The sequence below is a fragment of the Sparus aurata genome, chromosome 11 (assembly GCF_900880675.1).
Source record: "Sparus aurata chromosome 11, fSpaAur1.1, whole genome shotgun sequence".
NCBI lineage: Eukaryota > Metazoa > Chordata > Actinopteri > Spariformes > Sparidae > Sparus > Sparus aurata.
Genome location: NC_044197.1, coordinates 16213038 through 16330779, shown reverse-complemented (window position 1 = coordinate 16330779; position 117742 = coordinate 16213038). Strand labels below are relative to the sequence as shown.

At 42.6% G+C, this 117742-nt stretch overlaps 2 protein-coding genes across 3 annotated transcripts; one reads left to right on the top strand and one right to left on the bottom strand.

Moving 5' to 3' along the window:
• Positions 1 to 360: 360 nt before the first annotated feature.
• Positions 361 to 18756, top strand: LOC115590927 (cortexin-1-like). The gene is made up of 2 exons (XM_030432412.1): positions 361 to 489; positions 16169 to 18756. The coding sequence occupies exon 2, from the start codon at positions 17258 to 17260 to the stop codon at positions 17639 to 17641; it is 384 nt and encodes a 127-aa protein (XP_030288272.1). The 5' UTR covers positions 361 to 489; positions 16169 to 17257; the 3' UTR covers positions 17642 to 18756.
• Positions 18757 to 18865: 109 nt separating this feature from the next.
• On the bottom strand, positions 18866 to 89049 carry fbn3 (fibrillin 3). 2 transcript variants are annotated; one of them, XM_030433500.1, is made up of 65 exons: positions 88835 to 89049; positions 84567 to 84884; positions 76015 to 76097; positions 75754 to 75855; positions 69367 to 69462; positions 68030 to 68125; positions 57567 to 57764; positions 54087 to 54212; positions 49747 to 49872; positions 44617 to 44769; positions 43165 to 43398; positions 42901 to 43044; positions 42537 to 42656; positions 42304 to 42429; positions 42086 to 42208; positions 40514 to 40789; positions 40346 to 40399; positions 40132 to 40257; positions 39670 to 39795; positions 39207 to 39326; positions 37465 to 37602; positions 37182 to 37232; positions 36854 to 36979; positions 36516 to 36743; positions 35994 to 36119; positions 35758 to 35886; positions 35479 to 35604; positions 34807 to 34932; positions 34546 to 34668; positions 34280 to 34405; positions 33934 to 34059; positions 33400 to 33522; positions 33138 to 33260; positions 32922 to 33047; positions 32693 to 32815; positions 32214 to 32336; positions 31797 to 31958; positions 31579 to 31647; positions 31328 to 31453; positions 31094 to 31219; positions 30825 to 30974; positions 30663 to 30734; positions 30444 to 30569; positions 29640 to 29765; positions 28504 to 28629; positions 28250 to 28366; positions 27828 to 27956; positions 27595 to 27714; positions 27317 to 27442; positions 27017 to 27169; positions 26847 to 26912; positions 26610 to 26735; positions 26107 to 26226; positions 25876 to 25998; positions 25608 to 25739; positions 25365 to 25490; positions 24995 to 25201; positions 24571 to 24696; positions 24340 to 24462; positions 23955 to 24071; positions 23367 to 23495; positions 23082 to 23201; positions 22375 to 22606; positions 22139 to 22292; positions 18866 to 21781 (listed from the first exon to the last, which is right to left on the bottom strand). In XM_030433500.1, the coding sequence occupies exons 2-65, from the start codon at positions 84743 to 84745 to the stop codon at positions 21407 to 21409; spliced, it is 8655 nt and encodes a 2884-aa protein (XP_030289360.1). In that variant the 5' UTR covers positions 84746 to 84884; positions 88835 to 89049; the 3' UTR covers positions 18866 to 21406. The 2 variants fall into 2 exon arrangements, with proteins under 2 accessions (XP_030289360.1, XP_030289361.1); XM_030433501.1 differs by lacking the exons at positions 68030 to 68125; positions 69367 to 69462; positions 75754 to 75855; ... (1 more) ...; positions 84567 to 84884; positions 88835 to 89049 and adding an exon at positions 58631 to 58648.
• Positions 89050 to 117742: the final 28693 nt, after the last annotated feature.

The window sequence follows — 117742 nt, the reverse complement described above, 5'->3', positions numbered from 1 at the left end:
AGATTCCGTAATAAATGGTCAGTTTAAAGTTAATTAAACTTGATTTAATAGTATCGCTGTTAACAAACAATGCAGTGCTGTAGGTGTTCCTTACTGGACACATTAGTAAATTGACACAGCTTGTGTTGAAAGTGAATTATGACTTAAACATCCTGCAGATTTTCTCCACCTGTCCCCCATCAGGTCACATTCAGCCGAGTGCAGATGTTTTGGTGACTATAGGCAGATGTGATATGTATTTATTTATGTATTATTGTGTTGAGGGCACCTTTGTGATTGGCTGGGCGCCCTGGGGGAGGTCAGGGTGGGTGGGGAGCTTTAAGAGCGGCTGCCTGCCTCCCGTCGTGTCTTCCGGCAAAGCGACGCTCGACAGCAGCAGCAGCAGGAGGAGACAGAGGAGACGGAGGAGACAGACAGAGGAGACATCACCAGGAGCGCATCATAAAGTTTGAGGCTGCGGCGGACACACGTCCAGGAACTCCACATCAGGTTTGTGCCATATTCTCACGATCACACTGCTGAATGTTGCTTGGAAAAATCTGCACAATGAGAAAGGACATAAGTCCGAATCCGACGTGCGTTTGTACGAGAATGCGCTGCGAAATGCGTAGAGAATGACTTGCATGTCCTTTAGTGCTGTTGGAGAGACACTGTCCTTTAAGTTTAAAGCTTCGTCATCGACGGCGCTTTTATTTGCGTCAAACTTTCCAAGTTGTCCTCTCGCAACAGATTGCTTTATTGTCCTGCAGTTTAACTGATGAACCGCCAGCAGCTGATCACAGGAGTCCTGCTGCCAGAGAGACGCAGTAAAGCTTCTGTTTATTGGTCTGGAAACAAACAGGAGATGCTGGAGACTGGAGGCAAACTTAAAAAAAAAAAAAAGTCCAGTAAAAATGCCAAGAGGGCACCTTTAATTTATTGTTTTTACCAAGAAAGAGGAAAAATAGGAGTTTATTTCCCCTGTAGCTGATAAGCCACGGTGATAATTTGTCTCAGTTTAATGGAGGTTGTATTAGAAATAAGAGTCTACTGAGACCTCTCACCAGACCCTGCTTACTTTGATTTATCTGAAATCACCAAACCACTAGGTTACCACATCTTGGACCAATGTGCCATGAAATTACTATGACAGAATTTCGTCTCCCCTCTCAACCGGACAAGGTTGAATAATCGTGCTGGACGAACCCCCACCCCCCCATAGGTCTGACTGTATGCATACATCCTAAACTGCTGTCAGTATTGTGCAGGTGAATTTCAATCAGAGCTGTCACTCACAGTAGAAATTCTAATTTCCCATGTAATGTGTTTTGAATTTGCCCTTTCAGGTATTCAAAAGAAAAAGAAAAAAACCCTCTATAAGCACTGTGTCATCAGTGCGTTTCACTCTACCTATGATCGACTCCTGTCTCTTATTGTGTCATTTGATTCCCGGCCATGGAGGTGTGGGCTTTGGCCCGTCCTCCACCTTATCATTTACCTGCTCGGACTCTGAAATCTGTGCCAGGCGTTGGACGCAGCCTTCCTGCCCTTTTCCATCCGTATCGTCTCACGTTACAGTGGCAACTGCTGAATTATTAACCACGTCTTGTTAACAGTAATGAGTAATCTGAGTTTTTGGAATGTGGAATCTGATGGAGGTCGTCGAGCAGAGGGTGGACGCTCCAGTGCTCCTCTCAGACCTTGTTTGAGCTTCCAGATTAAAATGTAAGGGATACCCTCCATGTGAAGAGCTGGTCAACTCTCTCAACAGGAACGCTCATCAGAGGGTGTACAGGATGATGCTGAAGGCTGAATTTGATTAAAGTTAATTAGCTGCACACTGTGCTCTCATTTTGATGAGTTTTTCTTAAAACAATGCTGGAAAAGACAGACTTCATTAGAGTGTTTGATGAATTCTGTCTTTCTATGCATGGCAACATTATAAATAGAGCCCGAGCGATATATCATTTGGCCGATAATATCACAGAGATTGCCTATCACAAACATATCGGTATCGGCAGGGGTGTTGTCCGATATGAAAACTTTATTTTAGAGATTATAATACAGGAAAAGATGCTCAGAGTGATGTATTATTATTAAACTCCCAGTCAAGTTTGTCATTTTAGACAATACATTTTCATGTTAAACTGTAAGATATTCTGCCTCCATTACATATTATTGGTCACAGGTGTTTGAAAACCACAGTAAAGGATCATTGCAACAAAAAAAGCATGTATATCAGCGGATATATCGATAGCTTTTACTTTTGCTTCCAAAGATACCACATATGTGAGGCTGAACTTTGAGGAAATATGCCTGAAATTAGACAAAATGACACATCTAGTATGTGACACCTTATGTGACGTATAATTTAAACAAAAGACAATGATCCCAATGTGCACAGTTGACGTTGAGGAATATTACAATTAGCCTCTCCGGAGACTGGAGAGAAGAGGGCAGACTTTGTTGTGTGGGCTAAGTGAGATTGAGAGTGAGGTTCATTTTATTGTTTTGCTGTCCTGTCTATGAGGGCAGAAGGGATGTACTTTTTTCACCAAAATGTCTGTTTATGCTGACTTGTTTGGCTGGATGACTATGAAAAAACTTGGGTTGTGCTTTAGAAAGGCAATCTTTTGTTTCGCAGATTTTGTTTGCCAAGCTTGGGAGAGATAGCAGAATATCTTGTCTGTAAAAAAAGAAACCTCATTTTATAATGAAGTATAATGTAATGAAATGTTTGATCGGTGCAATTTTTCTTTTGCTGTCTTGTAAACCCATGAGGGAAGGGTACTTTTTGTGCGAGACACAGAAATAAAATCAATTTAATATATTTCCAGTTAAGGGAATGATCCTGGGTTGGACTTTTTTCTTTTCAGCATATCAATCAAAAGCTTGAAAGAAGATTTATTGTCACACAGAAGTAAAACAAAAGGGGGAACTTGATATTAAAGAGGTCATATGCTGCTACTTCTCAGGTTCATACTTTTTTTTGAGGGTCCTTGTAGAATAGGTTTACATACTTTGATTTTCAAAAAACACATAATTTTTCTCATATGGTACATCACTATATATATAAAAATAGATATATATATATAAAAATCTATCTATCTATCTAACTATATATATAAATATATACATTTATGTAAAAATATATATATATATTAATGTATATATAAAAATATATACATTAATATATATATAAATATATATATTTATATTTATATTTTATATTTTGTTACATAATGACACACATAAGTTATTGAAGTAAAGCCCCAACACCAAACCAGGCGTGCAGCAGCAGTGTTTTCTGTGAAAAAAACATGGACTTTGGGCTTTTTCTCTTTAAAGCAACATTATATAGAAATTAGCATTTTGTGCGATTTGTCCCCCTCCCCGGAGTGCAACACCATTGTTGTAAATACAAGTCCCAGGTCTGTAACATTTTGTCAAACATAATGTAGGTGCCGTTATTTTAACGTAAAGAAAAGTGACATCATGTCACTTTAAGGTGCTGTTAAATAAACACAAAAATGAGAGCCTGCTGTAGTGTGTGGCTACTTCACTTTATTAACCTCTCTCAGTTTACCACTTCCTAGAAATACACAGCAGGTCGCGGTAACGCTGATCGGCAGGAAGCTGTGAAGCAGTCGCATCATGTAATGACCTGTAATGAGAGGAGAGAAGGAAGGAAAAGAAAGAGAAAACCTGAGTGGGTTTAGCCACAAAGCCCCTGTCAGGATATACAGTATTACAGTATTACACGGAGCACATGAGTGAACCAGTTTCTCCACCACACATCTGTCTCACCATGTCACTGACAATCTTTGTTATTACCTTTGATATCTTCTCTTATTTCTTTATTACATCATTCAGTACTTGTTTGGAAGCAGCTGAGTGAGGAGAAAAAGTCACTAAAACGGCAAATTAAATTCCACGCGCTTCAGTTGAATCATAGAAGAAGAAATCACCTGCGCATTGTGTGGCACTCCAGTGCATTGCTCCTGAAATAATAGCAATGTCACACCGAGCGTGATTCAATTTGGCGGTGTGTAATGTGGCAACACGGCACATACAGGGTCATAAACCTCCTATTTGCTCACATGAACACCAGCAGGACTTCTTCGGAAAATTACTTGTGAGGAGATGTGGCGGAGTCAGCGTGAGCCTTCAACCTTGACAAGTGAGACTTGAGGAGATCCTCCAACGTGTCGCGGGTTTGATTTCCTGTTGAAGATCGGCCATCAAATATTCATCAGCCCCATAATCTATAGCCCCTCTGATAACCGACACAAGGATTTATTGTCCCTGCTCCATCCCAGCACACCGGACCCCAGAGCAGCTCCCAGTCTATTAACTCGTCTGGAAATACAAGAAGGGAGACGATTCTTTTATTGGAATGAAATCTGCTGATGGACCATGAAGCAAAGTGTGCAGATAAGCTCTCCTCTCCCCGACCCTATAGATGTGTTTCCCTTTTCTGCTCTGCGAGGCCTCCTCTCTCACTCTCTCTCTCTCTCTCTCCACCCTGCTGCGAGCTAGGCAATCAAATCAGCAGAACAGACTACCTTCAATCCAGCAAGGTGATATGCCTTTGTGATGACTTTTCTTCTGTTGTTTAATCCGTGCTTAAGAGTCCAACTGGTGGCTTCAATTGTCAGCGGGGATCAGAGCCCTGAGCAGCGCCCTGCTGAGCAAACTTATTTCAGCCTCCCGGTTTGAATCAGCACTTTTGCCATTCATTGCTGAGTATTTCAAGCTCCTAAAGGTGGGCCGGATTTGCGGCGCATTGCACCCCGATGTTGTCATTTCCATGTCCCCTGGGTGTGGGGTCGTCTGTGTTCTGGCGTCGCTGATTGAAAAGCATTGTTTTACATCCTGGCTCACAGTTGCCCTGGAGGCCTCTCACGTCATTTCCTATTAATGAAGAAGTTTCAGACTTTTTGAATGCTGAACCGAGCCCTGCGCATTGGTTTTTTGAGCAAGTGTTGTGTGGGCAGTGCATGTAATATATATATGGCCTTCATCGTGGCTGGCACAGGCTCTGCTCAGCCCCTGTGGACTTGACAGAAAGGCTGCCTGATGGAAGGAAAGTGCTGTCCTCTGACTTAAAGAGTGCTGACATCTCCATACTCTATCCCCACCACACACACCAACACACACCTCCAAATCTCACCTCGTTTTTCTTCTTATCCTCTTACCTCCATATGTATCTGATTGATGCCACCCGACCCTCTTCGCTCCCCGGGTAGCTCCAGACCTCTGCTCCGTCTGAATGCAGACGTGAATCATAGGGATTGCCGTTCTGCTCTCCACCTTTATCTCTCGCTCTGTCTCCGCTTCCCTTCTGCCTTCTCTTACCTCATCCCTCCATCTGACCTCACCACTCATCTCACCTCACCACGGAGTCTTTCCTGCGGGCTATCTCAGCCACTCTCATGCTCACTTACACCAGAGATGTAGCAGTCCACTGTCTTTTTGTTCAGATCAGGGTTTGATACCTGAATTTGGACATCTGATGATTATAGCTGCTTCGAATAATCACTTAGCTTTCAAGTATTATATTAATCACGAGAGACTGACCAAATATATAGGCTGATATTTTTTCCAATATGTGCTGATAAGGAAACTTTTATTTTACATGTCATAATGCAGAAAAAGATGCTCTGGGTAATTTATAATTATTCAATTCCAAGCAAAGTTTATCATTTAACTGTAAAGTCTTTTGCCTCTATTATGTACTTGTTATTACCACAAGTATTTGATAAACACATTTGAGGGATCAACACAAAAAAAGCGTGTTTACATCCTGAGAATGTAACAATATCGGCCAATATACTGATACCGGAATTCATTTAATCCCTACTAGCGGTATCAGTCACGGTCCGAATAATCCAGTATCGGTCTGGCTTTATTAATCACCAACTTTTGTGATAGGAGTTTGAAATATTCCCTGATTCCTCCTTGTTATGTTTGAATATTGTTTTTTCACTCATTCATTCATTCATTCATTCATTCATTCTTTCTTTCACATCTTTGATTTGCAGACAGTGTTGTGAAACAATAAAAAAAGTACTTGAGTAAAAGTCTTAAAGTATTTGATATTAAATGTATTTCAGTATCAAAACTACAAGTAAAAGTAGACGCATACATTTACTTCAATGCAGTAGGTAGATTTTTAAACACAAGCTCAAAAGTAATAAGAGAATTACAAAGATCAGTCAGTCAGTGACATCAGTCCAATATCCAATAAGTGAATTACGTCAGTATTGGCACCAGATGATGATATTGGATGAGATCAGTTCCAACTCTAACTAACAGCTTCTTTCTGTCCTCTCTATCTCTCGCCCCCCCTTTTTTTTTATTAGTACAAAACAATTCTCCACATAAAACTTTGCCTTCGCTTTCTGACTCACTCATCGTCATCCACCCACTCCTGACCTGCCACCACCTGTGAACTGGTCGCCATTCGTCCTCATCATTGTGTGAATATTTCATGCCTGTGATTTATGAATTAAACGTAGGATGAAGTTGAATATGATCGGGCTGACATTTATTCACCCTGATGGGGAGCGAATTTTTCGGAGAATGAAGGGGGTGGTGCTGCCAATTTCCGAAAGGTGACAGCAGCAGTGATGGAAATGATGGTCAGATATGACGGAGCTGATAATGGTGGTGGTGGTGAACAGGCGAGGAAGGTGGTTTCTTCTGCTGCCTGTCAGCATGCCAGCACCCGTGAGTTGCAAGGCTGGAGGCGACAAACACATTTTAAGACTCTCTTGCCTTTGAGTCAGCCCCCGAGGTGCTTCGGAATGGAAAAAAAAATCACACTCTGTGCGGCCGGCGTCGTGACTCTTTGAAATGAAATTCAGAAAATAGAACTGCTATGTGAGTGTGTGCATTAAGTCTTTTTTATTATGTTTTTATTACCATTACTATTCTTTGTTACGTGCCTCCTTTATTGAAGAGGGCACAGCAGAGCCAGTGAATTTTGGATCAAATATAGGTCTTCAGGGCTTGTGAAATGATGTCCAGGAATATTTTCCAATATGTGCTTTTTATGTCACCTATTGGGAGCCTGTGAATCATAGAATCATTCTGAAAACAAATTATTTCAATATTTAAACGACACAAAATAAATTCACTTATCAATACAAGTTCACATGGTTCAGACTTTAGACTTTCTTGCGACTTGAAGGTTCAGACATTAGACTTTTCTTTAGACTTTCTTGCGACTTGAAGGTTCAGACTTTAGACTTTTTTGAGACTTGAAGGTTCAGAATTTAGACTTTTCTTAAAAATTGAAGGTTAAGACTAGACTTTCTTGAGACTTGAAGGTTCAGGCTTTAAACATTTCTTGATACTCTGTATAAAGACACTGAATGCTGTTGTTAGTTCTTGGTATAGCTGATTCCAATTCTGAAGCATATATGAAATGTAATCACATAAAGTGACATTTATAATGGCTCATTGCTCAATGGAGAACGTCGGCCGTTTTTAACTCATATACCTGTTGATCAGATTACCGAGTGCTGTCAGTAGGAAAAATAACGAGAACATTTGGCACAATATTGACCAGATATCAGGACGGCAGCTAAAGCGAACCTATGGGGGCAGACATCCTTAAGTTTCACTTTCGGTTATGTCTGCCCCCATAGGTTCGCTTTAGCTGCCTTTCTGATACTTGTTAAACATTGTGCCAAATGTTCTCGTTATTTTTCCTAATGACAGCACTCGGTAACCTCGATCAACAGGGATATGGGTTAAAAATGGCCGGCATTCTCCTTTAAGGACAGGTGTAGGATAAAAAAATGTATCAACTGAATAAATGTCCACAGGTAATCAAAAAACTAAACTTTGTCAAAAAAACGTATGAATGAAAAATAAGTAAAGTTTTAGCAAGCTTAACATCAGCGTTTATCTGCAGATAGCGGCATCTCCTTGTTTGTGAGAGAGAACCTGTTACCTTACATAGATGAATAAAAAATGAAAAAAACAATGTTAGTGTGTGCAGCAGCACCCACAAACAGGATAGAAGCATTTATTATTTACTTATGTCTAGTGTAAGTTCTTTGGCACCCAGCAGCACTTCTTTGTTATTGCATTATTACATATTGTATGTATGCGTTAGTGAGTGTGGTGGTGCTCATGGGGTGTTTACGAGGCTAGAAGGGAATCATCACATCATACCCACTACAATCAACTAGACTACACCACTGCTCTTGATACAGTTTGTGTCTCTGTGGCTGTTTTGCATGCTTTAGTGTCCACCCAGTGTTCTTAATAATTTACAGTAATGCATTTGAAAGTTTTAATAGATCTGGTCTGCAGCAAGAAGTCCAACATCCAGGCCAGTTCCTCCACAGAGATACAGAATTGACTCCCTCAGAGCGTTCCCCTGGTGGCAGTCAGACACACCATTGCTGCAGGCTGTCAGCGAGAGTGACACAAACAACCAGGAGAGAGGACGGAATAGATTGGACACTAAATAGAGGGGAGCTTCTCCCCCTCCTCCTCCTCCTCCTCCTCCTCCTCCTCCTCGTCCTCCCCCTCTTCCATGTCCCTGATGTCTGGAGATGTTCGGGGGGAACGTGCAGCTCTCCACGCAGCAGATGACCCTATCGGAGGAGGCGCTCTGCTTGGCAGCTGTATCTACATCAGCTCTCATTGTGCTTAGGTAAAACAGAGAGCTTGTCCTGTAGAAAATGAATGCTGATCTGGAATCTTGAATACTTTGAATATTGATGCAGGAGTGACCTTGACAAAACCTAAACCTAAATATGCTGATAGAGAAAATAGACTGCGTGTTCATCTGGGCCGGGCGATAAAATGATAGATTGTCGGCAGCTTGGGAGATGGAATTGCTCAGCTGCATTGAGAATTACAGAGGGGCTTGTTTTTTGCCTTTTGCTCCTTCATCTGTGTACAACTCCATTTGTCTTTCTCTCTATATCTCAGTCCCCTCGTTCATTTCTCCTGGTTCACCTCTATATAAGTTTCTCACTGAGTTGATGTGAACAACCCCTCACTTTTTCTCTTCATAAACGCCTGCGGGCAAGATCCATACTTCAAACTGATGAGGACCGAGCATTGGGGAAGTACGTGTATTTATGACAGCAGACAGGTTCTTGAGGAATACATCAATATAAAGTATATTGGCCTCTCTGTTGTGTCGCTGGCCCGTTTTTTGTTTTAAAAGGTCAGCAGTCTTGAGTGCTTGCCTCTCTCACTGCGATGCACTTCTCATTTGCATGTACGCCCAGTGAAAGAACAGTGTGTCTTTATATCTGCCTCTCGCACACAAATACACACCGTTTCGTCCGTAAGATGCAAGTGTGTGCGGGGGAGCTCGATGACTGGCTGTGTTGGAACAGCAGAATATTTAATTGCCCAACTTTATCACCATTACTGTAGGTACTGAGTGTCTGCCAGGCTAATTATGACGGGGGCTAACCGAGGAGCCGAGCTGAGCTGCTAGCCAAGTGTAAAGACTCCGCAGACACTTTGTCTGTCTCTGGGGCTAAAAATACCTGCAAGACGGTCGTGTTTTGGTCTGTGAATCCGGGTGTGTATGTGTGTGGGTCAATCCCTTTCTTTTCAAAGATGTATTAGAAAAGGTTAAGCTACACGTGTGGAAGTTAGATAAAGTTGTTATTTGGATATTGTTTTTTTGTGGCACACTGCTCAAGGTGACTTGGTCCCCATCGTCCTCATTAGCCTGATGCACGTGGCAGGTGTCAGCTCCCTGAGGTGACGAATGAACCCGGAACAAACACCAACGATTCACAGCAAATAGAAAATCAAAGGTAACAATAAGGCTTAATGATGGATGGTATCGATAGGTTCTCACTGTGTGCAGCCCCTCTGGGTGCTGCATGTGTGTTTTGTTAACTGATGCGAAGGGGGATACCCACCTGAGCTTGCTGATCTCGTGCAGCTCCCCCTTTGCCTTTTCTACAGATCCACTTTATCTTTATCAGCCGCAAATTGTAAAGGGTTAATTCAATTCCCAGCGGGCTGTGGCCGGGACTGGGAACATTTACCATCTCTCTCTCTCCTTTCTTTTGCTCGTGCCACTTGCTCTCTCGCCCTCTACCTTTCTCGTTGTTTCTAAGGTCTAATTACTTTTAGAGAGTGGCTTTACTCAGGCTATAAATAATGACAAATCAAGGCTGTCTCTGCGCTGAACCCAGTGGAGGCTGGCTCGGCTGGCTATCCGTGTGCCTGAAGGGGGAGGACTGTGGTGGTTCCTGGGGAAAAGATCACTCTTGACCCTGTTTTGATGTGAAACTCATGAGACTGTATGTGTGTGTATTTGTGTGAGTGCATGAGGGATGAGAGAGACAGCAGACATCCAAAAAGTGCCAGCGAAGCAAGAAAAGGGAAAGCCATCAGGGAAAGACAGTGTCATATTTTTGTGGAAATGTCCCCAAAGCTGCCTTGACATCGGAATCACAACTTGGGAAAGCAACAGAAACAAAAACCTTGCATCCCACATAAACTGATTAATGCGGCACCACAGATTGTTATGTAGTTGAAATCAATTATTCAAATTTATTTGATGGTTATTCACTGTTTACAAACAATGAAAAGCTTTATAATCCATTTTTAAGCTGTTGTAAAGGTTCATAAACATCAGTTGCCATCCGTATAAAATACGTAGCTGTAGTATTTATAAACTCCTACAACAGCACATGTAAAAAAAAGTAGTATAAAACCTTTTGAGGCTCCAGAGGAAGCTGAAGAATTGTCTCCAGTGATGTCAATTAGTGGCTGAGTTGCATTGTGGGTAATGTAGGCACCAGGTTTTAAAAAGGGACAAGAATGCGTGGAATTACAAAAGTGACGTTTCTGGTTCTGCCGTAGAAATGTTGATATTTAAGTCAAACAGTGTTATAGGAGAACAAAAACTGCTTTTCAAAATCTTGCACCTTCATTACCCACAATGCAACTTAGCCACTGAGTGACATCACTGGAGTCAATTTATCAGCTTACATGCAGCTTCCACTGGAGCAACAAAAGACTTTATGTATACTTTTTTCACATATGCAATAGCACTCTTCAAGACCTATAACACACTTAAATGTGTAAAATTGGTAGAGTTACCCTTTGATAAATGGTTTAGAAAGCACTTCTTTATAAAGTGCTACCTCATGATTAATTGATTAATCGCATGGTCCATAAAATGTCAAATATTTGTGAAAAATGCTCATTACAATTTCACAGATCCCAAGGTGACGTCTTCAAATTGCTGTTTTTGTTCAATTAACACTCCAAAAGCCAAAAACTCCTCATTCACTATGATAAATGATCAATTAAAAGCCACAAATTCCTACATTAAAAAAAGAATTGGACCAGTAAATTGTCATTCTTGTCATTCAAATGACTTCGGTAAACTTTGGTTGGCAACTAATTTTCTTTTGAAATACTGAAAGGTATGTCTTGCTGAACATCAATAACCAGTTAGAATTATTAAAAGTTTATATACTGCTTATAGATAGATAGATAGATAGATAGATAGATAGATAGATAGATAGATAGATAGATAGATAGATAGATAGATTGTGTGTGTGTGTGTGTGTGTGTGTGTTAGAGAGATAGTGGGAGGTGGATAGAAGAAGGGAAAAGTGACACCGTGGTCACCTGAGAGGTAACTAAATTATTTTCAGCTCTCTTCCTTTCATTTACCCTGATGAGTTCTGTCAACGTTAGTTTGACCGATGGCTCCGTGAGGAAGCCATGAGAGTGGTGTGTGAGCGAGTGTGTGCGCACGCACTCTGTCTGTCCATATACTATATGTAATCAAATGAGCTTAAGTATACCTACTGTTGTGTGTGCTTTTGTGTGTATCAGAATATGAATGAGTTTTCCCTGCTGCAGTTGTGTGTGTGTGTGTGTGTTAGTGAGGTGTCCGTCTAAAGGCTTTTCGATGAAGACTGACGAGTGTCCGCTCCACTTCCCTTCATCTCAGGGGTCTCGTCGGTGCTTTGAGGAAGTGTCTTGGAGGAGAAATGGAGTGGGCGAAAACTAATGCGAGTCAAGAGAGATGAGGCTGATGGACGGCAGTGTGTGCTTGTGTCTGGTGTATGTGTGTGTGTGTGAGTGTGTGAGTGTGTGAGGCTGATGGAGGGTGATGGTGGGAGTGAGATTTAACGAGGAGGAAAATAAGCTGAGCAATCTCTGTCTGTCCTCCCCTCTACCTCCCAATAAGTTATTCACACACACACACACACACACACACACACACACACACACACACACACACACACACATACACACACACGCACTCTTGAATCCATGACTGAACTATCTGACCACTGACTCTATAAAGGCTTGTTGCAAAGGCAGGAAACACAGTAACTTTGCCATTTTAGGTTCTATTGTATCGATTGTTCTGTATACAATATGTTCTGTACCCAAAGTGTTTATGACTGCAGTTAATTGCCAAAATAAATCAATATCCTATATGTTGAAGTGATGCTTTCTCTCTTATCGTTAAGTCCATTCCTCTTTCTCTCCTCCAGTCTTTTTCTCATCCTCTATCGGTGATGAGTTAGTGAGAGATAATGGAGAAACGGATAATTACAGGGTTGATAGGATCAGATGAGATGGTGTTTGTACCTTTTACATTCAAAGTGGAAATTACTCCTGTGTGTGGGTTTTATTCATCCACAATGATCTCTTAGGCATGTGTTTTCACACCCACTTGTATTTCGAGTGCGTGCATGTGTGTGTGTGTGTGTGTGAGAGAGAAAGAGAGAGTGGGATACAGCCAGATTAGACTGGTCAGTGTATTCCGTAACATTCTGTAACATGTTACAGCAGAGCTTTTTCCTGCGCACTGACCAGCTGTTGTTTGTACGGAATCTTGATCATTTACAGAGTAAAGATCAGAGTACAGATTTGTGGGTTTACTCCAAGGGGACCCAGTTGCAGACACACAGGCAGACGAGTAACTCAATGAAAAGCGAAGCTTATACAAAAAGCCCAAAATCCCAAATCCTAAAAATGTAGCAGCAAAACGAAGATAACAAAACAGGGGACAACCATAAAAGAAAAGAAAAGCAAATTGCTATCCAGAATTAATGTGAGGAATCTCGAACCAAAAGCCGGAAACACACAACAGGAAGATGAGACACATGAACACAAGGGCAAAACAGAACAGATGAAGTGACAAAGAGAGACGGGAAGACAAGGACTTACATACTTGATAGACAACAGGTGAGGAGTGAAAGGAGCGGGAAAACAGACAAAGGCAGGAAATGAAAAGCAAAACATGACACATGAGGACAGAATTTCAAAATAAAATAGGAAATAAAAAAATTTTAAAAACTCAAACCATGACAGGATAACTATAAAGTACACCCGTGGCATTGAGTTTAAAGCATTGTGTTTTTGATTATTATTCCACTTTACATATTCTGGGATCAGATATCCTCTGATCCAAGTCAACACTTCACCTATGATCCTTCTGTTAGTTTGGTTGCACCTGTCAGAAATAGAAGTAACACCTTTATTATTATTATTATTTGTTCATGAAGTATGGTGAACTCACGTAATAGGTCTTTTTCACATAGAGGCCTTAAGTTGGGAAGTCATTCTGGAGCTTTGAAGTCATATTTCTGAAACAACATGGACACGACAAAGAAAAAGGTGTAGTATTTATGACTGCTAGTGCTCACAGGCCTAAATAACTTTAACTAATCTAGCTCAATTTGCCTCCGGCTACAACGTAATACTGTACTCTAAATTACACGTGAGCAGAAAATTAATATGCAGTTCACGTGACTGATTATCTGACGCAACTGGAATGCATCAACATCCCCGGCAAAAGTTGCGTCCGTGGCATGCACTTCTTTCTGTGAACAATACCACAATTTGTTGTATTGTATAGATTGCAAAACTACAGTTGTGCACCTGTTGGTTACGTAGTCACATTTTAAAGTATCTTTTGTTTAAAAGGCCTTCCGACTGTGTACCTCCAGCTCGAGCCCGACAAGAAGGCTAATCAGTCCAGTAAGAATTAGCTTCACCTGGGAGAGTGTGCAGGGTTTTTAACTGCCAGTGCGCAACATTTTCACTTTCACAGATGAAAAGGGAAGTTTGTTACATTTTAAGTTAAGTGAAAAAAAGCCTTCTTCGGAATATTATTCACATTTCTCAAAAGTATTAAGACATCTGATTTGCAGGGATACACAGTAGGTTGATGAATTATTACTGACCTTTCCATTGTTGATTAGTTGGGAGGACTGAGTACACTATACAGAGCAGATATTGACACATTTTGCCTATACTGGTACTCAGTACTACCAGTACTGGTAGCTGCGTACCTGCTCAACCCTGCTGATCAGATTTTCAAAGGCCGGGCTCTTCTTAACAAACCCTAATGACCGCTTAGCATTTAGCAGTTAGCTACCAGCATTCTGTCGTTGTTGCATCTTTTTAAGTAACAACTAGGGATGCTCGATCAACCTATATCCACCAATAAAGGCTTCTGCATCTGCCTGAAACGACCACTTCTGCTAATATGACAGGCCAGTGAGGTGCTGCTGTAATTATGTGATTGATTAGTTTCATTATTGTGCACAGTAAATGTGTAGATTTTGTGGACTGTCAAGATAAGAGAGAGGATAATAATATGTTCATTCAATGGCGGGTGTGGCCTGATGTTCTCTGTTATTAAAAATATGTGCATATATCTGTGCTGGCATTACCAAATGAGTTAGAAAATCATTAGCAACTATACTGTGCATCAGTTGTAACAACATTATCCCTAAAAGGCCTAAAAACTTTTTATAAGCTGTAAGTGATTTTTTTTGCAGACTGTAATGTAAAAATCTCACCGCAGTTGGAAAGCATTCCTGGACTGGAGCTGCAGATGTGTGACAGTGTCCGTCGTAATAACGTCCTTGAAAACAATTCCAAGGTCTTCTCACCTATTTTTGGGTCTTGCAGCAGGCTGGAACACACACACACACATACACAGCGAGTCTGTTTGTACACATGGAGAAGTGCACATTCACTCACAGTGTGAGTGCCACCTCCCAGGTGTGTCATCCCACAGCCAGCCTGAGTCTGGTGCACCACCCACCCAGGAGACACTGGCTGATGAAGTGGCAGATAGAAAACCTTTGAACTAAAAGCGACAGACACACAGAGGGAGGAAGTGTACGGAAAAGGCATTCTGCCATGGTCATGCAGAGGAAAGTCAGCCAGCAAACCTCTCGTCTCTCCTCTGTACTGCTGCCCGTCCACCACAGGAACGTTTGCTCTGTTCATCCATCTTTACCTCCTCTATCAGTCTTCATCATTTGCTTTTCTGTTCATATTACTACTCCTTTTTTTTTACCTGATCACATTGACTCTCGTCTGTTTTTTTATTTTATCCCTCATGAAATCTAACTTAATCTCTGCACTTCTGTCCATTTTCACCCCTTAATACATTTAATATTAAGAAGAACTCTATAAGTATCTCCTTCTGTATCCACTCATCTCTTCGTCTCTCCTCAGCATCTCTCCCCGGCGCTCTGCATATCTCCCAGTATCACGTTTTGTCTAAGCAAATAGCCCAGTCACTGCTCTATTCAGATGGGTGAGCAGGTAAAAATGGTTTGCGTCTCGCGTTTCCTCAATGATTTGAAACGCGGTCGGCCGCGGGAGACGTGATTTTAGATTATTAATGAGGCCCCGCAACACTTTGTCTTTGCCTCCGTCATGTGAGTGGATGAATGACGGGGGTCAACAAGTGAACAAACGGCCCTCTGTAACAGTGCACTGACAAATGAGGGTGATGTAACGCAGTATCAGTGTTTATAATCGTGCATTCATTACTGCTAATGCGGCCGTAATGACACCATAATCAGCTCGCTAATTGAGTGTCATTACAGGGGATGCTGGTGCTGTGTGCCCCCCCACACATACACACATGCCTAATGTCACTGTCACTGTTACTTATCGAGCGAGTGATGGTGATAATCACAGTGTGTGATGAAACAAAGGAAGGAATGACTTAATCTGCCCCTTATGGTCCACATTAAAAACAATCTGTCCTAATGGAAATGTTGTGCCGTGTTTTATTTTAACGACTTTGACTGATTTTAAATTGCAGAGCAGATTAAAAGGTCCTCATTAGAGCTTTATTAGTGACATTTTTGGACAATTATCTCAATGCTTTTGCCTCGGTTTCTTGCAGGTGGTGAGTTAAAAGGAGCTGCGGTCGCCTGCTGGTTCTTTGGCGCAAACCAGGAACGTCCGATGACACCACGTCTGGCGACTACCCTCTGTGGAGACTGCTGGGACGGCCCCAGAAACAGACCCTGCATTCAGTAACTGGATGAAGCCACTTTCTTCTTCTTTTCTATGATTATTTTCCACGCTCACATCCTCAGAACTCATTTTCTACCTCTCGAAGTGTTTGAAGAGATCATCCCAACTTATTTGAACACCTGCCGACGCTGACCTACTTATCACGCTCCTTTGAGCAAGCACTGCACTGGTTTATATTCAAGGCCATCGATTGATCTGCTGCGCTCCCAATCTAATTAGCCACACGCGTGCACACACACATGCACCTGGTTTTGCAGATGCTCCAAGCACTCCTGTGCTTGTAACACCTGGGTCCCGGCTACAGCTCAACCCAATTGGGTGTCAGAAGTCCATCTGCACTCTATTAACTCCCATCCAGAGGGCTGACCTTGGCTGCGAACAGACACGTGTTGGTGTGTTTGCACCAGCAGGAGGTCGCCTCACATCCCGTCTGCTCGGATTGAGGGTGCAAATGAGAGCTGATGTGGCAGAGCGGCCCCGAGAAAGCCTCTAAAAACACTGACGCCTGAGGGGGTCGGACGCTCAAATAAGAAAGCCGCAGAGCTTCATTACGACGTTAAGTTGCTTCCTGAATATGTGTGACTCTGAAAAGTAGTCTATATTAATTGAAAAGTGTGTGCGTATGTGTCTGTCACATTGTCAGAGCGGATTAGGGCCGGGCCTTTCTGGGTCATGTCTCTTTGACTGACCTAGATTTGACTATACAAACTGTCCAGCGGAGGAAGATGTGTGCGTGATCAGAATAGACACATCTTTGACGAACACTCTCTGACCTGGAGATTGTTCTGCGGTCTTGACTTGCTAACTCACACAGCCAAACTTCTCATTCAGAGTACATGCCCTTCACCCGACAGCCAGGGTCCACGATATAAAACTTCTAAACCGCCATTCTTACGAAGCCTTGTTATCAAACTCCCAGCATCCAGTTTGGCCTTTTCCTTCTGCACCACCCCTCATGAACACCTTCCCCTCCTTCTCCACACCTCCTCCCAGTACACCAACCATCCAGTCAGTGTTTAAGCCGTGCCTTCGGGCCCCGTGGAGGATGAACGATGTGCCCACACTTGACTACGAGTTGCTGCTGTCCCCGGCCAGCTCCTCTCTCCCTGGCAGCCCTGGCGGTGGCAGCAGCAGCAGCCCTCCCTTGGCCCTGGTCGGGGTGGACAATGAGCAGCGCACAGCCTTGGCCTTCGTAGGCCTCCTCATGCTCTTCCTGGTCTTCCTGCTGGTCAGGTGCTTCAGGATCCTGCTGGACCCCTACAGCCGCATGCCCGCATCATCCTGGACTGACCACAAGGAGGGGTTGGAGAGGGGCCAGTTTGATTATGCACTGGTGTAGGTTGATGATGTGAAGAGAGGGTGGAGACAGGGATGTTTGATTGCACATAGAATCTTTAAGAAGCAGATTTAGACATGGACTGTACCAATGCACTCTTTTAGAAGGGGGGTTTACCTGGTGTTGGGAGCATACCTGGTGTATATCACTGTATCACAGCCTGTGTACTGGTGTAAATATGAGGCTGCAGGATTAAACGGGCTGGAATCCTGTGAGCCAAACACTCACCCATCCCCAGATGTTGGACAGAAATAACGAGCTGCACAGCTGCCTTAACCTGACCTCCTGTACTAGTCGAAACATGCTACCACATCACATCACTTTAGGGCTAGGTTTTCCAAACTCCTGTGCTTGTTAGTATCGAAACACAACATTATCTTTGGAAATGGCCGCACTCACTCAAGACATACTTTATAACCTCAAAGCTACATTTTTGATGAGGACACAGGCAGATCTTAAACGAAGGAGTTTACACTAAAGCAGACGCCCCTTTAATGAACGTGTGCAAAGCATCCAAGTGCTGATCCAGGAGCACAAATCCTCACTTTTTTCTTTGATCCTCGAGCAGCACTGCAGTTTCAGATGCTTCTTAAAGCCCGAGCAGGTAGTTTGTGTCTCTCCATGTATGTTTTGTGTGTTACCGTGTCTATAACTGAGAAGCCATATTGAAACTATATAATCCGTTATTACTGCGAGTAGAGTTTATGTTAACTGGTTGTGTGTCCTTTGCTTTAGTCGGCCTGCCAAGTGTGGTGATAAAGCAAACCGCAACCTTTAGGCAACAGAAAGCTTTATTTTTCTATTCTCGACTCAAGTTTGGGAGTCTCCTTTTTGCTATCTCTCGGTCCTCCTCCTCTGATTGCATCGATCTTTAGACTGTGGGTTTTCGAGGTAGTCATGCAGCCACGTCTTAGAAGGCAAAGCAGGTAGCTTTGCTTTTTTGTGTGTGTTTTTTAATTACATATTTTTCTGACTATCTGCTTTGTTTTTGATACACTGGGTTGAATCAGTGAAAATAACAATTAAAGGATTCAATTACTGAATTTCCACTGAGAGCTGGACTGTGTGGAAGGTCCACAGTGTTCATGTTGGAAATCAAATAAAATGATTAATACGTGTCTGTTGTCTTGCGTCACTTTTGTTCATGCGTTTGTTTATTTATCCATATACAGGATATCATGCATCGCTAAAGTGTAAGGGGTGAGGGAAAAACTCAGGACACAAGACTTAAAAATATAACCCACAATACTTTATTGCCATTAATGTCACTGGACAAAAGTTTACAATATTATGTGAATCACTCTAATTTTACAGACTGCCATTAGTTGTCATAAATCTTTGGTTTTTGAAGATGATAATCATTTAGGATATTAAAAGACGTTCCATGATGGCTGATTGATTTAATAATCCTCAGCTGGCTCCCGCGGTGGGACTGGATGATTGTCATTGCAGCTTTCAGTCGGACTGGTGAACATTTCGAACAACTGAAACGGGCTCCTTTATCCTCTGAAGTATAAAATCAAATATTTCAATGCAAGCAGAGGACGATGACAGTATCGTTTCAAGTTTGACGCTGAAGCTGTGATACAGTAAGCTCACTGCCTTATAACATAGTTACAAATAAAAATAAAAATTACAAACTGACAGTAAAGATAAAAAGTATACAAATGTTCCCCGGTTAGAAAAAAACGGTTATGTGTTATAAACCTTGACCCGGCTGTGGGAGAGTTTAGCAAAGTAATACCGATGAGCACCACAGACATGACCGAGCTGGAGACGGCCAAGTTTGCATTGATCCTTATGGCATCGTGACAGTAACAGACAGTGTAAGCTTGTATGAGATAATAAGTGATTGGAATGTTATTTATCTTTAAGTCTGATGTGTTTCCTTTTTTGCTAATGGTTGATTTGACTGGTGACAGTGGTTTCAAACAATACAGTCAGTGATCAACAACTTGCTTTTTTTTTATTTTTGCTCTTTTTTTCTCGACAAAACAAAGTCAGCAACACTACAGGCCTTCAATCTAGGGCTTACTGTGAGTAGTTGTTTTTTTTGGCAGCCTTGGCATTTAAAAAAAAACAAACAAAAAAACATCCACATTTCACTTAAAAATATACAATTTAATTTTCAAGAAGCAAGTTTGATAATATTGTTTTTTTTTCAGCACTGAGACAATACAAAAAGACAGACATACACAACAACAATAACTCCTAGCAAAAAAAAAAAAGTCACTTTTTGCAATCCAGATTCAAGACTGCACTTTCTTTGTACAGCGACAGAGATGGTAATATCTAGCACCTTTTTTCTCTTTGAGAGAAAAATGAAAAATGAAAGATGACCTGACGGATTTTTTGGTTTTTTTTGTTGTGAGGTTTCGTGTTCACCTGTGCGTGCCCTTACACTGTAAAGCACTACCTTTAGTTACAGCTTAGGTAATGTTGACATGTCATGTACCTTTGAGACTGTTTGTCTCTTTGTGTTGTAAACGAGGCTCAGACCTCAGACATCAAGCTCAAGTCAAAGAAGTCAGGTAAAGTCAGCTTATTGTCAAGCTTGGCCTCGCAAACGCAGGCTGTCAGCCACGGCTCTGTTCCCCTGGAGCATTTACAGAACAAACGCAGAGGCGGGACAAGCTGCGGGAGTCTGACAGCCGAACGAGGAAAACACACTTTGGACTTAATGAAAAAAAGCTGTCTCTCAGGTCCAGAATCAGTTGCACCTGAAGTCTCATTCCCCACGAGGATAAATACAAACGTGACCTGATCTACCTTCTTTTAAGTCTACGAGCTACTAACTGGTGTACTCCCTGCTCACACCGGATGCCGAGCAACACTAGCACCCTCTTTTGTTTTTAAGTCGGCAACGCAGCGTGGTGTCCATACTGAAGCACTGAGGTAACCAAACATGACAGCACACACACACGCAAACACGCTCATCCCTGCTTGCCGCTGCCCGCAGACAGGACAGAAGTCAGTCACATCAGAGCAGAAGACAGCTGGCTGTTCTCTCGTCTGAAAGTATTGGTTTTGGCGTCCAGCTACAGAAAAACAGACCCCTATGGACTAAAGAACCTGAAATGCTGTGTAAATGTTGCAGTCCTTCGTGTTAACATTATTCAAACAGCACAAATACATTAAATGACACACTACAATATTGAGAGGGGTGATAAATCTGGTTCCCCCAGTGTTGTGATCACAGAGAGGTGAGAAAGTCCTTGGACCACCATGACGGCACCCTTATCTTCGGCCTTAACATCTACTAAACCGAAAGGACTGAAGCCCTGTGATTAAACACCACCATTCATGTTGCATAAAGACAGTTTTGGCCACTCTCAGCACTTCACTTCTGATAAAAACCCTCCTTTGTCTAATTTCTTGTCTATAAAAGTGCTTCATGGACTTGTGAACCATCTGATTGTCTTTATTCGGGGGGCTGTGGTCCAAGCACTAGGGCACCTCTCTGCCACCTCCTCCACTGGCGCTCTCAGTGGAGAATGAGTGCTGGATCAGGTACAAGTGGAGGGGCGCGAGAGGAAGTGTAGTCAGGAAAAAAAAACACAAAACATGAACATATAATAACATAAACAGTAACAAAGTGGTGGTAGAGTTGGGCTGATTTACTCAGTTTTTCATAGCCCTTGACAACCCCCCCCCCCGTGTTGGTGGGGACGGTCTTGCAGGGGAGGAATTATTGGATAAAAGGGGGCAGGTTAAAACTCGAAGGATTTAGGAATCAGTCCCGGACAAGATTTCGAGCACACTCTGAGCTCAGTGCAGGTGGATGTTGAGCTTGATACGCAGGGCGTCTCCTATTTCCCCTTTTAGGTAGTCAATGTCGTGCTGCTCCTCCAGCTGGTGTAGTCTACGGGGCCCGAACAGCCGCAGGCTGGCGATCTCCAGCCGGTAGGATCCCGGAGGAGGCGGCCTCTTGCCGAGCCGGAGTACGCTCTTTCCGTCACGGCGCTCCAGCAGGCGGAAGTGTTCATTACCGTTGCCGTGGGTGATGACATAGCGTACATGGTTTTCAAGGGGTTGCAGGGCGGGCAGAAGCTCAAGTAGAGGCTCCTTGTTGAGCAGCGAGGACAGAGAAATGTTCATGGGGATGGAGTCCTGAGTGTCCATGCTGGCCATACTCACTGAGCCCTGGAGTGAGGATAAGCACAGATGGAGGGAGGTAAAACATGACGCAGCAGAATATAGACCTCAACAAAGTCATTAAGTGACATCAGAAAATCGAAAGTGACTCCTTAAACTGAAGCCCTGTCCACGCATACACCAGTATTTCTTTAAACAAAGACTTCGTTTTAGGTTGCTGAAAAAGCTGCTCCCAATATTTTGCTAACAAATATTACCAAGAAGAGCAGTCACATTTTCTCTGCCTCGGTCATAGGATTTCCTGTAATCCACTTCGATACAATCTGCTTCTGACAATACCTGTGCACAGCAGGCCTAGACAAGGCCTGAAGCTAGCATTGAAAAGCAATTTGCCACCACATGTACCTGGCCGATCTCATTTTCATCTGCATTTCGTCTGTGCCGTCCGCCCTTTCCTCCTCCGTTGATCTTACACTCGTAGCAGGCCTCAGGAGACAGACTGTCGTCATCTTCACCCTCCGCAAACTGGCCGGGGATACCTGAGCCAGTGATACAGTGACTGGATGGAAACAAGAAGACAGTTAATAAATCTCTGGTAACTTCTACTACAATCATTCTGATCTTTCTCTGTGTTCCCTCACCCCTGGCCGGCTCTGTAGAAACCTCCAGGACAGCCACACAGGTAGCCGCCGTCAGTGTTGGAGCAGCCGTAGATGCAGGGGTTGCTGCCTGTGCTACATTCATTCACATCCTGGCAGCCACCGGCGCCCTGCTCAAAGTCAAAGCCGGAGGGACACACACACTTGAAGCTGCCCAGTGTGTTGTAGCAGGAGGCACCGCCACACACCGATCCTCCCTGACACTCGTTTTCATCTGCAGAGGAAAGAGAAGGGGAGTGTGTCATGAGAGGTTTGCATGGTGGCGATGATGATGATGGTGAATATCTTCATCCTGTTTCATATCACTTAATACTCAACACTTCGGTAGAGTATTAAGTTATTTCTACAAATCATTGTTATGTTGCTCGGATGAATACTGAGCTCAGAAATATCACTTTCTGTAAAAGAGCAAACTCGGATCAGATCATTCAAGACAAGATGGTCATTAGTGTAATCATTATTCCACAGTAACAGGGAGTTTTCCTCACTCACTTAACACTAATAATCAAATGGAAAACATCAACTTTGTTTAAATTAATCCACATTTCTGCTTACATGAACCAGAATTATTAACAAAAATCTGACTATAACATAGATTCACATATTATTGCAGCGTTACTACGAGCCCTAAAGACTTAAAAACCTAGCCGTGACCTGAATGACTCACGGATGGACTCAGCGTAACTCACCCACACACTGGTTCCACTGGTAGTGCTGCACGTAGCCCTGCGGACAGCCACAGCGGTAACCTCCCAGCATGTTTTGACAGCCGTGCTGACAGCGGTGGTTGCTGCCACACTCGTCCACATCTGAGGAAAATAAGGACCTTTTAATTCCTAGTAAATTTTCAGCATCAGCAGTGACATTCAACTTAACCACAAGCACACAAGTAGAAGAGCCTGTCTCCTCTGTGTGACAGACCTGCCTCTCGAAACCACACTGGACTAAATGTTGAAGTTACTGCGTCTGCTCACCTTCACACTCCATGCCTGTGTTGTCCAGGGAGAAACCTTTAGAGCATTCACAGTTGAAGCTACCAGGTGTGTTGACACAAGAGGCCCGGGAACCGCACGCGCTGTTCTGAGCGTTACACTCGTTGTTGTCTGCGAGGAGAGGTGAAACAAATGAATGTGTGTTTTTTTGTTGTTTTGTCCTTAAAGCAGCTGCAAGGAACCTTTATGTTGTGCTAATTCTAATGACCCCTGTGGACAGAAGGGGTATTAGCACCACCGCCTTCCTGTCTCTGCCTTTGTTTTGGAAGCAAGTGAAAGAAAGACGCAACGTTTTTTTAACCACAGCTGTTTTTGCTGGACGCATGATGATGAGGTAATGTATCTAATATGTAATAACTAATTCACCCTAACAACTGTAATAGGATGATGGTGGAACAAGGTAAACTGTGTTTTGGTGTGGGACCAACAGACTGGAGAGCAACTTCTTCTTCTCCACCATATCTGGTACTGAATTGTATCACAACCAGTTCTAAACTCCTTGTAGTACATTTGAGACAAAACTGCTTTGCTGTGCTGAGCAACACTCATCCTCTCCTGCCTCTTACTCACCGATACAGGCAGTCTGGTGCTGTGTGAAGCCGGGGGGACACTTGCAGGTGAAACCTCCGATGGTGTTGACGCAGAGGAACTGGCAGTTATGCTGCTTTGTCGAACATTCATCCAGATCTGCGGGGGAAAGAAGACAACACTCAGTGTCCATCAAACCAAATTACAATCAGAGATATAACCTCTTGTTTATTTATGAAAAAATTTATGAGAGCAATATTTCATTTGTAACATGCAATAATAATAATAAACAGAACCCAGAAGTGCCATTTTGTTTAGGGGAGCAATTTTACAAACATGGTTAACAATCAGGGGGATTATTAAATCACATTCAATGGATTTCACAAGGCGATGAAAGCAGCCATAAACAAATCACAAGTCAACGTACCTTTGCAAGTCTTTCCATCTGGCTGCAGGCTGTATCCTCTGGGGCAGGAGCAGAGGTAGCTGCCCTCTGTGTTTTTACACAGGAAGTTACAGGGCTTCGGAGACAGAGCGCACTCATCCATATCTGGAAGATGCAGACAAGGAAAAATTAGGAATGAGTGTTATTAATCAAATGCTGAAATCTCTTTGGCAATATTCGGTGTGGATAAAACGTGACAGAGATCAGCCGTACCGATACAGGAGGTCGCAGTGAAGTCAGTTTTGTAGCCCACGTTACAGTGACAGCGGAAGGATCCAATGGTGTTGATGCACTGACCGTTCCGGCACAGGTCTGGCATCACCTGGCACTCGTTGATGTCTGGAAGTAAAGGATATTTTAGAAAGTGATCTGGATTAGTTTGGTACTCACACTGCTGAACACAATGAGCTCCTGGTCTCAATAAGCTTCTGTATGACTTTCTCCTAGCTGCATATAACTTGATTCACTTCGGGCTGCCTGGTTTCCTTCCCAAATAAAAATTAAACTTATATTCATCTAATTATTGCAACTACTATTACTACTACTACTAACAGGTTGTACTGATTAAAATCAATGAAAACAAGAAATAAATGGATGTTTTGATAAAGTGTTTTTATTATCACTCGGTGCTACTCACCTCTACCGTCTGTAGTGTAGCCAGGTCCGAGTGGGCACATCTTCTTGTACTGTACAGTGCCAGGCAGCGGGCAGAGCTCACACTGTGACCCCCAGCCTCGCCCCGTGTTGCAGCAGCACTCAGACTTGGTCACACTGTTCCTGCTGGTGGATGACTGCTGACACATGGTCTGCAGGACCTCTGTGTAACAGTAGCCCTTTCGGTTGTCTGAGGGGATAAATGACAGGATACACGAGGGGTCAGAGACAGAAGAAGAAACCGAGGGCTTTTGGTTGCTAAAGCAGCATGTGCAGTAATTCATCTCAACTTTAAAACAAGTGTAAAACCACATTTTGACAACAACGGAACATGTCCAACAGCACGTCCTTACCGATACATTCAGTTCCAGTGGAACTCGGCTCAAAGCCGTCATTGCACTCGCAGCGGTAGCTTCCCACTGTGTTGACACAGCGTCCGTTCTTGCAGATGCCAGGCTTGGCGCGGCACTCGTTGAGGTCTGCCAGTGTACAGAACAAAGGATGAGAGGATGAAGAGTACATCCAGTAATAACTGCACAGATTGCAAGGAGACTGGGGCGAACCTCCGAAATTGGCTGAAATGTTTTTTTACTCACCCATACATCCCTCTCCATCTGGTCTGCGCTGCATGCCAGGAGGGCAGATACACATGAAGGTGCCGATCAGGTTCTTACAGGTCATTCCCTTAGAGTCACAGTCATCCAGACCTTCAGAGCACTCGTCCTGGTCTAGTGGGGGGCAATGAGAGATGGACAATCAGTAAAACTGCAATGGTCAGCCAAAAGTAAAACTGTTTCAGTGTGTCAAAGGTTTACTGCAGTACACAGAAAAGTAGGGAAAAATCAGAGATGATCTCTCTCTCACCTCTGCACATGCGTTGGTCGTCTCGCAGCACGTAACCAGCGGGACACATACACTCATAAGAACCGAAGGTGTTCACGCAACGGAAGGCACACAGCAGAGGATTCTGGGAGCACTCGTTGATGTCTAATGTCCAGAGGAGCAAGTTAGTTAGTTTAGGTTAGGTTAGTTTAAATAATTTTGTATTTTAAATGAGTACCTGTCATAATGTGTGTTACTGTGTAAATGACTGACCTTCACAGGTCATCATGGAACCAGGTTCGAAGCCCTCCTGGCACGAGCACTCGAAACCTCCCACCACATTGGTGCAGGTTCCATTTCCACATGGGTTTCCGATGGAGCACTCGTCAGTGTCTGGAGAAGAGCAGGGATACAGTGAACAGGCCAATTAAAACCAACGAGACATTTACACTGTAGCTGACATTTTAAAAGCGATAATTAGCAGCTTAAATGTTAGTCCATACATAGATCAGGTTCTAATGCACTGTGGAGCTACTGGTGCCGGGAAAATAACCTCAGACCTGCGTGATAAGACTGATTCTCATGATATATTCAGAGACATTGCAATAAAAATCCCAGAGGTCCTGCAGCCATTGATTTTTTCTTTAATTGCTGAATTGTGACTTTTTCCTGGAAAAAAACCCGCTTCACTGTTTCCAGGGCTCATCTGGTTGTAAAGCAATAATTATATGAAAATGCTGCAAGTTGTTTTACTATAAATTCAGACAACATCTCACCAACACAGTTGACTCCAGTGTAATCCAGGTTGTATCCGAAGGGGCATTCGCAGCGGAACGAGCCATCCGTGTTGATGCAGATACCGTTCTGACAGATTCCTGGGTTATCCAGACACTCGTTCATATCTTGAGAGAAAGAGCAAGAGGACATTAGCATATTTTTTATACATATACAGTAGAGGACCTCCTCAAATGCCCATTAAATTCAAAGGATTAGATCTACGCTGTCGTGCTCACCTTCACGGGCATCTCCCAGTCCAGGCAGGACTCCGAGGCCGTAGGGACATAGAGTGTTGAAAGCAGCTGGAGACGCACCAAAAAAAGGTCAGCTTCATTATTCTATAAATGTCTTTTACGATACGTCTTAATTAAAAGTGTGTCTGTGTGTGCGTTTGTGTGTTACACACCCTCAGTGTCTCGTGGGCACAGCTCACAGGGAAGTCCCCAGCCCTCTCCAGGCATCTTGCTGCAGCAGCACTTGGCCTTAGTGGTGTTTAAAGCTTTGGGGACGGAGCATTTTCCTGCGTCGAATTTGGTGAAGCAGAAGCTCTCTCTGGTGTCTGCCGGAAGAAAAGAAAAGGATTCACCTCTGTTTCTTCTGTTTTACAAAGACAAACTACACAGCTGTTGTAAGGGGAAAAACAATGTCAGATTACCACATCAACACTGTCTGCTGTGGCCTACTGTTAACTAACGGCCTCTCTCACCATAGCAGCGACGTTTGTTCTCAGAGAGCACGAAGCCCGGCTGGCAGGTGCACTGGAAGCTGCCGGGGGTGTTGGTGCAGGTGCCAAACTGGCAGATGTTGGGCTCCACCTCACACTCGTTGATATCTGGGAGGGGAGTGTAAAAGATGTCAGGAAGGTGAGATGAGCAGATGGTTTGGTCGCCCCCCCGACGATTTGAGTATACGTGGAGCATTTAGCCTGTGCTTAATTGTGTCTATCCCTGTGTGTGTGTGTTTGTGTGTGTGTGTGTGTCTTACCTATACACTGATCATTTTGCACCTCGTATCCAGGAGGGCAGATACATCTGAAAGATCCGTCCAGATTCTGACAGGTTCCTGGAGAGCATGTGCCGGGTAGACTCACGCACTCGTTTATATCTGTGGAAGACAGGACGATGTAAATATGAGACAATCAGGTTAATGTGTGTGAATGCCAGACAAAATACCCCACCATGGTCTTACTTTTCTGGTATATTTAATGACTGACTTACCAACACAGTTCTTCCCATCTTGAGTGTTCTCATAACCCTCGTGGCAGAGACACTGGAACGAGCCGAGGCCGTTGATACACTGTCCGTTCCTGCACACTTGGCCCTGGAGGGCGCTGCACTCATCTATGTCTGTAAGGAAAACACTGGGAGGATTAGCACTCTGTAGAAGGAATTCATATTTTTCCTGGCCTCAAGAGTTACTGAAAGCTGGCTTGTGTATAATTTTCTTTGTTACACTGCCAATGTTTTAAAAAACACTCAATGTATTTCCCTCTTAAAGCCAAGGAAAAGTCAAATGTCTTCATTGTATTTTATGGCTATCCAAATTTAATACTGCTACAGAAAAGGGCGGCATGTCTTAAAGGAATTTATAGGTGTGATCTTTAACAAAGTGACATTTGAGAATTAAAAACCGTCCTCACCCATGCAGTCGTTGTTGTGTGTGAGCTCAAAGCCGGGGAAGCAGAGGCAGTTGTAGGACCCCACCGTGTTCTTGCAGGTCCCGTTGCCACACGGCTGTCTGTCACACTCGTCGATGTCTAGCATACACACATACAGAGAGAACAAGGGTGAGGGTGAGACGGCAAAACCATCCAAATAAAATAAGAAAGAAGAAGAGAATTACATAGAATGCAGTGTTGTGTATTATCAGTCTAGTTTAAATTGCGCTCCTCACCCATGCACATGGTCTGATCAGCAGTGGCCTTGAAGCCGTTGTGGCACAGACAGCGATAGCTTCCCTGAGTATCGATACACTCTCCATGGCTGCACACATTAGGAATCTCCTGACACTCGTTACGGTCTGAAAAAGAAACGCAAACAAAAAGTATTCATGTTGGGGATGAGCAAGGAGACCATTACTTGTAACCGTCAACCAACTGAGCTACCTGTAACCGTATCTCAGAATGGACTTGGACAGGAACTGGTGCTGGTGGATGAGAAGTTGTTATGTTAAGACTAAAATTTAAATTGGCAATTTATTAGAAAAGCATGTGCAGAACTGCCTCTTTTATAAACTTTAATGTGTAAACTTTTGTTAGTCTCCCAATGAGGATTTTCCTCACCAGTATGGATAATGGATACTTGTTTCAGCTAAGTACTCGCTCAATCCTCATTAACGTGTTGTAAAAGGCAGTACATAGCAATCATTCTAATAACTGATTGATCCAACGATCTGTTAAAACATCAATAACATCAAATTGCTTGTTTTGTCCAAATCAAATAATATTGAATTTACAATGATGTGAAATTAACAGAAGCAACAAATTCTAGACATTTGAGAAACTGGAGCAATAATGTTTTGTTTGATAAATGACTTTGACTTTATTTGTTTATCATAGCTACTGCAGATTACTTTTACTTTTACTGACTGTTTGCAATTACTAATATCATTTATTGCAGTTTATTTGCAAAAATTAACCTTGTTGCAAAAATACCTAATATTGTTAGCAACTTAGTGTATGTTTAGTTTCATTTGTTTCTGCATGTCGGATTTAATTTGTGCCTTTTGTTTTGGTTTTCCTCTAATTTTTGTTCTGTGAATATTTACATGTGTGTTTGACGGAGTATAACCAAATCAAACCCGACATAAACAAGAGTTGCGCTTAGTGAAAGGGTGGTGTCAATTACTGCAACACGCCTCAGTGGATCTTACACTTTCTTTCTGAATGATAATTACAACAACTTTCCCTCAAAAAGGGACGTCCATCTTTTACATTTTCCTCACATCACCACCATCAATCCTTCTGTCCATCACCCTGTTGTTTTAAGATGGGATACCCTCATCAGGCCTGTCAGACGGGCTGAACTCACCCACACAGGCCCCGCTGGGGGACAATTTGAAGCCTGGTGAGCACTCGCAGCGGTAGCTGCCTGGAATGTTGATACAGTTGGCGTTGCGCTGGCACAGGTTGTCCCCGCTGTTACACTCATCAATATCTACACAGGAGGAAGAAAGAGAAGAACAGTGGACATCAATCACCGGCTCCACTGCTGTCCGGACAGAGCAGGCAGTCAGCTTGTCGACAGCAGGAAAGAAAGCACAACGGCTCCATTTTGGCTCCAGTGCAGCTCAGACGGTCGCTGGCAGATTGTGGATGATTGAAGGTCCAGGCAGGTGCTCCCATTCTGAGCCACTATGCTTGTCTTTACAATGTCATAATTCACCCGTGAAAAGGCAGCATTAACTCCCCCGAGTGGACCGCTTGTAAAAGTGCCTCTCGGACAGTGACTAAGTGTAACTTTACTTGTGCGTGTGTGTGTGTGTACTGGTAGGTTGGTGTGATTTAGTGTAGAATTGGTGGTAAGTGTTTGTGCCAGCAGTGAGTATATAATCTATACATTGTAAGGAATATATAGACAGGTAATGATTCAGCAGCAGGGTCGAATGAGGGGATACAGTGTTAGGAGGTAAATGTGTGTGTGCTTGTTTTTGTGCATGCTGAGTGACAGAGAGAGAGAGACGGGGAACAAAACAAGCAAAGAGAAGGAAATATATACAAATACAACGACAAACGACTAATCAGAAGTGTTAACCATTTTCGTCTTTTTATACAAAGACACTGTAAGAGGGACAAAAAAGGAGAAAGAAAACATTTTGTGTAGCCTGCGTTTTACCTTCACAAATGAGCAGTATGTTGTTGTAGCTGAAGCCCATCGGACATTCACAGCGGAAGCTCCCGATCTGGTTGATACACACTCCATTGGCACAGATACCAGGGATCTCCCTACACTCATCAATATCTGCATGAAAAAACAGCACAGAGTGTCACAATGCAAACGGAACCTTGTACCAGCACCTGTCTTCATGCTGTTCTGCAACAGTTGTGACCTTACCTATGGGCTTGCCAGTGTGGATGTCGATAATGAAGCCAGGAGCCTGGTTACCACACAGTAACTGGTACTCAGCTGAAACAGACAGGAACAGGAGATTCTCAGTGACGGAAATGTTTTCAAAGTTTTACCAGAGTGTGTTTCAGGGTATCTAGTGACACTCACAGGTAGCAGGAGTTGGACAGGGCTCGCACGGTTTGTTCCAGGCCTTTCCAACATTGTAGGCGCAGCAGCACATCTTCTTGGTCATGTTGAAGGACAGCTCGTTCTCGCACGTGTCGTTGAAGTTGCGGTAACACACGCTCTTCCTCATGTCTGCATCACAAGGAGGAAGACGGTTGAAAAAGTTTGCCTTTTACTCTTTGATTTTTCATTAGAAGACGTGATAGGAGTATGTTTTTTTAATCAGTCCAAAAGAAGTGTCTGGCACTCACCCATGCAGTTGTTCCCTCCGTTGACCTGCATGTATTCAGGAGGACAGACACAGGTGTAGTTGCCCAGCGTGTTGTAGCAGGTACCTGGTCCACAGATGCCAATGTGGGTTGTGCACTCATCGATGTCTGCACATAAAGGAATGAGGATTAAAATATGACCTTGTTCATTTTTCTCTGATAGGTGAAATTATAAAATGGTTAATATTGTTCAGTTATTTGGCTCTCAGCTCTTACCCTCACAGATGCGAGTCTCCTCATTGAGATAGTAGCCTGCTGGACACTCACACTGGAAACTACCAAAGGTGTTGACACAGTTGCCACCCTGGCAGAGACCTGGCAGCTCCTGGCACTCATCAATATCTGGACAATATTTCAGACGGTTAGATGAATAGATGCTACCCGGTAATGATTTTTAGGGCTCTGGAATAGAATCAAAAGATTACTATCTTGTTGCTACAGGACAGTAAAAAAGCTGGATGATCTACCTTCCAGGATAACAGTGATGGGGTTAGGTCTGAATCCCTCTCCGCCTGGACAAAGAGTCTTATATTCCGCTGCAGACGAAACAGAAAGGACAATACAATGTTACTGTGCCTGTTCATGTTATAGTGGAAGTAATGAGTAGCCCTTACTGAAACATAACTTTATGTGGATTGTGTCTATCAATTAATTGAGTGATCAGAGGAGGTGCTGTGGTGCATACTGGAGTTGGGGGCGGGGCACAGTTCGCAGGGGTTTCCCCAGGCTCCTCCCAGGGAGCAGCAACAGGAAGCTCGAGTCACGCCCACTCCGATCTCCGCACTGCAGGAGATTCCTCCGTCACCACGGGCAAGGATGTCCAGGAAGCAGTTGCCAACACGGGTATCTGAGATGGACACAAACTTACTCATGAATGCATTTAACAGGACAGTGTGTATGAATTAAGTTAATTTTGAGGCGGTGCAGATACTGATGTGAAGAAGCAGATCATTCCGATATGGCTGTATCGGCTGATATACTTATTCTATAAAATATATTATGTATATGTACAGAATTTATAGGAACACACATTTTTTTGCAGTGATCCCTCAAATGCGACTATCCCTGCGATACATTTAAACCTGCTTTAAGTGCGACTCACCCACGCAGCCAACTCCAGTGGGGTTGAGCTCGAAGTCAGCGGGGCAGTTGCACAGGTAGCTCCCTGGAGTGTTCACACACAGCCCGTTGATGCAGTTCACAGGGTCGGCGCATTCGTTGATGTCTGCAGTACACAGTGACACACAGAAGCTCAGCAACACACACGATACTACAGACACCTTTCTGACATGTATGAGCCTATAAAAATAACCTAAAATACACTTTCTAATTTAAATGATTTAAATCCTTGTTTATAGCACAAACTAACTGGGTGATCTGTAAAGTATGTATTGTATGTATTGTATATGTATATGCATGGTATGTATTTATTGTAAAATTACAGTAAATACATACTATACATATTTTGCATATTTGCATGCCTGCATGGTTTTTAATGGTAATGTGATGCATAGATGAAGGCTGCTATTCTCAAGAAAACTCAGCTTCATCTATCTGAGTCTGCTCTTTGTCTGAACTCACCAGTGCAGTTTCCACCGCTGCGGTCCAGTTCGTAACCATCATCACACACGCAGCGGAACATCCCTGGAAGGTTCTGGCAGGTTCCAAACACACAGATGTTCTGGAAATTACACTCATCGATGTCTGGGGAGAGAGAGACAAAATGTTGGGTACACTTCCATGAATAAAAACAAGAAAAGCAAAACTAAAACAAGAGAGAGAGTCAAATGCGACAGAACGAGTGTGGCACCTTGACAGGCCTTGCTGTCTTCTGTGGGAGTGAAGCCCATCTCACACTCGCAGCGGTAGCCACCCGGAGCGTTCAGACACTGGCCGTTCTCACACAGGTTCACGTTGTCTGCGCACTCATCCATGTCTGAAACAGAACAGACCAGTGAGTTATAAAGCTCACTGTACACTGCACGGGTATCCAATTAGGATTTATTTGGAAGGTCAGCAGTCTAACCAGAGCAGGAAAATCCATCTCCATTGAAGCCCTCCTTGCATGTACACCTGTAGGATCCCGGTGTGTTGACACAGTCTGCGTTGGGATTGCAGTTGTGGTCCTCTGCAGAGCACTCATCCTGATCTAAAGAGAAAAAAGATGTTGAGAAACAAGAAATTAAAAACGTAACCTTTATTTTGTTTTCGAAAACTCACATGACACCATCAGAATACCTGGTCTACAAACCACATCGCGGTGAAGATATTCCAAGAAATGTACCCACCCACACACTTGATGCCGTCTCCAATCCAACCATCCCGACAGCGACACTTGAAGCTTCCAGGCACATTGATGCAGGCAGCATGCATGTCGCAGTTATGAGCCCCGATCTCACACTCATCAACATCTGGAGAAATATGGAGGTCAGTTAATCAGTTGTTAGGGGGGTGCTTTCCCTTGAACACACTTTTTTTCTTTTCCCTCGGCATGACCAGTCTGTAAGCAGTTATTATTAACATTTGTACTCGCTAACAAGCAAAAAACTGAATGCAAAGAATATTGCAGCGTAAGTGAAATGTTCCTGTTTAATTATGCAAAGAGACGTGAAATTTTTGCTTTAGCTCAGTTTTAAATTCTATAAGTAGCGAGTCATGAATAATAAATCATCATTTCTTAAACTGTAGACCTGCAACTACTGTATGCATGAGTGAACTGTCTCAACACTCAAATATGGTCGCACAGAGGCTCAGATGTCTCAACAGCCCCTGACGTGTGTGTGCTTGTGTGTGCTTGTGTGTGTGTGTGTGTGTGTGTGTACCTGTGCAGCCCGTGGATCCCTTCTTGACAAAGTATCCCAGCTGACAGTGGCAGATGAAGGAGCCTTTTGTGTTCTCACAGTCGCCGTGGAGACAGATGTTTGGGTTCAAGTCACACTCGTTCACATCTATGCAGATCAGAGACGGACAGACACAGATAACATGTGAACGTTGTGGCCCCGAGAGATTAGAATGACAGGAAATGAGACTGACAGAGACAGTGCCACAGGTCAGGTAGAATGGGTCGAGTGAATACATTAATATGGCAGGAAAGTAGATAGCAAAAAATACAAGGGAGGGTAAGAGGTTTAAGTATATAGGTATGTAAGATGAGTTTTTTTCTCTCACCGATACATGTCCTCATGTCCATAGAAGCCATGAAGCCATCGTAACACAGACAGCGGTATTCCCCGGGAATGTTGGTGCACTGTCCTCCGTCGCAGATGTCTGGAGTCTCCTCACACTCGTCAATATCTGCAAGAAAACAGAAGATTTAAATGCGCTATTGGTGGCAACACCACACAGAAAACCAGACAGGTTTTAATTTCATGGTAAAACTTTGGGACATGACGAAACGCGACCACATTGTGACACTATATCCTGCGTTTTATTACCTGAGCAGGTCCTGAGGTCAGGCATGAGAGCGTAGCCCTCACTGCAGCTGCACTCATAGCTACCCTCTGAGTTGGTACAGTGGGTTTCGCAGCCTCCGTTCATAATGGTACATTCATCAATATCTGAAAAAGAAAGGCCACAATTACAGTTTGGCATTAAGCTCTCCCAAGAAGAGAATCACACAGGTGTATTTATTTACGCTTCATTTTAAAATTGTACAACATGATCTACGCTTGTTGGACTAAGTTCGTTCCACTCACCGACGCAGCCCTGTCGGTCTGGCGTCGCCTGGTAGCCGGTGTCACAGGAGCACTGGTAGGTTCCTGCCATGTTGACACACTGCCCGTTCTTGCACAAGTTGTCACTCAGCTGGCACTCATTCACATCTGACAGGACCAGCAGACAATCATAGAGAATTAGATTTTGTACACAACTTAGTGTGAGCACTAACTAGCAGTTAGCACTCCTAATTAATATGGTTCTTAGTGTAGCATCTTCATTAAATAGCATCAAATTCCTGCACTTTTCAAGAACTTTCAAAGTGCCTAAACTGAAAAATTTCTAGACTCTCAAAGAATTTATCGTGACATCTAAATTGTTACATTAAATCACCCATGAAAAAGTTTACCTATTCCGTCATACCTACAGAAATAAATGCATATTTTTAAGTTTTGATCATGCAAATGTCAAAAAACAACAAATATATGACATACTTTTCAAGGAATATATTTCAAGCTTATTCATTACCTTGAAAACATTTGAAAGTTTTACTGTGTGAAACTTGCTTTTCTTCACTTGGCTAAAGTTTCTATCTTTAAAATTAAATGTGGGCATCCTGAATATGATGGATAAAACCAAGTGAGCCTGTGTGTGAATATATGTTGTGTGTGTGTGTATGTGTGTGTGTGTGTGCTGTATGATGTATGACCCACCTTCACAGGCTGATCCGTCGCTGCTGAGTGCGTGTCCGGTGGGACATTCACACTCGTAACTCCCCTCTGTGTTCAGGCAGGTTCCTCCTCGACACAACAGGGGGTTCCTCTCACATTCGTCAATATCTGTCAGCAGAGAGGGAGGGAGGGACGAATGAAGAAGAGAAAAGAAAAAACAAGAAAGGACATGGAAGTTTTGGGAAATCTATGGCTTGACTGGACCAGAGTATATCATTAGAAAATTCTCTAACTGTGTGTGTGAGTCCGTTTCCAACGTACCCATGCAGTTCTTCATCATCATGAAGCCGCTCTCGTAGCCCTCGAAACATTCGCACTCGAAGCTGCCTGGTGTGTTGACGCAGGTACCGTGACCACACAAGTCCGGGGAGATGCGGCACTCATCGATGTCTGAAAACATTTTTAAAAGAAGGAACCTTCACCTACTGCTCACCAATCATGACAGGAATGTTTCATTGGGTTTTTATCATTTTGGCCCCTTCTGCATCTTCTCGTACCTGTGCAGTTCCTCTCTTCTGCAGTCAGAGCGAAGCCGCTGTTGCAGCGACACTTGAAACTTCCGATGGTGTTCCGGCAGTTTCCGTAAGTGCAAAGACCCTGGAACACTTTACACTCGTTTACATCTGGAGAGAAGGACAAGACATTAACTACTATCTACTCATTTAGAACAGACAACACAAAACAATATCCTACTTGTCAAAATATGAATTGACTACTGTTTGATCCTTTTCCATTTTGTTTGGTTCATCTATGCACCAAGTGAAGTTTGTTTCTGCCCCTCTTGTACATTTCATCCCCTTTCTATTATGTATTTATCTGTAAAGTCAGTTATGTTTTGTTTTTGAACCAATAAATAAACAAAAAAGAACCCCAAAAAATTCTTATTTGGTCAAAATAATAAGATTTTGCTATAACCACTATGGATTAGACTTTAATCTTCAGCGTGACAGTCTAATGTGGTTACTTGGGTTACACAGGGTTCTACCAACAACACACTTTGTATGAATATGGCCAGGTACCTTTGTAGAAGGGCCTCCCAGTCAGAATATCTCCTCTGTTGGCGAAGCCGGGCCCTCTGGGACAGATGGTTCTGTACTCAGGTGAGCCTGCTTTAGGACACTCCTCGCAGTCAATACCCCAGGCAGCCCCCACTGAGCAGCAGCACATGTCCACACGGTATCTGCCCGGCAGCGGCGCGCCACACTCGTCCTCGTGCCACTTCATGTAGCACTGCTCACTGCGCATATCTAGAGAAGCAAGTTATCAAATCAGGTTTCAGGCTAATAGTACAGTGACATGACAGCCACTGGAAGTTTGATTGGATGTGATTTCTTTTTTTCTTGTGAAGTCTTCTTACCAACACACGTGCGTCCAGTGCTGTCCAAGGTGAGACCCTCAGCACACTCACAGCGGAACGAGCCCTGGGTGTTCACACACCGGCCATTTGTGCACACTCCAGGGAACACCTCACACTCGTTGATGTCTACAGGGAGCATGGCATTTAAAGAACCATGATTACAAAGTGAAACACACACAAACACACATGCTCAAGAACTCTACAGGCAGAGCATTAAGGCACATCAGAAGGACAAAAAAAAAAAAGGAATGATTGACTTCCTGTCAGTGTTGGATGACTGGACAGCTGCAGGTTTGTCACCGTTCATTAAGTTATCAAATGTTCTTACCTTCACAGACGAGGCCCTTCATACGAGCAAATCCTCGGGAGCAGGCGGTGTCTGAGGACGCGTGAGAAGATCAGAGATGGAATTTGAACCAGGAATCTGATTTGTATTTGTTGCCTTATTCTTTTGCTCGTGTATTAGTAGCAGTTATTATTTTGTATTGTTTAGAGTCTTGCCTGGAGGACTTTTTAAACTACTGAAAGTTTTAGCATTAAATGACCAGAATTACATTTAACATTAAACACAATAACAATAAAATCAGCAGCAACTGCGTGTGTGAACTGACCGATCTCGCAGGGTTCGCAGGGACTGCCCCAAGCGGCTCCCAGTGTGGAGCAGCACTCAGACTTCAGCGTGGCTCCGTTGATGTTGACCTCACAGCGGTTGTCTTGTATTGTCAGCCAGCACGTACTCTTCATACTGTCTGTGGAACCGAGGTAACACAGACCACATTTATTGTCTCTCATAATAACATGTCGTGCAATCTGGTGGCATTTAAAGAATGAAAATAACAAAATAATAAGTAAAATGCAACAGCTTTTTTATGTCAAATAACATCAATTGCACCCGCCCTTTAAAGAGTCACGCCACTCTCCTATGTTTGTCTCCCTCTCGATGAAGATTTGATACGGTGTGACCGCTGGGATTGAAAGAACAACCGACATGGCAGAGACTTAGGTGTCTCTCCAAGGTGTCTGAAATTTGTTCAAACATTCGTTCTCCTCTCCATTTCTCTGGGTGTCTGTCACTCACAGAGGAGGAAGAGGTGGCACCAGTAAAGCCGACTACATGTAGCACACTGCCAGAAACAGGATGTGATGAATAAAAGGGGGGAAAGGTGTAAAAATGTGCCATGTATCAGGTGAAATGCCTTTGAATTGTTATCCTGGGAGGAAACCAGGAGAAGGCAATGAAAAGCAGGCATCTACCTGAAAAATTGGGAGGGTTGGCAATAACTGTAGGCGTTCACTCCCTCAGAAATGGGTTGAATGCAGATCCTATATTAGTCATTAAATTTGTTGGTTCAGCCTCTTAAATGCAGGGATTTGCTGCTTTTCTTTGACATAACTGTTAAAATAATGTGCAGATCAACTGGTAATAGAAGCATCCTAACACGAGAAACAAATAAAGAGTTATCTGTTGATCCAGACATTGCTCCACAGCACCACTATTCCTCAAAATGTCAAACTCTCCACAGGGTTCCTTTAACTATGGCAGCTAAATACACCACACAAACAGCCAACATGTCACCTTCAGCTCTCATTACTGCCATGAAACTTGTGCTTTTGGCTCCGAGCTGAGCTGAGTAAAGCCCATGCATCATTACATTTAATCCAAAGCTATTTCATTCCTAATGAGCTGAAGGTGTACGGGGAGCGTACAGTCTTAACAGTAGTGACACCTTTTCTCCGAAACCACAATGCCACCCAAACACAAAACCACAATTTACTCTCGCTTTCTTCCCCCGCTGAGTGATGGCCTCGGAGACATAAAACAGAAATGACCCAAACCAGAGGAATTCCTCTGATGGAGCCAGCTCATGCAACATGCATGAGTATTTATTTAATGACTCATGCGCCCTTCCAGTTTCAATAACATCTGTATTCTGTATTAGCATGTAGCTTTCTCACAATGATTTCCCAAAAGGAACAAACCACCAAACAAGCAGAATATTAAACCTCTTACATACCACATGTCATTCTGAATTTGGGGGGGATCTCAAAGAATGAAAGCAACCAAGGCCATGCGTGCAAGCATTTATCTAATAAATCATCTGCGTGTGCCATAACATCTGATGATGATAATGTATCTGGATGGCCCCTGGAAACCTGAACCACCTCTGTGTTTGTTTATAAAAGTGGAGTATAAACCTCGATTAGAAAGATTAGACACACAGACTCTTGCACTAATTATGTCCTATTGACACTCGTGTCTCAGTGTGTAATCATTATCTCGTGCAAGCTGTTTCTGGGACCCCGCGGTGCCGCTCTAATTCACGTCAGGCACTCGGGAGGACGGATGTCTTACCCACGCAGATGGTGTTGGTGGAGTCCAGCTTGCTGCCGTGTGTGCACTCGCAGTTGAAGGACCCGGCAACGTTGCGACACACTCCATTGATGCACGGGCTGGACATGCACTCGTTGATATCTGAAACACGTGCAAACACACACCTGAGGTCAGAGCCGAGAGTCAACGTGACCATTTAGCAGTGACAAATACAATGTGTGTTTCTTCTTTCAATGAGCCAAATGTTTACTGGAAACTGAATGCAACACATCTGGTAATGCCATCTCATAATGACCTTGATTGTTGGCAAAAATGGAAAAAACATATGTGGATGTGAGCCAGCACAAACACATGAGTGAGTTTGTGTGTGTCAGAGAGAATGTGTGTTTATAAGTTTGTGTGTGTGTGTGTGTGTGTGTGTGTGTGTGTGTGTGTGTGTGTGTGTGTGTGTGTGTGTGTGTGTGTGTGTAATGAAAGACATCACCTTCGCAGGTCTCGGAGTCGGGTTTGAAGACATATCCCTTCGGACAAGAGCAGGTGAAGGAGCCAGGAGTGTTTCTGCACAGACCGTTGTCACACAGGAGACGGTTCACCAGACACTCATTGATGTCTGCAGGGAGGCCAGAGAGGGTAGAGGTTAGGAAACAGTCACATATGATTTGTGATTGATTTCAAATGACGAACAACCACCAGTATTACATTCTAACCCCTAACGAACTACAACAATTTTTTTGGGTGCTTTTGATGTTGGCATCAAGTGCTGCTCATCATTTGATTCAGGTGAAACTAAAGTGTTCAATTACACTCCAAATTTTTCATTTGCTTCGTCAGAGACTGGATGAGTTTCACAGAAGTTTAAAAAACGACCTCATGAAGTGCAGTCTTCTTACTCAAAAAGAAGAACTTGGATACGTGCCTTTTAAAAAAAACACAAAAATCCACTCACCGACACAGTTTTTCCCGCTGGTGTCAGACTCGTAGCCGATGTTACAGATGCAGCGGTAGCTTCCTCTCAGGTTCTCACAGATGCCGTTCTGGCAAATGTCCGGATCCAGGGCGCACTCATTGATGTCTAGGAGTGGACGAGAATTATGTAGATGAACACTGATATGGGTGTTTCAAGAAAGCACTGTGAGAACATTCATGAACAACAAACTTACCTCGGCCATCAGTCGTAATGCCGATACCACCGCTGCACACCGCCTGGAACTCAGCTGACGGATAAGAAAGAAAAAACACATAAGATGAGCTGGAAATTCATGCTGCTTTTCTTTTCTGGTAACTTGAACAAAATGATTTCCAAGAAGCAACATAAATCAAGATTTTACCAGAGTTCCTGGAGGGGCAGGGCTGGCAGGGCTCTCCAAAGCCGTGTTCGGGATTAGCACAACAGCACTCAGACTTGGTCACCGCACCGGGGAACGGCCTCGAGCACGTGCCCATCTTTATGGCGCCATAGCAGGTGGTCCTCATGTGAGTGTCCACACACACTCTCCCATCTACATCGATGGCCAGGCCCGGGGGACACTCGCAGCGGAAGGAGCCCTCTGAGTTGATGCAGCGGCCGTTCATGCAAATGCCAGAAGTCTGACACTCGTCGATGTCTGACGAAGACAGTGCACAGGATGTTAATGTTACACGTCAGCTTCTTTTTATCAGCTAAGTGATTTGGGCTATTTCAATTAGTAATTCAATTTGAATTAGTCAGAACAGAACATATGTAAATCTTATAAGTTTTCTATGAAATCTAATCTAACGGTGAGTTTTTTATTCCAGATGCTTATCACACAGCAGGTAGAGTACATTGTCTGTAGAACCAAATATCAACTATTTTGGATTGTGCTGGAAAGTGTTTTCATAGGATTACACTGTCAGTGACCTCTCACCTGTGGAGGAATACATTGCTTTATTAATACATTCAACTCTCTATTAATTTTCCATTTTCTATTTTTGTTTCTGTATCTATGAATTGACAATTTTTTAATTATTTATGTATTTATTTCTATATTATTTTCCATTTGCATTGTTCCCCTATCTATTTCTATTTTTATTTATTCCTGTATTTCTTTTTACTTTTCTTTAGGCATCTCTGCTTCATTATGCAAACAAGGGGACTGTCATTCAAGGCCAATCACAGTACGGCAGAACAGTCTTGGGAGTATGTATATAAATGCGGAAATAGATACAGAAATACAATAGAAAATGGGAAAATAAATAAATGGTTGAATTAATCCAAAGGATGATAAATACAGAAATATCTATTTATGTCATATTTAAGATAAAGAAATGAATGGCTACATTTAAGTTCAATTTTATATGTAGCAAATTCAATGGCATCCTCTTTTATTCATTGAGCCATTTATATAGTTATTTAATTATTTCTCATTTTGGCTGGTTCAGTCCACCAGACACAGCAACATGACAAATTGAAAGGAAAAAGGGCTTAAGGCTCGTAAATAAAAGAATTCCTAAACAAGTCTCTCTGACAAATCTCTCCTGCTAATTTGTTTTGTAACGCTCTACTTAAAAATATATAAACATGACACACAACTATGAAGACGCCACAGAAATCACAGAGCTTAACAGAGAGTCAGGTCACGGGGAGTTAGCGTCATCGGGGCTGGCAGGTGTTGTATGTGGGATGTGCACCTGTGCTGTCTGTGTTATGGTGTGACTGCGATGGAACGGCTGCTACTTTTGAAGCTTCCAGACAAAAAATGTCTCAATAGAGACTCGTAAATCTATTTATCTTTTTCTGGTCTGTGCATTTTACCGCCCTGGGTTCAAAAAAAGGTTCTGCAGGTTGTTAGAGGAACACCAAATCTGTCTTCACTGTTTTGAAGCGGCCTGTTTGGCCCGAGACTTGAGGCCTCTTTTTTTACTTTATAAATCATTCATACCGGTGCAGTAGCGTCCGTTAGGTGCTAGAGCGAACCCGGGCTTGCAGATGCATTTGAAGCTGCCGTCTTCGTTGATGCACATGCCGTTCAGACACATGTTTTTGGTGGCACACTCGTCGTGATCTGGGGGGGGGACAGGAGGGGAATTCAGGTCAACTTTATAAAGGTGAAACATTCATGTGAAGTTTGGCCTGTTTCTGTGTCTGTTGGCTCCTCACCAATGCAATTCTTTCCATCGGAAGTGAGCTCGAAGCCAGCATTGCAGATGCACTGAAAGCTTCCCTCTGTGTTGACACAGCGGCCGTTGCGACACATCACTCCATTCATAATACACTCATCGATATCTAAAGAGAGGAAGAGGGAAGACAGATGTGGTTGAGTTTATTGTTTTTTGTACGTGTTTGACTTACTTCAATGATACATATGTACACAGAAACACAGTCAGATATACCAATGCAGGCTTGTTTGATGGGATTTCCCTGGTAGCCCTCATGGCACTTGCAGTGGTACGATCCAGGTGTGTTGACACAGTCTCCATTGATGCATGGATTACTCACACACTCATCCACATCTGGGGGAAAAAAAGACAAAGCAACAACAACTCATGAGACATCCTAACACAAAGAACATGCTTTACATATGAGCAGATTTCTCCTGCCAGCATCGACCTACACTTGTGTTAAGTTCCTTAAATTGGCAGAAGATGGCAGTACAGCGCATGCGATTAACTGTGGGACTGTCACAAAGGCACAGTGTCTGCCTATGTGCCTCAGAGATAACTGCATGGACACAGTGTGTGTGAGCCTGTTTCTTACCGATACACTCCCCACGAACATCCTGTTTGTAGCCCATGTTGCACTCGCAGCGGTAGCTTGTCGGTGTCGGGATGCAGCGTCCATTCAGACACAGGTTGGTGAAATGTTTGCAGACATCGATGGAGTCATTCACAGACACCGTGCCTGAATGCAGATAGCATACAAATTAAACACTCAGAAAGACATCGTTTCCAGATCATTTTCTCGAACAACAAGGCCTTTAATCTAGTGCCATTTAACAGACAGGTCCACAGAGAGACTCACCTATATGTGTGTGGGTGAGAAGTCCCCCTCCATTGCCCCCGAAGCTTCCACCGTTCCCTCCAAAGCTTCCCCCTCCGTTGCCACCGACACCTCCGTTACCGTTACCATTGGGGGGGAACTTGTATCCATAGTTGAACCCGTTGCCGTTGGTGTTGGGGAAGTGTCCATTGGGGTAGCCGTTAGGGAGGCCGTGTCCTTGGGCGACGCCCACGATACACAGGCGTCTAAACTCGTCTACGAGAGAGAAAGAGATTAAATGCATCAGTGGACACATTCTTCAGTCGGTTATGTCTCCAGATGAAACTGAGGAAGAGTTTATTCATCAACAAAGAGTCTGTTTTTAAACAGTTTATATGGATTACAGTGATTTAGACTCACAGGCACTTTGGATCACCCCGAGCACTCAAAGTCCGACTGTTCACACTTAAAATTCACTCAGTGTTTCCTAGAATCGTAGAATAGCAGAAAGGCCACTGCACTTTGCAGTAAATGTTTGTCTTTTTTGACATTTGTTATTAAATTGACTGCCTAACTGTACGTGTTTTACTGCTTTAAGTGGAGGTTCGCCTGGAGCAAAGCCTGACAAAGTAATATGTGAAAAATTATCTACAGCACATTGTCCTGCTTCGGCATGAAGTTACAGTGAGTGCAGTGTATCATTTAATCGTCTGTTTGTATGACCAGCAGTGTATGTTTGTGTGTATTTAGACTTAGACTTGGACTTTATTATCCCAAGGAGAGATTTCTTTTCACAGCACCGTACCCGTCAGACAGTCCATACAACACACAGTATGCAAAAACAGTTCATATAACAACACACAGTAAGAAGAAGTTTGTATGTTCTGCACTTAAATTGACAAACAGAAAGAATTAAACACAAATGCACACACACACACACACACACACACACACTTATTTTGGCATTTGAGAAGATCAGAGACAGATCAGTTATGGATCACACAGTCTCACGCAGGGGCGGCACTTTTCTCAATTCTGACTCGACTAAAGAGATGATGGGTCGTTATACTCACACAAATCTTTTCCATATTTTTTCTGTTCTTTTTGTGCTCATGACATCATGCTCATCAGTTACAGCTGAGGCTTTTCCTTCTCCGTCACACGCGCACAAGCTCTGAGCTCTCTCTAGGAGCGTCAGTCTTGTCCGGTTTAATGTTACCGCATTAAACTAATTTGGCTTATGAAACATTTCTTCTGTCGTTATTTTATTTACCGCCTGTGCTCATGCCAAGTCCCAGATAATCTGTTGTGGAGTCTGCCAGTTTTTTGTCGGCAGAAGGAGAAGGTGATGGATGTTCTATCCTGATTTCATGCTTATAACCTTCTCTTTTGTTTGGGAACAGCTGGCGCAGATGTTGTTTGAACCGTGTGCGGTTGTCAACAAGTGAAATAAGGGATTTGCTGTTCTGTGTCCCGTTTTCCTGGTTTACTCACCAGAGCCCCTGACGGGGCACATCTCAGGGATCTGTCCCAGAGCCCAGCAGCGTCCAGTGTCGCAGCAGCACTGCATCTTGGTGTACTGGCCGGTCAGCTCGGCAGCGCAGCGTCCGTTAGCCAGAGCAGAGAAACAGGTGCCCACACGCTGATCTGAGGAAGAGGAGACGCATTTGCAGGATTAGATGAGTCAGCAGGCAGCAAGGCAAAAATTTAAGCTGAAGAGGCCATCACGCTGAAGTCAAATAAAAAAAGATACACATGGCTGATGTCTTTTATTATGTTTTATGTGTCTCTTGTTGGAGTGTTTAAACTTACAGTCGTGAAAAGACAGTTGTTAGATAAAACATCCTTCAGGTGACATCAGCAGCTACGTTTACATGGATCCTGGTATTCTGATTACAATCAATCAAAACTTTTCATAAATCAGTCAATATGAAAAATGTCCTAAGTGAACGATATAACCTGATTTTTTTCTGGCCGCCTTTCAGGAAGAGGTCTGCATGACATAGCATTACTTTTTTAGCATGTCGCACATCTGTTCCAATTACAATTGTTGTTGCATGTGAACACCGGTTGCTATTTATCCACCTATTTGAACAGTAGTTCTGTAATCTTCAACCAGAACTAAGAAACATTTTACATGTAAACATCTATACTGTTAGGTGTAGCTACAGGTGCATCACGTCACTCCAACAGCTCCCATAAAGGCTGCCGGGTCAAAGTGTTGAACCTCAACCAGAGAGGGCAGTGAAGTGCTGCTTTTCAGCCTGGACTTGAGTTATTCTTTCAAAAATAGAACTTCAAGCAGCAACTCAAGTATTTTGTCTGCCACTGACGCTGCATTATATATGGGAAAAGGTTACAGGTAATCGCTGCTCTCACAACAGCAGAGCTGTAAGTCAGAGGGGGCAGCCTGGCCTTTCCATGGCGGCTGTGGAGGAAGCTTCTTTATGGTCTGGCAGTGGGAAAGGTTGCCTGGGGTCTCAACTGACTGCAGGAATCTGAAGGGCCTCCAAAAGGGGGTCTCATTTGTTACAGTTTTCCAGGTCAGGGTCATTGGGGCAGGAGAGGGGGCTGCGGTTCAAAGAGCGTGTGTGAGGAGTAAATGGAGAGGAAGACAGGGGGCTTTTCTGGGTATTTAGGAAAATACCAAGAGAAAGTAAAAGGCAGAGCGAGAGGGAGAGAATGTGTGTGTATTATTTTAGAAAGCGGACAACATATGTGAGAGGGAATTTTAAGCGCATCTACAGAAGAAACGGGGAGGGAAAGGAAAGGCAGAACGAAGGGGGAGAGGGAGGGAGGAGCACAAGTCGATTAACTCACTAATGAGCCAGCAGTCTGGAATTAATCAGTTCCATGTGGAGCAATTCTTGCCAATTAGATAGAACATGAGGGGCTGCGCTCTGTCTCGGAGCACATACAGTACAGTACACACACACTGACATGCAATTACACAAACAGATATGCATTCCGATACATATCCATGGGCACAAAACACGCACAAATATACACTCGTATGCTTGTGTACACGCATAAATGTACATAAACACACACAGAACGCAAACTAACATCCCAAAGGAATGACCGAGCAGGAGGCCCGGTGGAGGGGGGGGGTGATGAGGATGATGATGACTTAAATTGGATCCAGACGGTGGTTTGCTCGCTGGTGTTGCTCCACTACACAAGCATATGCTTTCATTTGGTGAGGTGTTTTTACAGACTGACTGACTGGACAGGTCTTTTTTTTTTTCATGCTCCCGCCGTGTTACAGGGCATTAGGCTCTGATTACTGTCAGCCCCCCCTCTAGTCTACAGTACATCCCACAAAACACAGGCAAATACACCTAGAGCCACACAGGGCCAGAACTATACATCCTGCTTCTGAAACAAGAAGAAATCAGCAGCAGCAATAAAAATGTCACTCTCTTTTAATCGCCACAAAAAAGGAAATGACATCAGACACTGCGGGAAACTTAATCAAAGAGTGTCGGTCGTGCAAAGAAGAAACAAGCAGACTCTTCCGTCACTGGTTTGGAATACCCCAAAAGATGGATTGGACCTGACCCGGTCTAGTCTGGTTTTGTTTGGGTTTGCTTATCTTTGCGTCTGTCTCCTCCCAATCTAGTCTTGTCCGTTTTGGAAGTAGGACACAGACGGAGGAAGGATATATGGGGGTTGTGTCTGGCACCTGTTTTATTTGCTCTCCCTTTTTTTCTCGTTCCCTTCAGCAGGCTGTGAGGTGAAGGATCCAGATGTCAGGGGATGGGAGAGGGGGGGAAAAAAGGTCCAAGAGGAAACCCGTGAGATAGATAAGCAAGGACGAGAGCGCAAGTATGCATCGGTTTGGGAGATAAACAGTTAAAAAAGAAAGAAACAAAGCAGCCAGAGGGGACGAAGCGAGATAAAAGGAGAAAATCCAAACAGAGAGACTTTCTACTGTAAATCTGTGGATTGTTTGCTGACAGAATGAGCTTTGGTGTGATCAAGAGAGAGAGAGTAATATAGAGAGAATAGAGGAAGGAAGAAAGGGAATGACAATGGAAAAGGTTCAAAAAGAAAAAATATGGACACGCATAAAGTCAGGCAGATGGAGAACCTTTTTTGAGTTTGGGCGATCGGAGCTTTGTGTCAGTGTGTGATCCACTTTCTCATGCACACATACCGGAACAGGCATGCAGGGCTGTATTCTAATGATCCCAATTATCTTTCACTTTTCCTTCCAATGCAGTGTTTTTTTCAGGAAACACAGCCCATATTCCTTAACCTCTTCATCGTCCTTTCTCCTTTTCTCCTTTCGCATGTTGGCAATTGTTTCCCCCCATTACCAATTTTGATCTTTTGACACTTTTGTTTTCAAAAAAGGTTACAAGGTGCATATTTTAAAGCACAGGGTATAAAAAAAAAAGTCCTTTGTGCTACATTTTAGAAAATGGAGTGTAGACGGATGAGTTGAGGAATCTCAAGGCCTGGGGAAAGAAGCTGCCCTGTAGTCTGGTGGTATGGCAGCCAATACTGTGTGTGTTTCCAGATGGCAGCAGGGTGAACAAACTACTTTTTATTCCATATATTCTGCCAATGGGATCACTGAGTTGTTTTGTTCATTGTTAAACAACCACCATTGCCAATGAAAATCTATCTGATGTGACTCAGGCAGAAATGTTCACAAACGAGGTCATGTTTAAAAAGTTTTATTCTCTTCAAGTTTAGTCATGATGGCTGACTTCTTTCCTCACTCTCTGACTCTCTGACTCTCTCAGATGGTTTAGTGGTGCGTGTCTTCGTGATGGATTTGTATTTTTGGCTGGTTATTTCCCATTTTATCTTGTAGTGATATCCTTGTGTCTGGTTGTAACTTTCTACTTCCTGCTCACTTGTGTTCCAGTGTTCTGTTACGCCCGTGTTTGTAATTAGGCAGGTGGCTGTGGCTCAGTGGTACAGCCAGCGTCTTCTTATCGGAAGGTAGTTGGTTCAATTGCCCTGGTCAGCATGTTGAAGTGTCCTTGGGCAAGATACTGAACCCCAAAACTGCTCCTGATGTGCTGTCATGTCCTTGCATGGCAGCCCCCACCATTAGTATCTGAATGTATGTATGAATAACTGTAAGTTGCTTTGGACAAAAGTTTCTGCTAAATGTATTTAAATCTGTGTCCCTTAATTCTTTCTTGGTTCATCTGTGTTCGTCCATGTAGCTCCTGTGCTCCTGTCCTCTTCCCCGGTCCTTCAGTGTTCTCTGTGTTCCTGATTTGTTCCTCTTGGTTTTCTGTCTTTTTTTGGTATTACTTTGGTATTTTCCTTTGCCTGCCCTTTTGTTCTTTTGATTCTGGTTGTCAGCATTATTGTAGTCATGTTGGTTCCTGTACCTGCCTGCCTGTGTGTGTGTGTGTGTGTTGTGTTTTGGTTCATGTTTGTAAAAAAAATGTGACAGACTAAATGAAACAAACAGTGAGCTTGAATACAATTACAGATTTTGCCATTCCCTGTATTAATATGACAATCATATAATGCTACAACTATGCAGGAATGATTTTCCAATTTTGGTGCAGAACAACTTGGCTTGTACACAGCCCTAACCTCAACTCCATCCAACAACTTTGAGATGGATTTAGCCGATTATGACCAATCCCCGCTGCCAGGTTTCAACCTTCTTACGGAAAGTCTTCACAGGACAGAAAAGCCTTTTTAAAGCAGCATATTAATGCCATAATTATGAAATATGATAAAAAAGACCTTGGGGTTTTAATAATCGGGTGTCCACCTACTTTTGGTTTCATAGAGTGTGTTTGTTCCACCATGTTGACGTTAGTGGGGTTATCTTTTGTTTCCTTTATTTTCTCTTAGACAGTACCATATGCGTGTCGCACTGAAGCTAAACAATCCACCACACGACAAACAAGCTCCCACACTACCTGCGAGACCCCCACCCTGTTATGTATGTGCGTGTGTGGACACATGACTCTGTTCATCTTGGTATTTCCAGTCCATTTTCTCTGTTTTTTCCAGAGTAAAACAGAGAAGCTTATTATCCTTCCCTGGTGATGGAGGATGGATTGCACGAAAATAACTTAAATAGCGAGGATACAATCCACAATGAAAGATGGTACTCTGGGAAACGTTTTCAATTACAGCAATCCAGAGGTTTTACGTTGCTACAGGAGCTTCAGCAGGATGTGTGATACAGATGGGGTTAAACAGACAGACCCTGAGCTGTCTGTTCTGGGGCTAAATCTTGAAATAATATATTAACACCTGCTTGTGTTTCTCTGTGGCTGCCATGAGGGGTGAGGATCGCAGGAATAGATTAACACCTGGTAGTGTTTCATGGGACTTGTCAGAGAAGTATGCAGCGTATGTGTGTCTGCATGTGTGTGTGTGAATGAGTCAGAGGGGCACTAACATTAGATGCTGTCAAGGCCAAATAGTGATTGCAAGTGTTTTGTGTGTTTGCCTGCACATGGTGACCACACGGGCCAGCTTGACTCATCAGTGCTCCAGGAAGCAGTGATGGAGGGAATGAAGTTAGCGGCCAGATGTGAAGTTTTTGGCCAGCCAGGTGTTGAGGAAGTGCACAAATGAGAGAAGAAAGAAGCATCGGAATTAGTCGGCTATGTGTGTGTGTGTGAGACTCACCCACACATCTGGAGCCATCTGTGCTGGAGATGAAGCCTCGTGGACAGGTGCACACGTAGCTGCCGGCAGTGTTGGTGCATTCTCCTCCATCGCACACACCAGGGATGGTGCTGCATTCATCGATATCTGAAACACACACCAGACACATACAGTCACATCATAACAATCCCTCAGTCCACCATACCAGTGGACACATCTGTTGAGTACACCGCAGCGAGCCAGCTTGGACAAATGTTTCGCTGTTCAAAATGTCTTTGTTTGGAAAGATGCAGTAGCACGCTGCAGTAAAAGTTTATTGCGTTGGAGTAACCTTTTCTCCCTGAGGAAAAATTAAGCAAACCAAATGGATCCGCAGTTGACAAAAGTGGAATTGCTTCGCTTCGGGTGTGTGCTGCTCTGCTCAGACTAAAACTCAAGCTTGCGAAGACAAGTAAATGACAGGAAAAATCTAACAGGAGAAAGTGCAAGAAGCTCAGCTAGAGAAGAAGAGGAGCAGCACTCATTAATGCATGAGTCATCACAGCCTTCTTTATTTGAACATACATTTACTAGTTTTAATACAATTTGGCCAGTTTTAGACTGTGTTAAAGTAATCAATCAAAATGTTTTTTTCGGGTCATACTGGAAAACGCCGCCAACTTGTATAATGAGATGAGACAAGAGCGCAAATTTATGATTCAGTAATCAAGTATATGTGCAGGTCATGATAATCATTCTAGCCACAGCGAACCCTGCAATTCTATCTATGAATACCTCTCATTCAACTTGATTATACTTCCAAATGTGGTATCTTAATTTGAATCAATCTACAAAATGACCAGCAAACTGAAAGAAAGGGCCATAATACAGAAGTCCCCAGGTTAAAACAATTGAGGTGACCTTATTTAAACGCTTCGCCTCAGAAATTCCTAAAATGTGTGTGTGTCTGAGATTACCTGGACTTGGCAGAGCCCACCCTGGTGTGGTGCACTTTATGATGGCATTAAGTTGTATTATTCAGTGAGAGGGGGGCCTCATTGCTCCATGGCGGGGGGAACCCAAAGTGAAGTTCCAGAAGGTATTGGGTTTTTTTATGATGTGTCACGCTTATTTATACGCATACGTAATTACTGCACCACTGCGGGGCATAATTACAGCATTAGTGCAGAAGCGGTGCGTGCCGTAATGTATGTGTGTGCTCAGTTGGAAAAGTGAAGGGCGTGTCAGTGTTTGCCTTTCTAGGAGTAAAGAGCGTGTAACTCAAATCTGTGTGTGTGTGTTTTCCTGTGTGCATGTGCGTGTGTCTCAGACAAGCGTGGATGTGCGTAGTAACGCTTGCCGTAGGAAGCAAAGAGGCCGTTCTTCCCCTGCTGACTCCTGTCAGACAGCGGTGGCAGAAGGCCTAGGTGAGGCTGTAAAAACTCAGCCGAATAAACCTTGTGTCAGCAGCAGCAACAGCACGCCAGACATTACGCTCAACACAGACGGGGCGCTGTGGGACCGGCTGTGTGTGTGTGTGTGTGTGTGTGTGTGTGTGTGTGTGTGTGTGTGTGTGGAGGGAAATGTGTGTCACCTGAGTAAATATCAACACCTGAGGCATCAAATCCGCCATGTGTAACTGTGCGCATGTATCTTTAACTCTCATCAACTTTAGGTCACATATGTATTTTTGCCAGATTCTACTGCTTGATCTAACCTAAGCTCTGATGTGTGAAATTGTCTGTGTGTGTGTGTGTATTTGCACGGTGCGACGTGCGTGAGAATTCACGAGTGTCAAAGCAACGGGGAGGTCCGTGTGCGCAATGAGAAAGTCTCCAAGATGCTGTAAGTGTTTCTTTGTTCAGCACTAACAGCTGGTTTCAAGCCAAAGGACTGTATTTATGGAAGGAAAATGGAGGGAGAGGCAGAAAAGGCATAAAGAGGAAGAGGAGGGGGAGACCGTTGAGCACAGTCTGAACCAAGAGCAGACCGTTAAACCAGGTGCCTTGTTGTGCCCAAAATGATCAGACACCCGTGACATCTTAAATGCGGGTCATGTTAACTGCTCCAAAACCTCGCTAATTTCGCCCTGAAAGCTCTCAGTGAGGCTGTTTGTGCACTAAATATAAAAACAAAAGACTTTCCCCAGAAGACCTGGTCAGATCCAAGACTTACGATACGTTCACAATGGTTCTATTGTCTTTACGGGCCTTACAAACACTGAACTGTTTCTCTCCTCAGTCTGCGTGGGTCAAATGGAAATCACATGATAAATCGAGACAACAACAGTTCAGTCCTTTTTCTTCAACTGCTAAACAGAAACAATGAGTGAACTTTTAAACTTTGTTCGCTGAATAAAGTAATTTAAAAGTGGTTTTCCGATCCTGTTTCACTTCACTGGGACTGATACAATCTCAGGCCATGTGTGGACAATTTTTGACGCCCAGAAGTTGTTGCTACGTGACGCGTGCGACATGCTACAAATCAAAGTTGAGCTGCCTTTAACTTTTAATGGTGCCTTGTTGACAATAAAGCTCGCCCCTCTCTTTGGGGTTTGGTATTGTTAAAAAGAGACCAAAAAATTAAATTTTGTTTGACACCAATTTTATGAAATTCATTTTGACGAAAGATTACATTAGACTATAAAAGTGGTGAGCCCCGTCTCTGGGCTTAACCTAGTGCTTTTCCTACATGCCCAAGATGACCAATCAACTGGTCTTTAAGATCTTGAGACAACAAGCTCACTGACACTGGTAAGATTAACTCCTTAGTATCAAAATTTGGCATCAAATGACAAGACTATTATCGATGCTCGCTGATATCACTACAATTCGGTTGGTGGCATAAAAGTATCAGTAAAAGACTGATACACAGCCCCATCAGCATCTCAGAGAACCAACTATTTCTCTTTCTCTCTCTTGTCAATCATCACATTAACACCAGCAGCCATTTTTCTTTCCAATATGGCTAAGTAATATAATGAGAAAAATTTGGTGGAGAGGGTAGAAAGGTTACAGGAGTGTCCTTCAGTCTGTGTGTAGTATCACTCCTCAATACTCTAAGTGCTATTTGGTACCAGCTGGAATGTTACATCCACACCCAAAATCTCTGTTGAGCAGAGCTCAGCATCCCTCTGGAAGCGCTCAGTCTCTTCTTACGTTCACCCAAAACCACAACTTCAACAAGGACTTTGGTGAATTTAGTGAGGTCATCCTCCCTGTTTCCTCCTTCATCCACTGTGACATAAATCACTTTTTGTGAGTGCCATGGTAATTGCCTCTCATGAATCAGAAGGTGGGGACGCTATTTATTTTGTGTCCTTGGGCAGTGACGAAGAGTTGTTTTCTTCCTGGTGCAGCTCATGCTACAAGTTAATAAAAGGAGAATTTAGATAATAATTCACGCACTGATACACTCTATCGGAGCTTGAGGCCTCGGTCCTGTTCAGTAGAATAGATATCATCTGGCTGGAACAGTTTAAGAGCTTTCTGTTGAGCCTCCCTAAAGACTAAGAACACATCGGCCTCAGTCCAAGAGACACAACCCCTGCCTGGCTAACTATCAGACTGTTTAGCCTGGGCATTGTTTAAATTCCAACCAATCAACACATTGTAATGGGAATCCACTCTGCGTGCGCGTGTGTGTGTTGACGTGCACAAGTCCAGACTTATTTAACTCGGAACATGTCGTCACTTTTTAAACGCCCCGTAGAGGTTTATCAACTGATCCCAGCACACCCAGAGATATCGTAAAGTGAACCGTTCATGACTGTCTCGCTGTTAAAGGTCCAGTGTGCAGGATTTACAGGGATTTAGGGGCAGAAATTGAATATAATATTCATTATTAAGTTTTAATAGTGTGTAATCGCCTGAAACTAAGATCTTTGTTTTTTCATTGCCTCACAATGAGCCTTGTATATCCTCAGAGGGAGCTGGATTTTATGATTCTTTTAAAAATCTGCTTATCTCGTTTTAAAGATATTACATTTCTGCATTAAAATGTCTCAATTTTCTTACACATTTTGTTGAGTTTTGGACCCACATTATCCCAAATGTTTCCATCAATGTTCAAACCCATGTTTCATTAGGTTGCTTGTCGCCATGACTTCAAAAATTAACGTGAATACAAATTGAATACATTAACTTCTCCATGAACATAGTCGTATCCGATGGATTTTAATCATCTTCTTTGCTTCATTTTTGCTACGTCAACGCCCTCATGTCTCTTTCTTGTAAGAAGTGTGTTTGAAATGTCCACATTGTCATTCATCATCTGGTCATTTAACAAAAATAATAGCTGCACATCACAGTCCCTGTTGTCTGATTACTGATCAGGGTTACGAAGGGATCTTTCATTACTGTTTAACCATCTTTCAGACTCACCTTCACATTTGTGGGTAGTTTCACTCTGACGGTGGCCAGCGGGACATTTACACTCGTAGGATCCAACGGTGTTGATGCAGTTACCTCCAGCACAAAGACCTGGTACTGCCTGGCACTCGTCCACATCTAAGAGAAGGAAGGAAAGACAGAAATGGACGAGAAGTGACAGATTAGAGCAAAGCTTCTAATAATTACTGGCATCTGCAGAACATTGGATTAAAAGAGAGTAACACCAACAACTACAAAGAGAAACTAAAACAAAGATCAAAAAGATATTTTACAGCATGTTTCTAGCACACTTTCTGTTGCTAAAACACAGTTTTTTATTATTCTATTCAACAGGTACAAAATGGTGCTGCCTGAGACCGCTTCCAGGAAGACGCACTGGTTCTTATTAGAACAGGAAACTGCTTCTTAAATGAACGTTTTTCCCAGCATTTACTGAGTCACTTTTACCAGTATTTAAGATAAGTCATTGGGTGGGTTCCTGTAAGAAACAGTGGCACACACACACATAGTTGGTTTATATTCATCTCAGAGTGTGTTTCTAATGATCTGAATACTTTCAATTTCTGCTTCAAATGCAGAACATACTGTCTAGTGTTGAAGAAATCGCTCAGAAAAATGTTGAGAGAAAGAGAGAAAGAAAGAAAGAAAGAAAGAAAGAAAGAAAGAAAGAAAGAAAGAAAGAAAGAAAGAAAGAAAGAAAGACATCCTGATGAGGAGCCTTGACCTCAATCCTTACATTTGGATTCATGGTCAGGTGCCCTTTGTACAGCTGCCAGCAAGACGTTGCTCTGGGCTCACTGGCGATTGGCTGTCTTTGGTGTGTGTGTGAGCAGAAGGGGAGTGGAAAAAAAGGAGGGTGAAAGAGGAGGTATGTGTGCCACAGAGAGATGATTGATCGTCTCACACTGGCATATCTCGAACATATGACCAGCCTGGCAGCCGCATCGAAAGGAAAGGAAGTTGTGGAGCTAAATACAAACCAGTTACTCATCCCAGATGTACAACCTTTTTGAATTACACTCATAAATATCCTTTACAGACATATACATATAACTGAGTGGATTATGGTACTACTATATCTTATAGAAAACCTGTTTTTAGTACCTGTGAAACGTTTTAACACATGTCTATCTATTTGCCAGGCATATGTACGTCATTAATTTTTGGTACACACAATATATTTTCCGCCCTCTTGCTATTCTACCTAAATGCCTCCTTCATGGCCCTGCATTCATAAAGTTGTTAGTAGAATACATGAACGTTGAATTAGAAAGTTTCCAATAACAGTAACGTTTGAGAGAGCACTTTACATGTTGAAGAGATCATGTCCATTACATTGAAACATTTGGTCTGCCTATCCCACGTACCTGCATGCATTCTAAGAATATAAACATACAGTATAAGGCTCCAGGAGCAGTTGATGAAAAGGTTAAAGTGACTTTGGACAGGTACGTCTCTTCACCTTAGCTGTAACTAAAGCCATGATAATTAGTAGCTTGCTGGCTCGGTTTCATGGTAATATAAGGACCCAAAGCAATCCACATAAACACAACTGGGCCATTCCACCCAATTCTGCACAGGCAGGTTTTGTGCGGGCGCGCACACACTTTGAGTCTGCACAAAAACAGAGACAGATGTCTTGAAATACAAGCTCGATAAACAGGCCATCTTGTTTCACTTCATCATTATTTGATTTGCTGGATGATTGGGAGATGTGGGCAGAGATTTGGATACTGGACAATTCATTATAATAAACCCAACATGTGTGACTTTTTATTGTAAATGTGAACAAGGGTGGGAACAACAAGTAAGTCACAAACGATTGCTGACGATAACGATAGTATAACTGTTGTGCAATTCTGTGATACTTGATCCCCGCAGTGGGAAGCAATTAAATACTTTTGACTTTTTTTTTTAGGTATCTGTACAGAAAAATCTTCTGCTCCTTACTTTTTCAAAACAGGCTTGTTACTTTACTTTAGCTGCTTTGCCAGCCCAAAATGTTGGTGTTTGATGTCCTGGGATTGAGACTTAAGAATTAAATATCTTTCCAGTGTGTTTGCAAACAGCTCAGATGGAACCTACTTATTCTATAATTAAGTGTAAAAGTCTTTGAATGATACTAATATGACGTGAGGTTCAGTTAGCTTTGCACAGAAATGGCCTGGAGAAATGTGCTTTAGAGAAGGACACTTTTTACTTTTATACTGAGTTCTATACATTTCAGAGCCTGTGTTTTCTTACTTTTACTTAAGTAAAGACGATGAACCTGAAGCTGAGGTATTGATTTAGTATGTTGACCTCTACTTGAGTAAAGAATGTGTGTACTTTTTGGAACCTCTGCTTGATTAATTGCAAGACAGCAAGGAGTCATTAAGTTATGACTCTGGTCAGTCAAACTGTCAGGGGAGTCTGATCAAAGCACCGGCATGTTTTATTAAAACATCTATATTTGGTGTGAGGGTATCCATAGTGAGTATTGGCAGAGTATTGACACAATACTGTATATCGCTGGATCGATAGTTTGTCTTTTTAGTAGTTTGCGATGATTCCCAAGTTCTCTGCATGAATACATGAACCTAACGTCCTTAGCTCTGATATCTAGTGGCCGGGTGGAGTGAGGATCGTGCAACATTCTCCCTCTGCGACGGCTTCAACGAGACATCAGCCACCACAATCTGTGAGGGGTAGTACTGGGTGTCTCCATGTGAGTCAAAAACTAACCTGACTAGGCTAATATAACAAGGAACACGACCTCCACATGTGTCATTTATTGATGCAGTCTTATTGCTTAGTCTGGTTCGGTCCATAGGTTATTAGAGAGGCATGCAGCGAGAGTGCGAGGGGGGTTCTGGGGCACCAGCCGCAGGAATGTTGATGAAAGAAGGTCAATCTGAGTTCATATTTTCCTCAATTCTTTTTATTTTATAATCTCCATATAACACTATTTTGGACCCGTATAGTCAGAGCTGCTTGATTCTGTTATGTCATTAATGTACCTGTAAAGAACGGTTAAGTGTTTTGTTCTATTGACAGGATGCAGTGTGTCGGCTCTTACCAGTTTAAGCCATGTAAAGATAAACTCACATTTTGACTTAAAGAAAGACTGATGTGACGGCTGTGACCTGCTAATAATCACAGAAACACTGACACATGAATAAAAAACACCTTAAGCCGTTCACTGTTTAGAGTTTTTGCAGGGATAAGCAGATGCATTCGCGCTGCTTCTGCTTTATAAGACCGTAATAGGAAAACACAAGCCGGTATGCAGCCGACTGTGTACATGTAAACATCCTCAGTGTTGTTAAACACCGACTCCAGGATGTTGTGAGCTGGAATTGCAGCTGAGATGATGATAGATAAAGTAATGGCTACAATGTTTATTGTGGCGATCATGTGTGTGCTTTCGAGTGTGTTGAAAAGACGTTAAAAAGAAGATGTGTCAAGGTTTTCTATTTGCTCCAAACTGACCTTGACAGGCTCCAGTGCGGATGTTGGGGATGAAGCCTCTCCTGCAGGGGTGTGGCTGGGCGGGGCACTGCTCACAGGGGTGGCCCCACGCTCGACCAATGGTAGCGCAGCAGAGGGTTTTGGTGCAGACGATTCCACTGAGCTGGCCTTGACACATCTGGTTGTTCACCTGGGTGAAACATGGCCCAGTCCTGTAGTCTGCGGAGGGAAAGAGGCACGAAACCCATCGTTAGTTAGCGACTGATTGAAATGTGATTGACTAAACAATAAAAGAGTGATTCATTTCTCTGGAACACATCTGGCGCAGCATTAAATGAAACCAGGTTAGGGGCATAGATGAGGAATTTCAAAGGAATTGAGAGGGCATATTTCCAGTAATATCTACTCAACTGAGTCAGCGCTCTTTCCTCTCGTTTTTTTCTTAATTTCACTGGAAGTGGAAAAAAGTTGGCACAGCCTTAGAGAGATGACTCACTCGACCTGTAAACACGTCTTTACAGTTTAATTGCCTCATGTGTTTAGTCTTTGGATCAACAATCAGCTTACAAAGAGGAGCATTTTCAAGTAGCATGTTTTCACCAGAACCGTACGACTGCTGGTAGCAGCAGTATGGATCACATCAGGACACGTGATTCAGGCATTTTCTTCTTAAACCAGCTCAGATTGAACTGCAAAACACATCCACACTGTTTCAGCAGGAACTTAGCATTAGGACTGGAATGACTGCTATGTATTTAGTCTCTGTGATAATAAGTTAACCCGTTGGATTGACAAACTAAAGCACATTCTTGGACTATAACTAGGAGTCGGTGGTGGGCTGAACAGTGGTGGTCTCTGTTTCCATCGATATGACAGTACAACCAGCTAGTAGCAGTGTGGTCGTCCGTAGCAAGCACCTCATGACGATCATTCATTCTGAAAACGAATGTGGCATTTTAGCGCATATTTAGGACAATGTGCTTTTGTGCCACAAAGCCGTCACTAAACATCTGTTGCCAATAACACAAAAGTAGCACAAATGTCTCATGGCAGTTAAATAGTTGTGTTAAAATTGCCCACCCTACCTTTTTGGAAAGGGTGGTAACAACGGTGAAGTTGGGTGCAAGTAAATCCACACGTTATGAGAACAAAATGTCCCTATCACCTTGCCTCCTTGTTACACTGCTGTCTGCCAGTGAAACCATGGCATAATCCTGTTAAATGCACTTCAGAAATCATGCACAATGACCTCATGCTGAAACCATTTCAGCAATACGGTGTTCGTCTTTTCAATCACATACACCCTAATGATGGCTTCCCTTGTGGGAGAAACCCTTATTAAGTTCTCTGCAGTGGCGCCAAACTTAATATAGCCTTCATTAAAACAGTTGATTGTTAGATTGTCGGAGTGGAGATGAAAGAACAAACTTCATGGTTGACTAGCCAAGGCTGTGACAGCGAGATGTGGAGAAAGAGAGAGCAGCACGCTGAAGGACAGAACGAGATGGAAAGATAGGAATCGGTGCTGGTGTCTGGTGGGAGTCCCTCTTCGGACTTATTGGTTCCTTGTGTTACATGAAAGGGGATCACGGAGAATGGGGCAAAGAGCAGGAGACGCAGAAAGAAAGAAAAATGAGAAAGAGAGGGGGGAAAATAAAGTAGGTCAAACTGAGCATGCAGAGTGCAGATTGGGGCTCATGCCAGCTCTCCCTCTCATCCATCTGTCTTCATTTCTCTCTGCCCACTTTAGGTCTTTCCTGTCTGTCTGTCTTCTGCTCTTCCTCATTCTTCACGTGGCCTGGTTGGCACACTGAAGTGGCGACCTTTCCACCACATGCATTTGTTGGTGTGTACCCATACACACTTGCAGCAAAATACTCCCTTCATACTATGCCACAAATTAACATTTAATACCAGCTTAAGGGAGAAAGCTGTCATTATTTTATATTTTTCTGATTGTCAGCAAATCCCTCTTTAAAAAACCCAGACAATTTTTTAGGGAGCAAGTTACGTAGAAATCTCTTCAACAACTAACCAACCTACCAACAAGCAGACACGAGTGAAAGCATAACCATCTTGCCAGAGGTAACTGGAGTAAAAAAAAAAAACATACACTCTCAAATGAAGAGTAAAGAAGAAAGAAATAAGAAGGAAATGTAGAGGACAACAAATTGATGACGCTTCCGACTCTTCAGTCTTTGTTTGTAAGAGAACATCAGCAGCATCCCCTCTTTGAGAGCCTGGACTCTCCCACACTGATCTTTAAGACAGTTGCAAACAGCAGCCAAGTTCAACACTGTATACATGTGTGCTACATTAAATATATATGCATACACAGGCTCTCTCAAACACTTCACTCTGTTTTACACGCACATGCACACGCTTGTCTGTGTAAATACACATGCCTGGAGGAAAACACAGCATCTGTCTGAGCCGCAGCGTCGAGCCAAACAAAAGACTGGAGCAGCAATCACTGCTTTCTTAAAAAGCACAAAATAACAGAGAGTGAAGAAAGGCCGCCTGTCTCACAATGTCCCAATCAACGTGTGTACTCCATGTGTTCAAAAATTCGGCATGGTATGCACATCTGTACGTTATGCATGTAAATTTAGAGGACACGTGCAAGCAGGGGCGGGCAGGTTAGGACAAGGGGGCCATCCAACATCCTGACTGGGTCCAGCTGACAACATTCGGAAGTAATTTAGTCTAATTAGTGTTCAAATTGCTCAATAGATCAAAAACATTCACCAGATCCTCTCCTCTATCCTCTATCCACTCCTAAATCCACTGTTAGCAACCTCTGTTTCTCATCCAGGCTTCTCCGGTTTCATTCATAACCTCTGTTCTCATAACCAACATCCGTCACAATGAATTAAGATCTTCCCATAATGAGAACATGTCCACTTTGTGTGAGAGTTGATCGAGTCTTTCCATTCGTATAAGTTTATGATGCTTTTGTTTTTTAACACCAGAACAAAACTTTTCCAGAAACCCCTGCCAGCGGTAACCCAGTCCACTGTGCACTTGTAACCTTTCACCTAAATCAGTCCAGATAGATAAGCCAAACGTTCACATCAGGCAAAGGATCTGTCCGTTCACATATGATGATGTTCTTGTAGTGGAGCCAGTCACATTAGAATCTGCTGTTGCCAAAAAAAAAAGAAAGAAAAAAAAACGTGATCGCTCATCAAAGGCTATTACTCTCTGCTCTGCTGAAAGTTGAATTAAAGGAAGATGAAATACAGCAGAAGGCAGAGGTGAGAAACTATTTGATCCTGTCTGGAACTCAAAGCCTTCTGGGAAACCATTTTCCCATCAGCTCTGTCCAGCTGTGGGATTGGGGAGATGATGGGATGGGGCACTGACCTGAGTGCTAGAAGGAGAAGAGAAATGGTTCAAGAGAAGAGGGGGGGGGGGGGGGGAAATCCTATTTCAGATTCATTAATAACACTGAAGTATTTATAAAACTCCCAGGAGGGGAGGTCTGGGGGAGATAAGATGCCTGAAATATGAGTAGATCACATGGAAATGAAGCAATCGTCATTTTTACTTACTTTGCTACGACAAGAGGTCAACGAGTCAAACGAATAAAGAGAAGAAATATAAACATACACACTTGCCTCTCTGGGTGTGCATAATTGTGTGTGTGTGTGTGTGTGTGTGTGTGTGTGTGTGTGTGTGTGTGTGTGTGTGTGTGTGTGTGTGTGCGTTCGTGCGTGCGTGCATGCGTGTGTGTGTGTGCGTGTGTGCAAGTGTGTGTGTGTGTAAGCATGCATGTGTTTTCAAAGCGGATGTCCTCTCTAGACTTTATACAGCTGGCAGATTTGCTCTGAGCATAAACGTCATGCTGTTACTCACCTGTTGAGAAATTTTCTAATTATTCACTGTGCGTGCGTGCTTGTGTGTTAAGGTTTGGTTTGTGTGTGCACGTTTGTGTGTGTGCAGCCTGAGCAACTGTCTGGCAAGTCTTGTGGAATTTCTGATTGCATTGCATTGCTTGGTTCTGTGTGTCCTTTTGCTGATGTGGATATAAATAAATGATTCAAACGTGTTGGCTTGTTTGTTTGTGTGCGTGCATGTGTGTACGCGTGTTTGCGTGTATGTGTGTGTTTGACCTCATTACAGCCAACCGTAGCGGTCTCTGTTAGCCTTATCAGCACCGCCATAAACAAGCTTGGAATCACTCTTTTCCTTCAGCCCTAATCATTCCTCAATGACTCCGCTCCTTTCATTACTTCCACACCTAAAGCAGTCAGTCAAACGTGACGAAGCGTTTAACTCAACAAACGCACACACAAACATACACAAACAGGATAATAAGTGTGGGAGAATGGCAAAAGGAGCGATAAGATGTCTGCAATCTGCAAAGATCGGAAAGCCTCGAGGTAACTGCTGTGTGTGTGTGAGGGGATCTACACCGTACAGAACAGACGTGACTACATGGAAAATCTACGGAAAGAAGTTATTAAAAATAGCTATCAGCAGGCATGTTTACTGACGGATCATATTATTAGTCTGACTGATTATCGGATCCGATGGTCAGCAGTATTACGATTATTGGAATCTGTCTGTTTTTGTCAGATTGCCAATAAAATAATTTAAAAAATGTCAAATAATAACAAAGTATTCATAATGTAAATAACTAAAGGTGCAGTTCAACTAAGGTTAATATATAAATGTAGTGGAGAAAAAAGTAAAATAACTGACACCAAAATGTCAACAAGTGGAAGTGTAAAGCAGCAGAAAACGGAAAAATACTCAACTAGTACAAGCAGCAATGGAAAGTAGCCAAGTACACTTACTCAAATACTATAGTTAAGTACAGTTTAGAGGTAATTGAACTTAACTAGAGTATTTTCCATTTTTACAACTTCACACTCGAACTTCACAACCCCGAAACATGTTGAAGTTAAATATTGTACTTTTTACTCCACTATATTTATTTGCTAACTTTAGTTTCTAGTTACTTTGCTGATTTCTTGCTGCATCACAGCCAAAGTAGCACAGATTTATATCAATATATTCCACAATCATATTTAGATAAAGAGAAAAAGACTGATTCCGATAATAAGAAAAATGCTGAATATCGGATGATAATTGGTTGACCCATAGTTTATAATCTACTTTTGATACTTACCTTCATTTACTGGCAGGAAATTATTGTTGATACTCTTTACTTTAAGAGTACTGATACTTTAAGACTTTTAGGTAAGTAATCTTTCAATAGGATGTCCTTACTTTTAGTCAAATATGACATTTGGATACTTTTTACAACACTGTGTACAAGTAACTGAAGATGGTGAAGTATAGTGCTTGAGAATAGTCCCTGAGTTCTAATTAGTTATATTATTATTATTTTATATCACTGGTTATTCTTAATTTCAACAAAACGATTTTCATTTTTACTGCAAATCTAAATGTGTTCCAAATAACGATCTTGTTGAATGTCAATATTCAGTATCGGCCATGAGGAATGACATCAGGCAACCCTTCTGTTTAACAAACTATGATGTCGTATCTTGCGGCATCAAGTCATTCCTTCGGCTTTGTTTCTACATCTCACCCATTGTGCCGTAAAAATCTGTCTTGACTTATACAGCTATTTTTGTCTGTTTTGGGAAATGTCCCGTCACAATAAGGTCCAGTGGTGGAACAATAATGCAGACTCTATTGAATGCAGACACCGCCAGGCAAAAACACAGACGGGCAAGTGGGCTCCAGACTCCATCAACAACCACCACTCATGGGACATGTTACTTATTCAGTGAGACGGAAGTCTTTGTAGTGCTTTCTTAACTGAAGCGAGAGTGAATTCGGGCCATTTTTCATCAGGCCAGATCAAAGACAGCCTCGAGTGCCGTCCTGTGAGGCTACTCAAATATTGATTGGAAAAAACCAAAGCCACGAAATTTGGCCTGGACATTGGTGAGTCATTTCCGCGCCTTTTTGTTTATGAGATGGATCATCAAACTTTAGTGCCCCCATGAAAGGCAGACACTAAACACAGCGTGTGAATAGTGACGATCCCAATTACACTTAATATAGAACATGATGATTTCATCCACAGCATGGAATCACACACAGTGTCTGGATGAAACACACGGCACATTATCGCATGTTCGCCTGGTGAGACACATTTCCAGACGTGGACTAAAAAACAGTGTTGTAGGAGTTTATACCTCTCTTAGCCAGTTTGTTGAGATTTACTGCTTTTGGGGTTTATTGTGTGCCCTGCACCAGAGGTTTCTGCATATGAAAAACACACATATGGGGTCTACATTATGAGGCAATGTCATGCTGAATTAGTATATAATTCAGAGACTTTCTGTAAATCAGATTTAGTATGGCTCCGAACTGGCTGCCTCACACTAAATTGTCATTGGGAACATTTTCCCCAGAGCGGCATTGGCCTGCTTCTGAGTCCCACCCATCGACCAGCGCAGCCATCCTGTCCAGCCACGTTCTGTCCACTCTTATCCAGAGTCAACAGAGCAGAAATAGCACAACTTCCTACACGTCCAACACCTCAAAATGAGCTTGACGTCACCGCTGCTGGGGGGCAAAATTCTCTCCTCTGCGATTTTAGTTTATTTGCTCTGGACCGGTCCACAGGCTTGGAAGGGGACTGACCACAGAGGCTGCACAGGTCCACTGAGACAGACTGAGCAGCACTGGAGCAGAACCGCTGTAATGGGCCAAAGCTCTGCAAACACACATCTGCACCACTCCCTGCTAGTGTACAGGCAGGTGAAGTGATATGGAAATATACATTAACACAAATGCATTAACAAATGCACTGATCAAGAGTAAGAGGCATTTGTGAGCTACAGTTGAAGAAAATCCAGTACATTTTGGGGCGGCTGATTTCAAGCAATGAATTCACGCAGCATAACCTTGTTTACATCCAGGCCTTTGTGTTGAGCGTTAATAGCCTGTGCATGTCAAGTTTTGGTTTTCAGATTAGATTGTCATTTCATTTTGTGTAATTCATCCTTATTTCCAGTTCCTGCCTTTGTCTTTTCCCCCCGTCCTTTTTCTGTGTACACCCGTGTTTCATTTGTCCAATAGCCCCTGTGTATTTAAGTCTGTCTTTTTCCCTCTTTCTTTGTCAGTTCAATGGTGTCACTGTGTTTGCTCCTTGTGTTTTCTGCTCTCGTGTTTGCTGCAACCCTGCCTGTGTTAGTCAAGTCCTGTCCTGGTTTGAACCCTGCTTGTTTATATGCTTCTTCATATAAGCACCAAAAATCTTGACAATCAATCAAAATAGCTGTTGAGATATTTGAGGCTGACACACTGCTAGCATGGCTAAAAACATAAAACACAAAGGTAAGGATGTAGGTTTCCATACACGCACACAGCTGTTGTACGAGGGTACTCATGACGGAGATGGTGGGAATCTTCTCTGATTTAAGGCGAATGAGTAACTCTAACTGTACCTCGTGCTAACCTTAACCTAAGTCAGCAAGGCACACGCACATACAAGCTGCACACACACACACCCATCTAAGACACACCAACACGCAGACGGATTCCCATGACTCCATCCAACACACCCAGTTAAACCCAAACTGGTTACCTTTCACTGCCTTCATAATCACGGTTCATCAGCTGTCTTCTCACTGAATCACACATTAAATCCACTGAATCATCGACCCCACTACACAAATTCGCAGACCACAATATGCAACAGGGTCACGAGAGTGCCAAAGGTTACACCAAGGACGTTCTGTACTTTTCAGGCCAAACCCAATATCAAAACAATTTACGGGTCATTTATCACTTTTACTGAATATCTCAGAGGAAATTATCTTAGTCTCTAAATTAGAGATTTAATTTGACAGCGTGCTGACAACTGCTGTGTGAATCATGTTTTTCCAAAACAATTCAAAAAATCAATTTGAGATCTCTTGGCTTCTGGGGAGTTTTTTTCAATTTGCTGTGACGCTCCACATTTCCATGGAGGCTGAGTAGATAATGACTGAATTTTTTAGTTTTTGTTTGAACTGATCTTTTTAGCTCCAACTTCAAATTTTTATATCCTACCTAGCATCATCTTTATTTTTGGTTGATCCTAATGTGTTTCCTTTTGAATTATGCAGTTAATCTGACAAACCAAGCCCATATCCTGTTTCTCTCTGAAGGATATTTGGTATGAATAACACACACAAACAAAGATTTATAAGTGTTTCCCCTGTGACTACCTGCAGGTCCCCTTTCTTCCAACATGGAGAGTGTTTGTACTCCCCACCACCAGGCTTTGTGTACACAGCTGGGGAGTCCATTTTCATTTTCACCCTGTCCCTCCCTTTTTCCTCCCCTCCATCCCTCTCTCTCCTCCCTACCTTGCTCCACTTCTCATCAGGAAATGTCCACGATCACTCCACAAAGAAAGTCTTTTCTGTCAGTCCTGTGGGGACGTTGGGGGGCGGGGGAGGGGGGTATTTATTGCCAGATGTCTTTAAGGCACTCGCAACCCTCGAAATGATGTATTTTCCAAGCAAACAAGAACCCAGAGCTTCATATAAAACTATGACGAGGGACAGAGAGTTGGATGAAGGCTAAAAAATTTATAGAATCTGATGAAGTGGTGGCCTCAGTAAAAAAAAACATGAGGAAGAACATAAAAGAATGGAGAAAGGAAGATTGAGTAGGGGGGACAGTCTGAAGAAAACAGATGATGAGTGTTTATGTCTGCTTTTTTACACAAGCATACATACAGACATACAGTATGTATAAGTAGAGAAAGGAATGCAGGAGAGGCTGAGATGAATGAGGTGAGTTAAATTACAGGCCAAGAACTTTCTTCTACTGTAGTGGAAGTAACAGCAGGGGGGGAGGGGGAGGAGGTGGAAGGTGAGGGTCACAAAAAGGTGAGTCGGGTGACAGAAAATATCTGACGGTGTAAAGGTCCCTAAGGTGAGCAAAAATTAAACTCATCCATCAATTCAGCTATTTTTTTTCATCTACCACAGGACTGTACCACCTACTTCCAACACCCTGCCATCACCTCCCACCGTACGCATACCTCCGGCTTCAGTTCAAAGCTCAGGAGATGAACACCCACTGTCTGTCTGTGCGAAACTGAATGAAATCATCCACGTTAACAGAGCCCGACTGCTCACCAAGCTCTGAGGTAATGAACTAACAGGGTGCTGTATGTCTGGACTGATAGGAACAACACTCAGGTCTGCACGGCCACATCAAAGCCTTCCTGGTTCGATATTTTCCTTAACATTAGAGTGTTTGTGTGGGTGGGGAGTGTATTGATAAAACCACCCCACAACCCCTCTGCTCGGACTTCTTGGCTTCCATCTCCTGGCCAGTCAGATCCTTTCTGACAACTAGAGCTTGATAAAGACTATTTTACACAAAACAGGGTTTGATTTAGAGATGACCTTTTTTTCATTTGTTCCTTGCTTCAGTGTGTTATATAGGTTCTTGTGCATTTAAAAGGTCTTGAAAGTAAAAAAAAAAAGTCCTCACACTATGTCACTATGTCACACATTTGCATAATGTATATATTCAAGATAGAAGTGAAGCTAACTGGAAGCTGAAAACATAACAGGAAGAGCGGTACTGGCTCAGGCGTGTGGGTGCTGACCAATCAGAGCAGACTAGGTATTTGGGAGGGGCGCATTAAAGGGACAGGAGCTAAAACGGAGTGTTTCAGAGTGACGATACGGTGCTGCTGTATGTGTTTTTTGAGCATTTCAGCATGTAAATCAATTACAGCAACCCAACATAAAATGACATACCTGAAAAGGAGCATAATATGTCTCCTTGACATGAAACCGCTCGCAACAAGGTCTGATTATTTTGAGTAACCAAGTCATGATTTCTGAAAGAGACATTGCTGTTTTTTTTGCCGCACCACAAGCCAAGTGCCAGCTGAGGCCATCATATTAGAGAGAAGGCAGACATCCTTACAAAACTCTGCAACTCAGGCCAAAACAATTTAGATGAATGAATAGCACCACAGGTGAGAGGAAAAATATGTGTTTTTGATTTTTTGGGTTTTGAACCGTCTCTTTTAATTGCAGACAGCAACAGGCAAGCAGTCAAACAAACTGTACACTAACGCTGACTTTAGCCATATAAACCACATATTTGAAGGTGAAAACAGTGAGCTCACAGAAAATGGCAGTTATAATCCCTCATTGCAGAGGAAAACTTGTGTGTATGCCCAACTATGTTAAGTATAGTAGGTCTAATTGGTCTGCAAAAATCAAATGGATCAGTTTAATAGCTATAATGTTTGTTTTAGCTCCCAAAACGGTGTGTGAACTGTGGGTTTGTTTACAAAGTGGCAGATTGTCTGACCCTTCAGGTTTCTTACCTACATTCTCACATCTCAGCGATGGCGTTGGTTAGTATAATATTTTATTCAAAAAACCTCTATCATATCAATACAAACCTGGCTGAATGGAAGACAGCGGAGGATCTTAATATACTGTATCAACATCGAAATGAGGTTGAGCTCTCACCTCTCTCGCACTGCGGGCCAGTGAAACCGTAGACGCAGGCACATCTGTTGGGTCCGATGCAGCGCCCACCGTTCTGGCAGCCGTTCTCACACACAGCTACAGAAGAAAGAGGGAAAGACGGTGATTCACAGAGGATTACACATTCCGCACGCAGCCACCTCTTTCTTTTACAAACACAGATCTTTCATAAAGCTTCGAATGACTTCACCTTCAAATCACTTGCATCACCAACACATAAACACATCCTGTATTGTATATTTGGATTACAAACACGTGAGGATTTCCATTGATGACATCAGCTCTGAAGCCAACAACACCAACACTTCATGCCTCACTTTAAACTTCGCTCTAACCAAAAAATTAACCCTAATGCCGGCCTTTCACATGCTGCAAGTAAAGGCCAGAAGTGACAAATTACCAAGGCTCACAAAAAAGGATTAAAGGGATAGTCTTTAAAAGTCTTTAAAAGTCCCTAAAACTTTGGACTGCTGCTGAATACTCATGGGGTCCAAATACAAAGACTGAAAAGTACATCTATCAAAATGTGAACGATGTGCAGAGCTTTTTATAACTGCTCCAAGCAGTTAAAGCCCAACTGCTTGGAGCTACTATATGACAGCCCCTTCACTCTGACGTCTCTCCAACTAACACATGTCTACAGTGATGGAATATAACAGAGTGTACTTTTACTCTTAACAAGTATTGTTCTATTTGACAGTTACTGCTACTTTCTTTTTAATCATAAGACCGTCTTATAAAATATAATGACTTGTAAAGGACAACAGAAATACAGTGTATACAGTGATGGAGTGTATGTACATTTGCTCAAGTACAGAACTTACTAAGTACAATTTGGAGGTACCTGTAATCTACTTAAATACTCCCATTTTCTGCTACTGTAAACTTCCACTCCACTACATTTTGGGGGCAAATACTGTACTTTTTACTCACTGGAGTATTTGAAAACTTTAGTTACTAGATACTTTGCAGACTACGTGACACATCAGAGCCAAAGGAGCAAAAGAGACAGTAGTACTTTCAATACCTAAGTTCAGTTAATATGTGATACTTTATGAAACTTTTATGAAAGTACTACATGTGTGGACGAATTTCACTGTCACCAAAATAATATTTTAACACAATGTCTTTATTTTGACTCAAGTAGGACTTTTGGCATGTCTATAGGTCCTACATGTGCATAGATATGAAATAAATAATGTTTACTGAACGTAGAAATTGAATTTCCCCAGTGAGGGATTACTGAAGTACTACATTGAAGTTAAATATACATTCATATATGTGATTGATGTGCTGATTGTGCAGCAGCTTTCACTCACGCTGTCCACAGTGGCTTCCTGTGTAGCCCTTCGGGCAGGAGCACGAGTCCTCTGCGCAGCTGCCTCCATTCATACACCTGACATTACAGGTCTGAACTGTGGGAGAGAGGAAAGATAGGGTGGGATGATGAATGGGGAGGGCATGATGAAAGATAGAAAGGCAAGTGTGAACAGAAACACAGGTGGATTAAACCAGCTTCAACCAAACCTAGACTTTTAAGAAATGAGCAATAACTGACCTATCGGTTCGACAGATTCATTATATCATTACCCCATTAAAGAACACAGAGCTGTTTCCAAACACTTGAGAGTTAACTAACCATGGTCACTTTCACACATTTAGAGGCTTTTTCCACTTCACTTGGGTTTGAACAACGCTGCTGGTGTTTCTTTAGCAGCTTTAGATGAACAGACAAGCTCTAAGACCCCCAGGCCACAAAACCAAAGCTAATCAAGCCGACTGTGAGCAGGCATTAAGTTGAGCCAGCTGTCTGCTAAAGTCAGTCAGTCAGTCAGGCAGGCAGGCAGGAATTTGCTGAGATGAGAGGGAAACCGGGTGAGGGGGAAGAGAAGTAAAAACAAAACCTAAACAGGATGCACAGAGGAGTGAAGGCAACAAAAAGACCAGGGAGTAACTTTGAATGGTGGGTAAACAAACATAAAGTGCTGTGGACGTGCACAGGTATTATATTGAAGGCAGACGCTAAGAGGGCCAATCTGACAGTCTCCAACATGTAACCGCAGCTTTCATAAAGTAAATGAATTGTTCTTCCCGGCAGACAGGCAACCTTCTGCTGAGCCAGCTATTTAGCGAACGCAGAGACATCTACAGCGGTGGACGTTAGACAACTACATCCTCTTAAAGTTTCCTTGCACCCTTTTTTTTCTCTCATCCTGGCTCAAGAGGACATTTCATTGTCCTTTGGTCTCCCTTCATTTTTCTTCCTTCCTCCACCTTCGCCTATTCCCTCGGTGCCTTTCATGCTCTTCTATATCTTAATCTCAAGTTCAACATTAATTTCCTCCCTCTCTCTCCCTCCATCTGCCTCCTTCTCTCTTTAAGATTTCTGGCATGCACAGCCGAGGAGCAGAGGGGAAATGACTGACCTTCCCCGTTGCTGAGTTTGTCTAATGAGAATTTTCTGAGTTTGTACACTTGCCTACGGGAGGCATTTCAGCCACTATAATCCCCCCCCCCCCCCCCCCCCCCCCCCACTTACTTTGACTGTACCACACTAAATATGACTTGTGTGAGTCATGATGAGTGAACACTCTTAGGTAGCTTTTCATCGTGATCACCCACGCTTTCCCTTACTGGCAGCTCACACAGGAAAGCCTTCAGTTACATGAGTCGAAGCACAATAGTTGAATCTTTGGATGTGGAGCATGTGGACTTTCAGTAAATGCAAGGCATACTGTAGGTGTGATTCACTGGAAGTGTCACCACGGCTTTAATTCGCTCCATGTATTTCATGATTCCAGAAGGAATTCCAGTTAACTTTCTTCTGTGCAACACTTGGCAGACTGCTTGTACAGATTTGGCAGGGACAACTTTTTGTCTGGATTGCATCTCATGGCAACATATAGTGATAAATTAAAGCAAATAGTTTGGGACTCTGGGGCAGACTGGGTTTATAGGTCAGTGTGCTGTCCCCTCCTTTTTCTCTCTTCTTCTCGTGGGAGATATGTCAGGTCTTCCTCTCAGGTTTCAACCTCAACTTCAAGACATAAGGTGAACACTGTACAATCTCCTGATGCTTTTCTCCACGTAAAGCCAAAAATTTGAGCAATGATGTGCAACATGAAGAATGACTGCAGTGAGTGATTTCAGTTTTCCCTGCCATGGAACGCAACCGTGGAGAAAACAGTTCCAGTGCGCTGCAATGCAGACTCCTCCAAATAAAACTGGGGGCAACTTGGGGCAAACACCTCCAATTGTTTGACCCAAACCTACAACAAGCATTTCTAAATAGGTCAAGAATTTATGGTGAAAGATTTTTGGCTAGGAAACATCTCTCTATAGTCACTGAACTCTCTGATCTAAGGAATCCAGGATGATGGGACAGGTGGTGGAGCGATGGAGGTGTTGTATTTTTTCTCTAACAGGAACTAGATGGGAGAGGAGGGGGAGAGGGAGGAAGAAGAAGCAAACAAGCACATTTGGAGACAGAAGGAGATGATCTCACTGGTAAACTTCGTCTCTCGTCCCCCCCCCCTCGTGGCACTTCATCTGCCACAGGTGGAGAGAGATGGTTTGCCCCAATGACCTGTGCCTGGAAAGCTGCACATGTAAAGCAACAGGGTGGAGGGATATGTGTGTGTGTGTGTGTGTGTGTGTGTGTGTGTGTGTGTGTGTGTGTGTGTGTGTGTGTGTCTCCCAGACGTTGGGCAAAAGGAGTCGGGTGTAGCTTTGCAGCACCACAATGCACCTCTGTATTCTGGTAGTGTCGTCGGTGAGCTGCTCACATCTGGGTGTTTTTTACGAGAGGCTGCGAAACACAGGAAGTCCACGCTTGTGTGTTGAGTGTGCGGGTGTGTGTGCGGGTACGTGTGTCTGATGGAAAACTGAGGAGCTTTATGGCTGTGTTTTGTCCTGATTTACACACATCCCAGCAACCAGTGACAAGTCTGCCTCAGTTTCAGTATGGATGGGCGACATAGTGAAACAGAAAGCTGCATGAGGTGCTGTCAGAGCAGGTTGAGAGTCATATACAAAGACTTCTTTTCATTCCACCTTTGTTTCAGTGAACACAAGCACATTTAATCAATTTTCTGGGTAAATTAGAATAATTTATTTGTATTCATGACTCATACCTAACAGGATGGAGCAATACTTTGTGGTCTTGTTGGACTACGTTGAGGCGGCACGGCTTTAATTAAAGAGGCCTCTCTCTGCTTTCCCAGGACTCACTAGTGCTCCAAGTCAATAGCCAATGGAAGCCTGTCAGTCTGAAGACAGCTGTTTCTCGGCATTAGGGCGAGAACGTCTGTGGTAATGATTTCATAATTATGGTTATGGGAAGACAAGGTTATAAAGATGGCCCTATACGATCCTCAGCACAGCTGCTCTGCTCTGAACTGTCAGCGGGTTTATTACAAGGGTGACTAACAGTGTGAACCCTTGTCGTCTGGGAACTGACATGTCACAAGTCAGGGGTTATCACTATATGCGACTCTTGCAGTTACAAAGCTGCCTTTTACTTTCTAAGTCTGGACATGTGTACATTTCTAAACTTTTGACGGGCTTTCCAGAAACATATGCTTGATCTGGTTATTGGCAAACAGCAGAGATTCCAGTTAAAGTCATAAAAAAATCATAGACAGCCATCTGCGTGGACACAATAATAATCAGAGTCATGTGGATTACATGTAGCAAATCACAAATGTGTTGCTGATTTATTTAAACCTCCACATTCCACAGACTAGATGTGAGACATAAAGATGCTATCTATAACCCAGCGGACCAGGGTGCTACAATCAGGCTGTATAATTAAGGCAGAGGAAATTGACGTTTCCAAACGGATCTCCATGGAGCTGCAATTTGTCTCCAACTGCACTGAATTATCCTGTTATATGGTGGACTGAATTTGGGAGTTAGCACAACATCTACGATGAGGAGTATTTGCGTCCCCTTGGCGTGGCCAAAAGCCTCTGCAACATAGTGTTGTGAAAACAGTTTTCAACATACAAATATTAAACGCAGAGTATGGATCAGTCAAACATCAAACCAAAATATGAGGGTTAGACACAGTAGTGTCGAGATTTCAGGAGTAGTTACATGCAGGTCAGTGAGGGAAGTTACTTTTCCCAATTTAGCCAAATTAAAGCCTCATGTTTGAAACTTAACTTTTGCCAAATAAGATGACCTCCACAGTTACTCAGGGTCATTCCACAGCTTTCTGCATTTACTGATGGGTGTATGTTTATCTCTGGTCATAAAGCTATTTGACCTCTGGCCTTCATGAAAGCTGCCAGAGGCCAGGCGAAGGTCTTTCGCAGTTAACAGTGCACTAAAACATATTTTGCAATTACTAATCAGACAACAATAAAGCTGTCTCTGATTATTCAGATAAAGCAGTATCTCAGTAGCTTCCGCGCCTGCCTGTGAACCTGTACAAAAGCCACTATAAAAGGAAAGCTGAGAATCGCAGAGTCTGACAATCAGTTTATTCCAGTCTTGCTAAGCCCTCACTCTAATTTATCACTTTGCTTTCTCGCGCCATTCCTGCCCCTGAGGAACATGACTTCATAGCTATTGCCAAAGCACTGACTCCGCAGGAGATCTGTGCGTATCCTGCCATACAGGTCACGGGCTGTTTTTCTGCACCCCACCCTCCATGCCCTTCCTCTGAAGGGTCGTCCTTACTGATGGCTGGAACGGATCCTGTTTTACACCTCTGGGTCGCAGCCAACTGATGCGCACTGTGTGTGTGTGTGTTTGAGTGTGCGTTTTTTTGTGTAAGATTATGATTGTCTGTTTAGGCTGTATCTGTAACAGCATGTGCAGCTGTATGAGTGAAAACGTGTGTGTTAGCAGGCCTACTGGAATGTGAGCATGTGTAAAGGGTCTGGCAGGGGCCAGGCGTGACTGACGAGCTGACTTCGGCCGACCGAAGCAGTGAAGCTGAACACATTGCACGCTACTTAATACACACATCGACACATATTCCGTTTGCTCCCAGAGTGCTGCTTAACGACAATGTTTTCTGCGTGTTCGGCACATATTAACTACATATTTAAACCCTGCACACCGCACTAATCTCACTAAGACAAACCTGATTTCACACACGCTGCGTGTGTAGTTAAACACCTCACTCCATTCCAAGCGTGCGTGTGTGCGTGTGTGCGTGCGTACGTGCGTGCGCACACACACACATATCCTGAGTGGTCTGTAACTAAGCGCAGCAGACTGAGCAGGGGCAGCCAGACTCTCAGTTTTAATCCTGACAAACCCTGTGACCTACAGGCTGCAGAGCAGGCCTGGGCCTCCATACACCACTATTACACTGGCTACAGTACTTGTCTGGCTCCAACGAGAGAAGGGTGGAACCATTACATTTGGAAAATATCAGAGAAACTGGATTAGTCGGAACTGAGATTGCTCAGTGTAAAAAAAATATATAATTTCATCAGTTGTTTGGGCCACTTAGTTTATCATGCAGTTAAGTAAAGTCAGGCTCAAAGGCATTCAGAAGACTAATGTCAACAACAGTGATCAACTGGATTATTCTGCCAATCCTGGTGTACAGAAAGGAATCCAATAAAGTTACCGATCAGCCAAATGCAGAAATGAAAAAATCTGGGAATGAAGTTGAAAGGAAGCCTCAGTAACCACTCTAAAGTCCTGCTGCTTGAGCTGTCTACAGGATTCAACAATTGGGCTTCACTGGTGAAAAAAGGAGCCTTTTGTTTTGTAATTTCATACGATCTGTCTGAAAATCAAAAGAAAGGTGCACATCTGCTGCAGCTTAGGTTGTTAGAGAAGGTCTGCTTTTAAATAAATTGTATTTTATGGGAAACACGCTTATTCACTGTCTGGTGGATAGTTAGGTGAAAGGATAAATATACCATTCTGACATCTGTCCAGTAAACAAAACTACAGCCAGAAGCCAGTTAGCTTAGCTTTGCACAAAGACCAGGCAGGGAGAAACAGCTACTCAAAGAACCGTTAACTCCTTTAATTAATTAAAGGAGACTTATTATGTCTGTCTGAGACAATACATTTTTAGTCTCGGCCTCTTTTAAGAATTACAACACATTACAGCCCGTTTGCTTAATCTTTACAAAAATTGAGGTGTAAAAACTACAATTTTGTGTTTTACGAAAGGTCATGACTCAGACTATTTTGTGGCTGGAAGCAGTAGCCAGGCAACAAAGTCTCCAAAGAATTACGGCTCCCAGCCATTTAGAGGTGCTAGTAGGCACCTTTGTTATCTTTGGACAGAGGCAGATTAGCTGTTTCACCCCACTTTCCAGGCTTTATGCTGACCTAAGATAACAGGCTGATATTTAACTGGCAGTTACGAGAGTGATCTTATAGTTTAACTTTCCACAGTGAAGCAAGCATCCCTCATATCACCAAATGTCTTGTTTTGTCCGACTACGATTCAAAAAACGTCCATAAAAGACAATCTTTCAAGCTAGGACTGGGTTTGTAAAGCATTTTTGTTTAAAAAAATACTTAATTATCTATTAGTTTCTGTCAGTCAACTAATTGAATAACTGACTAATTGTTTCAGCTGTGGTAGGTGGTTTGATCCTCTAAAAATCAAAGCGTTCTTGCAAAAAAGGGCCATATGATTGTCACATAACAGATCAAAAAGCTGTTGGCCTGCTTTCATTCCATTTGAGGGAGCTTTATTTACTGATTGTTTGTGTGTTACTGACCTCCTGCTCCTGCTCCACAGCTGGGAGAGAGCTGGCCACTTGAACAGGTACACATGTTGGGTCTGGAACAAAAGCCATCGCCACATGAATTCCTGCAAATTGCTGGAGAGAGGAAGAGGAAGAGGACAGTTTATTAAACTGGTTCAATGGCTCTCAATGATTCATGATAAAACAAACAGAAACAGAAATATCCCATGCCTATTTGTTATCTTCTCCACTGGGGTTTGGTATTAAAGAGGATTTAAGGATGGAGGAACTTACGAACAATACACTGGTTCCCTCCTGGCAGAGTCTTCCAGCCGGGACAGCAGTATGAATGGAAGCGCGAGCCACACACATTGGGCCTGACAGAGACAAGAAAGAAAAGAACAAACAAACTCACTACTCACCCAGACCTCCAAAAACATATTTTAGTATAACCCCTCAACAAATACACAAAGTTACACATTATTTTCTGAGCTGGCCCGAGTCGTGCATGGCCTCTGCCTTCAGAATAAACAAAACAAACTTTGATACAAAGCCTCCTCGCGTGATGGATGGAGGTATTTCTAGAGAGGGGAGGAGGGGAAGGAAATGCGAGGGGGCCCACGACATGAGGAGTAGCATTTCGTTTTCATTCAAGGCTGAATTTAAACTTGGAAGGGCAGGATGTATAAAAGTCCTCCTTTCTCCCAAATTCCATGCCTGGCTGTCCTGTTCTCTGGCAAATATCCAGCAGTGCCCCCCTCCTCTCGCTCACTCAGCTCTGATTCTTACTAGTGGAGAAAGAGTGGTGACCTTTGACCCTGTCTGACAGATGTAAGAGTCATCACAGCTTACGCTGCACTTGATTGGCCTGACAGGTTAGCCACAAAGTTTTCCTCTGAGGAGATGGCTTAACCACATCTAGAGATGGCAGGCCTCTGCTCACACACGAACAAACACACGCACATGTGAATATGCAGCGGGGCTGAGGTCTGAGGCTGCCCTGCGAGCTAAAGCAAAGAACACTTCAGTTTTTATCTTCCGTGAGTAATTACACACCTAGTTATAACTCTGTTTATTTAGAAACTGAGTAAAAGTCCCAACATGCATCAATCACAAAACCCAAATCCGTTCACAACAAGGAAGTGCGTGTGAGTCAGTGTGTGCGCTCAAGCCAAATTCGCTGAGACACTGCATGAGGCCGTTTAACAAGCTGTAAGGGTTCCAACAATGTGGTGGCACTAATGATATCCTTAGTGACCTTTCAAAGCGTATAATGACGGGTATATCTGTAGTCATATGTATTGGTGGTTAGTTGCTAGCGTTTGCTGATGGCATGACTAAGACGTAAGGGACCACAGCTTGGTAAATTGGGATAAAGCTTGATCCAGATGCACATGGTAAAGTCATTTGCCACAGGGATCACATCTCTTTAGTCTAGACCATTTCGGCCCCCAAGACGTAATTTACAACTGTTTAAAATATCGCTAGATTGCCCAATGTTTTTCTATGGTGACCACGAACGAGTAAATTTAGACAACAACTGATCAAGCCAAGGACACACCAGGGATTAAGTATATTCTCACTTCTATAAAGTTAAGGGGGAGAGAAGTAGATTTGGTCAGAATTGATAAAGCAGAGGCTGAGATATTCTGACTTAGTCTGTGACATATCCCATGATGCAAAACAATAGCCTGTTTCATTAGACTTTCCACTCATTTGAAAAGCCTGTATCTTTCAAACTCAACGCAAGTTTTTTTTTCTCAACATTAAAAGTCTGATGATATCATTGTGACATCATCAGTCAAACTTGACAGAGGTGCCTGACATGTAAAGTGCTTCTTAAGATTTTAAACGTGGTTATTTTTCTCACGACATGATGCTGTGGCGAGAAAATATTGGACAACTTTTACGCAGTTGCTCTAAAACTGCTTGTCATTTTGATTCTGCCACATAACTAGTTACAATTTTGCATTAATGTGAAAGTGTTCAAAGTACTTTGTACATTACTTTTTTGTCAAACCAACAGTCCAACAGCCAAAGTTAATCAATTAAGTTAAAATGAAGTGTTAGCGCTGATGGACTTCTTGAGTTCCTCCTACATGGAAGAGATCTCTGGTGGATGGAGAGCACAGCACACCTCCAAACACATTACCAGATGGCACAGCGACACAGAGAGACAGACAAACAGGTGGGCAGGCAGACAAGAGATATTTACGTAGGTAGAGGTCAGACAAACACGGATGATAGAAATAAAACAGGAAGTGGAAAAAAAGACGACAGCAGTGGATTCTTTTGAGAGATTCACCGAACGTCATTTTTGGAGAGAAAGTGTGAAGAGCAAGAGGAACGGCGGTTATGAGGGGAGAAGACAGGATGGTGGGAAAAGGAATGGGGGATCAGTGGGAGGGAAAGCAAAACAAGTTTATGTTGAGAAGAGGAGGAAGCAGAAGGAGGAGGAGTGGGAGCGGAAAAAAGAGATATGGAAACAAAGGAGAAAGCAGCATAAGCAAGAAGAGGCCAAGTGCTTGGTGGGGGTTGAATTTTCTGGGGCAAACACACAAACCGAAGAGAGCCTCGAAAAAAAAAATGTCAGAAATGCGTGGAGCATTCAGACATCGGCATTCCAACACTTAATGAGCAGAGAACACAACTTCTGATCTGTTTCTCTGCAAAGCGTTGAAGATTTTCCACCGTTACAGACCTCTGGGATGTCAATATATGAAGGATTATAGAGGTCTGACCCTGAGGTTTGTTATTCTCTCTCTTTCTTTCTCCCCCTCTCTCTCTCTCTGTCTCTCTCTCTGTCTCTCTCTCTGTCTGTCTCTCTCTCTCTCTCTCTGTCTCTCTCTCGTTCTCTCTCTCTCTCTGTCTCTCTCTCTCTGTCTCTCTCTGTCTGTCTCTCTCTCTCTCTCTGTCTCTCTCTCGTTCTCTCTCTCTCTCTGTCTGTCTGTCTCTCTCTCTCTCTCTCTCTTTCTCTCTCTGTCTCTCTCTCTCTGTCTCTCTCTGTCTGCCTCTCTCTCCTCCTGGCCAATGGTCAGTCTTCTATCACAAAGAGGAGGATGAACTGAAGTAAAACAGAATGAAAGACAGCCGTAAAAAAAAAAAAAAAAAGAAGAAGACGTTTACGCCCCAGGGGTTTTCCTCAATATTGAAACGTCCTACTGTTCTCAGGGCTCAATCTAAAGGAGATTAACTCTTTGAAGTTACCTCCCGGGCCGTGGATCGCTCGTTAACTGCCATTAATAGTAACAAAAGGAAAATGGCTGCCACCTCGTCCAAGGGGAAATATGAAGAATGGGGGAGAGACGGATACTGGAGTCAGAGTTCAAAGTCAATGGAGGAGGCAGTTTAAAGGAGGTTTTCGGACATGTAGTATAATTACTATGATAAACATAAACATGTAGAACTACATTTTACGCACAATTTAACAATCAGCTTGTCTTTCAAGGAACTCAACTAGTTTTAGAGTTAAACGATTAATCCACTGAATAAAAATTAATCTTGTCTAAGACTCCAGCTTGATAATTAATTCTCTTTAGTATAAGCCAAATATTTTCAAATTTCACCTTTTAAAATGTGAGAATTTGCTCATTTGCTTTGTCATATAATATATTAGAGCTGCAACGATGGGTCAATTAAAAGATTGATTTATTGATTGAAAAGCATAATTTTCAACAATTTCGATTATCAATTAATCATTTTAGATTTTTTCTGAGCAAAAAATTACATATGTAGCTGTTTCCAGCTTCTTACTTGCTGCTTTTCTTTGTCATTCATGATGGTAAATGAAGAGTTTGGGGGGTTTTGGACTGTTTGTTGGATAAAAGAGGTAATTTGAAGAAGTCACTTTGGGCTTCGGGGAACTGTGATGAGAATTTTTCAAAATTCCAAAAAAGAATAACTAACGTATCATTACTAAAACAGATGCAGCCTTGTATGATAGTAAACGGAATATCTTTGGGTTTTGGACTATTGGTGTGAAAAAACATGCAACATGAATATTTTCTCAACTTTATTCTGATAGGCATTTTTCACTTTTATGTGTCATTTAATCGACTAATCGTGAAAATAAACGTCAGATTATGACGTGACAATCGATCATGACAGCAACCGATAGCCGGAGCTCTGATAGACTTTGTTCTGCTTTTTGAGAAGAACAAGATTTTTAGCTGTTTCTTTAGGGTTTTAGCAAAAGGTGTTATAAAATTAGAAACTGCGAAATCAACAGGTTATACAGCTGCAGCCTGAGGCTCCTCTTCCCATGCAGGAATCCACAGGGTCAAAGGTTAAAGCAGTTGAGAACAGCCGGCTTCTACTGACCTACAAGGAAGGGCAGCAGTGGACAGGCATGGAGAATGGCTACAGACGGTCTGTTTCCATAAAGACACACACCAGAAGTTCACAGTTGCTAGGGCCCCATAAGGTCAGGTGTCTGTGTCCGTGTATGTGTGTGTCGCTGTACTGGTCATAGGTCAAAGTTCATCTGCCTGGCATCTGACCCCCCTCAGCAGAACTCTTACGTATTGCTGCCTCGAGCAACACCTGGGCCTGTTGCTCTTCCATCGGATCGAAGGGGGATGATAAAGGAATTTATGAAGAATGACCAAACTTCAGAAACAGACAACACTGGGAGTAGAGCTACAGCGATTAGTTGATTAGTTGATCAAGAGAAATTAAAATGCCAACTATTTTGATAATTGATTCATTGTCTCAGTTATTTGTGGTTCTTCCTGAGGTTTCTTCCATTTTGTTTTCCCTGCTACAGGAGGCTTTGTCTGAGGAGTGTAAGGACAGAGGATGTCTTTCACTGTACAGACTGAGATAATGTGATTGTGATTTTGGGCTGTATAAATAAAATTGACTTGACTGGACTTGATTTTTCAACCACAAATGTCAAACATCTGTTGGTTCCATCTTCGTAAATGTGAGGATCTGCAGCTTATCGTTCTTATTTTTCACAGTCAATGATATATAACTGGTGGAGGGACAAAAGAAGCAGTTTGAAGACATCACCTTTCCCAATTTTTTGACATTTTACAGACTAAACAATAAATTGATGAATCATAAAAAAATATCAACAGAATAATTGTTATGGAAGTAATCATTTGCAGCCCTGAAAGGTAGGAAGAAATCATAGAACAAATTGGGAAAGAAGAAAGGAACGCCAGAATGAAGGAGGGAAAAAAAGGTAAAGGTTTCAGTCGGGGCAGAGACGAGAGACACAGGGATCATCTTGGCAGCATTTTCTTGCTAAAGACACGCCATCAAAGAATGGAAATGAATTGAAGTGTTGCTGTTAGATTAACAGAGACGAGCAAAAACCTACTGTAAATCACTGGATACTGTGGCAGTGTGGGTTGTGACGAGGAGATAAAGTTGTGTAGCACAATAACACTAAACTGTGGTCTACCACACAAACCCCAGAGGGGATATTTGTTTATTGTTCTGTTGTTCCTACCCCCGATCTGACATGATTTGTGGCTAAGCTAATATTGTTTTCGGATCAGCTGTTATGTCGTGGCGTCTTGCAGAAGTAACTGTAAATCAAATGGAGCTCTGCACATGAGTACATTCATGACTTTATGTGAATACGAAATGAGCGCATTTTTCTTTTCTGCGCATATGTCAGTTTTGGGAAGTAAACTGATGGCTGATTCTTTATATACAGTCTGACGTTTAGTAGAAGCCATTTCATTATTGACCACATGCCAATCAGCTGTCGCGGATAATCCTGTCTTTACAGCTCAGTCTTAGCCTGCACGTACAGTCAGTATAAAAATGTAGACCCATAAAAACCTAAAATGGAACCTAATGCACATAAAACAGAAAGGGAAACTGGCAATTGTTCACTCATCCTGAATATAAATTCTTCTCTCGCTTTGTTCTTTACTCAGTCGTCCAAACACTCAGATGCTGTAGGCTGAGGTTGCCTTGTGACATCCAACTCTTTAATTCTCTTATTCGCTTTCAATTTAGGCATATGCCAAAGCAGACAGAGAATACAGAACCCCATCCAGACCATCAGGGTGGTACTGACATTATCCTGGGATGGACCTAAGAGGCTGACGGGCTGACTGTCTGCCAAGTTAGCCAGCGTCCAAGGCGTCCCTATCCTCAGCAGAGCTGGGTAACGCTGGGGCCAAGCTGGAGTAAGTTAATAAGGTGGGTGGCTGCTAAAAAAAACAATGAGCTTGGCAGAATTCTTCAACTCTAACATACAAAAGATCCTATTAAACTATAAATATCAAATCTTTCAGTGAGTGAAATCAAAAGCAAGACATTCGTCTCACACTTTTCTTTCATTCTACCAACCAGACGTTCCATCACCAATCAAGTAAAGCAGACCAGCCAGCCAGCCAGCCAGCCAGCCAGCCTAGGGTCTGATCAGATACCGCCCTTGAGTGGACTGATGCCAGGCTGCAGTGGGAGCCAATAAATCAGAGTCATTCAGAATCAGGCCCAGTGCTACCAGAGACAGACCAGGGGATTTGGAGCTCTAGCCAGCAAATAAACACTGCACCCCAGCCCAAGGCCGGCATAATGACCATCATTACACTCACCTCCCTCTGTCTCCCACATGGAGAATCTGTGAAACCCATGAGGAGTTACTGACAGTCTACTGCTGCAACTCTTTCATGAAAAAACATTACAGTTACAGTAAGACACACGCCCGGGTTGCATGTTTTGGGGTGAATGAGTTGTAGTAAAATTCAACAACTCCTGTGTAGGAAACATTTGGCCCTTAGAGGGTTACGCAAAGCCAAAACACTTACTCATCACTAATGTTATTTCCTCACACTACATCTTCCGTCCAGAGTCGGTCAGATGACACACAAAGAGTCATTTCACCCACTCTCCAATTAACTGCGATTGTTTTCAGCCAACAACACTCAAACACCAACTGAAAATAAATTCAACACACGAGATATATTTGCTTTGGCCAGCCCTGTCGCAGCACAGGGGAGGCCATTTAATGGGAGTAATTCTCGCGACAGTTACCGGGCAACACCTAGAAATCCAATGCAAATAAATCAAAAAGATGTCAAACGTTTTGTCAAAACTCTGGTTTGAGGTTCTTGTACTGGCTTGAAGCCCAGCGCAGCAAACAGAGCTTGACATACCCACGAGTTTCAAAGACGCTGCTAATGCTAACCTCATTACCTTTTTTAACTTTGGTACACAAAACTATCACTACGTGGGCTTTTTCATTCCTCACACAGTCGTGTTTCCAGAATTTAACAATGTAATGGAAAAAGTCTGCAGGCTTTCGTTGCATGTTCTCATGAAAGCACACACAGGTCGGCGGGAATAATAAGCTATTGTGCGAGGCAGCCTGGTTTCTGCACTCACTCCTCTGTCTGTTGGACAAACTGTGATTGTGAGTTATTGCTCAGTCGGATCAGATTTTTAATCTGTTGCAGTTCAGTGCCAATCGTCTCTACTGTGGCACGATGCATGTGTCAGAAAAACTGCTCTGTCATGGTGGCTGTGAGCGGTACAATTGGTCATTAGAGTCTAAACTCTTGTATAAAACATTTTTTTAAATATGCCCACATGCAGAAGGAGGGCGATTTTCTTTATTTATCATGGCTAAATGCCACCATATGAACCAAAATGAGCGACAAGGCAGACAAATCTATTTTCTATTACGCAGCAGGAGCCATCAGTGAATATGTTTATAGAGAAAACACCAGTTCTATGACGCTATGTGAGCTTTAACCTGCACTATATTAATAAGCCGCAACAGAATTCAGTTCACTGACTTCGGTTACTTCTCTCTATCTCTCTCCCCACAGCTCCCAATTTCCTCTTCATCTCATCTCTGACTTCCTCATGTGCTCTCCTTTCTTTCATACTTTTCCTGCCCCAGTTATTCCTTCTGCTGCTTTTGCCACCTACAGCACTGAAACAAATGCCCCTTTTCATACCCCCCTCGGGTGATACGAATACCTCATTTCCTGTGGCTTGGCACTGGGGGAGCCGTAAGCTGCGACAGATGGGAGTCTGATTGGAATAACTGATGCAGACAGTGAAAACGGGGGCCCAACAAAACACACTTTGTTTTTTTGAGAAGTGGCGAAATACACAGTGAAAACTCGCTGCTGCACTGACATACATCCAGCGCCCAGATTCATGGTGTTTAGGTAACAAAGTGAAAGAGATGGACTGCAGGAGAGAGAAGCCACGGAGGGGGGTTGCAGCTGGTGAAAGGTGATGTGATCCCTGTAGTTCATTATACTGGATACCCCCCGCATGCAGACACTCAAATGAGTAACACCTTTAAACACACACACACACACACACACACACGCATGCACACATGTATGTTCCAACACACTGGGGCCAGGAATCTCCCTACAGCAGTCCTGAACTACTTTATCCAGCTTAACTAATACACTCTGGGGAATTTGGGTCATGTTTTTCACTCATCAGATACGTATAGAAAGCTGCTTTTTTTTCTCCTTCCTTTCCCATGAAAATGTCAATTTGCCGTAAGCACACAGGGGAGATTTCAGTGTGGCAAGAAGCCTGTAAGGTCGAACATGTGCTGTTTTTGAGAAAACAATGTGGTAGTATTCAGCAGCATAATTTGGTATAAGGCGAAGCTTGGCCTCTGCCCAGAAAGCACAGCAGTTGAAAGAGAGCTGCCAGGAACGCGGAGAGGGGAAAAGACATTTATATCTTAAATCTTCTCCAGATACTGCAAATGTTCTGAGTTGTGTATGCAAATCAAATGTTGTGTACTTTAATTCAGCACTCCTCTACATTAAGAAAAAAGGTATATCAAACGTTTTGGGGGATTTCAAGACAGTGGCACACACACAGATATAGATTTTCATCCCTACCCTCTCAGTGTCTCCTGGCCACGACGTCGAACTCGCTGAGCCTCTCTCTGGTCCACAGTGCCGGTGAATCTGCTAGCTTGGTACGGTCCATCCCCGGTTTGAGCACCGGCCACGTGGACTGCCGAAAGACACACCGCTGCCCATCCCAGCAACACCTGAGCCAGCTTCCCTGATCCCATTGGTCGGTCTGGCTATCCCTCCAACCGTAGCACTTGTGTTTTTGACACTCACAGGCTCTCTGTTCCACTTATGGGCCCTGGCTGAGTAAAGGAATCTAGACCGGGATCCAGACCAAGTCCTGGCACTCCAGAGAGGGGGCTGGACAGAGGAAGGAAGCAAATATCAGCTTAGAATCACTTGAAACACAAAGAGACTTATCAAACGTACCTAAATGTATAATCTATATACTCACATCAAAAGAAGATCAGGTCATTTCACAAAGGGTTGCCAATCTTTATTTTCTGACATAGTTGATGTACCCCTTCATCAGCAACACTATTCATGGTATAAATTTGTTCAGATTAGGTTGTTTTGGTCAACATTGCAATTTACTAAGGGGTCCCGGTAGCTCACCTGATAGAGCGCGTACCATTTATGGTTGATTCCTTAGTCTACTGCAGCAGCCTTCAAATATGGCCTATTTCTCTATCTTACCTTTCCAATGTCTCTTTACTATTACTATCAAATAGAGCAGAAATATCAAAAACAATACCCTGAAAAAAACAACTTTTACTAACATTGCTGTGTGTCAGAGGTTGGACAGTTGAACCATTTATCCATTAGCTGACACTTGTTAAATATTCAAACTATTTATCCATTACTATGAGCTAACACAAGCTAACTATTCCGATTATTTATCCATTACTTTTAGCTAACGCCAGCTACCTATGTTTTTTTTACCAATACTTTAGCTAGTGCTAGCTAACTGTTTATTCATTAAGCCTACCTTCAGCAAAGTATGTCAACATTTTTATTACATTTAGTAAGCGTAAGCGAGCATATTATGCAACCATTTTTCAGTACTGTTTCTTTTAGCCATCAACTGTAGCCTATATCCTTTTCTTTTAGCTATTTCAACTGAGATTGCATCACTACAACACTATGATCTAGCTATGCAAGCCCTTTTTATTACTTTAAGCGACACTTTTCCACTTTTTTTCGTTACTTTGAGCTAGTTATTTCAACTGGGTATCAATTAGCAGCCTCATTATTTTTACCAAGCTTAATTAGGCTATCTAGCTTCTTGTGTACTCAATGACTAGTTTTCATGCTGTTAATTTGCACACATGATTAATGCATTACCACTCACTCAGATGGGCAGTCTACTGGTTACTGTAACTTAACTAGGTAATTAACCAACATGAGCTTTCTACATACCCCATGAAAATCGAAGAAGTAGCCAAACCCCTGAGCTACATGAAGCCCTGGTGGTTAATGATTGATCAGACCAGAAACAAACCAAAGAATTTCACCCTTAAATCATTCCCATACATTTTCCAACCTTAAAAACGTTGCGAACAGGCCACCGAACAATTCTCCAGTAAAGTGCTTTGCAATGGAGATATCCACTGATTCGATTTCTTTGTTTGTGACATGCTTGGTGGTTGTATTGAGAAAAGCGAAACCACATGAGTTGTGGGGTGAATAAAGGAGAAAATGCAAGGAAATGGAAGAGACACTTAAACCCTGACTTCCAGCAATCTGTTTTCACTATACTGCGCTTCAAAGCAGTCTCATAAGTGGTTTATCACTCCACAGACACCAAAAACTGTATGTAGAACTGACTACAGACTACAGACAGAAGGCTTAAACTGATCAGAGAGACACGCTCAGTGTCAGAGATCCAGTGCTGTTGAATATTTAATGTTTATGGTCATTAAAGGGGATGTTATATACTGTTAAAAGTATATAACATCATAGAAACATGTTTAAATGGTGAAATTCTTTTGACCCTGTGAACCACTGTACAACAAAGAAGCCTCTGCATTTCTAAACCTCGATGTTTTAGGCATAATGGCTTCATACTTTCAAGCTTCCATCTATAAATTGTCAATGTCTGTTATTACTACCATTTTCAATATTGGTGTACTGCTGTGATGTGTGTGGTTTGTACAAATGGTGTAGCCATACCCAAGAATAAGCCCTTGTTTGAATGGCTGGGTGGGTACAATCACTGTCAAACACTGTATGTCTGTTTCATTACTTTAAAATTTATTAAAAAGTGGATAATGTTTTTAAAAAGGTGAGAGTTATCCAGGCTGTATGTCGATTGTGGATGTTTTTGTATATGTTAATGGTGACTCCATGGCTACAGCCTTGGCCCAAAAGATTACACGATATACCTGAGTGGTTTTTGGACTTTTCTACTGACTTTACATGCAAAAACTACTTACATTTAAAAAGAAGAAATAGCCTAAGAGTGCATAATCACTCCAATGTCATAGATGCAAACTGTGGGGTAATAAGCTGAAATTGCTGCGATTGATGGGGTCAGAAGATTAGGGACACTGCCCTCGATCACAGCTCTTTGCCTAGTGGGCGCCAGAGAGGCAGGTCAGAGGGATGGGGTATGAGTTGAATGATCAATTCTCTCTCCATCACACACAACGCAAAAATTGGGGAGACTTCATTGTTAGAAAATCCCTTTTACTCATCCATACAAAGGCACAAAACAGCACAAAAAAGTTATTCCCATTATTTGTCATTTGTTATCTGATTTATTGAATCTTCTTAAATGAATTATTTGGGGATTTCCTAACCCCCATACATAGCCTATAGTCTAACAGGCCTGTCCTCACTGCTTTAGGGTATATTAAACTGAAAAAAATATGTTGAGTCCAACCAAACTGGACAGCCATGGGGTTTATTTTCTCTTCTCTACCTCATTATAGACCACAGGTTTGAGAGTGAACTGTGAGCCCCTGGTGATATATAACCTCAACAGACGCAGCCTCCAGCCCTCCAAGCCAAGGGGTCCGACCACAATATAGATCTGGCCTGGACAAAGACAGGAAAATAAATATAGCCCCACATCCCACTGATTAATTTTAATGGAAGATGAGAGATGGATGAGCTGGAAGCTCACTCAAGCATGTGGAGAGAAAAAGTGGTTGGCAAGGCAGGGACCAGACAGGAAGACATGGAAATTAAGAGCTGCTAATATCAACTTAATTGCCTGTAATTATTCCACACTTCACTTTACTTTTCTTTTTTCTTTATGGCAAAGACACATAAACGTTTATACAGATGTGCAAATCAATAGTATACTTTGAGGAGGCTTACTTAAGTTTTTTAATGAATTTTGTTTTAAAAACCAAAAGATGTTTCCACTTAAACACTCAAAAAAAAAGTTGGCTTCAGCTGCCTGCCATAAGAGAAGTGAATGGAGGCGGGATCAACGCCGAACAAAAGAAATGCATTGAGCAGTGACCGAGTGGAAGCAGTGCTGTCAAAAGACCGCAGGTAACGCATCCATCCCGCATTATCAGTTCATCATCTTATCAACACGTCCTTTAAAAACCGACTCTAAACGACAACACATTTAATGTAATCGAAAACATCCCCTGTATAATAGTTTAGAGCCCGTTCCCAGAGGAATAAGACACGCAAAAAAAAACCCGCACAGTTGGATGAGTTTACTGAAAAAAAAAGCACATCTGAGAACTGCGGGCACACTTTCAAGTGCGTGAATGATGGACGCAAAGATCCATCTGTAGTGCCGGAACAGCATAAAAACAGCCACTGGACTCCTTTATTGCAAGTTGACAGAAAGACAAAAGTTTTTTTCTTTTTCTTTTTCTTTTTTTTTTTTTTTTTTTGTGCAACAGTGAGACGAGCTCTGCATGTCACCGCAACTTTATGAATGGAGAAACATCAGCTTCTCTTAATCCCAAATGGGGAAATAGCTGGTTTGTTTTTGTTTTTTGATTCCGCTTTACTTGCCAGGAAAACTTATCCCGATGTAATGAAACAGCTCAAACAAGAGGGAGCAATCAAACTGTAAAACGTGACCAGCGACTGCTTTTTCTTTCTTTCTTTCCTTTCGTGCACTCTCTCTCTCTCTCTCAAAAAAAAACGCCGGTAAAAATAATATACAGCATCTGCCTTTCACCCGCTCCGAAACAGCTGATGACTTCTAGAAAATCCAACTCCATGCATCTTAATCTCTGTCTATCTGTCTAACAGACGTGCACATAAAGAGACAATCCCAAACAATAGTCACAATCAAAGCCATTGATAACTTTGCAGTCAACTAATGCGCACAATACCTTGCAACAATCGGAGTGCCTTGGCGTCGAAGGGAGCCCAGAGTCTCTTGAATTTGAGACAGGATATGTGCCCCAGAATGGAATATTGAACTATAGCCTTGTGAGAAAAAGTAGAAAAAAGTTAGGGAAATGCCCTGTTTGGGAGAGGGGAGGGGACACAGAGTGAGGCAGAGACAGAGGGAGAGAGGGGGTAGGAACGGACTGCAGGACAAACCCACATTCCTCAAGACTCCTAGAGTTGTTATAACAGGGTCCAAGCAGCTAAAACCTCCACACTGAGGCTGACATGGATTCACTATCATCACTCTGCAGGAAAAAAAAAAAAAAAGACACTCCTTGAGGCTACCTCAGTGATGAGATAAGAGCGTGTGATGCCAACAATGGCAGAACAATGGGATGAGTGAAGAGGTCGTGGTGCCTCAGAATTACAGAGAGAACCACAAGTATTAAATGGATTGCGTTCATGCTTTGAGGTTACTTGTCAGGAATTAAAAAGTCGACACACTTCTAAACCAGACGGCAATTTGTGAGTGAAGTCAACGCCAAAAACACAAAGGAGCGTGTTGTCTGTCACAGTGTGTCACATTTACGCCTGCTACTCAAATAGTACTGCTATTTACTGCCTGGTGCTTGTGATTGACACATCCTTGTGCTTTGTTGCCACAAGTGCTGATAGGAAGTTAACATTGAGAGAGGGGCCATCTGGGTGGTATATTGGCGAGGACAGCTGAGCACATCTCAGACGCCTCTTCTACCTAACCGCGCTGATTCCGCCGCTCTCAACAAACACGGCAACGTGGCAACAACGTGGCAACAGAGAGGAGACACTTTAGGCCGGAGCGAACTCCGAAGACATTGGAAGGGTGTCCTGTTGTTGGTGTGAAGTCATTGTTTCAGTGAGTAATAGAGGCTGACGACTAAACTGAAAGCATTATGTGCTCAAGTGGACTTAAAATGATAAGTCCATCCAAAAAGTCAGTCAGTCAATCTTTTCTGGAGCTTCGCAGCAAATTAGTGCTGCAGCATTCTCCTAAGCAACCGAAGAAGATGGGAACAGTAAAGTAGAAAAAAAAAATATATAAAATGGCTCCAGACAGCTCATCTGGCGTAATGCAAGTCTCCCTGGAAACCCCTGAGACCCCAAATTGATTTGAGAAGATATTATTTACACCCTCAGCACACAGTCGAGCTCATGCACGCACTTCAGACAGGGTGCCCGCCAGCACTTTTAGCTTAGCGGCTACAATGAAGATTTTGGTTTAAAAAGGGTGTAAACAACATCTTTTCCAAATCAATAAGGGATCTTGGGGATTTCGTCGACTTTGGGTCACACCAAACGTGCTGAATGGAGACATTTAAAAAAAAAAGTTTTTTGCTGTTTTTGATGTGAAGTTCCAGAAATATTTTGTGCACTATGAAGCTTCATCCAACTTTTCATCGGCACGAGGCTGAGTAGATAATGACTGCAACTTTAAATTCAGGGTAAACTTATCCTTTAATTTTATACGACAATATTCTTAATTTAAGCATCGATAGACTTGTGTTACTTTTCGCAAAGAAGTTACGTTGCTTTGAACGGGACATGAACATTTGAGCAACATGTGTCCATTTGAACCTGCAAATGTGCAAAATCTGATCTAGACATCAACACCAAATCACCAAAGCTTGTCATTTTTTGAATTCACAAATCTTTTCCTATCAACATTATAAACTTATGTCGGTGTCAGATGATGATGATGATGATATGAAAAACCTGGATAACGTCATTGGTGGAACGTAGTTTGAGTCTGTATTTAGCGCGGGGCTGTAAGGCAGTGTGGCAGGAATGACTGTTTCATTGTGAACTTTAATCCCTTGACCTAGAGGGGGGTAGTAATGCACCTAAAAGCAGTTTGCCAGCCACCATTATACAACAAAAGAGTAGAAGAAGAAGAAGATAAACCCATGTCGCTGGCTTTTTCCTCCATTTCCTATTCGTGATCATAAACAAATGCTCACAAACCAAAAGGAGCTTCTTGGTATTGCTGCTTTGCAGCATAGACTGTACGTCAGAATGAGACGTCGAAGCTGTGAATCCAAAATAAACCAAGAGCGAGGAAACATCAGGGCGAATATCATTGTTCGGTCCTCCCATGGGTATCTTCCAGTCTGATTGCAGGCTGGCCACCACAACATGACATCACATTGTGTTTCTCCAAAATAGCTTTTCGCTGTGCTGCTGCTGTTTTCTGGGCATCCCCTGCTGACTGCACCGCCGCAGCCACACAACACACAATATTCACATTCAGATGAATGGGAGGACAGCCGTTTTCATCCCAGTGCACATGTCACAGTTTACTGTGGTCGGCTGGTTTTGGAACCATGAAACTAACCCCTCTGAAAATGTGATAGCCAAAGGAACGACCCATGAAGAAGAAGCGAAAAAGCCAGCGGTTCTTATCAGGCCCTAGAAGAACCTGAAAAGAACCATGTTGGGCACTTGAAACCTCTGTGGAGGGCAACGACTGGGGACAGCGACTCTCAAATCATCCCCTTACACACACACACACACAAACAAACACACAAACACAGAGGGAGAGAGAGAGGTTTCGTAAGGGTCTTAAATATTTTTTTGCACAATGGGGTATTATGTAGACCTGAAGGTTACCTGGCAATACTCTTATTTATTTTCTCCGACATCCTCTGTCGAGCCTGAAAGGGCTTAGATGTTTTGCCGTAATGTCTTCGGCCACTTTTTCAAGACAAAGATTAACAAAGTTTGGTAATTACAAACATGTGCATATCCTTTATATCTCTGCAGGACTTGGCAGACTGAATGTGGGGGGTGGGGGGGTTAAGGCGCTATGATTTCTGGGGAACAGATAAAACCACTTTTAATTACCAGGGGATGTCTTTAAATTTTACTTGAAAACATGAACATTTCCACATTGCCTCCGATGATAAACGAGTGTTCTGCTTTGTTGACATCGCGTGATTTGAAAACAGCGAAAATAAACCAGGGGGGAACTCCCGTTGAATCAAATCTCAGCATCACTATATTCACGCTCTCCTGAGCACAAAATACAACTGCATGTTCGCAGCCCCTCACACTGGGCCATTCATTTTAATGGGGAACATGCAGGCTGCTGTAAGACCAGCCTTCAGCATGCAGCGGAGTCATGCAGGATGATTTGTAGTGTGCTGCAGAAGCTCTTAGGGAGTCTCACAGTCTCACACTGACACCACGAAAAAGACTGGGATGGATGGGAACAGAGAACTGGACCATTTCAGCTCATTTATGTGAGTGTGCGTATCTGTGTGTCCCCCCTTTACTCCCTCCCTCCCTCTCTCTCTCCCAGCAGTCCCTCCCTCTCTCTTCTAAATAGAACCACATTTCGCCAAGCAGCAATCTGGCTACAGTGAAAACACACCACTGTCTGTGTGTATTGTGCTTTCAGAGCCCGGGGAAATACTTTTACTGGCCCTCCCTTCCCCTCTTTCTCCTCCACTCACTTGTCTCAGTCTCTTTCTTTTTCCAGCGCACACATTTGTATACACATATGTAAACTTTCACACACGCAGACACACCATACGTCGACCCTAAGGTAAATACACATGGCTTTAGGAGCAGAGCGGTGAGGCCTCGCGATGTCACCGTTTTTTTTTTCCGATCGTGGTGATCAAAGCAGGGGAGAAGATGTTTTTTTGTTTGTGTGCCAGATTCATGTTTGGAGGTTTGGTTTTGGATGCAGCAACAGCGCAAGCACACAACTAGGGCATGTGTGCTCAGGATAAGGGGATGAAGATTTAATGTTTGAAAGAAAAATGGTCCAAGTGAGACTTGGGGTGAGCGCTGTGGTGACTACATGTGCTCGCGTTGATGTAAAAGCAAGTACTTAGTTTTACATGGACTGGACTGGGTTATTATTACATGCGACCGGCCCAGTAAGAGCAGAAATGCGGGGGGCTTGGTGGTACAGAAACCAGATGATTGCATTGTCCTCACACGAACACATAGCTACACACTTAAAATACACTCTCCTAAAATCCCACCCCTCGCTCAGATTCCATGATTGTCAGCTTTGATTATCAGTATCAGCCACTGATAGGAGGATGCACTTATGATGCAACTGCGTCTCCTCTTTCTGTGCATGTCATTGTGTGCGCAAACTTTTGCCTACACTCATACTTGTGTATTTGTCGAATTCTTGATGCGATGCCTGATCTCTCCCAGCGCTAAAAGACAGAACCATGAGAGACCACCAGAGCCTGACGGGGGCTTTTCAGATTGTCTTTAGCTCAGCCAAGAGAGCCATCGCTGAGCCAAATCACTTCCATGACAGCCTCTCTGCAGGGAGAGATTCATGGCCAGAATTAGTCATACTGCGCTGCCGTCCGCAGGGGTGAACCGGTGCGTTTGTGGGTCATCGCAGGCAGGACTGTGCCGGAGGAGATCATTTTAAGGGATTTGAACTTTTGTTTCCATAAGTAGTTTTTTTATATAGCTATGTATTATAGCTCAGGTTGGTCCCTGAGGGGGCAACAAACGTGAATTACATGTGCAATGCTATAGTCTCCTACATGATGTAAAATATAATACACTAAAGCTCATTATTCATTCTTTATGGAGGTTCCCGCAGGCATACATGCATAAAAAAAATCCTGTCTTGAGAAAGGGTTATGACATAAAAAGATGTTTTGACGACAAGGCTGACAAGTCTGAAATAAAAAGATGTAAAATGATATGAATGCGCTGAATACCTGTGCTTTTATAAGTGTTTGTGCAGTTGCTCTAAAATGTCTTGCCTGAGGTCTGATGCAAATATATTCCACATTGACCTTTTAGAAAAATCACACATCCATGCTCGGATGGGGAAGTTGGACACACACCGAGGAAATTATGTTCCAGCTAGGCTAATGTTAGCTACGTGGACTGTATAACACGTGGACGTAGTCTCCGTGACGTCATCCATAGGTTTCTGAGAGCCAGTGTGGTTCGAACCGTCGCCATCTTGGCAGTGACTGACTCCACCTAGTCTTTCATAGCCAGGCCTTCATAGTTAACAGCCGACCAATGTGCGGCTGAGGCGGTAGCTGATCCAGTGGGTCGCTTTGCCAGACACGTGTTGCCGCCACAGTCCAATGAACATTCGGCTTCACATTTCCGACTACCGGCCTCTCAGTTCTCAGAGCCAGCTTGTCATTGGCTAGATCAGTACATGGCTTCAGCAAGGCTATAACCTCTGCCGGCTTCTCAGTAATATTAATTTTGTCCTTTATTCTGAGCCGTATTGTGGCCAGATTCACACGGCAGCTATTTTTCTCTGATATCAAGCTCAGGGTAGGAAGCACGAAAGCTCGTATGATGATGTGTTCAATGTTCAAAGTTACATGGATGAAGGAAATCTAAAAATGTGTTCCACATCTGGATGGGTAAAGCAACATATTTGATGACTGATGAGCTAACGTATTCAACCAAAACCTTTTTTTTTTTTAATTACTAAGCTATTTATCAAGGGGTTTGTTTCTGCTTTAAAGCTGGGCATTTTAAAATGAGGGATATGGAGATTGACTCACTTTTGGCACTTCCATGATGGCCTAATTTTTTCTACCCCGGAGGGTAATGTGTGGTTAGCTCGTAGTTGCACAAAATCAGCTGAGTTTATGCACCGTTGTATTTACACTAAGAGGAGCGATAATAATGTCTTAAAGAACTTTAGGGGCGTTTGAGTCTGTGCGGTGAAAGAAATAGGCACTGTGGGAGAAAATGGGATTGTTTTGAAGATTTCTTTTCATTCTGTTTGCTATAAGAAAGTCAAATGAGGCAATGACAAGGCTCAATGGAGCTTCAAATCCCTCAAATGTGCATCACTGACTGTCACAGTTCCCATTTTCCATAGCGACTATTCACTCTCGGTCTCTAGCTCGTAGCATGATTTGGCAGAGGGTAACCTTGAGGTCATGGGAGCGTGGAGGTGTGTGTGTGTGCATGCAAAGTGTGTGTGTGTGTGTCTGTGTGGTAAGGTGGGGTTGAGGGATTAGAGGTTGTTTTCGTAGTGTCATCATGGTCTTGGGGTTTGTGGTCAGAGCCTGTGGGGTCAGGGTGGAGTGTGACTGGGTGAAGAGATGATCCAAGCTGGGAATCTTGTGGTCCGCTGGTGGTTTTCCCCTGGGTGGATGAAAATATAATTGCTGCACCGCACAGTGCAAAAAAAACAAAAAAACATTTAAAACACATATACACAAACAAACACATTAAGCTCACATTAAGCTCACATTAAGTGGAAAACCACAATCAAGTTAGATGATAGATAGATAGATAGATAGATAGATAGATAGATAGATAGATAGATAGATAGATAGATAGATGGATGGATGGATGGATGGATGGATGGATGGATGGATGGATGGATGGATGGATGGATGGATGGATGGATGGATGGATAGATAGATAGATAGATAGATAGATAGATAGATAGATAGATAGATGGATGGATGGATGGATGGATGGATGGATGGATGGATGGATGGATGGATGGATGGATGGATGGATGGATGGATGGATAGATAGATAGATAGATAGATAGATAGATAGATAGATAGATAGATAGATAGATAGATAGATAGATAGATCTCAATGTGTCCTCACGTGCAGGGCAACTCCTTCTTCGTCTCAGCCTCCTTTTCCAAATTATTCTGTTCAACTCCTCCTTTCCTTCTCTCACGCTCGCCCCCCCTTCCTACCTCGTCTTTCCATCATTTTCTTCCAATGCAGGCATTTCTTGCCTCACCTTACCTGGAGCGTTGCTCTGCTTGGCTCTGTAAAGACCTGGCCTTGTGCAGCTGTGCTGCCCCGGTGATGCAGTGGGAGAGGAATGTAGAACTTCAAAGTATAACACGAGCGGAGACAAAGAATGGCAGTGTTCAAGGGGGGATGAGAATATGTGATCTCATAAAACAGCACACAAACACATTGGTCCATTTATGCGGGGTTAGGCTGCAGAGGATGATGAGGAGGAGGGAAAGACCTGCCTCACATGTCCCCTGCCTGCTTTGTGGGAATCAGGAGAGAAGGAGGCGGGTATACACGTGATGTTGTTCCCCAGAGGTAGAGCACTTTGTAACGGCGCACAGCTCGTTTGTGCACGGTTAAATGACTGTTAAAACATACGGCAGAGAGAGGGATGGAGAGAGGCTGATGTGTATGATACAACTTTGGTTTTTTAGTGGGCCGTCGAGTGAGACTTTCTGGATAAGAGTCCTGAAATTCCATAACCCTTGTAACTGCAAAAAGACAGAGGTTGGGGCCCGTGAAAAAAAAATTAAAAGGCAAAGAGAGAAATGTAGCAAGATTCCAAGAGAGCGGAAAGAATCCTCAGACTGCTTGCTAACAGTTTGAGTTTGGGCTAATGGCTTTCAGATGTGCGCAGTGTCTTTTGTATTTTCAAAGGAGCATAAAACATTCCCTCTCGGAGGAATCCAAACAACGGCTGGAATTTGCAGACTGAAAATTCACAACAGAGGTTAGGATGAAATGTTTATCTCCTGTTTGCTCATGTTACAAGTAGTATGTGTTTTAAATCCACAGACGTCAGGCCTGTATTTTCTTTTAATGAAACCTTTCATTTTCTGGTTCCATACTTTTCTCAGAGTTTAATGTTTTCTCTTTGGGAGCGCAGTAATGAGCACAAGGAGCTGGGCAAGGGTGGTGTTCTCCCTGTTTCCTGTTCTAAACTTTGGGGGAGCTGCCTGGGACTTGGACGAGGTGAGGTCATTTCTCGCTCCAAGTGTAAAGTTGGCTGCAGGGGAGCAGTGAATGCTGTAGTTTCCCTGTCCACTCAGTCACATGCACTTTATGGCTGCACTGTGACTGGCCAGGGCCTCCATTTATCAGACAGGTCATAGCAATATTACTCATTTTTGACAATAACATGTACTGTAAAAAAAAAAGAAAAAGTGATGACACTCAGTTTATAGGGTAAAAGTTTTGTGGGGGGATTTGGGGATATGTGCTCACTGTGTTCACTTGCTGACCAAGACTTTTGAAGATGAGAAGGTCAGTGCCTGTCGGTGGCCTATCCATTAAATATAGGCCTGCAGCAGGTAGCCAGAAAGCTTTGCTTAGTGGAAACACGGTGGAAACAGCACAAACTACACTCGAAAACACCTCTGAAGCTGACTAAGCAACACATTTCCTCCAATTTAGTTAATCCGTACCATAACTGAGATATAAAAACTGATGATCGATCAGTTTACGTGCTGGACTGTTTCTTGGCTGAGACAAGTTACTTCCTAGAATCACTCCTTGGTTGCTCAGCAACTTGAAACTATTAACCAAGAAAATGTCAGACGCTCATCGGGCAGGGATGTGAGTTAATTATCCGACTCTCTTCGCACTCATATGTAATCCATCTACCACCCTCACATCCAAGAACATTTTATAAAGTTACACAGGGTTTCTTCTGAGCTAAAAATTAAAATATGTGACAGACCGAGTCTTCTCAGACATAAAATACCTCCCCGACATGTCCTTACCGCACAACCAATCCCACTTTCCCTCTCTACCGATCAGGCATATTCCATGATTTAAAGCCCAGAAGTTATGGTTGTGAAATCAAATCAAATCATTTTCAAACCAAAAGTAAATAGTGAGGGGAAAAAGTAACCAAACATGTGTTGCTGTTTTAAAACATGTGAATCCACTGGGTTTGCATCAGGGAATGTGTAACCCACATTACTGTAATGCTTTTCAACTTCAAATTTCTCTTTTCTTTCCTTTTCTTTTTTTTGCCATTTCTAAAAAAAACATCATCCCAAAGCCCAGACTCTGCAGTGAGTTTGAGGCAGTCCAATCTGAGGTGTGGTCCATGAAAATGACTAATGCAGTTGAGGTAAAAAGGAAAAGGTTGAAAAATGAAGCCTAATCCTTCTCCTCCCCCTGTCGTTGACTCTTGGAGGTCGGGGGCCGGTGTCTGGATCTTGGAACAATCTGTCAAACAGAACCTGAGTGTAACAACTTTGAAATGTCCTTCCTCCTCCCCAACGCTTAAAATGTTTTCACTTAGGAGTGCCGTAAACTTGTCATCTGCATTCCAGTCGAGCCGTAATTTGCCCCTGATTCTGAAGTACATATATACCTGTATTGACTGAAATTTGCTGTAGTCTCATGTTTCAAGAGATTTATGTTAACATTGAAAAAGCTGAGACTTACTCACAAGGCTTGGACATAACATTGAAATGTTTTAGTCCAGGAGTATGTTCTTTTTCTGTGACCTGTGGAGAAGTATTAGACTTTACACTGCATCTTTTTTTCTTCGTTTTCACCTCTTCACACTGGTGTTGGGGGTTTTGCGCTGTTATTCCTTTGGGCTGTACACGCTCAAGAACATAAAGAAACCTTGTACACAGTTACCATGAAATATCCTTGACCCACAATGTTATTTTGTGATAGAAATGTTGTAATTTACCTTTGATTGCTGTGAACTTTACCTCGATACAACTCATTTACTCCATTAAGTACGGATTTCCTACATTTTCCAGAATGCCCTTTTTACAGTTCCCAGAGAACATGGCTCAACTTGTTCAGCAACTGCAAATCCCTGTTATGTGTAAGAACCTATACTCATAACATTAATACTTTGATAACAATAATAATGATAGTAAGACAGCATTTGCAAGAGTTTCCAGAAAACGTCATGCACTGCGGTCAAGACACAGCTTGAGGCCGTGTGTGTGTGTGTGTGTGTGTGTGTGACGGACCCTAGAACAACTCTGGTGAATTGTAGTGGCGTCTGCATTGTGAACCTTAACAACACAGACACATGCATTCCAAATGTTCTTCAATTTCTTACACAAACTCGTCTCACCTGAACTCATGTGTTCGAGCCTAAGGTCAGCGCTCGTTAAGTGCCACAAATAGTCGACATTTGATATTTCAAAGGTAAATGGACTTGCATCAGTTTTTCTGGTCCATCGAACAACTCAAAGCACTTTACAACACATCAATCTGAAATACTGAATATCCATAGCACAATGAATGGCTTTAGAAAAAAGCATATTAATTGGTATCCTATAACCTACTATGCTCTTCAGCCCACCAGGTCAAGGTCAAATTACGACACAGCGAAAGCAAGTCTGCCATTGTACAACCAAAACTGGAAGGGGCATTTCTCTCCCAGGTCACTGTCCCCATGTGACAGCGGAAAAACTAGAATAACTGTGTAAAAGAAGAAGCAAAGAAGGTGAAGAGGGATAGAAACTGAGGTGTAACGTGTGTAAACGGAATGGAAATTCACTTAATGGACACTGTGTTGTGCCATAGTCTGTACCCTCATTGACTTGTTTCCTCTAAACCAGCATTCTTTCTACGAGATCAGTAAATATGTTTCAGACAGCAGTAGTCAGGCTGTTAGCAGTAGCCATGGTGCTACAGTGGCACCATGATAATAATACCACGGAGAAACGCTAGGAAGGGGCAAATTCTAAAAGTTGCATTTTTCCGCTGTAAGGACTACGACTTAACGACTCTGAAACTCAGAGCTCACATGTGTCCTTAACGACTGTGTAAGGACACTCCCACACAGAGTGCAACTCCCCTCCAGTTAGAAGCCTCTTGGATGAGAGGTGAAACGTGACAACTGAAATGTACTTAAAAGCATACAAAGAAAAGGACTCATTACATAGAACGTTAGTTATTTTATGGTTTTCGCAACCTCAGGGTATCTTCAGTTAGTTTTGATACAGTAAGAGCAACACGTTACACATTCACATCGTACACATTTATCCGACCTCATGCAAATCCAAACCTAACTTCAACCCGAGCATCTGCAATTAGCCACATAACTGAGAACTCCTGTGGTGGTGCAGGACATTTAATTTTAAGGACATTAAAGAGGACATTTAGGAGGCTCTTAAGGTCTACGTATGTGATTTCATAAGCTCTATATTCCTGTATGTCTTGTGTTTTCTGGTCAAAGGAAAGAAGACAACCCTATGTAGATTCCTTGAGGAACAGGTTGTTCCTTGTTTCAAGTCTGTTTCCATCTGCTTTCCTTATACAACAATCGTTCATACCAGACTAACACAACAATTGTTAATTAGAAGAAATTATGAGATCATGCAAACTGTTTTCCCTTCACTGTGTTAGAGATGTGATGATTAACTAAACACCAGTAGAGACACTGGATCCTCAGTAATAACAAAGCTGGAACTGGCGGCTCTTGGACGTCTAGGCTACAGAAGTTTACACTCCCCTCAAAACTGAAAATGCCTAATCAAAGTAAAAACATTTCAGTCTAAACACATCACTCTTAGAATGAGTGCAGGTTAGATTGACCAGTTTGCTCCATCTGGATCCTGGACGTCTCCCATTACCAGTGCGTTTCTGTCTCTGTCAGCTAAATATAAATATTTACCCATAAATGTTAGCCCGCCGTCTGTAGAACAGGTGAAGACAGAGGTGGGAAGTCACACAAACAAAGCCAAAGGATTGAATATAATATGACTTCACTCAGGCAGTTTGAGTCATTCTGACCCACTCTGCCAATGTGTGGTTTCTAATCAGGGCAAACAGCACGAAAGTCCAGTTCACTTCCGCACATCCACATGTTTGTGTGTGAGCTTACGTATGTGCATGTAGAAGCCCCGGTGTGTGTGTCCTTCCATTGTCAGCGTGAGGGTCGGAAAAGGCACTAAAGTGTTTTATGAGTGTGAAACTCTTGTAAAGCAGGTGTACTTGGGACAAATGGGAGAACAGGACGCCCAGCGAGCAGGCGACCTGCTGCCCGCTCCTCTCTGCTCCACTGCTGCTGCACTGCGATCATTAGAGGTTTGGACAACAGATGCTAAGATGCTTGGAAGGTCCTCTTAACCTACCTGCCTATCAGCATTCCTTCCACCTTTCATCCATCCCCTCATCCTTCCTGCCGTTGTCTCACGCTCACTTCTTGTTCAGGCGGCAGCTGTTTTTCACAGAGGTGAAGACAAAAGCAGAGGAAGGGGCTGATCTGTAATGTGAGCGTGCATGGAAGAGGGACAACAAAAACAAGAAAGGAAAGAGACTGATATGAACATGTCAAGATTCTTGGAAGGAATCGCCACTCTGCGCCGCATAAAACAAAACATATACTGTGTGAGTTTTTAATAAAACAAATCGAGAAAATGCCTCTCTTATCCTCTTTATGGGAAACTGAAGTCATGTCCCTCTATCAACACAAACAGTCCCTGTTGTGTCCGTGACACATTTGTTTGGGGTCAAACCTCTTTTCTCCGCAAGACACGCATATGCTCCGAGGCCCTATTAAAGCCGCGTATCAATGGACCACCCAAGAGTTTTACACAAACCTAAAAAAAGGGGAAGGGGTGGGGCTGGTTTGGACTGGAAAACACAGAGCAGAGCGTATATAGTGACAAGAGGGAAGATCTAAAGAGATGATGAGTCAATTTTCACGCGCTGACCTGCTAATATATACAAATGGTCCCATCGCACATGTTTGTATGCACACACACACACACGTACACAAACCACTGGCAGTACAAGGCTGCGTGGTCATTACCATAGTGGTTTGTGTGAAGCATCAGGTGGCCAGCTGTGTTTGCTACATCACGACACTACGGCCCCATTTTCTGCTCATACGCAAATGACTTTGAAGCTAATGTATCTAGTTGAGTCAACGTAGGTCACGGTGATGTTGTGGCTCTGAAGGACAAATGCGTTCATCTACGGCCACGTTTACTCAAACACCTCATTGGTTTACTCTGGAGCTCACTCACATTTCCTCACTGATCGTTACCAGTCATGCTGTTGTTGATGAGTTGGTAATGCCAACTGTGATTTAATACTAAAGGAGCAGTTTGGCATTTTGGGAAATACACATGTTCATTAGAGTTTGATGAGAAGATCGAAACAGTTATTTGAGACCCTTACCTTTGATTTAACACCCTTCCTGCACACCAGAAAACAAAATATACATATCAGTGTGGACAAGGCTTCTGACTACAACCAGAAGTCTATTAGCTTAGCTTAGCATGAATACTGGAAGTTGGGGGGGAACAGCTAGCCTGGCTCTGTCCAAATGTAACCACCAGAACCCCTGAAGCTTATTATATTCTTCCAGTTTTTATGCTAAACTAACCATCCCCTCACTTTAGATACATAATTAATGGTCAGACAAATTGTAAAACCCCACAGTGACATCACCCACTGATTCGTGGACTGCTGATTGGAATTCCCAAGTTTGGCATTATGGTCGTCACCATCTTGTTTTTTTGTTTTTTTGAGAAGTAACCATATTTGGAAAAGAGGTCAGAGCTGGAGAAGATATCCTGATTGGACCTAGCTGTGAACCCAAGGAGATACTGTAGTAGCAACTTGTCAGTCATTAGGTAGCCACAACCTAAAGCATACCCTGCTTTAATATCTTTTTTACTGTATATAGGATCATAATTTACAAAATGAAAATCATGACGTATTGATAAAGACTTGTAACTAGTGAGTGAGACCATGAACTTATTGAGAAACCTTGGCCTCATTGTTTATTGAGGTAAAGAATCAATATAGAAGTAGGATCATTTTTCTCATAAGCTTACATACAATCTGACCTTTTTTGGAAACTACAGTCTGAATGTAAGTTTCAGGACTTTCTCAGTCAGTTTCACTTTTGAGATTGGAAAGCACCATCTGTGTTTTATAGAGTCAACAGGACAGACATTAAATGGCCGTGGATCTTCACATCAAACGCTCGACAAAAATGTTGAACTGTTCCTTTAAGAATGTTAACAATAGGTTTGTATGATTCATCTGAACATTTCTTCCTTTTTTTATTTTGATAACCTATTAGTATAAACCTTCCACTGCCAAAGTCTGTAAATTTTGATTCACGTCACTGTTAAAACCTGCTTCCCTTTTTCAGACGGTGGGATTGAGAATAATTTAGTTTACAGCTGGATTTCTGCTAGTAAAACCTGATTATTCTGCCAAGTGTATTAAAAGTTCTGCATGTGCACGTGAAACCTCCGATTGGGGAAGTAACGTTGCACTAAAGGAATGCATTATAGCATTTCCTTTTGGCAATAATCAGTTATACAGAAACAGCACAAGGGAGGATGCGAGAGTGAAAAAATGATGTCAGATGAATTTTTGGAGGGGTTTATAAACAAACCAGACAACACATGTTAATGCATTTCTAGCCTCAATCCACATTTTATGTGCATGAGGTTGGCCCTGTTCAGACTTTGTATCAACATGCATCCTGAGTGATCAAGTCTCGAATGGACAGCTCTAAGCACAGGGGCGCATTGAGGACGCATTCGTGATCTGATCACTCAGACCACATTCAGAGGTGGTCTGGTTCACATGTGACCATATTCTTTTAGCAGCGTTTACACAAATGTGGCCTGGGCCACATTGAAGGACTGGCGTCCTCTGATGAAACAACAAGAAGAAGCCAAAACAACAGGCAGAATGGTTTACATGTTATGTGATTTCCATGTGGCAGCAGATGTTTTTGAACTCACTGTCGGTTTTAACCAACCATTGAACAAGTAGTTTTGCCATGACTCACTGCCAAATTGTGTGATTTTAAGAATTGTTGATTTAGGAAAAAACTTTGTGAAAACGGATACAGAAAATTCTAAATCCTGCATGTCTTCTTGTAAAGTCAGTATTAAATACAATACATAAAGTTGTTTCTTTCCTTGTAAAAAGTGACAGTTTGTTGTGACATCACTGTACTAGCCTGTCTGCTTCAGTGTTTAAGTGCGTTTTACCTGCCAACATTTGGCAGCTTTTTCAACATACCGTTTCAACTGATTTCATCATTAGCACTTAATTTACTTAAGAAGACAACATTTTATTGATGGTAAACATGTGAAATTTTACCAATACAGTGATCAATAACCAATAAAGGCAATTTATTTGTTGCCAGTGGAGCAAATTCACAGACTCCCTTAAGAAATCACTGAATTCTCAGAGTTATTGCATAAGGACTATCTTAAACTTTTTAAACACTTTTTAAAATTTTGCAAATGTTGTACATGAAGATATTTATTTCTTGCTGTATAAAACATTGTGACTGTTTGTCTCAGCGATGTTCATGTTTATTTGCCAATAGTCAGGTGAGCAGATGGACATAGAGCTGTCCACTTGTGATCAGATCACTAATTCGCACACTCAGAACTATAAGTCACAAACACCCAGTTTCCAACATGTGTTTGCTTGGCACTGACAAGTGCGATCCTGCTCAGCTGGGCTGTGGCTGCTTGACGCCCCACTGGAGCTCCCACACGGGGCTCTTTGAAGTGTCGAGGGCCCCCCACATGGAGAAAGCAGTACTGTAGGTGTACGAGCAGACAGGGGCCTGGGGGTGGGGAAGGGGGTTTTGTCAGGATGAAAGGTGGTGCTGTAGCAGTCCAGCTGTTTGCTCTGCCAGCCCAACACCAGGAAAAGACACAGGATCTGGAAGAGTCAATATTTGATGCTTTGTGTGTCTGGTTGAGTCGGCGTTAGACTCAGTGAACTCTTGAAAGAGACGCGAACTGAGCCAGTTCATCATTTTTGTGGTTCTTTGAATTGTTGCCCCTCCAGAGCTGTGAAGAACGCCTTCAAAATGCAGAGTAAACTTCACCATTAATTTCCCCGAGACTTCCTGTGATGTTACTTGGAAGTGAAAAGAGCTCGATGTGACTGTGGAGGTGTGTGGTCTCGCTGAGGAAGTGTGTGTCAGCCTTTCTATAACATGGTCTCCTGCATCTGGTACCAGTTGAAGGCTGGTGGTTTGACTGCGCTCCTCGAAGTTTGAAAGTCTCCGCCGCATCAGTGCACTGTTTGACTTGATTAGCATACTTAACTCGATTTTGCGTCACCAAATGAAATACAGTGAAGGCGCCACATGTGGGCCTCGCACAGATATCGTGGAGCTATGCAGATGATGAGTGTCAGCAGCGGGAAACATTGGAAAGAAAGTTTGTGACTTCATTTACGATACAAATAGGGGTCAGTTTTTAGGTTTTTTAGGTCAAGTTAGAAATTACTATAGTGATATGAGCTTGTGTGGAGGACTAGCCTGAGGAATGTAGAAGGCTCTGTCAGCTCTCTCTCCAAGCCCGTCCATCTTCATTATGGCCGTTCCCACATACTGGTCATGTGATTTACAGCGACGGGCCCCAACTCTGGTTATATAGGGCAAATTCCTGACCGGGATCAGTCAAGTTTCATACACACAGCGGGGGTCAGGAGCCTAGAAGAGAAGTGGAATGGAGCAAGAGAAGGGAAGAAGAGATGAGGAGATAAGAGGCTGGAAAACAAAGGAAATATAGGGACCTAATGCATTTTAGGGCATGCCAGATTAATGCGGAGGATATGTACATAATACCGGGAAGGAGAGTTAAAACTGACGGGACATAAGTTAACAGAGTGAGACAGAACAAGGAAAAAACCACACAGAGCGAGAGTCATTTCCAAGTCCAGGGTTTTCTCTGAGAGGTGTGAGGTTTTACAGTGTTTAAAATCTCCAAAGTGTTGTTGACACAAGACCTCAGCCGAGATCGCAGGCCAGTTCAGGGGAACAGCCAGTTGAGCACCACTGCTGTGTACCGTGAAGGCAGCGATCAGATTGAACTGTAACATGTGCCACTCATGTATGCAGTTTGGCTTTCATCCTGGACGTTTTTACGGTACATTATCACCATGGGAGACTATGTCAAAGCCAACCCCCCCACTAACTGTACAGACTTACAGAGCTTAACACATGTAGTTAGTTCAATCACAAACAGACGAAGAGATCAGTTCAGTTGTTTAGCATGCGCACGGGCAGAGAAACAATGAAAGTTTCCATGGCTGTGAAAACAATGTAAAAGGCTCAACACATTCCTGGCAGTCACTTCAGATGATAGATAAGAGTGCTGCTGTGGAGTGATCATTCCCATCATTGTGAGTGGGCAGCGCAGCCCACAGTGAAAACAACACCGTCATTACCTACTTGAACAAAGAGCACGGCCTCGTAGCACGTGAGATAATGTACAAGGCGTGGTACGTAATAGCCTCAAAACCACTTCAAAACCAACAGGACAAATAAGTGGAAGGGGATGGAAGGAGGAATCAAAGCAGCAGCTGGCGACACACAACAGTCCAAGAGGTGAAATGTCTGGTTTGAGAACGAGACAGCAGATAAATAATAATAAGATGATGATTATATTGATTATTGTTTACGTAGTAATGATAACGGATGGGCAAACTCAGGTGGTGGATTCTGACACAATCTTTCTGTAGATAATTCAAGTTAGGAACAGCAGCTGCTGGCCGCAATCTTTTTCCATTGGCCTCTAAAACATGCCCCCACAACCCCACAACCCCTCATCCTCCTCCTCCACCCTCCTCCACCCTACACGCCTCACCTCCTATAAAAACCTTCCTATCCTCAACCCCTGATCCTCCTGTTATCAGGGGTTGAAGAAGTGTTCAGATACTTTACTTAAAATTACCAATACCACACTGTGAATAATACTCAACTTGCACTCCAAACATTATTTAAACTGGCAGTAGATAACTTTATTTGCTGTAACGTATCATTGTGAAGTAAATGTTGATTGCACAGTGTAATGGCTGCAGAATAATAACACCACCAGCCTGTAGACCTCTCTATGCAATTCTGTCTGCCACCAGGCATGAAATCTCCTGTGAATACGAAAGGCCTCCAGGTGATCAAGTCAGGCTGGCAGCCTGGCATCCTTTCTATCTGCTTTCACATCTCCATCACGACAGTGGTGCCCGAAGAATAATGCCATTTGGAAAAGCAAGGGGAGTAACAGAGTTCAGTTTGTGCTGTATTTACGTACTACTAAATATTTAAAAAATCAAAAGTAAAAGTACTCATTATTCACGAATAGTGAGATTTGACCTGAATTTAATTTTAAACCCTTTTGCGCCATTGCTGGCTAACGTTAGCTCACAGCTAATGTAGGAAAGTAAACACAAATCGAAACATCACACCATTAAACAAACACCACTGCTGATGAAAATGTATCTGACATGTCTGATATTTGACTCTTGGATGAAGAGAAGTATAAAGTGGCTAAAAAATGACAATATCCAATGACTTCAAAATGTATACTTTGCGCAATAGTCGAGTAGAAGTATTTAGTTACATTCCACAATTGCTTGTTCTCACCATGGACTCTTTTTGTCTCCTGTCTGGGAAGGAAGTCAGCCAAATATGATGCAGTTTGAGAGCCCTTAATGTTGGTATGATAATGATAATGATTACTGAAATGATGATGAAAGATGTGCTGCTGTGAGTAATTCGATGATGTCACTGGGAGACAATGAGAGGCTGAGGTGGGGAGAGGCAGCTGTGCGCGTCCCAACCTGTAAAGCACAGCGGACAAAGCTGAGGGCAGCTGGGATGAAGGAGGACTCAAGAGACAAAGCCAGAAGAACTTCAGAGGAGTTTATTAAAGGGGGTATCTTTTTTAAACATTTATCCAGACACTGATGTTATTAGTATGAGGACTGGAGCCTGGCCGACTGTTGAAGGACATGTCACTGAATGAGTGGGTCAAAATGTAAAGGTTGTTGAGAGAGCAGGGGGATATTTTCTGAAGATGAGAACAAGTTTTCATTGCTAAACAGAAAAAAAAACACAATGCAGCTCATCTGGGAATTAGAGCTAAAGGGAACAATGTGTGCGCATGTAACATGGCAGGCAGCGATGGTTTCCATTTGACTTTGGATTCCAGGTTTGGGGGGAAAGTTTTTCTTGTTTCCAAATATTAGCTTGAGTGCCCGAAAACAATATGAACAAAACATGAACACACAATAACTCTTGAGGGTTGGAAAAAAAAAGAATCTATATTTGTGCTGTTAATAACAGTTCCTAAGAAAAGAGCAACATCAACAATGAATTCATCCAACTGACAAGTATTTCCTGTAAAGCCAGAGCCTCACGTGGCTTAGTCCACTGTTGTCCAAAAACTGTTACAAATCATCATTGAGACACAAATCTGGACAGGGTGACACCTTTCTTCATAGCAAACAAGGCCACAGTGGATTATTAATTAGTGTGACTGTGTATTAATCCACACCTGAAAATAGTCCCCAACAAATTCACTATTTATTCCTTTTTGAGAAACATTTGTTGAAAGCTGCAGGGCCCAGCTGTTTTAGGAAATTACCCAGCATTGTTTGGAAGTTAAATTATATACAGTTGAACAGCTTTTACTGATTTAAATCTTTAGTAGTGCCACAGGCCAGGCAGGGTAGTCAGAAAGAAATAAAAGGCAGAAGAGGTGTTTTCATTGGATTTGTTGACAGTAAATAAAATAATCTTGAATAACACAGGATAACACCAGTTGGTCGTTTGGATTAAAGGTCCAATTTGAGGGATTTAGTTGAGTCTAGTGGTAAGGTGTCAAATTGCAACCAACTACACACCTCCTGTCTAACCCTCCTTACGGTGGCTGCCAAGAATATGAACAACACAAAAATCCCCCTCTTGAAAGTAGTGTTTGGTTCGATAAATTGTCGACTACAGTGGTGGTCACCAACAAGTCCCCATACCTTAACGACTGAATAAATTGTTTTACAACAGCTCCCAAAATGTTGTTCATGGTAGTCTCCAACATAATGTGGCCGGTGCGGCATAAGCAGGGACAGTTTTACGACAGAACTACTAGATCAGGGTCAGACAAGTCAAATATGGTTTAAAAATAAACATCATTCGGATTTGATCCACTATGTTACGTCTCCAATACAAACCTAACTATGTTACCTATGTAGATCACATTACATAATGTACGTAATGTTACTTCACTGCGTCCACAGACCACCTACCGAAAAGAAACTTGTGGCTCTTTATACTTCTACAGCTGTTATACCTAATACAGCTGCTAGAAGGCAGTGCCTAACAACAAATATAATTATGGGACCTTTTGACCAACTTGCTTTTTCAATATATATGGTCGTTATTAGGGGGAGGACGCCCAGGTGCAACATGGCCAACTTAAAGAGGACCTGGTCTCTCTGTACACAAGAAGGGCTCAACACAACAGTGCTCAGGTTAAGGCAGGTATACACTAATGAAAACACAATTGTGATAGTTATTGACTCATTAGTATGATTATTGTATTCCATATATGTCAATAAATCCACATAAATTCTACACATTGGACCTTTAAGTGGTGAGACCTTCCTGTACATAAGTGGAAAATATAGTTAAATTATTTCTGCAACAGCTGTGCACTGTTCCCTTCAACTCTCAGGTCTTGACACCATGTTTCATCCCTACTGTCAAAATGATTCTGTGAAATCTGATTGAAGGGAGATGACCCACAAATGTCGTGCTCTCAATCTGTCAATCATGGCTTTTCACTATTATTATTTCATTGAATATTGTACTGTACGTTTTCCCTGAAATATGATAAGATGCAACTGAAAGCTCGTGAAAAGTTTGATCTTACATAAAACCGAATTTGAGGATTTTAGAAGGAAGCACAATGGGTCGTTGAAGACACAGGACAACACTCATTGCAGAGGAATGCCACAAAAACAGACCTATACCCGAGAATACCTGACCTGTGCCCCGAACAAAAGTAGCTGAACACCAGGTGGTCGTAATGGCGGGTCATTAGTCAGGTGTACCGTTAGCAGGGAAAAGAGGCCGTTGGCTGATAGCAGTGATTTAAAGCTCAGCTTCACCTGGTTTCTTTTTCCAGACGTTTCATAGTTGCCGATTCAAAGATGCAGGTAAAAGTTGAGCATGAAGGCGAGAGTCAGGGCTCACACAACGGTCTTGGGTGGGAATGTCAATTGCATGAAACAGCAAAGTGTTCATAAAAGTACGACACTGTTTTCGGGTTTTGTCCATCTTGACTTAGACTTGTCCTGTTGTACCCAGCCATCTGTGTTTCATGTTTCTTCAGATAAACAATACTTTTTTGAAAATGTAATACATGACTCACTTTTGGTCATATCTGTTGCCATTAACTATAATAACGTTATATTTTCAAGGAATTTCCAGTTCCCCTTTGTGTTCTTGTTTGTCCTTTCTTTAAATATGGTCCACATTATACAGAACATTTTGTTTCAGGTTGTTCTTTTATTTAAATGAATTGGAATTTTCTTTCGTTGTTTTGTGGTTTCATTTTTTTGGACAAACACTTGCATTGTTTGAGAGGTAGACATTGTTCTTATTTGCCGTGGCACAAGAACACACCTGCACATACAATTAAAATGAGCAATTTGACCTTTATAAAAACTCTAATTAGATTAAACCAAATTAAACTTGAAGGCTGTGTTCCCATTTTTTTTTTTTTTTTACGTCCTCTTTTTCTCTGTTTATAAGAACAACAACCTCTGAAACTGTGTCCCATTATTGTCAAACGATGATGCCAATGCTCAGCGTTGGTTGGTTCTCTGGGAGGTTATGTCTTATGACCTCAGGGTCTCTTAAATACTTCCAGAATGAAGCTATGAGAGGCTGACCCCCAGCCCGACGTGACTGATGACATAGCCTCCATCTGACTTGAAGTTTGCCTGTTAATTAAGGCTGTAAACAGGTGGGTGAGAGAGGCTTTGTAGCTGACTTTTTTAACTTGACAATCAAACTTCCTCACTTGAAGTTTAATGATGTTTACCTCCTCGGGTCCCCTTGAAGGATGGAAATGTACCTTTCACCAAGCACACAAACACACGTCTGTACGCAGAAACACACACACACACAAACAAACACGCAACGTGAGGAATACCCATGCAGCTGGCTGTCGTATTTAGGGAAAAGTGTTCTCGCTCATTTATGGCTCCTGAAGCAGAATTAATTAACAAAAATACTCCATTGTTCTCTTGGCACGCATAAAGCACCTGAAAATAATACTGCTCATTGTAGAGTAACCAGGCGACCACTTGGACAGGGTAATCCTTTCTTGATAGATTCTCTGGAAATTAATACGACCTGCAGAATTAAAAAAACCCTAAAAGCATTTTAGTATGAGAAGCTGAAACAAGTTTTCTGAGGACTGTGACAGACAGGACACGTGCTGGAACATTTTTCTGTATCACACACAAATGAAGTGTGAAGACTGTGGCACTGGGAAGAAGTTTTAAGGTGACAGTATGGGACGAGCAGAGGTAGAATAAGTACTCCTTCAGTAAATGTACCAATATGACAAGGTAAAAATACTCCATTACAACTAGAAGTCTTGTATTTAAACACTACTTTAAGCTGATACAAGGAGCTCTCTTTTTTTTTTTGGTGACTCTGGCAGCCCCAGCAGACTAAACCGGTATGAGCACCACCGTCTCGTGTGGTAAAGATCTCCATCTGGCTAGCTGCTGTGTTTGATTTAAAGGCCAGTGAAAGAAACGTATTCGAATTCTATTTGTCTTTTTTTTTTTTAAAAGCTGTTGGTAGGATACGCTGCATTGAGCTATTTGTGGCTATGTAAGATTAATACCTCCTTAATATGATGGTAATGAAACAAACCAAACCTTCTTTTAGCGCCGCTCATACACAGAGGTGTTCATGTAAACCTGCAAGCAACAGATTTGTTTGCTTGGTGAGCTATTTTGTTGAGAAAGCTAAAGTTATGAACATTCCCTCATTATGTTATGTCCTCATTATAACAAGCCAAATGCAAGATAGATCAGCAGCAAGGTGGACATAATACAAGCCAGAAGTTCTGCTGCCATCTGGCAATACTAGTGGTAGAGTTGTTTGCTGCTGTACCACCCGACTTACAGAGCAGCTTCTCTCCTCAGGCTGTGAGACCTCTCAGTTCATCCTCAGCACTCTGCCATAAAAAAGGTTTATGCTAATTTTCCAGGGAATGGAACCTCGGTGACAGACATTAAGAATGATTATTGAGAAACAGCCCATATTCTTGGTGGGATGATGGTTTCCTTTTGTTTATTTAAGTCATATAGAGGCATCGGTATTAAACTGAGACTGTTACACAGCTGGTAGTTGAGTCTAGTTGTTTATAGAAAAAAAGAAAAGTAACAGTTTGGCTCAACTCTTTTTTCATCATTTTTCAGATTTTATTATTATAAATATTGAGAGAGAGTTTTATCTCTTTAAGCCTCAAAAAATTAAAAAGTGTAAGAAGTTGACAGTCTCTTTCTGGTGGAGCAACAAATCATAAACATCTGAACATGAAAAGGAACCATAAGTATAATTAAAAAAAATAAGAATAATAAGAATAAAATAAAGAGATATATACATACATAAATACATACATACATACATACATACATATACATAAAACACATCACCAATAGTTGATGACCTAACAAACACTGATAATCCCCTAAATTAAAATCTTTAATCTTCAAAAGGTGTTGAGTATTAAAAAGTGTTTTTTCTGTAAGATTTTAATCTTAAATGTAACTACACTTAAGGTATAAAAATACAAGTAGCATAAAATGGTAATACCATACAATATACAAGAAAAGTACAAGCTGTTCAAAGTGGAGCCTAAGAATAGCACTTGATTTAACACATTCTATGATTTGGGGCTAATTATGTGCCAAAGAAATGTTCTCGACCATTGCGGCAAAGACTGTGAGTCACTCGATCATCTAGTGTCGACTGTTTGACATCTGCACATCCTGCGATGTCTGGCACCCTCTGCTGGACTCCAGCGCTCTCACTTTATTTTAGTCCAGAGTAGGAATGAGGTCAAACATCCATCCATGAGGGAGACTTCAAATTACCCCAGGGGCACAGTCTTGACTGTACACCTCCAGTTGTTGTGTTAGTCTGGTCTCAGGTGGAGTGTGGGTTAAGAGGAGGAGGCCTTGCACTGTTGTCTTTAGAGCTTAGAGCCGAAGAGCTAGCTGGCTTCACTCTGGGGGTCCCTGGGAGAAGTGACGCCAAAAACAACGGACAAAAGAGTGAGAAACAACATTTGGGAGCTCGAGGAATGCTCCAAGAGAGAAATTAATAGAAGGGAGGACTGGAGGAAGAAGGGAAACGCAGAAAGGGAGAATGCATGTATGAGCTTCCACGGGGAGCTGAGAACAGAGGCCCTGTTGTTTTGGCAGCCACAGGGTGCCAACAAAACACCTGGCAGAGGGAAGGAGAAAGGGATGACAGGGAGTGGCAGAGCTCAGGGAGACATTAGACAAAAAGGTGCTCAGGGAGCTTGTGCTAGATCGAACAGTGTTTTCTAAGTGTGTGTGCTAATGAAAATAAAATAAAGAGAAAATCATGATGATTTACAGGAACAGCATCTTGTGTTTATCCTATAAAAGTATGCCTGTGTATGTTCCTCTGTCTGGGCAAACAGCTAATGGGAATAAGCGCATGTGTGCTTTTGTGCACGCTGTAATCCCCAGGCAGGGTCGCATGGGAAAGCAGTGTGCGAGTGTGTTTCCTGGCCCCGGCTGAAACGTGACTGTGCTCCAGCCAGGTCCTCAGCAGCTCCGCCTGGCTCCAAGGAGCCACCACCGCTGCTGCTCCTGCTGCTGCCGCGTAGCGCTGGTTTCCTGTGCACATTCTCCACCTCCCCGGCTGTGTTTTTGTTGGCCGGGACAGAGGGGTGCACAGCTAAAAGCCAGGGGTCTTGGAGAGGGCTTCCATACTCGTCAAGGACGAGAGAGCCCAGAGAAAGTAGGGTATCGCTCTTTGAATGGCAGAGTCAGTCTCTCGGTAGATCAGTCAGTCCACAACTATTCAAATGGATTTCATTGACTTTTGTTCAGACATTACTGTTTGAGTAGAGGGTAACATGCACACCAGTTGCTTCATCTCTTTTTTGGAGCAGAGAATAAAATCCAGTAAAATAACTCAACATCTACCCAAAGGATTGGTACAAAAATGTTTTCATGGTTCTCAGGTGATAAACCCAAATGGCGGTTAACATTTGTGTTTTCACGTGAAACATCGACAACTCACGCACGAATTGCTATGAAATTTCAGTCAGACATTCATGTTCCCATCAGGAGATCTCATAACTTTGCTCATAAGTCTCTCAAAAGTGTTCATCAGGCGCCATGATCAGGTCGAAACTGTACTTCATCCAATACTTTGTTTACAGCTGAGTCTGCTATAGTAATGACTCTCCCATAAGCCTCAGCTGACCCATGTGTTTAGTGCTTACACGCTGAATTAAAAGGACGCACACACCCGTTAAACATTACCATGACATTTTGAACATTTTAGCCCTCTGATGTTAGCATTTAGCTAAACCATTGGTTGTCAGTGGTGAATAATTTTCAGGGTTTGCCAGACGGCTGTGGAGGAAAAAAATAGAAACAACATATTTTAGATTTAATCTACGTTGCCTGTGACACAATTTGTCATAAAGGAATTTATTCGACTGTGGTTGTGAGAGTCAAGCTGCATGTGCACAGGAGTTATGAATGGACACACACCCAAAAAATATTGGCACTGTCGGGATGTAACGAGTTAAAAGTCCCGGAGGTGGCGTCGTGAAAACACACCAACCTGTTTTTCCCAGGGGTCACAGCTTGAAAAAGGTTAAAAGGTAACTTTTGAAAATGTTCATTGATCATACTGTCTACATATTACATCTATACTAGATGTTTTTTAGTACATTATTTTGCATGTTGTAGCCCCATTGTGGCTGCAGGTTAGGTTCAGCCAGTAGGAAGCAGAGAAAGCTTTCATCACAGAATAGGGATACAAAGCTGTGAATGTCATCAGGACTGTCAGGAGCACAGGGAAAGGAAGCAGACACTCAGTGATTCTGAACATGGACATAAATACATTATATATACAAACTAGGCCACTATCTGTCACACGTGGTTTTAAGTTGAACAAACTCGGCATTGATAAATATCAACCATCTTACCCGCTGTGCCGTGTCTGTGCATCTGTTGTTGTGATTGGCTGTAAAGTGGGAAATGAACTCAGTGGCTGTCATAGTTCTTTGGAAACCAATGTTCCGCTCATTTTACCAATTACAGTATAGAGCAGTTACCCAAGACACACACATGTGCGCGTGCGCGCGCGTGCGTGCGTGCGCGCGCACACACACACACACACAAGAATATTCATTAGATACAATTGTGTCCCAAATTTGCATTTTCCATTAGACTGTGAGAAGATGACGAGGCAGCCTGGTGTGTGCCGTGCGTGCTAATGTGAGCCAAAGGGTCATCCTACAGGTATGTCTTCATACCTGTGACCCTGACTTTGTGACTGTCACACATATCTCAAAAATTCACTTGCTGCAGACAGAAAAATCTCTTGATCTCTGCCTCATAGCTGCGTCACATGGCAGCCACTCGTGAACAAGTCCTGGAAACTAAACAACATACTTAGACAGCCAAAGCATTCTTGAACATGATTTATTAAAGCAAACACCGCAATGTAACCCCATGAGTGCAGGTGAAGCTGTCTACGTTTGCACATTCACCTCTTTCCAGCACTTACGTTTGATTTCACTGTCTGGCGTCCTCCATGTAACTCGGGAAGTTGTGGTAACATGACTCACAGACTCTGCTGGTGCTCACAGTTCTAGGGTTACAGTGAATATCCTTCATTTAGTTTCTTTCAGCCTTTGCCCTCTTGGCTCTATATATAGTAGCAACTGCCAGGTTAAAGATGATTTGCCATGCTGTTTGCCTACACCTAAGTATCCAGCCCCTTGTGAAATGATTGAATTACAAATGACAAAAGCAATCTGTGAGAGGCAAAAAGCTGAGCTTTTTTTTTACACAAATATTTATTTCATACGTCATTAAATTTCATCATTATCCACTGGCAAACTTTACCTCATGATTGAAAGCTTTAATGTTTTCTACCTAAACAACTGCAGGGTGTAATTTCCCTCCGGAGGCCTTTCTCTTTGTACACACTGCTAGAGTATGAATGGTATGAAAGTCTGCGTCATGTGAGCACGGCTCTAAATCTTATCAGCTTTCTTAACGTGACCACTGAGTGACAAATGATATCAGTGACAGGAGACATCCACATGCTGCATTTCTTTCTGTGCCAGCTTGAGTGAAATTTCCTGAATCCGCCCAGTGCAGCAAAAATGTGTTTCCTCTCAAAACGATAACTGCAATAATACACTTTAACTTTACTTGTTACACAGGGAATGTGTCCTGAGGCCATGAGTAATGATGGATAACCTGGTGGTGACATACATATTCATTAAAAGTTCCACGTTGTGGTAAAATACTCATGAAATCCTCTCTAATGTCTAAGTGTTGGATGAACATACAGCGTTTATCAAAGTGATAAACTCTGTCGGACTGTGTCAGCCAAAATAAGCTCCTCTAATCACTTAAAATTATATTGTCCTCCGTTGTGTGCGCGCTAGTTCTGTAAAACCCTGATATAACTGTGGACTCTCTTTCACGTGCGTCCGTCTATCCCGTTCTCGTGGAAACTTCGAGGTGAGACAAACTCAGTAGAGTTAGGTGGCGAGGGGTCGACGTCACTGTGACCTCACAAAACACATTTATGGCCAAAACCCAAGAATTCAGAAACTTATTGTGGCAACATTTTACACAAATGTCTAGAAAGGACAAAATGATGAAGTGGTGACATTTTGTATACAAAAGGTCAATGGTCATCTTCAATTTTTTAACCATTATTCAGGGTCATAACTCAAAAACAGAAGCTCCAGTGCTTGGATCAAGCTTACCAGAGCCCTCCTCATCACACCCAGATCTTCATCCCTTCACCACCACTGGCGTCTAATGCTGAATATTGGATCCGATAATCAGCTTGGCCGTTAATCAGCTGACCCAGAGTATACAGTGTACACACATGTGTAGTTTAGATGCTTCAGTCCATTCGATATCGACTACCTCAAAACTTTTATTCAAGTATTTCAGTATCAAGTTGCTTCTTATCCCGTGTGGCCCGTCCTCTTCCTGGTCGCCATGCAGGAGTGGTGCTGTGTGGCTCAGGCACGACTTGGTGACGCCTCGACCTGCTCAGTCGCCTTCCTGGATCCACTCTCTTCACATATATTTTATACAGTATAATTCACTTCTATCAGACATTCTATTAATGTAACATGTAAACTGTGATTTTGTTGTTCTGTTCTGTACGTGCAACATCTATTGCATGCCTGTCCGTCCTGGGAGAGAGATCCCTCCTCTGTGGCTCTTCCTGAGGTTTCTTCCATCTTTTTTTTTTCCTCTGTTCAAACAGTTTATTTTTCAACATGGGCTGTTTTTCCTCACTCGGATCAAAGGGTCTAAGGACGGAGGATGTTGTTCACTGTACAGATCGCAAAGCCCGCTAAGGCAATGTGACTGTGATTTTCAGGCTATACTAGTAAAACTGATATGATCTGATTTTATTTATTGTGACTTTTACTTTCCCTGAAGCAATATTTCAACATGATATTTTTAATTGTTCATTTCCCTCTGCTCTCCTCAGGAAGTAGAACAAGAGGAAAATAGGACATTATTGAGTCACTTTCTCCAGAAATTCCCATGGCTCAATCACAGCCAAATATGCACAAGTGAATTTTTTTTTTTTTTTACTAATTCTTGTAGTTTCAGCAGGTCGGACACAAATTAGTGACTCAATGAACCCTGTGGATGAAGTTTTCTTCAAAGAGGCTGAAAAATCCCTTGTCTTCAATGTAGATGAATTGTTGTCTACTTTTAACAACACTGAGAACAGACCAATATATCAATAAATTGGTATTTCACAGAGAAATCACTGAGGAAATCTCATCCTCCTTTTTGTTCTCACGCTCCAGCGTCTATGTTCACTTCCCTCACCTCAGGAAGTAGAACAAGAGGAAATTAGGACATAATTCAGAGACTCTCTCCAGAAACTTCCACGCTGCGATTACAGCCGAACATGCATAAAGTGAAAAATATGTCTATTTCAGCTCTTGAAAGAGACTGAAAAATCACAAGGCAGAGGACAGACTCTTTCAGTGTTCTTTTGATAAATGCAGATAAGGTGTTCACACTTGTTTATCAATATCCATCATGACCATTAG

Coding starts and splice junctions, on each gene's coding strand:
- LOC115590927 (XM_030432412.1), top strand. CDS start 17,258: ATGAACACCTTCCCCTCCTTCTCCACACCTCCTCCCAGTACACCAACC.
- fbn3 (XM_030433500.1), bottom strand. CDS start 84,745: ATGGGATCAGGGAAGCTGGCTCAGGTGTTGCTGGGATGGGCAGCGGTG. Junction 37,603..39,206: donor CACCAACACCATCTGCGTGG/GTAAGACATCCG, acceptor TCGGTTCCACAG/ACAGTATGAAGAGTACGTGC. Junction 35,887..35,993: donor AGAAGAGAGGAACTGCACAG/GTACGAGAAGAT, acceptor AAATGTTTTCAG/ACATCGATGAGTGCCGCATC.